This window comes from Phocoena sinus, chromosome 3 (genome assembly GCF_008692025.1).
Source record: "Phocoena sinus isolate mPhoSin1 chromosome 3, mPhoSin1.pri, whole genome shotgun sequence".
NCBI classification, from domain to species: domain Eukaryota; kingdom Metazoa; phylum Chordata; class Mammalia; order Artiodactyla; family Phocoenidae; genus Phocoena; species Phocoena sinus.
The window spans coordinates 53435398-53576467 of NC_045765.1; the positions used below are offsets into that span (position 1 = coordinate 53435398).

At 49.1% G+C, this 141070-nt stretch overlaps 5 protein-coding genes across 18 annotated transcripts; 3 read left to right on the forward strand and 2 right to left on the reverse strand.

Moving 5' to 3' along the window:
* The first annotated feature begins 1646 nt into the window (after positions 1-1646).
* GNPDA1 (glucosamine-6-phosphate deaminase 1) lies at positions 1647-13570 on the forward strand. 3 transcript variants are annotated; one of them, XM_032628474.1, is made up of 7 exons: positions 1647-1776; positions 2650-2779; positions 5788-5889; positions 7099-7281; positions 8318-8502; positions 10311-10485; positions 11407-13570. In XM_032628474.1, exons 2-7 carry the CDS (start codon positions 2656-2658, stop codon positions 11505-11507), a joined length of 870 nt encoding a protein of 289 aa, XP_032484365.1. In that variant the 5' UTR covers positions 1647-1776; positions 2650-2655; the 3' UTR covers positions 11508-13570. The 3 variants fall into 3 exon arrangements, with proteins under 3 accessions (XP_032484365.1, XP_032484364.1, XP_032484366.1); XM_032628473.1 differs by having other exon boundaries at positions 1753-2230; XM_032628475.1 differs by lacking the exon at positions 1647-1776 and adding an exon at positions 2022-2120.
* Positions 13571-22376: 8806 nt separating this feature from the next.
* RNF14 (ring finger protein 14) lies at positions 22377-64410 on the reverse strand. Of its 5 annotated transcripts, XM_032625849.1 has the most exons (9): positions 41667-41930; positions 39470-39636; positions 37985-38154; positions 36774-36925; positions 33074-33601; positions 31898-32126; positions 27325-27497; positions 26010-26140; positions 22377-24048 (listed from the first exon to the last, which is right to left on the reverse strand). In XM_032625849.1, the coding sequence occupies exons 3-9, from the start codon at positions 38136-38138 to the stop codon at positions 23991-23993; spliced, it is 1425 nt and encodes a 474-aa protein (XP_032481740.1). In that variant the 5' UTR covers positions 38139-38154; positions 39470-39636; positions 41667-41930; the 3' UTR covers positions 22377-23990. The 5 variants fall into 5 exon arrangements, with proteins under 5 accessions (XP_032481740.1, XP_032481739.1, XP_032481737.1 ...); XM_032625848.1 differs by lacking the exons at positions 39470-39636; positions 41667-41930 and adding an exon at positions 64289-64410; XM_032625846.1 differs by lacking the exons at positions 39470-39636; positions 41667-41930 and adding an exon at positions 41998-42103.
* Positions 52029-65067, forward strand: PCDH12 (protocadherin 12). Its single transcript, XM_032625839.1, has 4 exons — positions 52029-55244; positions 58661-58758; positions 60690-60841; positions 64212-65067. Exons 1-4 carry the CDS (start codon positions 52365-52367, stop codon positions 64679-64681), a joined length of 3600 nt encoding a protein of 1199 aa, XP_032481730.1. The 5' UTR covers positions 52029-52364; the 3' UTR covers positions 64682-65067.
* Positions 65068-69734: 4667 nt separating this feature from the next.
* On the reverse strand, positions 69735-84866 carry DELE1 (DAP3 binding cell death enhancer 1). Of its 7 annotated transcripts, XR_004349089.1 has the most exons (14): positions 83956-84083; positions 83133-83247; positions 82914-83031; positions 80733-80880; positions 79605-79766; positions 79274-79362; positions 79075-79171; positions 76073-76215; positions 75070-75228; positions 74884-74976; positions 73131-73185; positions 72369-72528; positions 71379-71618; positions 69735-70326 (listed from the first exon to the last, which is right to left on the reverse strand). XR_004349089.1 is itself a non-coding variant. In XM_032625841.1 (13 exons), exons 1-12 carry the CDS (start codon positions 83984-83986, stop codon positions 71380-71382), a joined length of 1554 nt encoding a protein of 517 aa, XP_032481732.1. In that variant the 5' UTR covers positions 83987-84866; the 3' UTR covers positions 69735-70326; position 71379. The 7 variants fall into 7 exon arrangements, 5 of the variants coding, with proteins under 5 accessions (XP_032481732.1, XP_032481734.1, XP_032481731.1 ...); XM_032625841.1 differs by lacking the exon at positions 73131-73185 and having other exon boundaries at positions 83956-84866; XM_032625844.1 differs by lacking the exon at positions 72369-72528 and having other exon boundaries at positions 70190-70326.
* A 26264-nt stretch (positions 84867-111130) lies between these two features.
* Positions 111131-134966, forward strand: PCDH1 (protocadherin 1). Of its 2 annotated transcripts, XM_032628620.1 has the most exons (6): positions 111154-111311; positions 119398-120260; positions 123222-125417; positions 130516-130735; positions 131676-131714; positions 132950-133023. In XM_032628620.1, exons 1-5 carry the CDS (start codon positions 111272-111274, stop codon positions 131699-131701), a joined length of 3345 nt encoding a protein of 1114 aa, XP_032484511.1. In that variant the 5' UTR covers positions 111154-111271; the 3' UTR covers positions 131702-131714; positions 132950-133023. The 2 variants fall into 2 exon arrangements, with proteins under 2 accessions (XP_032484510.1, XP_032484511.1); XM_032628619.1 differs by lacking the exon at positions 131676-131714 and having other exon boundaries at positions 111131-111311; positions 132950-134966.
* The last annotated feature ends 6104 nt before the right edge of the window (positions 134967-141070 follow it).

Sequence of the window (141070 nt, forward strand, 5' to 3'; positions counted from 1 at the left end):
AACTTTAGTTCCAAAACAAGAGGATGGAAGGATGGGTATGGGTAACAGTTTAAACCCAGGCATGGAGTGGGAGGAGCCTGAGGAGGGCAGAAGGTTAGGGTAGAGAGTATTTCAGGGTTAGAGAGAGAGAGCTGTAAGGAGGGTAGGAGGAAATAAGGGGTATTGGTAACATGGCTAGCCATGCTATGATATGCTAACACAGTCAGCCATCAGTTTCCCCAGGAAATTGGTTCCAGGACCCCCACAAATACCAAAATCCATGCATGCTCAAATCTCTTACATAAAATGACACAGTATTTGCATATAATCTACATACATCTTCCCATATACTTTAAATCACCTCTAGACTACTTATAACACCTAATACAACGTAAATGCTATGTAAACAGTTGCCAGGCACAGAGCAAATTCAAGTTTTGCTTTTTGAGAACTTTCAGGAATTATTTTTTGAATATTTTCCATCTGAAGTTGGTTGAATCGGTGCATTTGGAACCACAGATATGGAAGGCCCACTGGTTTTCATTTAATGCTTACAACAGCTACATGAGGTCACTATTACGTAATTTCCACTCAATTCCCAAGTTCCAGATAAGAAAATGAAGAGCTGGAGAAGCTGAGTCATTGGCTTGAGTCACTCACTCAAGAAATGGATATTGGCAAGATCAGAATTTAAACCCAGGCCTTCCTGATTAGTTGGCATGCAAAATCAAGAGCCTCCAGGCTTAACAGACACCTGCATTGGTTCCCTACTGAAAGGGTAACTCTGGGGAAACAGACCCAATTAGGTCCCATGAAGTCACTTCCTGTACCATCTGAGGGCAAGTGCTGCAGACCTGGAGGTATCATCTGAAGTGTTTGGAGATTGGGATGGGAACCTCACTGTGAAACATCTGCAATCCTCAGGCTAAGATGAGATTTCTAACTGAATTTTAAAAAACAGAAAAACAAAAGACACCTACACCAACACTGAGGCCAAAGAACAAGTCCCTCTAACTGTGTTAGCTCCACCGCCCAGGCTCATCAGGGCCTCACCATTAGAAGCCCACTCTCTCAAGCTGCTCCGGAGTCGCAGCGAGGCCCAAGGAAGAGGCGAACCAAGTCACGGGAACTGCAGGATGTGATCGCCCAGCTGACTGTGGACCACACGTGTGGTGTGTTCTCATTTCTGTAAAATACAATGTAAGGATATTCACGAAAAATCACTGAGGATGTAGTCTAACCTGTTAGCAATGATTACCTTAGGGTGGGAAGTAGAGGAGACCAGGGACCTACATTTTTCTCTAGTTCATACTGCTGCAAAGATGGATTTTTTTTTTTAAGGTAGAAAAAATCCAATTATATTTAAAACAAAAAAGCAGTAATAACTAGGTAAATAAATGATATCTAAAAAAATAAACTGAAGGCAGAGCCAAGCCCAGCCCTAGAGGAAGCGATTCTGCTCTTCCTTCCGCGCCCCACCCCCAGCACTGAAAACCCTGCCCCAGCCCCCGGCCTTGGGGACTGCATCCCTGGGAGGGACCTGGGACCCCCCAAGTCTCCCTCCTCCACCAAACCAGTCTCCAAGCCCCGCCCCCCACGGCTTTTCCGGGGCCTACACAGCCCCTGTGCTAGGAAAATGGGAGCCCCTGGCCCGCCGGGCAGAGCCCTCCCTGGAGCCGCAGCCCCTAGAAGTCAGCCCCGCGGGCAGAGCGCGGCACCGCGTGACCTGCAGCCACATGACCCACGCGGGGCGGGGCCGCCAGCGCAGTCGCTGCATCAGCCGCGGGAAGCGTCCGCGTAAGTGGGGAGCGGGGTCCGCGGGGACCGCGGGGACCCTCCTCGCGGGCGGGGGTCCGGGCGCTGCCCAGCCTCCGGCAACCTGGGGCCGGGACCCCTAGCGATCCGTTCGGGTCCCTCCCCGGGAGGGGCGATGGGATCGCCATTGGGGTGGGGGAAAAACTCCTGTACCCCACGGACCGCGGATCCGGCCACCTCAGCCTTGGCCTTCCCACTCTGATTTGACCGCAGTGCGGCGGGGAGGACTAAACGCTCTCCTTCCAGAGCGATTACCTTTGCCGCGTGTTCTTTGGGGGAAACAGGATCTGCAAAGCAAGGCAGGCCGCTGGGAGTGCCCCTCTCTGGTACTGAAAGAACACACCTCTCCAGGCCTCCACCTGCTCTAGTGAGCCAAGATGATCCCATGACCTCTCTATTTACTGAGGAAGAGTTCAACAGTAGAGTATCTAGCCAGGTGGGGGTTGTCGAGGGGTGGGGAAGGGGGGCCTGGGTCGAGCTGCAAGATGATAGCCAACATGTTATATTGAATACTATGTGGTTTACATGCATCTTCTCATTTCACATTCACCATCATGAAATTTGTCAGGTAGGTGCTGTTGTCCCCATTTTCCCGTAAGAGAAAACAAGCTCAAAAAACTTGGGTCCTTAACCAAGGTCCTGCAGTTAGTTGATCAATGGAGGAACCGAAATTGGAACCCAGGTCTGTCCCACAGCAGCGCCTCCCGGTGGGTAGTGGAGGCACTTGGCCCAACCTGTCAATGCTCTGTGTACTTCCCCTTCTGGGCTCAGACAGCATGGAGAGAAGGGCTTCTCCCCTCCACCCCTTTCTCCTTACCCCTTACCACTGATTCCTTTTGTCACCTACCCCCGCAGGACAAGATGAAGCTCATCATCCTGGACCACTATTCTCAGGCCAGTGAGTGGGCAGCCAAATACATCAGGAACCGCATCATCCAGTTTAACCCAGGGCCAGACAAGTACTTCACCCTGGGGCTCCCTACTGGTGCGTTGTGGGATGGGGAGGGTGGGCGAGGGCATTATGGGCTTCTAAGGGGCCAGGTAGGTAGGCCCATTCAGCCAAGGGACTGCAAGGAGGGCTCTGAGGTACTGGCCCTATGAGTGAACGACTCCCCTGACCCCGGACATACGAAAGAGAGGACCCAGCTTCCTCTGGGCTGGTTTGTTGCTGCCTGCTCCTGAAGAGTCCTGGAGTAGAAGGGATCTTGGTTAGGCAGGAAAAACTTTGATTTTTAGGCTATATCCTAAGCCAGCCCTGTCAGTCAAGTCTCCTTAACAGAATTAAGTCCTAATACCTTAAGGCATACGTTTTATGTAATGAATTAACTTCACTTCTCTGCATCTAGAGTGCTACTAACTAAGCGCCATCCTTGGGAGAATTGAGAAGATAGTCACTCAACGCATTTTCTGTAAGGCTTAATTAAACACAGGACCTAAGTGAAAAACAGTCCTAGTTTCTTTGGGGAAAAAAATCAGAATGTTGCCTTTATGGGAGGATATTTTAAAGGCATATTTTTTCAAGGGGATATTTTTTCAAGGCAAATGTTCTGATTATTTCTTTCAGAAGTGGGGTGGATTTGCCTCAGTGACCAATCCACTATTGCAGGAGTCTTCAAGCTTTTTCTGTATACGGCCAAATAATAAATATTTTACACTTCACTGGCCATACACTTTCTGTTGCAGCTACTTAACGCTGCCCTTGTAGCTCAAAAGGAGCCATAGACAATCCAGAAATGAGCATGGATGTCCGCCAGCACTGACATTTGAGTTTATATAATTTTCATATATCATAATATTCTTTTGGTTTTTAAAAACTTTTAAAGTGTAAAAGCTACTCTTAATTTATGAGCTCTACAAAAACAGGCAGCAGGCCAGATCTGGCCTGTGGGCTGAAGTCTTCCGACCTCTGCTCTAGAGGTTTGTGGGAACAGTATATTCAGGTAGGTATCTGTGAAACCACCAGCGTCTCAGACTGTGTCAGGGCTGTGCTAACATCCTGTTTTCTAACTGTGGAGCCCCCCTGGGTCAGAGTCTGGGCTTCTGCTGAAACTCCTCCCCATTTCCCCATCGTCTGCAAAATTAGATCCAAGCCCCTCAGAGTGGTGTTCAGGGCCCTCCAAGACCTGGCCCCTTCCTGACTATCACACTTGAACCAGCACAGCATTTCCATATGGGTTCCTTGGAACATTCCTACTGTTAGTTGAAGCACCCTCAGGGTTCTGGGTGGAAGCCACAGAAGCCGACTCTGGCTAACTTAAGCAGAAAAGGAATTTATTGGCTAGATAGTGGAAGCTCACAGAATTGATGGGAAGGCTACAAGTGTGGAAAATGGACATGATGAAGCTCAGGGGGAGGACAGGGAAGCTGTGTGGCTCAGCCATGGCTAAGACCATGTCACAGGGATAGGCTGATTATTTTGTGTGGATGGGGCTGCCACTGTCATTCATTCAGCAGATACTTATTGAATACCTGCTGTATGCCAAGCTGTTCTAGGTGCCAGGGATACAGCAGTGAATAAAAAGAACACAAATTCCTGCCTTCCTAAAGCTTGAATTATGGTGGGAGAGACAGATAATAAACAAGTGAATTAGCAAAATATAGAGTATGTTAGATGGTGATAAGAGGGAAGGAGAAAAAAGAAGCAGGGAAAGGGGCTAGAGAGTGTTTAGGCAGAGGTGGGAGTTACAGTGTTGGATATGGGGGCAGGGAAGGTCTCTCTGAGAAAGTGACATTTGAGTAAAGGCCTAAAGAGGTGAGTTAGCTATGCAGATACCTGAAGGAGAGCATTGCTGGCAAAGGGAACAAACACCATGTGCAAAGGCCCTGAGGTAGAATTGCTTGAAGCAGGATTCCTAGCTGGGGAGAGAGTTAGCCAGGGGCCAGTTTATATAGAGCCTTTGTTAGGACTGATTATAACTCAGAGTGAAATGAAAAGCTATTAGTGGGTTATGAAAAGAATAATCTGATTTGGGTGGGGCTTTTTTCTTTCCATCTTTTTATTTTTAAAAGTTTCATGCATTCAGAAAAGCTGAAAGAATAGTACAGTACCATCTACCTAGATTCACCAATTGTCAACCTTTTGCCACATTTGCTTTCATCTCTTGTGGCTCATGTTCTGTCTGAACACACACACATACACGCACACATTTCTTATAAGCCACTGGAAAGCAAGGTCCAGAGATCCTGACACTTTACCTCTAAATCCTTTAGTACATATCTCCTCAGAATAAGGACATTCTCTTATATAACCACAATACTATTGTAATACCTACGAAAATTAAAAATCATTTCATAATATCATCTAATATATAGACTATATTAAATTTTTTCCCCTAATGGTCCACATTTATTTTTTAGAGTTTTTTAAAAAAAATTAATCCCAGTGTCCAGTCAGGCTTCATGCATATTTAGTTTCTTAATCGACAGCAGTCCTCTTGCCTTTTGATGGGTTTTATGACTGACTTTTTAATGAGACTCAGCTCGGGTTTGCTGCTCCGAGGGGAAGTCTTCCCCAAACCCACAGGCTAGCCTGTACCACAGCCGACATTACTGCTTCGTGTCCCCACTCCTAAACAGTGAGCTCTTCCAAGGTGGCTGCTGTGTCTCTCACTTCTCTGCATCCCCATCATGTACTTCTCACATACTGGTTGTTCAGGGAATGTCATGTCAGTAATTAAGTCTGACATTCACTTAGGTGCTAATCACAGTCATTTCAATCATCAGTGTGCTGAATGCTAGGGATTCAGCCATGAACAAGACAAGACACAGCCCTTCCCTCCTGGAGCTTATAGTCTAGGGGGGAAATAGGCATTAAACCAGCACTTAACGGATGGCAGTTGGGATTGAGCATTGGGTAGGACTTCAGATCTGATTTGTTTCTGTCAGGTCTGACAGGTTCTCCTGGTGGAGCATCCCTGATTCATTCCCGGGCGCCCTCTGGGCTTCCAGGAGCTGGGGGCTGAAGGGGGTTCATGGCTGTGGCCTCTCTTGCAGGGAGCACCCCACTCGGCTGCTACAAGAAGCTGATTGAATACTACAAGAATGGAGACCTGTCCTTCAAATATGTGAAGACTTTCAACATGGACGAGTATGTGGGTGAGTCTTGGGAGAATCGTACTCCTCCCCTCACAGGATCGGCCCAGGAGAGGCCGGGGGAGGTCTCAGGGAACCAGTGGCATTTGGGGGTAGGCTCAATTGGTGATACTGTATCTTCCAGGCCTTGGTTCACTCAGCTATGACATGAGGCTAATAAAGCTGACCTCATGGGCTGAAAGCATTAAGTGATATAACAGGTGTGGAAGCTTCTTGATCAGAGCAAGCGCTTAATGAATTCCAGCATATCTCCTCCCCTGCCTCCTCCCCAACTCCATGCCGTTTCTTTCTGGAACAAATGGCTGCAAAGGGGATCTGGGGTCCCATGGCTGGGGTGTGTGCCCCCCTTCACACCAGTGTCTGTGTCTGGACTTTCTCTCTACTGTTCATCTTCCAGTCCCCTTCCTGCCAAGTATACTGGGAAGGGAGCTGAGACTGGTGTCCTTTCCACTGATGAAAAGTGGCACCTTGGGCTTCTGTCACCCTCTCCACCTCCACCACCATTTTGTAATGGTTTCGCCTTAAAGGTTCTTTTTTGTTTTAATTGTGGTAAACTACATGTAACGTAGAATTTACCATTTTAACCATTTTTATGTGTACAGTTCAGTGTTGCGTGGATTCACACTGTTGTGCAACCAATCTCCAGAACTCTTCTCGTCTTGCAAAACTGGAGCTATCCATTAAAAGTCACCCGCCCGCTTCCCCGCTCCTCAGGCCCCTGAAACATGCACTTTAAACACTGCTTTTCTTCTTAACTGAAAAAAATCTTTTTTGGGAAGCTCTGAGATAATTCTCTCCAACCACTTGGTGTTCCACTTGGGGTTCAGGCTGAGCAGGGTGTAATGGGGGTGTGTGAATGGTGAGGTGGGAGGCACAGGGTAAGGGGTGTTCTTGCTTCCCTTCCTGATGGGCCCAGCCCTCCCCCGCAGAGGCTAGCCCACCTCCAGAGGTCCAGACTGATCCTGGCTGGCCCCCAGCCATTCTCTTGTGAAAAGGAGATCAGAATGAGGGCCCAGGCCCATGGTCATGGTCATGGGCACAAGGACACCAGCTCAGCTTACTCCGAGTGGCTGGGGGTGAGAGGGCTACTGCCCAAGGCTCCCCGATGGGCTCTTCCCTGAAAGTGTCTCTGGGGTCTGGGAGTATCCTGCCATCCTTGGGAGGGCGCCCTTGCTCAGCCTGGCATGACTGAGTGCAGCCATGGCCCCACAGGCCTTCGTCGAGACCACCCGGAGAGCTACCACTCCTTCATGTGGAACAACTTCTTCAAGCACATTGACATCCACCCAGAAAACACCCACATTCTGGATGGGAATGCAGCTGACCTGCAGGCTGAGTGTGATGCCTTTGAGGAGAAGATCAAGGCTGCGGGTGGGATCGAGCTGTTTGTCGGAGGTGAGCTCGACACCACAGCAGGTGTCCAGGGCAAACGCAGGGTGGCTGGAACATATGAGAAGGGGACAAGACCCATGCCTGTCTGCAAACAGCTCCCTCTCTCTGCACCAGTGACAGTGGGGTCACTCATTAGCCCAAGGCAGCAGGGAAGGCACAGAGTGGGAGCCCTGGTGCCCTGCCCTGCCTCTGCCGCTCAGAAACTTTGTGATCTGGGGCATCTCCTCTTTCTGCAATTTGATGCCTTGTCTGTAAATTGAGGTATTTGGATTTGGACTCCAAGATTCTCTCTATTCCTCAGACAAGGTTTTATGGATCAGTCATGGGACTTAAACATAATCACAGACTCATGTAGTTCCAGAAGATTCCACCATCAGCCCCTGCATGCTAAAAATAGCAATTGAACCCCAGAGAAGTTTTGTGACTTGCCCAGGGTCAGCCAGCCAGAGCAGTGGAGAGAGGGTGGGGACCTAGGGTATCCTGCTCTCAGGTTTATGCCTGTCCCTGCCCTGAGTTGCCCTCTTACACTTCCATCTGTCAAGGCCTCTGGAGTCCCCCATGGGGGGTGGGGGTGGGAGGCTGAAGTTGAACAGTCTTTGACTGCTCCAGATTTAACCCTTCTTTACTTCAAGGTGGGGAGGGAATGGCTAGGAGTGCTCATGTTCTGAGATCTTATAAACTTGGCAGCCCCTTTCCAGGCCCTGTGTATGTTTTCTTCGGTGTGACTCCATCCCAGCAGGGATAGAGAAGTGGCAGGAGAGAGAGAAGTTACACTTGGATGATCTGGGGGGCAGAAGCTTTTGGGATTGCTCCCTACTTAGCTTTCTGAGGGTGGCAGCAAGTTAACAATGTCTGTGTGTGCCTCAGCTAGAAATGAGAGGGGAAGATCATATGCTTAAAGTGTACCTTTAAATGAATGAGGTGAGAGACATGGTTTTCCAGGATTTTTTTCAGACCCCAGGTGGGGAAGGAGAGATTGTCCGTTCTTGAAATCTTGGATCCCTGGGACTGACAGGGCTGCCTTGTCTCTTCTGGGCAGGCATTGGCCCTGACGGACACATCGCCTTCAACGAGCCGGGATCCAGTCTGGTGTCCAGGACCCGTGTGAAGACGCTGGCCATGGACACCATCCTGGCCAATGCTAGGTTCTTTGATGGAGATCTCGCCAAGGTGCCCACCATGGCCCTGACGGTGGGTGTGGGCACTGTCATGGATGCTAGAGAGGTAAGGGCACAAGGGGGGCTGGCCTTGGCTTTTTGCTGTTAATTTCAACCATACAGGTACCACCTGAATCCATTGTATTAAAAATGAAGACATTGTAAATAAGGCTAAAATCCCAGCTGACCCTATCACTGCTGTCCTTCCTCTCTGGAAGTAACCATTCTTCCCAGTGTGAGGTGAAACCTTTTCAGCACTGACTGCCCAGGAGGCCCCAGGCTCCTGGTCTCTGCCTACCCAGCGCCACTAATATCAGAATATGAATTTGTATCTGTCCAGGTACTGAGAGGGGCCCTCTGGTTCCCTGCAGTTGGTGGAGGCCAATGCTTGAAGGGAGCTCCCCCTGCAACCGCAGGGTGCTTGTGGTTATAGCCCTGTGGCTCAGGGATTCATAAATGTGGAGAAGTGTGATTGAAATAGTGTCTTGAACTGAATTGAGTCTTTCTATAGAAATTTGGGTATCATTTGAATTTTTTGTAGTTCCAATTTCCTTACTTTCATTAGAAGCATTTTCTCTTCCTTTCTGATATATTCAGTGGGAAGCAGCTACAGACATTTTAGCTTTAAGTTTCTTTGCCCAAGTCTGTAAACAAACATGTAAATCACTGAAAAAGTTTCCCTGTCTAAAGTGATTTTTTGTGAAATGAGCGATGGCAGCAGATTTCTGTTGGGTAACCTTGAATCAGTACCTAGGGAGGTCATTCTGCTGTTTTTGGCCTTGCAGCTTATAAACACTACAGTTTGAGGGCTCTTCCTGTGGTGTGCAGAAAGGACCTGGGGATGGAAATCTGGAAATTCTTTTTTTTAAAACGAGTTCTGGGGTCCTGAACAAAGAGTCACATTCTTTCTATGCCTCTGTTTTCTCATTTCAAGAAAGGAACGGTAAATCCTGCTCACAACTCCATGGCAGAAGTGAATTACAATGAAAGGATATCTGGAATGCTGAGTTCTTTATAATCACTTTCTGGCACTTAACATTCTTTTTTTTTTTTTTTAATTAAAAAAATTATTTTATTTATTTACTTTTGGCTGTGCCTCACGGCTTGCAGGATCTTAGTACCCTGACCAGGGATTGAACCCAGGCCCTCGGCAGTGAAAGCAAGGAGTCCTGACCACTAGATTGCCAGGGAATTCCCACACTTAACATTCTCGGTATTTTAAGTGTTGTGGGGAGTCTGTGCCTCTTTTACTTAAACAAAAAGCATTACTCCAAGTCACGTGAGCAGGTCTAATACTCTGAACTGAAAGTGACCAGATTAAGGGGCAGCTTTATTGGGATTCAACCTTAGCAGCCACACAGATAACTCTCACCATTGCTTCCAAGGCCTCCCTGGAGGCGCAAATCAGGACGCGTCTTTTTCCAGTTTGTCACCGTGGAAACTCACCCAACCTAGCGGCCCCGGGACCCAGTGTCAGAACTGTCGGGATAAGGCGTGGGCCTCTGTATGTATGGCACACCTGTTCCCAGGGCACTTTCACGGTCATCATCAAAGGTGCCAGGAGGCACCATCGTGTGGTGGTCAAGAGCATGGACTCTGGGTTAGAAATGACCTGCGGCAAGTTACTGAAACCCCCATCACAGAGTCCACTCCCTTATCCTAGAATGTAGGGATAACAGTGCTCCCCATCTCAGGCTACTTGTGTGACAGAGCACACAGAGCGTGGAGCAGTGTGCCACGTGCTAACGACGTACAATGACACATAACAACAACAGTCCTTACGATTGTCCTGGGTGGCCACTAGGATTCAGGTGTCTAGACTCCCCGTTCTGCTGCTCCTTCTCCTCCATCACAGGCTCGTTTTCTGATCCCCAGGTGATGATCCTCATCACGGGTGCTCACAAGGCGTTTGCTCTATACAAGGCCATCGAGGAGGGAGTGAACCACATGTGGACCGTGTCTGCCTTCCAGCAGCATCCCCGCACGGTGTTTGTGTGCGACGAGGATGCCACCCTGGAGTTGAAAGTGAAGACCGTCAAGTATTTCAAAGGTGAGGGTGGGGTGGGTCAGGGAGTAGGTTGCCAAGTTCAGGTGTGCCAGGAGTGAGGAGTGGATCTAGCTTGCATGCTCTGGCCACTTTGACAACTATGATTTTAATAAAATCAAACCCTCCTCTCAGAATACAGTTTTCTCTTCCATCCATGACTATTTAAGGGTCCATTTCTAGAGACCTGTTTGCTCTGAGGAGGAGGAAAGAAAATGAAATGAAAGTGGTAGTTCAAGGGCAGTTTGGTAATCTCCTTGCAGCGATATTGAGCCTTAGGTTTTTTATCTTTCCGGATCTTGTACAGGCCTTTTCCTTGTAGTCAAGGCACTGAACTGCCATGCACATCTTTTTTTCTTCTACTTAAAGCGGACACTCACTGCTTTAAATAAACTTATGGGAAAATCCTCATTTACTGAGCAGGCAAATTAGGAATTTGTTCTTTGATGAAAAGATTAACTTTTTTTTTTTCTTTTTTTTTTTTTTTTGCGGTACGCGGGCCTCTCACTGTTGTGGCCTCTCCCGTTGCGGAGCACAGGCTCCGGACGCACAGGCTCAGGGGCCATGGCTCACGGGCCCAGCCGCTCCGTGGTATGTGGGATCCTCCCGGACCGGGGCACAAACCCGTGTCCCCTGCATTGGCAAGCGGACTCTCAACCACTGCGCCACCAGGGAAGCCCAAGATTAACCTCACAATGGCCAACTCTCCTAGAGACTGAATTTATAACAGTCCCATGGATTCTAGCATTCATTAGGAATAACAAATTCTTTTCCTATTCTTAGGGTGTTTATCGTTCGGGCCCACAGACGAAAGATGATGAGTATTGGTTCTAGGACAAAATTTGAGAGCTCCTGGATGTTACTGTTGATAATCATGGAACTCTGCCTCTACCTGCATTAATGACTTTTGTTTTTAATTTTTTGTAGGTTTAATGCTTGTTCATAACAAGTTGGTGGATCCCTTGTACAGTATCAAAGAGAAAGAAACAGAGAAAAGCCAGTCTTCTAAGAAACCATACAGTGATTAGCCTGTGCTAATCCTAGTGTCAAGTACCTCATTGGGACAGGCAGGTCTTTCTGGAAATTGTCTTTAGGAGGACAGAATTGTATTTCTTTAATCTAGTACGGTTACTCCAGATAACTGGGTGAACTTATTATTCTTGGCTATGCAGCGTGGAGTCCAGTCATGGAGTTTAGCTACTTGGTTGTAACTTACTGTTAATCAGAAAAAAAAAAAAAAATCACTTCATAATTTTCATGTTGGCCCGACTAGGGGTTTTTAACTTTTTGTTCTGTCTCTGACACTGTTTACGTGTACAATACACTCCTGCTAGTAAGTTCTATCATTATGTGCACTGATTCTCAATTGGGAGGGAGTTAGGGGCTTATGTATATGGGACAAAACCTCTTTGGAGAGTCCTGAGAGCCCCTCTTGAGCAGGCCTGCCCCTTATTTGGGAATCACTGTTTTAGATTAAGGAACAAACACTCTCAATGTCTAGAATCAGTATAAGGAAGCGGTCCCTCCGGTCAGTAACAAGTGCCATGGGAAGGAAACTATCCCTTACTTTCTTTCCCCAGTTTTTACTGCTCTTTCAGTTGGCCTTTCTGTGAACTCAGAGGACTCCTTGAGGGAGGATTTGGGTGGGTAGGACTAAGAAGAAGGCTTTTGCTGATAAACTCAGAGGCTCAAGGGGCCCAGCCACGTCAAACTCCCCTCCATCAGGGACCTTCCAGCAGCAGGAGGAAGGCGGAAACGCTTTTCCCACCAGAGCCCTGTGTTTTGTTCCAAGGTCTCACTGTGGCACCTCTCATACGTGCTCTTTCATAAGTCCACAGGGCCAGCAGATACTGTCAAGTTCAGCGTTGTGTTCAGTCAAGGTGATGGAGCCAGGGCAAGCAGCTTAGTTGAGTTAGAAACAACACACGAGTGACATGTTCTACATCCCTAAGAGCTGAGTGCCAAGAAACATACCAACTGTTTCTAAAGTTGCCTAATGTCCTTTCCCCACTGAAAATACCCTGCCCTTCTAACCCTCCCAGGTTCGTGTGGCATGGTCTGATGTTCCCAGAACATCAGGAAATAGAGTGCTTTTGCTCCTTTATCCTTCACCCCTTGTTCACAAGCTGTCCACTGCTCTGCCTTCTTTTACTCCTCTGCCTTGATGGTTTGGATGCTGCCTCCTCCTCCCTATTTCTGTGCCCATGTGAAGCTGCTGCTGCCTCTATTTCTGGGAAAGACCTTTCGGAGCCTGGCTCAGGCCTCTCTTTAAGTGCTGTGTTTGGTACCAGCATTTCATCTTTAGCTTTTATACGTGATTGTGCTGTCATTCTGTCTTAAGCTAATGGATCAGTGGACTTGTTTACAATATTTTCTATTAAATCCAGTATTTTCAAGTAAAATGTCTTGTTTGTGGACTTCCACCCCCAAAGGTCAGAAGCTGGTTTGGGTTGATATTTATATATTTTGAGAATAGCTAGCGAGCAAAGCTTCATACTCACTCCTCACAGCAGCTCGGCAGGAAGCCACAGTCATAGCAACTGTTGATCTTCTTCAATCACCCGAGGGGAAAATAATCAAAATATTTCATAAAAATGAAGTGCCTGTGTGAAAAAATGGTAGGAATGAACAGATAAGCAATAAAGTGTCCGATTCTGGCTCTACTTGGCGTCCACATGAAGATATGACTGTTAACTAGAATAAGGTAGATGTGTGACCAGGAGGGATGTATCAACTGCAAGGTATGGAAGGCAGGTTTAAGGTTTTTTTTTTTTAGTTAAAAAAGTCAATATAATGGAACATCTTGGGTCAACGTAACCAACTGAGGTATAAGTAGAAGTTGAAAGAAGGGTTTACTTTTTTAAGAACTGTATTAAGATAATTTACATTCCCACAGAATTCACCTGTTTTAAATATACATTCAATGATTGTTATTAAGTTTATGGAGTTGTACAATTCCTCACCACAGTCCCTCTCTATCATCCCCAAAGCTCCCTACTCCTACCCCAGCCCAGGTGACCACTCATCTACTTTGTCCCTATAGATTTACCTTTGCTGGACATTTCATATATAAATGGAATCATACAGCAGACATCTTTTGGATCTTCTCTGGCTTCTTTCACTAAGCATAATGTTTTTGAGGCTTACCCATATGACATGTAGCAAGCATCCATTCCTTCTTATTGCTGAAGAATATTCCATTGTATGGATATACCACATTTTGTTTATCCGGTAAAGAAGGGATTACATTTTAAGTACATATGTTAATAGGAAAAAAATCATATTAGAACGAAATGAGAAAGGATTTACTGATGACAGCTAAGCTGGAGATGTCTGTATGAACTCAGGACCTTAAAAAGATCTGTCATGGGAAAAGAACCTTAAAAAGAGTGGATATATGTATATAACTGATTCACTTCACTGTACAGCAGAAAGTAACAACATAAAATCACCTATACGCCAATAAAAATTAAAATAATAATAATGATTAAAAAAAAAATCTGTCTTTCCCAGGCCAGTTTCCCTGGTGGCCCAACAGCTGTGTCGTCCTGCTACAACCAGCTCTTATGCAGATCAAGTGGGATGTATACTCCTGGGCCAGACTGGGCCTCTGATACCACTCAGGGCTTCTTGGAGAGGAGAAATTATATGTTTTGGGGGCAGGGATCACAGTGGGCCTGGAATATCTTGTTCCCAGAAAACAAGGATGCTTTCAAAAATGTCCGAGGCAGTACTGAGAGGACAAAGCAGCCTGTTTAATGAGACTCCTATTGGCCAGGTTGTGACAGTTTGATCAATAAAGAAATATTAAATACAGCTAAATGAAAGAAGACATACGGATGGCCAAAAAGCACATGTAAAGATGCTCACCACCACTAATTATCAGAGAAATGCAAATCAAAACTACAATATCACCTCACACCAGTCAGAATGGTCATCATCAAGAAGTCTACAAACAGGACTTCCCTGGTGGCGCAGTGGTTAAGAATCTGCCTGCCAATGCAGGGGGCACGGGTTCGAGCTCTCGTCTGGGAAGATCCCACGTGCCGTGGAGCAACTAAGCCCGTGCACCACAACTACTGAGCCTGAGCTCTAGAGCCTGTGAGCCACAACTACTGAGCCCACAAGCCACAACTACTGAAGCCCGCGACCCTAGAGCCCGTGCTCCGCAACAAGAGAAGCCACCACAATGAGAAGCCCGCACACCACAACGAAGAGTAGCCCCTGCTCACTGCAACTAGAGAAAGCCCACGCACAGCAACAAAGACCCAACGCAGCCAAAAATAAATAAAACTAATTTTTAAAAAAAAGTACAAACAATAAATGCTGGAGATGGTGTGGAGAAAAGAGAACCCTCCTACACTGTTGGTGGGAATGTCAATTGGTACAACCACTATAAAGAACAGTATGGAGGTTCCTTAAACTAAAAATAGAACTTCTGTATGATCCAGCAGTCCCACTCCTGGGCATAATATCTGGAGAAAACCATAATTCGAAAAGATACATGCTCCCCAGTGTTCATTGCAGCACTATTTCCAATGGCCAAGACATGGAAGCAACCTAAATGTCCATCGACAGGAATGGACAAAGAAGATGTGTTACATATATACAGTGGAATATTACTCAGCCATAAAAGAACAAAATAATGCCATTTTGCAGCAACATGGATGGACCTAGAGATTATCATACCAAGTGAAGTAAGTCAGACAGAGAAAGACAAATATCAAGATATCACTCATATGTGGAATCTAATTTTTAAAAATGATATAAATGAACTTATTTACAAAACAGAAACAGACTCACAGATTTCAAAACCAAACATTATTATCAAAGGAGAAATGTTGGGGGGAGGGATAAATTAGGAGCTTGGGATTAACATACACACAGTACTATATATAAAATAGATAACTAACAAAGGACCTACTACATAGCACAGGGAACTCTACTCAATATTCTATAATAACCTATATGGGAAAAGCATCTGAAGAAGAACGAATATATGTATATGTATTGATAAAACTGAATCACATCGCTACACACCTGAAACTAACACAACATTGTAAATAAATCAACTATACTCCAACAAAATTTAAAAAAAATAAATAAATACAGCTAAGTGGAACAAATTGAATCTATCTGTAAAACCCCAAGTGTGACACTCAAAAAGGAAATGGTAACATTAAGTATACATGGAGTTGTATTTCAGGAAGGGTGGATGGAATGTGCTTAAATTTTCATTACATTTAATAAAAACAAGCAGCATGTTGACATAAATGGGTGTCACCTCTCCTATTAAATACGTCTGTTTATAAAGAACAGATGGATACAAGAGTCTAGCCCACTATCTACCCGCCCCTATCTATGGCTTACTCCCTTACTTCCTCAGGTCTTTGCTCAAATGTCATTTATCAGAGAGATCTTCCCTGACCCTCCAATATAAAGTAGCAATCCTGATTCTCTATCCCTCTCTGGGATAGTTTCTGATGCCTCCTTCCTGGGAACTAAAATCCCTACTGTGATGAGATGCTAGTGAAGCATGCATAAGTTTCCAGTAAGACATATTGTGATAGAATCCTGGGTTATGAAATAATGGGTAAATAAAACAACATAGTAATTTGGATCTCAAGGGTGCCCTTAACACCCACGATTTTCCCCTAGTCCATTCGGTCTACTTAGAGAGACCTAATTCATAATGTCTCAAGACTCTAATCCCTTTTCCTCCAGTTCTTCTCTGAGCTGATGACCTTGAAAATAGAAGCAATTGGAAAGAACTTCCACAAGTTCCCACCATCACATACACCCGCCTGCCAGCCCTGCCCTCATTGTTTGCCCTTTTCTTGTCACCCTCTGTGCACTAGATCCCATCTTCCCTTGCCTCCTTGAGGGCATTGCTCCAGCAAGACTCTCCTCTCGCACCTACAGCATCAAACTCCTTCTTTCCTGGATCACCCCTATCAGAATACAAAGGAAGCTTTAAAAACAAAACTCTTTACCCTGTTTGTTCCCTCCTATAATAGCTTCATTCTCTGATACGCTTTTCAATAAGCAAAATTTCTGGAATTACCTGTACTCCGGCTCCAATCTCTCTCCCCCAGTTCTCTCTTTATTCTGGTATTCCCATTATGCACGTTACACACCTTTTGCAATTCTCACAGTTCTTAGATATTCTGTACCTATTTTTCTTTCATTCCTTTTTCTCTTTAAATTTCAGTTTGGGACATTTCAAGATATTGACATACCTTCAAGTGCAAGATTCTTTTCTCAGCTGTGTTCAGTCTACTGATGAGCCCATCAGAAGCATTCATTTCTGTTACAATGTTTTTATTTCTAGCATTTCTTTCAATTCTTAGAGTTTCTTTTGCTTACTCATCTGTTCTTGCATGTTGTCCACTTTTCCTGAGACCTTATATTAATCTGGGTTATTTTAAATTCCCATTATGATAACTCGAAAATCTCTGCCATGTCTGAGTTTGGTTCTGATGCTTGCTTTATCTCCTCAGATTATTTTTTTCCGCCTCTTAGCATCCTTGTAATTTTTTATTGAAAGTTGGACACGAGGTACTGGGTAATAGAAACTGAGATAAATGGGCCATTAATGTGAGGTTTTATGTTTATCTGGCTAGCAGCTAGGCTGTGTTTTAATGTCTCCTGTAGGTGTCAGATGCTTCACTTTTCTTCAGCGTCTTTTGTTTTTGTCTCCCCTGTTGTCTTTGGGTTTCCCTAGAAACTCCTTAAAATAGAGGCTGAGTCTTGCAACTCTTTCAAGAGCTGTAATCCACTGTTATAACACTGGAGCCCTATAGATGATATAGTATTAGGGAGAAGCATTCTATAATCTTATGGTTAAATCTGCTTTATTTTACTGGGCTAGAATCTCTGGGCTGAGACCTACAGAAGTTCCTTAGCCTTTTTTTCCTCCCCACTTACGTGAGCAAGGAAGGCTAGAGAGGGCTCACACCATCCAAATGCCCTTCCCCTAGATCACAGAAGACTCCAGCAAAGTAATTTTCCTTGAGGGCAGGCTTCTGCCATGGAAGCAAAGCTCTGGGTGTATTTCCAAATGGTTACTCCTCCCACCCGACCCCCATCCCCCGAGGCCGCCCCGTTCCCCCAACAAGAGGGGATTCCTCTGCCATCTTCACAGTGGGAACATGATCCAGCTCCTGGAGGTAAAACCCACAGAAGCGTGGGGGGTCCCCTAAGGAAAACTCCCAGGAGTTGTCTTGCTCCTGTTTCAAGTTGTAATAATTTGATACTTGTTACAAATTGCTCCCCAGAGTTTTAAACTCTCAAACGAATCCACACTCAGTGCCCTAGCAATTCATTTAAATCCTAATTTTTGCCTCAAGCAACTTCGACTTTGGGTGAGCTGATCTGTATTTTCTGCATTTTCCTGTCTTTCTAGTTTTTGTGGAAGTTTGCCCTGTGACCTCAGTTCTCTGATGGATCGAAGAAAAGCTGATTTTCAGTTTGTTCAGCTTATTTTATTGTGAAGATACCCCATTCTTTCTCAAACACACTCCAGATTTTCACCTCCCCTCCAGTGAAACAGCACTCGTCAAGGCCACCAATAACCTCTACACTGATTGCCAAGTCAGTGCTCAGAGCTCGTATTATTTGATCCATTTGCAGTACCTGACAAAGCCGACCCCTCCTTCCTTCAAATTTGACATGGCTTCCAGGACATCACACTGTGCTGGTTTTCTTACCTTACTGGCCACTCTCAGTCTCCTTTGCTGGTTCCTCCTCATCACCCTGAATTCTTAGCATTTGCAGTGTCCCAGGGCTCAGTCTTTGGACCTCTTCTCTCTTAAAACTCACTCTCTTGGTAATTTCATCCAGTCTCATGGCTTTAAATACAATCTATACATTGACTCCCATATTTATATCTCCAGCCCGAATCTCTCCCTTGAACCCTGGACTAGAACATCCAACTGCCTACCGAACATCTCCACTGAAATAACTATCAGACATCTCAAACTCATCTGTCCACGACTCAAGTCCTGATCTTCACTGGCAGACCTCTGCTACCTATAGGTTTCTCCATCTCAACTATTCAAAAAGACCTAGAAAGCGACTCTGATGCCTCACCTTCTCACATTGTATATCCAATCTATCAGCAAATCCTATTAGTTTTACCTTCAAGGAAGTACAGAATCTGAACATTTGTCAAGACTCCCAAGTGCTGGTACACTTGTCCAAGCCATCTGTACTTCTCACCTGAGTCACTGCAGTAGTCTCCTAATTGGTCTGTTTCTGTCCCTGCTCACCCTACTCCCCTGAAACGTTAAGTCAGACCCTATCACACTTTGCTCAAAGTCCTCCAACGGCTCCCATCGCAGAGTAGAAGCCAAAGTTCACCCAAGGCCCTATGCAGTCTGTAGCACCACCCACTCCCATCCCACCTCTTAAAATTCTCCCTTCCTCAGCCTGCTTAAGTCCTTACTGGCTACCACACTGTGCCTGGAGCCCTCTAACATGCTCCTATCCCAAGGGCCTTTGCCCCTGCTGTTCCCTCTGCCTCGACTCTCTTCTCACAGGTGTCCACAAGGTTCACTCCCACACTGCCAAGCCTTTGTTCAAGTGCTATGTTGATGAACTCCTCTCTAAGATTCCAACATCACTCTGCTTCCCCTAACACCTTATTCCTTCTCCCAACTTCTCTCTGTGGTGCTTATTTTCTGATAAACCATATGGTTTGCTTAGCGTCTGTCTCCTTCCACCAGAACTTAAGTTCTACAAGGGCAGGGAGATTTATACCTGCTTTAATCACTGTTACATTCTCAGCACCTAGAAACATAGTAAGGCCCACTGTGAGGTGTTCAATAAATATTCGTTAAATGAGTAAATGAATACTAGGAAACACAACAGGTTACAAGAAGTGGAACGGGATCGAAAATAAGATACACGATCACCTTTTAAATTTATATGCATTTAGGTTATATTAATATTAGTTTAGTTTGTTGATTCAATGAAAAAAGTTAAAAAGAGCCAAGGAAAAGAAATAACTGTGCTGACTTTATACTTACCAACGGTGGCATCAGAATCTCACTAAATTTTCAATGTGCACAGTATTCTCCAAAGCAACCCCTGGCTCTGAGAAATGTGGGACTACTTGGAGTGGTAAATCTTTGGGCTACCTGAATAATTGTGCAAAGAATAGACTATGGGTGCTGAAAGTTGATATTACCATAAACAGCTTTCTGACCACAAACTCTCAACCTGGCCTGCGGGCCGATGTTTTTTTTAATGAGCCAAAGTTCAGGGAACGGACAATTTGGCTACTCTTACCAGTATGAGAGGGCACCACAGTGTTACAATTCCTTGTCTTACTTAGCAGCTTCAGCTATAACTTAATTTCTTTACTTCAGTGGTTGCAGGCAAGTGCTACTATCAGGAGTGACACTTTAATGTCACATCACAATTGGATGTCAACTATGGTTCAAGTAGTTTTAAGCGGCCTTACAGTTTTTGGTAATACTGCTATTCCTGCCTTGCTTGTCTCATTTGATGCTATTCTACCTACCAAGGTGTGTAACAGACTATAATGAAACACAACGAGGAAAATTAAAATCCCAGAAATAAACCTGCTTCTATAACAAAGTACACTCCTGTCATAACCAGTTATTGCATTTATAACATGGGAACTGTTGCCACCTGCTGGTGGTGCTTATGATAAAATTAATACTTGGTGGGCTCTCCAAAATTCCAGTCAAAATTTTAAAATCCCCTTCTAAAGCAGGCAACCACATGAATGGCTTTATGATTATCATATTTGATTAACTCCAATTTTTTTTCTCTGAACAAAAAAGTAGTAAGTATATTAATGAAATTCTAATGTAAACGAGAACCCTCTACTACTAAAAATTGACTTTGCTGACAATGCTACAGGTCTGGGAGTACAGCTGCCAAGTGTGTTCTCCTCCCTTACCCATCTCCTCAACAGGAAGGGATGTAGCCACTAGATGCTCACTCGTTGGATTCAGTATTGAGCTGAGGTGGCAGGCTAATCCTCTCACACTAGTGCAGAGCCTCCGTGAGTCCAGATGACCCACAAGTCTGATCAACTTGTCCAGTGTTTAATGATTTCCTCATGAAGCTGAGCAGAAAAATGACCATAACAGGCACACAGCCTAAAACTCCAGAGACAGCCAGTGTTCTCAAAAAAGCCTGATTCAAAGCTACAAAAAGACCTCAATCAAAAAAGAATCTCAGGGACTTCCCTGGTGGCACAGTGCTTAAGAATCCAACTGCCAATGCAGGGGACATGGGTTCGAGCCCTGGCGCAGGAAGATCTCACATGCCGCATAACAGCTAAGCTCGTGTGCCACAACTACTAAGCCTGCACTCTAGAGCCCGCAAGTCACAACTACTGAGCCTACGTGCCACAACTACCGAAGCCCGCGCGCCTAGAGCCTGTGCTCCGCAACAAGAGAAGTCGCTGCAATGAGAAGCCCACACACCGCAACGAAGAGTAGCCCCCGCTCGCCACAACTAGAGAAAGCCCACGCGCAGCAACGAAGACCCAACGCAGCCAAAAATAAATAAATAAATAACTTTTAAAAAATTCAAAGGAAATTAACAGCAATTCATAGAATGAAATTTCAAATTTCCAAAAATTATACTCATTAGTGATTAATGTGTGCAAAAAATTTAATTGTGTGCCATTTTGCCCTATCAGATTGGCAAAAATAAGTTAATTTTAAAATAAAACAATAATTTTAAATGCTGGGAGGAAAAAAAGGCCTTCATGAAATGAAGCTAGATACACAAAACTCTTTGTTCTCTCATATATTTTCTTGATAATACCAACATTCCACAAACCTATTTATTTCACAGGTCATATAAGGGGTTACCTCAATCTTCCATTTTACTCAGAGACAGAAGTACTCTACCCAAAACTATACCATCTTAAAATTAGCTCTTAGCTCATGCCTCAAAAATAAGCCCTATTGTCTTTGTGAAAATTAAGGGGTGAAGATTTTGTACCTAAGGAAGAAACACTCAGTTGAACAAACAAATCTTTAAGACTAACGACCTGTTGTGTTATTTATTTATTTATTTTATTTATTTATTTTTGGCTGGGTTGGGTCTTCGTTGCTGCGCGTAATCTTTCTCTAGTTGCAGCCAGCGGGGGCTACTCTTCGTTGCGGTGCGCGGGCTTCTCATTGCGGTGGCTTCTCTTGTTGCAGAGCATGGGCTCTAGGTGCACGGGCTTCAGTAGTTGTGGTGAGTGGGCTCAGTAGTTGTGGCTCGTGGGCTCTAGGCTGCAGGCTCAGTAGTTGTGGCTCATGGGCTTAGTTGCTCCGTGGCATGTGGGATCTTCCCGGACCAAGGCTCAAACCCATATCCCCTGCACTGGCAGGCGGATTCTTAACCACTGTGCCACCAGCGAAGCCCACGTGTTTTTTAAAATCATGGAGAAAAACCACGCCATTTGTTTCACGAAACTAAGGCTTCTTTCCTACTTCCAATACATCATCAACATAATGTACAACAGCCTAAAATAAAATAATCTCTAGCAACATCAACTAGCCCATGAACTAATAAAGAGCTTCTGAGTGGCTAGTAGTGAAAGATGAATTGAACTCCTATCCAGTCACTGAGAAGAAGCACTCTTCTCAAGTATGTATTGTATAATTAGTTGTTTTAATTTCCATTTCTTATCTTCAACTTATTCTTTAAGTTAACTTTCGTTCTTATATTAAATGTGCTGAATCGAAGTCCATGTAGTTCAAACAAAATATGGGTTCTAAAATCTAAGTTCAGTCACAAGCGGAGGTGCTGTACTATGACTTTCTTCTGCTCATTTTAAGAATATGTGTTATATACCATATAGTTTTTAAATGTGACCAGTTGCCTTGGTGACAGAACACAGAGCAGCAACTCTGCTTTAATTATAAGACAATTTTTAAATAATTTTTATTTTTAAGATTAAGCATCCTCATCGACAATCCAGAAACAGTCCGTGCTCTTTGGATACACACACTTAAAATGGTTAAAAGTGATTCACCAATTTTCAATGACAAGGTATGAAAAAAGAACATGTTCACAGCTGCAGAAGAATTCCTCTGTCCTTTTTTTCCAAAAATCTTATTTTGCTACCAAGCCACTCACCAAACCACAAGGAAAGACAATTTTTCAAAAAGCCAGCAAAACCCAGAAACAAGGATCTAGGTATCAAGCCAAAATTATCCCCTGAAACAGCGCTGTTGCCAAAAAAAAAAAAAAAAAAAAAAAAAAAGGATAGGAAGACAAATTTCCATAGCTCATTAGAGAAGCCCTTTAAAAAGAATTCAGAAAGTTAGGGCTGGAACTATGGTGGTACAGTGTTCAAAACGCAGATAATTAAAGTTCAGCTTGTGGGCTTCCCTGGTAGCGCAGTGGTTGATAGTCCACCTGCCGATGCAGAAGACAGGGGTTCGTGCCCCGGTCTGGGAAGATCCCACATGCCTCGGAGCGGCTGGGCCCGTGAGCCATGGCTGCTGAGCCTGCGCTTCCGGAGCCTGTGCTCCGCAATGGGAGAGGCCACAACAGTGAGAGGCCCGTATACCGCAAAAAAAAAAAAAAAAAAAAGTTCAGCTTGTTCGTCTTGGGAACATATTAGGCTTTTTCCTATCCCAGCAGAGAAAACAGAAATATGAGCTGCTGGAGCTAATATTAAAATTGTCCTTACCAATGAAAAGCAGGGCAAGAGTCAACAGAAAGAATGCAGAACAGAAGACAAGTCGTTCTGAATCTAGGCTCTACTGCCTAGAAGAAACTGGAAAGTTGAATAGGGCTGAAATTCTTCTGAGCCAGTATCAATAAATTCTAGACTTGGCTCAAAACCAGTGGACTATAGACCACTAATAAATATATCAGGTGACCCACAGTGTTTGTGGTATCAAAAAATATTTTTTAAATTATCTATAAATTTCTATTCTGAAAATCAGATCAAAATGACACTGGGCCATCCAATCAGTTATAGAGTAAAGGGCTTCCTCCAAAGAAAATTTAGCAGAAATTCAGGTTGGAAAGAATGTAACATGGAGTAAATAACATCAGGCTCTCGGTACAATTTTAATAAGGCTTCTACCCGCCCCAGTTGTAAGCAGTACTACTGAGGGAGCTCCCACAGAATGTCTTAGAGGGATGTTTCTCAGAGATAAAAAGGACTGTAAGCTTAACTCTTGACCCCTCCCTCTCTCCTTACCTAAAGCTTGGAGAAGAAAATAAATATTTAATTTTTAACTACTCAAAGCTTTGGGCACATTGTAATACTAATATTTTCTAGTTTTCATTTTCGGAACCTTTGGCTTAATATTTCCTCAATCATGTTGCAATGAAAAATGTCTGAATGTGCCTTAATCAGTAGTACCACATGAAAATATCAAACTTGTTCTTCCATATCTTCTACATAGGAAGAGGGAATCAATGGTACCCTAAATATCCTGCGAAGTTACTCTGTATACTTGACAAAAGATTAGGGCAAACCATTCCACTTCCATATCTTGAGCAGCAGAAGTTAACTAGTCTTCAAACTCATCTTCCCAAATATCTCCATTAGCATCCACAGCATGGAACAACCTGGAAGCATAAAATAAGGTACATTTTAATACACCTGATAGAAACTGAATATAATTTCTTTCCTTTTCTCAAATATACTTTCTGTACTCTTCTGATAACATCTTTGTATATCTTTTCCTCTCCTTTAATCATTCCACTGGCGAGGGCTGAAATATGGGTCCCTTAAAGTTTATAGGAACAGGCCTTTTAAGGATCCAGACAACTCTCTAGGACCAAGCATAAACAATAATGGGAGATGGGTATCACAAAACTGATACTAAATGTGTACAATATGTGGAATAAGCCAAGACTGGAAAATTCAGGTAGTCTAGAAGCTGAACTCATTCAAAACACTATAACTTTATTACACGCTAATCACTCCATCCTCTCCATCTTCACTGTCCTTGCACTCTCCATCTATAGAGTATTTTTCAGTTGCCAATTTCTCTTCCTCCCCTTATGCTACTTAAAATTTATGCAATTTTCAACACTATATTTCCAATGGTTCATGGGAAGAGACTGTTTCTTCAACTTATCTTATAGTTTCATAACACCAATGATTGATTGTAGGTATTCCACAAATGTCTATTAACAAAGATTATCAGCTGATGCTGAAATTGGAGCTGGTGGAGAACAAGATATTCACATTGTGCCAAGGAATCACCCCACAGATCACTTACTAATAACAAAAAGAGAAACCTTACCTTTACAGTGGAACAAATGATAGAACTGAGCATCATACTAACAGTGAGACAGCCTGACTTTATGGATCTGATGTGGTACAACGTGAAGTACATCACCCCTTATTAAGTATTCTTGTCAAAAATGTTACTCTAAATCTAGTCAAACTCCAGTCTAGAGCTAACTTCCACTTTACAGGCAATAGAGAGGATAGAGAAACAAACTCAAAGGTACCATGGAGAAACAAAACTCCAGAAGGTAAGAAGTTATACAGGACAACAGCCTGGACTCCTCAAAAAGTCAATGCTCCCCTCAACACAAACAAACAAACAAAAAGAAGGTGGGCAAAACTTTTCTCCATTAAGAAACTAAAGAGACAGAACCAAATAAAGTGATTGAACTTGATTAGATCCTGGTATAATAAAACAGCTTCAAGAGATATTTTTAGGGATAGTTGATAAGTCTTAAATATTTTATTATATGATAGTAGGCCATTGTCGTTAAATTTTCTGCAGTACTGTCGTCATATAGAAGACTTTTCTTATCGTAGGAAAGACATGTGAAAGCATATAGAGGGACTTCCCTGGTGGCACGGTGGTTAAGAATCCACCTGCCGATGCAGGGGACACGGGTTTGAGCCTTGGTCCAGGAAGATCCCACATGCCGCGGAGCAACTAAGTCTGTGTGCCACATCTACTGGGCCTGAGCTCTAGAGCCCGTGAGCCACAACTACTGAGCCCACGCACCACAACTACTGAAGCATATGTGCCTAGAGCCTATACTCCGCAACAAGAGAAGCCACCGCAATGAGAAGCCCACGCACCGCGACCAAGAGTAGTCCCCGCTCACTGCAACTACAGAAAGCCTGCGCGCAGAAATGAAGACCCAACGCAGCCAAAGATAAATAAATTAATTAATTAAAGAAAAAAAAGCATATAGACATGAAGCATCATACTTCCAACTTAGGGTCAAGTAGTTCAGCAATAAATTTAGAAAACAAATATGGCAAAATATTACCAATTGTTCATTTTGGTGGAAGGTATCCTTCCTATTAATCATAGTCCTATCTTTTCTGTATGTTTGAAAATTTTCACTAAAAAATTGAGGAGGATAATAAATAAAAGAAAATCCCCAGATAGTATATTTTCATCATAAAACTCATTTTCAAGAAAATTCATACATGGGGGAAAATATATGAGAATTCTCTAAATAAGCAAAGTACTGAAGTAAAACTTTCTGGGATTATGGTCCGCAAACCAAGTACCCAAAACTGCTGAGACTAGGAGTCTGTGTGTACGTACCGGTTAAAACATGGGGAAACAGGATCAGTGAAATGTTTATAAGGGTTTGCTCTGGAGAGAGAACCCATGCAAATCCAGCAGAAATACTGCATACAGCCGGTACATGTCATCTTGTTACATCCATCTAATTTCTGGTGGGAAAGACAGAGAAAAATATCAAGGCTACAAAAGCAAAAGAGAAATGCACATGACAAAATGATTTGGTACAACATTCTCCTTGTCTTCTCCCTTTTCTAATGCAGGGTGGAGATATACAGGTAACACACAATGATAACTATGAATGCCTAACTCGCTTGCATTACAAGTAAAATACAGAAAACACTTAGCAGGTGTTCCTACAATTAGATACTTAGCAAAACCTCTTCTGATAAACAGTAAATACAAACCAAACATATATAAGTGAAACATACAGTTAGATTAATATTAAAATGTTTGGATTTGGGCTTCCCTGGTGGCGCAGTGGTTGGGAGTCCGCCTGCTGATGCAGGGGACGCGGGTTCGTGCCCCGGACCGGGAGGATCCCACATGCCGCGGAGCGGCTGGGCCCGTGAGCCATGGCCGCTGGGCCTGCGCGTCCGGAGCCTGTGCCCCGCAACGGGAGAGGCCACAACAGTGAGAGGCCCGCATACCGCAAAAAAAAAAAAATGTTTGGATTTAATATGTGGGATTTAAACTTTTTACATAAATCTAAGTAAACATTTGGTACCAAGTCCCCCATTCTATAAGAGCTGAGGCATGTCAGAAGTGGTTAAATAGAAGGCCAGTTTCCTTAATGGAGTAACTGGGGCATCACCACAAGGGTCAGCTCAGATATGATGGACTGGAACAACAGAATCAAATGCAAAGACATATTTCAATTTTGAAACATATTAAGATTTTGTCAAGAAGCAGTAGATGTATCTATCTATCTTGACTCAGATGTCTCCATTTCATAAGCAGGCACTTGTAAAACAGCTATTAAATTCCAGGGTATATAGTTCGGAGGAGAAGTCAGGCTTGATTCTTTTTTAGTCACGTAGATGAGTTAAGAGTTGACTGTAGCTCGAGTATGGCCTCTTTATAACCCACTCAATTTTGAGGTGGATATAATGTGAGAACAACTGTCACCGTATGAAAGCACTTTGAAATGGGAAGCCTACATACATTTTAGGTCAATAACAATATTTAGTAGTAAATTTACATCTTCCAAGTTAAGAAAGTTTAATAAATACCAAAATGTGTTTTCTTAATTAGGCACAAAATTAAAAGGCTTCTTGAGGAAATCGTAACATGCTTGCAATTAGGTTTGCCGCCATGTCTGTCCCCAAACCTTTACCTCAATGGGAGTCCCACAACATGGGCAGCTCTTTGAGTTCTTTTCTAGCCACTCCTTACTTTCCATCTCTTCCAGTGCCTTCTGAATCACCCTCTTACCATACCTCTGTTCCAAAAATCTTTTATTGGCCTCATCTGCTTGCAGGTACTCATTTCGTAAGTCCATTAATTTCTCTAGAAAGTGAAATGGAAAATTAACTTTTATACAACTTGTAATGCTGATTAAAAACCATTAAAATTGGCCATAACCTTTGACTACTCAATAATGCTATTCCTGGGATTTTATCATAAGGAATTAATCCAAAGTAAAGTTACATATAAAAATGGCAAACGAATTAAATGTCCAAGGGAATAATTATGTGTGGAGCCACTTAAGATATAATATTTAGTTATTAAAACTTATAATTAGGATGGCTACAACTCAGTTAAAATACTCATTATGGAATTCAGAAAAAAGCATATTTAGGTTGTAACTAGGTAAAAATTACACGTGCATGAAAGACAAAGAACAGACAGGAATCCTCCAAGTAGAAAAGCTGGACTTGTTAAAGGTGACAGAATAACAGCTTATCTTTTTCCTTTGCTTTTAAGTTATTAATGTTGACATTTTTGTGCAACTAGTACAACTAGTAGTACAGTTTAAGACTGACTTATCTAAATGACACAAAGGTTGAAACAGATGCTGATTTTCTACTAAATCAGCATCATTCACCATTTGATAACAACAGGCCTACCAAATTAAACAAGAGCACCATGGCAAAGACCAGCTATTCAATTCTGTATATAAAAAGAAGCCAGTGAATAAAGTTTACCACCCACAGGAAATGAAAAGTCCCTCCTGTCAACTTTTCCCCTTAATACTCTTCAGTCTGGTCTCTACTGCTTTATCACTTAACTCAGATGGAATGGGCAGCCATTCCCAAAGGCTTTAGTTGTAGACAAGGCTTTTGCTCACAATTCTATTACCTTAATTTTTCAACACAATTAATTAAAGACCTCTCTCAACAATGTTCTAGCTATGTTATTAATTTACTTTCCTCACATTATTTAGAGGTGGACATCTTCCCTCTAAATGCAGTGGACATCTTCAGGGGCAGAATTCTATCTGCACTTTTGCTTCACTTGTGAATCCTTTCTCCGTGTTGTTCATTCCCATGACTCCGTCACTTCTACTTAGATGTAGCAGACATGTATTTTTTTATCCTGTCACTTTTATCTCCTCTACTAATTCAAAACGTTTTTGTGTTCCTAGACATCTTAAGGACAAAGGTTACTGCCCTGATGTTCTCAAAATAATAAAATTATTAGTATATCATATATTTTGTATGGTAACATCAAATATATAGATATAGAGACTGAGAAAGAGATTCCTAATTTTGCTGAAGCCCCCAAGCCTATCTTTGATTTCTTCCCCAAACACTGTGAAACACCCGAAATGTACTTCAGCCTCTCAATGATAAGGATGCAGAAGTCTAAAGTAAAGGCTAACATTATATTCTGGTGAGTTCTCCATCCCATCTGCCTATAAACACTACAAAACTCTGCAATAGGCAACTGGAAGTACTGTATTTACTCATTCTCCGCTTGGAGTCCTTTCTTAGAGATAATGACACTGATAATTAATTAAGTAATAACGAATTAATTAATAACAATTAATAACTATAGTAATACTGGCATTACTAGTTACCATTTTGTGGTTTAAGACTTAAATATAAGACATAACACCATAAAACCTCTAGAAGAGAACACAGGCAAAACATTTCCTGACCAAGGCAATGGAAATAAAAGCAAAAATAAACAAATGTGACCTAATCTAACTTACAAGCTTCTGTACAGCAAAGGAAACCGTAAACAAAATGAAAAGACAACCTATAGGCTGGGAGAAAACATTTGCAAATGATGTAACCGACAAGGTCTAAATTTCCAAAATATACAAACAGCTCATACAACTCAACAAAAAACAAACAAACAACTCAATGGAAAAATGGGCAAAACAACTAAATAGACATTTCTTCAAAGAAGACATCCAGATAACCGAAAGACATATAAAAAGAGGCTCATCACTGCTAACTATTAGAGAAATGCAAATCAAAACTACGATGAGGTACCACCTCACACCAGTCAGAATGGCCATCACTAAAAAGTCTACAGGGGAGGACTTCCCTGGTGGCACAGTAGTTAAGAATCCGCCTGCCAATGCAGGGGACACGGGTTCAAGCCCTGGTCTGGGAAGATCCCACATGACGCAGAGCAACTAAGCCCACGTGCCACAACTACTGAGCCCTCGCTCTAGAGCCCGCGAGCCACAACTACCGAAGCCCGCACACCCTAGAGGCCGTGCTCTGCAGCAAGAGAAGCCACCGCAATGAGAAGCCCGTGTACCGCAACGAAGAGTAGCCCCCGCTCGCCACAACTAGAGAAAGCCCACGTGCAGCAACAAAGACCCAACATAGCCAAAAATAAATAAATTTATACAAATAAATAAATAAATAAAAATAAAAACTAAACTTTAAAAGAAAAAAAGAGTCTACAGGGGAGTTCCCTGGCAGTCCAGTGGTTAAGGTTCCATGCTCCCAATGCAGGGGGCACGGGATCAATCCCTGGCCAGGGAACCAAGATCCCACATGCCACACATCAAGGCCAAAAAAACCCCAACAGAATAACACACAAGTCTACAAATAACAAATGCTGGAGGGGGTGTGGAGAAAAGGGAACCTTCCTACATTGTTGGTGGGAATGTAAATTGGTGTAGCCACTATGGAAAACTGTATGGAGATTCCTCAAAAAACTAAAAATAAGAGTTGCCATATGATCTAGCAATCCCACTCCTGGGCATGTATCCAGACAAAACTATAATTCAAAAAGATACCTATGTTCACAGCAGCACTATTTACAATAGCCAAGACATGGAAACAACCTAAATGTCCATCGCCAGAGGAATGGATAAAGAAGATGTGGTATGTATATAGATACAACAGAATATTACTCAGCCATAAAAAAGAATGAAATAAGGCCATTTGCAGCAACATGGATGGACTTTGAGATTATCATACTAAGTGAACTAAGTCATAAAGACCAATACCATATAATATCACTTACATGTGGAATCTAAAATATGACACAAATGAACCTATCTACAAAACAAAAACAGACTCACAGACATACAAAACAGACTTGTGGTTGCCAAGGGGGAGGGGGCCTGGGGAGATTGGGAGATTGGGGTTACCAGATGCAAACTATGGTATTTATATAGAATGGATAAACGACAAGGTCCTACTGTATAGCACAGGGAACTATATTCAATATCCTGTGATAAACCACAATGGAAAAGAATATGAAAAAGAATGTATACATATGTATAACTTAATCACTTTGCTGCGCAGCAGAAATTAACACATTTTAAATCAACTATATTTCAATAATTTAAATAAATAAATAAATACACAAACTAAAAAAGAAATAGTTATCATTTTGCATTTTCCATACATTAGCCCATTCTCAAACTATGGTTAAGTACCAGTTTTTTTCCCTCACTCTGTCAAGGACCAGTACTTTTGCAAAATATAATCAAATGAATTATTAGAAAAATGAGGGTAAAAAGACAAAAAATATAAGCCTAAATTTTTATTAGGTCTGACTGCCATAAAATTTAGTCAGTGAATAGCGATAGCAAAATCGTTATTATAGTTTCAAACACTGACTCTCAATTTCTGTATTTACCTTGTCACAGACCAGTATAACAACTATTACAACTTTAAGTAGCACTACAATAGGTCATTTCAAACTTACAAGAACCTTATGAAGTAGCTATTATCATCAGCCCTTTTAGTTTGAGAAAGACTAAGTCACCAAAGTCTAGCCAAACTGATGTCCAGGGCCTGATTCCTCAAACCTTAATCTAGATCAGAAATGGTTAACAGGTTTTACCTCCTGTGACTACCTCAATAGAGGGTGGCCTTCTGAAGCACTGTGCTGAGGAAGATTCTGAGGCCTCCCTGGGCTCACTGAGAAAGCACTTGATGACTGATCAAACATGTGTACAGTGGAAACAAGAGTGATGGCTTAGATGCTCTGCATCTGCCGACCAGGATCTACATTATTCCATATTCATAGACAGAAATTACCCTGTCATTCCTTCCCTGGAATGCTCCCCCCGATATCTGCGTGGCTTGTTTCCTTACTTCCTTCAAGTCTTTACTCAAACCACTTTGCCAGCGAGGCCTCCCCTGGTTTTTCTAAATAAAATCCAAAGCCCCTTCCCCTTCAAAACACTTCATAGCCTGTCCCTGCTTTATTTTTTTTTTCCCTCTTCAGCATTTACCACCATCGAATATTCTTATTTATTTTGTTTGCCTATCTCCCCCATTAGAATGTAAGTTCCATGAGGGCATTTGGTCACTGCTGTATCCCCAGAACCTAGGACAGTAACTGACTCAAAAGTATGTGTTGAACAAACACAGAAGAACACAATTCTTCCAAACTGAAGAATTGAAGTGATGTCTCTTTTTATTTCCGGTGAGTGGGGGGAGGCGGGTGGAGCGCTGGGAGACTGAGTTCACACAGTTACAACCTACCTGCAGTCACCTTACATGGAGAAACCCCATGGTAGGTCAATCTGCATAAAGTACAGAAGGCAAAATTGCAGCTGGAACAGATGCCCATCGTGCAGCCAGGCTCCTGCATCACAGGCAGCTGGCAGGATGGGCGGGGGCAGTACACCACATCTGCCATCAGGTCCAAGGTAGACTGGAGGAGAAGGCGGTCATAACGGGCAAATAACTCCGCTTCCACTAGCTCTTTGACCTGGAGGGAAATATAAAACATCATAGGTTTGATGATTTCCCAACCAGTTCTGATCCTGAGGAGATCCTTAGGAAGCTAGTGTAAACCAGAGGCACATAAACTAAAACTCTACCTTCAAAATCAAACCAAGTTATGGGAGGTCTACATCTTGACTGAGATGGTGGTTACATGGGTCTACACATGTGTAAAAACTAAGCAGACAGGGGGAAGGGTGAGCTGTGACAGGGTGAGAGAGAGTCATGGACATATACACACTAACAAACGTAAGGTAGATAGCTAGTGGGAAGCAGCCGCATGGCACAGGGATATGGCTCGGTGTTTTGTGACCTCCTGGAGGGGTGGGATAGGGAGGGTGGGAGGGAGGGAGACGCAAGAGGGAAGAGATATGGGAACATATGTATATGTATAACTGATTCACTTTGTTATAAAGTAGAAACTAACACACCATTGTAAAGCAATTATACCCCAATAAAGATGTTTAAAAAAAAAACAAAAAACTAAGCGACAGTACACTTTAAATGAGTACATTTATGCATTAATGGAGTTGACTGAAAAAAAAAAGGAAACCAAGCAGGCTGTCTTTAAAAGTCTGTAAAACATTTGGTTAACTATTCTAAGACATAACCCCTCCAGATCCCAACGTCACATAAAGACAGGGTAGAACTTCCCCCACCTAGCAGATATACAGAGTAAATCACCAGAATTACTTTACTTTTTTAACTGCTCATCCCTGCGGACGACCACACATTCCAAAGCCAGCAAAGGAAGCATTTACATTTGCTTAAACTAAAATCGTGGCATTCTTGATGGATACAATGAAACAACTTGTGGGCTGGCTCCCAGGCCTCAGACTGCCCTGATGAGCCCTATCAAGAAGTTCCTGAGAAAATGTCTCCCTTTGTGAGAGAGAATTAGGGGGCAGCTGTCAGCAGAGTAAAAGAGTTTACCTGACCAGGAGTGGCCACTGAAGGGCACTTGGGTTCTGGGCAGTTGAGGCACTGAACTTGGCCATCTCTGATCTGGATTTCAAAGTAGTCCTTGAGACAGGCTTTGCAGTACACATGCCTGCACTCCAAGAAGTACATGCACTCACTACCCAGCTTCTCACAGAAGCAGATACTGCACAGGAACAATTTACTATTAAAGCATTTTATCTGTTGAGCCTGATCGAAGTCCAAGATTTCCTGGATCAGACTGGACAACGATTCCACATCCTGCACGGCTCTCTCGTCCACAACTTCCGCTTGGTCTACATCAGATCCAGCAGCTCCTCCAAAATCTAGCTCTGTGTTGGAAGAAGCTTGAGCCATCCTCCTCTGAACTTTTTTCTGAGAACCCATCTTGAGTTCAAAAGGAGAGACAATATTCAGATACGCTAAGGTCTCTTCTTTAAGAAACTGCATCCAGGCAAACAGGACCACGCTGCCGCGGTGTTCTTCCCACAGGTTGTCTAAGTGCTTGCAGAGAGCAGACAGCTAGGGGAAAACACATGAGGATGCTGGTAAGTTTGGGAAGATGACGATGCTGTCAACTCCTGATTTCCCTTGAAATCTTTTGCGGTCAGGGTTTTCCACCTCCTAACGTGATTTTTCACTTCTGTGATGAACTGTGCTGCACAACAGCATCAGTGTTCTTATCGAAGCACTTCTTAAACTATTCGGCAACACGAGCCACAGTAGAACACAAGGTCAGAAGCTAAAAGAAGTATCATTAAAACAAGAGAAACAGCAAGACTCTACCAAATGCAGAAGTAGGCTTACATACGAGCCACTGCAATGGGGGACTTTTTCTGTTCTTTATTTTTCTTCACGTTAGTATTGCTACCTCGTGTAGGAGAAGAGATCTAGTTCTAAAATGAACTATTTCTATTCCTTGGAGTCCTAGCCCTGTAGGTACCCTACAACAATGATTAGGAAAAGAACAGTTTAAAAATACCATCCAAACCTTAAAATTAATTCTTTCAGTCGTATCAAGAAGCCACCTCGTGCGAAAGAATCACTAACAGAATCTAACCTCAGAGTCCTTGGTATTCAGATTTACAAGCTGATTTCAACTAAGCAACCTGGGCTTACACCAGATCCTGGCTAATAGAGGGAGGCAGGCTGATATTGAATCCAGACATGATTATAAGCCCTTAACATGGTTTGGCTGTCATAGGCAAAGCTCACATTTCCTAGCCTAAGCAACCAAAGTTTAAACTATTTTCACTTTTCCTCCTTAAAACGGGTCTGTTCATGGGCTTCCCTGGTGGCGCAGTGGTTGAGAGTCCGCCTGCCGATGCAGGGGACACAGGTTCGTGCCCCGGTCTGGGAAGATCCCACATGCCGCGGAGCGGCTAGGCCTGTGAGCCATGGCCGCTGAGCCTGCGCGTCCGGAGCCTGTGCTCTGCAACGGGAGAGGCCACAACAGTGAGAGGCCCGCGTACCGCAAAACAAAAAAAACCCAAAAAACTGGTCTGTTCAATTTGAAAGGCAAATATAAGAAGATTTTCCATTAGAAATGTAAAATATTTTAAAGTAGAGCTCAGGAATCATAAGCAGCTTTTCTTTTTAAGGTAAACATTAAAAAATAAGCCTTCCAGATATAAATGAATTTTGTAAATTTGAATACCAGGTGAAAAAGGACCACATTCTCTCTTCCTTACGCTGCGTAGTGCTATTCACTAAACCCTATACAGGCACAAAATGAAACACTTACTGACTACTTCAAGATTGGACAACTAATGCTTTTATACATTTGCATGAATATGCTTATATGATCAACCAGAAACCTGATGAAATCTTTAAAATGTAATAAATACTAAAAGGGAAGCCTTGTTCGTGAGTATTGTTTGGGCTACCAAGTCCAGTGGAGAAGCCATTCCCCTCCATCCTCTTTTCTTCTCTAGTCCCTTCTCAAAAGAGGCATCTGAGATGTATATAAATGTGAGGAATAAGGGAGGAAGAAAGAGAAGAGCATAAGAGAGACTGTGTATATATATTGGAAGAGGAATAATGGAAAATACTAGAAAACTAAACCCACTTCTATCTACCAACCAAATTCAGTGAGGGACAGGTCCATGAATCAACTTCACTATCAACAGGTGAAATTCATGATGCCAAGGAATCAGGGCCCAGTAACAAACAAGAACTGAAGAAGGACAAAACTTTGATAGAGAACCCTACTGTAATTTTAGCTGTGTAACATAAAATAATGAATAACCCTCTTCTCCCCACACCCTAAAAGCCAGCATTAAGTAGATGCTATTTGGCTGGAATCTGAAACTGTATATGTGCAAACATGCATGGACATAAAGTATCAAGAGCTCTCTAGAGAAATGGGACTATAAACCTCTAGATAATTCAGTCAACTCTCAGTGATCTAAATGTCAAACATCTTTGATATTCTTGGGCAAATCATCCACTGTCTTGCATGTGTTGCCTCTGACACAGATATTAAAATGTAAGGTAAAATTCCTTTTTATTCTACATGTATTATTCTTTCTTAAAGTTTAATTTTGTTTTTAAACTGTAAGTTCAACTTTACAAAAGCACTCTCATCTAAAGATTAGACTGGCGATGAGCAGGGGTGGGAATGAAAATTACATGATCAAAAAGGAAAAACTGACAGCTGTTCCTTGAGGTCAAGTAACTCTGACAGCTTTTGTCTTAATACATCAGCCTATCAATCTTCATCATGACTTCTAGAAAAATAACTGCTACTGATCCATTATCTACCCCAGAATACATTATATTAGCTTCAAGCCATATTTATGTCTCAATCAAGAGTTGAGGTTGTTACTAGAAAAAGATATACAACCCAGAGGAAATGAAGATCATAATATAAGATCTCAAGCCTTAATGAGATATCTACAGGAATCATACACATTTCTATTTGTGTGCATTCACACCTATGTGAGAGTAGTCAACAACTCTGTTATTAATATACAGACTTTTAAAAATAAAAGCACTCTTACGTTTTCTTAGGAAATATTTATTATAACTACATTAGCTCAATTTTAGTCCTCCTAACTACAATTAAATCTTTCATTTAAGGAATGGATAAGAAACTAAAAAAAAATAAAAAGCAATACGAGGGCTTCCCTGGTGGCGCAGTGGTTGAGAGTCCGCCTGCCAATGCAGGGGACACGGGTTCGTGCCCCGGTCTGGGAAGATCCCACATGCTGCGGAGCGGCTGGGCCCATGAGCCATGGCTGCTGAGCCTGCGCGTCCGGAGCCTGTGCTCCGCAGCAGGACAGGCCACAACAGTGAGAGGCCCACGTACAGCAAAAAAAAAAACAAAAAACAAAAACAAAAAAAAGCAATACCAACATCTAAGGAAAATGAGGAGGACCTTATAGTATCCATTACAATACAGATTAAATAGGAAAATAACAAGACAAAGAGAGAAACAATATACTTGATTAAAAATTACTCCTACTGCAATTCAAAATGATTAATCGTTCTAATTACACCATTCTTTTCTAAAACACCAAACATTTTCAATTTATTAACATTACAATTCATGAAGGCAAGGGAAAAAGAAATTACAAAATCAAACCCATTTGTTCTTCATGCACTGAATTCAAGATCATCAAGGTAGTGTTCAATTAAAGATGATTTTTAAGTTTCTAAAGATGGATAGGAGAAATTAAGTTTCGGGTCTAACCTGAGTTGGTGACAGCCATTTGCCACTAAGTGTGAATGAAGGTGGGGCGGAGGATGGATAATCTGGTGGCAGTTCAAAGTTCAGCACAAGTGGAGGCAGAAAGCAAATGGTGTATTCAAAGCCACTATTCTGGAGACACTCATTTGAATTGCCTGAACCAAAAACAAAGATTAGAAAGGATCAGTTGGTCAACACTTGAGTGTCCGTTACTGCTGAGCAATGCTCAAGAAAAACGTAATGCTTTGGTTCAGGGGATAAAAACCCTGCCCCAAAGCACCTTCTATTCCCTAAGGTTACTTCGTAGCCGCCACCTTAAAAAAAAAAGTCTTGTAAGCCCTTAAAAAAATCTACTAAGCATCATGAAATTTAAAATGAAGATACACAACTTATTCTTGTATACACTTTTGAGTATAATTCCTAACACTAATGACAAGTAATAACACAATGTTTTCTTTTGTTGTTGTTTTACAGTAGATGATTAAAGACACAATCTAGAGAAAAGGACGTTCATTTCTATCAAAGAGCCACGACCTACTTAGACCAGCATGTGCCAACTACCCATGAATCATAGTTGGGAGAATTTGTGCCAGTACAAGGATCTCTTGAGGGCAAGATACAACACACAACACTCTCACAATCGAAGCTTCATTTTCAGTTATCACACTTAATTTGTTTGCTCAAAGCCTTTATAGTAGAAACATTTTAAGAAAGTGTTCACAGATGACATCTGGTACATTGGTATCAAAAGTACCAGTTTTCAACTCTTTTCTGAAGCAGAAGGTCACAGAGTAGCAGCAAGTGTCATGTGTTTATGGTGGTTGAAAAGATTCTGGAAACCAAATAGTATTAACAACCGCCATGGTACTTTAAATCTTTCCAAGTGTTTTCACATATATTATTTCATTTTCTCTTTTATTATCCCTATTTAACAGCCAATGACTCATGGCTAATGAACTGCTAGTTAAGACGATTAGGATGCATGAAATATGCAGGATAATATCCTAATTCAGTGATCAAAAAGGCAGGATCAAATTGAAAATTGTTCAGCCCCAGCTCAATTTTCAATTAAAAGAGAAACAGGCATTAAATCTGTAATACTACCATATATCACTAATGCCTATAAATACAAGATAATAAATAATTTAGGGTACACTAAGAAACTGAGAATAACCTTTATTTAGAAAAATCTGTTTAAGAGAATATTAACTAACCGCTCACAAATATCTTGAAATTTTGTGGTAAGTCCAAATAGATCCTGGTTTCTCCACCTTGGACAGACTCTGCTTTTCTAAATTCATCTCCATCATAAATACTCGCCAGGGCCAGCAATTCATCCTCCTGAGCTTCTCGGTCTTCTGACGACATTTAATTTTCTGAGGAGCTGAAGACAATCATTCAAGTCAGTTAAGAACAGAAAAGGCACAGAGTTTGGAAAAGTCTAGCGGCACTGTCCACGGCCCCCCCGCACACCCCCCAAAAAGAAAGTTCCTCAAAAACAACTGCAAAAAAAAAAAAAAAAAAAAAAAAAAAAAAAACAACTGCAAAGAATTAAATCAATATTCTCACTTTTCTGTCAAACTAAAAATGACAGGCATATCTAATATTCCAGTAGCTCTGCAACAGTAACAGCCTTTTCCAAAAAGGAGAGTTGTGGTTCTTTTAATTGCTGACTTTATCAGTTAGGTATGATTTAAGAAAAAAAGCACAATCAAAAATATCACAAATTAGTTTGACTTGCCCACTGAACTTCCGAAAATGCCTTGCTCATAAAAGTAGTCAAAGTATACTTGGTATGCTTAAAAATAAATGAATTTTTAAAATCCACAGCAATCTCTAGGACAGGTTTTCTCAAACTCCGCGCTACTGACATTTTGGAACAAACAATTGTTGTGGGAGGTTATCCTGTGCATTAGAGGATGTATATCAGCATCCCTGGCTTCAACCTACTAGATACCAATAGCATCCCTTTTCCTCAAGAGTTGTGACAGTCACAAATATCGCCAGACACAGCCAAATATCCCCCCCCTTGCATAGGGAAGGCGGAAGAAAATTGCTCCCAGTTGAGACCACCCTACTCTAGAGAATGTTACAGGGACAGATACTATGTAAGACAGATAACTGAGGAAGTAGCAAAATAACATTATATTTTTGAAACAATAATGAATTTTGTCAAATCAATTGTAACATTTATCATTTTTTAAGGTAACACCAACAGTGAAAATATGCTACAATTAAACTGTACAATGCTTTTTTTTTTTTTATGCTTTCCAGACAATATTTCTTTTTTTTTTTTTTTAAACTGTACAATGCTTTTTAATCACAGCAACTGAAAGATGCACCACACTACTATCAGATAATTTAAATGTGCAAAAAATATGTAGTGAGAATCTACAAAAATTACTTTAATAAAACAACCACCAAAAATTACCATTCTATCAATTAAAATATTGGACTATAACTGCATTTGCAAATATGCTCCCTCTTGGCTGAAATATTTTTCTAAACTGAAAGGCACAGAATTGAAAAGTTAGGACATGGTTTTTCACATTATAAAAGGTGATACTACAAAACTTAGACAAATTCATTTAAAATGATTCCATTTTCAAAAAGTACGTTTTTCCAGCAGATGATAACAGTTCTGCTTGAGCTGTGTCCCTAAGACACAGTGACGTATTCTATTCGAGGTCAGTCAGTACCTGTTAATAACAACCAGAAGAAAAGGATATTAGCATTGCAGTCCGTATTTCAGCTCAGTTTGGAACTCAAGCAAATCTCATTTATTCTCCAGATGATGGAGATGAGACTGCTGAAGCTGGATAAGAGGCCAAGATGTGGAACTCATACTAGGTATACTACAGAAATCCTGCCAATTGCAGAAAAAAAATACAAAAGATGGTGTTAGGACCCTCTCCAAATTTAAATTCTGAATTTCCGTTACCATCCCTTAAATCAAACACATCCTAACACACAGTCAATCCTAATCTACAGCTGCATATTACTCTCCTAGGTCAGCCTAACTGAGGCACGTGGTTGAACGGACATGTGCATGTCCCCAGTAATAAGAGCACCCTTCTTATCTGACTGCCTTCAGCCCCAGGAGGAGCTGAGGAGAAACACCGAGGTCATAGGAGAGGACAGTACAGCATGCTCCCATAACAAACGACTTCCTGCGGTTTTCTTGATTTTGTTTTTCCTTTCCTCTTCTGCTTCCTCTATTCCTTCACTTCCTATCCCCCTCCAGTTTGTCCTCTTGCCTGCTAATGAATTAATCCTGCCAGGGACACTCAACATTAGGTTAATTTAAGCAAGACAGTAGGATATTTAAAAACAAAACAATAAAAGCGCACACACACACACTTTTAAGTCCTATTCTAAATGCTTTACCAGGCTTCTTAACTGGGAATTAAGGAGAAGGGGAGAGTGGTCTATAGATGGGTTTTAGAGAATCCTATGAACATCCTAATATTATATGCAAAAAATATGATATAAAACCATAATTTTAAAACCAGATTCTCAGATGTGTGACTCCCAAATAAGCTAAGAATGAAATTCAGGATTAATTTACATTTACTGAGTAGTATTACTATGTACTATACCGTCTTTTCACATTACTTAATTGTAAACAATTTTACCAGGTGTAGTACATGGTGATAATGTAATTAAGCTTTTTGTTTCTTCCTGTTCAAACATTATAAATGGGGTGAGATGAATTTATAGTTTCTGGTTTTAGATTAGTGTTCTCTACCTTGTCTGCATGGTAGAATCACCTGAGAAGCTACTTTTAAAATCCCAATACCCAGGCGATACCCCAGTGCAATTCAATCAGGCATCCGTAGCTATCCAAGCTCTCCACGTGATTCTAATGAGCAGCCAGGCTTAAGCTCTACTCCAAGCTGTTTCCCATCGGCAGCTCCTCATGACCTACCCCCCCAGACCCCAGCTTCTGAAGCTGCCACTGGGTCCCAGTCCCTTAATTCAGATCGCTGACCTAGATTTCCTTCTGATTCTATCCATTCAGCTTTCAAGACCCATATCCAAAGCCCCTATTCCACGTAAAATTTTCCAATTAGATATCATGTCTTTCTTTAAAAATCCAGCAAACTTTTCTACTGCAACTTTCCTGTGATATTGTCACAACCCACCTTGCACTACAGTTCTTCCTCCGAACTCGCGCTTCCTCTCCTACCAGACCGCATTAGCGCCTTAAGGGTGCGGATCAAGTCTTTTGCATCTGCGTATATTGTTCTCAGCATCTACCAGTGCCTTACATTAGACACTGGAAAAAGTGAGAACTGAATTGGGGTGAGACGCAGTGTGCTCTTATGGGGGACCAGAATCAAGGTTCAGTGACAGCGTTGCCACATCCCACTAGGAGCAGGTTGGGTCGGTCGTCACAATAACCGTAAGAACAGTCACTTAGGGAGCTCTTACCGTGTGTCAGGCATTGTACTAAGCCCTTTAAATGCATTAGCTCGTTACATTCCCACAGCCCCATGGAGCAAGTCCTGGCCCTACTTCCATTATACAGAGAAAAATGACATTTTAAGTCCTTGCTGGCCCAAAGTCACACAGCTAATACATAACTAAACCTGGATTCGGACCACCCTGTTTCCTCAGCCGTAACACGGGAACGAGAATAAACCCCGGTGCCACGACACAAGAGAGAATTCAAGTTTAATATTACTTTTGGCAAACCGGAAACCGCTACATCAGTGAGGGAAGGCCCCTCCTCCTCCGGGTTTCCCTTGGGCCTGGGAAAATCCTACTCATACTCCCAGGCCACACCGTGCGGGCTGCAGCCCTGGGGTCTGCCCTGGCTCCGGGCTCAGCACGCCGCTGCCGGTGTCTCCACCGCTCACCGCGGGGTGTGGAGTCCTTGTTTGTGAGACTCACCTACAACTTGGGGGCAGGCCCGAGCCCTGCTACCTGCCCCGGCGCTTGGACACGGAGGGCGCTGCACGGGTGTGGGCCGTCCCGGGGCGTCCCAAAGGAGCAGGGCCTGGTCCTTCCCCTTCCTCCTCTAAGCGCCCCGTGGGTCTTAGCCGGGCCGGGCTGTGGGCGCCCAGTCCCGGGTCTGGGGAGCTGAAGTCCGCTGAGCAGTCCCGGCCCGGCCGCCCTTCTCTGCCTCGCGCGCCCGGAGCGCAGTCCCCACCGTACCTTCCGGCTGCCCCGCCGTGCCGGGCCCGACAGTTCCGCCCTCCACCCTAGCTCCGGGTCCCCTCACCTCCACTCGCCGGCTCCGCCTGGAGACGCCCGGCTCAACCAGCGTACCGCCTCTTCAGTCTTCGGAGCTGTCAGCTGAGCGGCGCGGATCTGGCTGGGAGTCCTCCGCGTGAGAAGGGCTCTGCGCAGCCGCCTTGACCGCCCCGGCCCCTCGGCCGCCCCCCGCAGGTCAAAGGCGGCGCTGCAGGAGCGACCATCGTCACCCGTACCGCAGCCCTGCACACTTAATAAGTATGCCTCTGGAGAACTTGACACAAATGCAGATTCTGGGGCCCCCTACCCAGGGGGGTCCTTTTAGTACTTCTGTGACAGTGTCCGGAAATTAGAATTTTTACCAATCCCTACAGGTGATCATGAGGCAGCGATCTACCGGGGGCAGACGTTCCTATAACAATCCCAGACCTGCTCCCCCAGATAGACTACGCAAGCCTCTTCTCCCTCCTCGGATCCCGGTCTCAGAAATGCTGCCCATCTTTCTGACACCTCCACTATGAAGGCATTCACTCATTGTTCATAACAGTAATAACTACCATGTTTATTAAACATAGGATGCTTCAGGCCCTGTGCTACGTGCTTTATGTAAATTTTCTCTTTATCTTCACTATAGCCTTATGATTTCGGTACCATCTGTTATTCCCACTTTACGAGTGAGAAAACTGAAACTTAGAGAGGTTCAAGAATTTACCAAAGGGTACACGATTATTAACAGGCTGAGTGGGAGTTAAAATTACATGTCCCCTACCTCATGCCATATGCAAAAATTAACTCAAAATGGATCAAAGACCTAAATGTAAAAGGTGAAACTAAAAAACTCTTAAAAGAAAATGTTGGAATAAATCACGAACTTGGATTATGCAGTAGGTTCTTAGATACGAAAAAAAGCGCAAGAAACGAAAGAAAAAGTAGATAAATTGGGTTCATCAAAATTAAAAACTTTTTTGGCTTCCCTGGTGGCGCAGTGGTTGAGAATCTGCCTGCCAATGCAGGGGACAAGGGTTCGAGCCCTGGACTGGGAAGATCCCACATGCCACGGGGCAACTGGGCCCGTGAGCCACAACTACTGAGCCTGCGTGTCTGGAGCCTGTGCTCCACAACAAGAGAGGCCACGACAGTGAGAGGCCCGCACACCGCAATGAAGAGTGGCCCCTGCTTGCCGCAACTAGAGAAAGCCCTCGCACAGAAACGAAGACCCAACACAGCCAAAAATATTAATTACTTAATTAATTATTTTTAAAAAGAACAGTTTAAAAAGAAATTAAAAACTTTTGTGCTTCAAAGGACATTATCAAGAAAGTGAAAAGACAACCCACAGAATAGGAGAACATATCTGAAAATCATATATCTGATAAAGGTTTAATAACCAGAACATATAAAGAACTCCTACAACTTGACAACAGAAAGACCAGTAACTCAATTTAAAAATGGGCAAAGGATCTGAATAGACATTTCTCGAAAGAAGATATACAAGTGGTCAGCAAGCATGTGAAAAATACTCAACATCATTAGTCACCAGGGAAATCAAAACCCTAATGAGAAGCTACTTCATACTCACTAGGACTGCTATAATAAAAAGAAAAAAAACAAAAAAAACAAGCCCATAGATACAGAGAACCATTTGGTGGTTGCCAGAGGTAGGGGGTGGGCAAATTGGGTGAAGATACAGCTTCCAATTATAAAATAAATAGGTCATTGGGATGTTATGTGCACCGTGGTGACTATAGTACATAATACTGTATTGTACATGGTATTTGAAAGTTGCGAAGAGAATAAATCTTAAAAGTTTTCCTCACAAGAAAAAAATCTGTATGTATGGTGACAGATGTTAACTAGACTTATTGTGGAAATCATTTCTCAATGCATACACATATTGAATCACTGTTATATACCTGAAACTAACATAACATTTTATGTAAATTACACCTCAATAACAATTTTTTAAAAGAAGACAGATAATAACAAGTGTTGGTGGGAATGTGGAGAAATTGGAACCCTCATATGTTGCTTTTGGGAATGTAAAATGGTGTAGCCACTCTGGAAAACAGAGGGTCTGCATTTTCATTTTGTGCTGGGCTTCACAAATTACGATGCTGGTCCTGCACCCAGGAGAAAGGAAAAGCCAAGTGGGAAAAAAAAATCGGGCACTGGAAGGGCTTACCTGACTGCCACAGAAGGGAAATTTTTGAAATGCAAATAATCAGCCCTAATTTTCTGTACTGTAAATCTTGACCATTACAGAACAGAAACCTAACTACCCCTGTAATGGACACCAAAACCAGAAATATACTCCTTAAAAACGTAAAGGAAGGAAGAAGACTCTCTGAAGCCATTCACTAATATCACTGTTCATGTTTAGCCAAAGGAAATAAAATCAAGAGAGAAATGCATGGCAACCGTACCGCAGAGTGCTTGGAGGTGAGACCACAAACACAGACAGAGACCTCCCAGATGCAAAAAGTGAGGGAGCCGAAGAACCAGGTCGGGAAATTCTCACAAAGTCAGAGTAGGAGGTGAATTGTGACATCACATCATGACTTCATGTCAGAGGTCACAGGATGGAGGGAATAGAAGGGAGGATTTCAAAGCAGTGTTAATAATTTGGATGAATGTTTAAAGTGGACTAAGCATTCAGAGTCCAGTTTGGAGGTCAGGATTGGATAAAGAGAGTTTTCTACTTAATTTTCTTTTTAGACTCCATAAAAATAACATTTTTGTATCTTTGGTGTTATGTGACTGGCTTTATGTCGTTTGGTTTTAAATTGAGCTATCCCCACGTGCCCAGCCCTTCACTGTGCTAAGCATTTTACACGCATTGTCCCATTTAAACACCCAGGACCCCATGACCAAGGTAATTTTATCTCCCCATTTCACAAATCAGGAACTTGAGGCACTAAGGGGTGAAGTGATTTTACCGGTGTCATTCAGTGGTGACATATAGTATCAGGACCAATTCTGCATCAGTCTGACCCTCTCCTAGAGCCTGTGAAAGAACTAGGGTTTGTTGAAACAGAAATACAGAATAAAATCATTCTGGCTTTAAGAATTAAAAGGGAAGGCCCTAGGAAAGTCAGGATTACAGTTTATGACATCATGATAGGTGAGAATGAAGATACAAAGAGAGAGAGAAAGAGACCCAACTCCATCCCCCGTTCCCAGGGACACTAGATGATGATGGAGTCTAGGGCTAGGAGAGGATGGGATGCGTGACCTAGGCCAGAGGTCAAGACCCAGGCCATTGGGTAGAGATGCAGGAGTAAGTCAAAAAATATGTCTGTTGTAGGGACCAGCAGGGCTTCCATCAGGACCTGCACTGGTTCCCGTCCATCACTGGTATCCAAATGGTGTCCAGAGACTTTGCTGAGCTCATCCCACCTGCCCAGAGGGGACGGCCTCCTTTTCAATGGCCACCACTCACAAGCACCCCTGAAACAAGCCTTGACGTAGAGAGGGGCAGCAGTGTACAGGAAGGGAAAGCCCTGCCCCAACTCTGGGACAGGACTGGACGGTGGTGAGCCCCACCTCATTACAGAAGTATCACTGCTGGTCTCCTGTCGTTATATATTTGCTCACTCTGTAGATCTCAAAAAATTTACCATTATCGCCTGGGAATCTGAAAAATTGGTGTTTCTTTAAAACGGGAGCTTCATCCTCAAAACAAAAATTGAGAGCTACTACACTAAAAGCAATGATAAATAATTAACAACTAGAGCGCTACTCGTGTCCCATGCCCCACTCTAAATGTTCTGTATTGACTAGCCTAAACCTGACAGTAACCCTGTAACATATTACCATCATCGTCATCCCTATTTTAAGGCTAAAGAGACTGATCACAGAGAAGTTAAGTGGCTTGCCACTGTCACACAGATAGGAAATTACAAAGCCAGGTTTTGAGCCCAGGCAATTGGAGTCCTGAGCCCACATTACGAACCCTAATGCTATGCTTAGATCAAGTTTACACTTTGCTCATGCAAAGTGCTCAGGTCTGTAAGTAGAAATAGCCAGACTACCTGTGTGGCCAGCTTCCCTGGTCAGCGTAGCTCAAACAATACCTCAGGTCATCCCAGGGTTATATAAAAACAGACTCCTAGAGAGGCTTGCGGTGGATAACAGTATAAAAATGTTTTCTGTGCTTCTGATGCAAAAGGTAAAATTTGATTTACAATAATAGGCAAAGAATGATCATGTTTATACTTGCAAACTGGGACTTCATTATTATTCCCCTGAATAACAGTGAAAAGAGTTTTGTAACCCCGAGGTAACATGGCACTGTAAGAAAGAAAGAGGGGTGGGATTTAGCAGCAGCTGCCATCATAAATCAGTGTATGGCTGTTTCTCTCGGAGCTCCAGGCTCAACTCCTGGCTGTCATAAACTTATAAAGGGGAGCCTCATGAGAATTTATGTAATGATGGCAGGACTCATTTTCCTTCCTGCAAGAATCTTTCTGAAGCAAGGTGAGAATTAGGCGGATTAGATTCTATGTGAAGAAAGAAAACCAAACCAACGGAAAGGGGAAATGTGGGTCAGCTTTAGCTATTTACCACTCCCCTTCCCAAAAAAACCCTGACCTTGTAAATGGAGAAGAACATGCTGAATTCCACCAAATAAATGAGTGGCTTGGGGCTTCCCTGGTGGCGCAGTGGTTGAGAGTCCGCCTGCCGATGCAGGGGACACGGGTTCGTGCCCCGGTCCGGGAAGATCCCACATGCCGCGGAGCGGCTGGGCCCGTGAGCCATGGCCGCTGAGCCTGCGCGTCTGGAGCCTGTGCTCCGCAACGGGAAAGACCACAACAGTGAGAGGCCCGCGTACTGAAAAAAAAAAAAAAATGAGTGGTTGGATGACCGAATAAATTAATGAATGAGTGTGATCCAGGCTTTCTCTGGGGTGGTTCTTCCAGTGTGAGAACAGTTCCATCCTAGAGTCACCGAGAAATGCTGAATACATAACAAGGCCAATCAACAGAGTCAGCCTCTGAATATTCATGCACAGATGATGCTCCCAGTCAATATGTTTGATTTTTGTGTTTACTGATAGATTTTCAAATCCACTGTGTAAACCAAAGTTCTAAAAATAAAAAGAAGAAGAGGAAAAATGAAAACAGAAAAGAACTTGTGGTAAGATCATACATTACTTCTGGATAGGATTGCCAGATAAAAATACTTCTACTAAAAATTTTTCATTGTTTATCTGAAATTCAAATTTAACAGGGCACAGTATATTTTTATTTGTTAAATCTGGCAAACTATTTCTGGGCTAATAACCCTATGTAGAAGAGAGGGCTGAAGAGTTATCTGGTGGACATGCCCACACCTGGGAGTCAGAAGGAAGGCAAACCAAAGGAGGATTCAGAGAAGCAGATAGAAGAGCCTGCAGAAACACAGAAGAAGAACCAGCTGTGCGCAGAGCTTCTGCTGAGCATTGACACAAGCACAGGGCGGAGGTGGGGACCAGGAGGATGCTCAGTGAGAAAGGCCTGATGGCTGTAGAGTTTGGCCCTTACAAGGTTGTTGGTGCTTCTAAGAAGTTCTATGTCAGTGGTTCTCAGTGAGGGTGGGGTGGAGAAGGGGTGCATGGCAGAATGACCTACAGTATATCAGAACCGAAATCTACATGCTGGAAGTAGCCCTCTCCCCCTCTGAGGATTGGGGAGAGAGACATAAGTGTTACCCTTATCGACTCAGAATTTATGTGGTCTGTTCGGGGGGGCCGTGTTGTGGTTACTAAAGCACAAAATAAATTATAAATCTTTTCTTGCATTTATCTTGAAAACCACGAAGGTGATCCATAGTTTACAACTATCTGTTGGAAAGTCCTTATCTTCAATCTACTTCCTTCACAGCCTCTGCCTGTTCTGTAGGGTACCCCCTTCCACAATATCCTCAAGCTTCAGCAATCCCCCACCCCCTCATCTATTTTTCCTTTTATTATGTAGATCAATTAGGCCTCTCTTGCCAGCAAAAAAGGTCCAATCAACTTTCTCAATCCGGTCCCAAATGATCTGAAAGATGAAGCATTTTCAGAGAGGGGGTAATAGAGCTGGAAATTATAAAATTCTCTTTGGCAGGCTGCGAAAGAGAAAAGTATGAATTTTCTTGCCCTGTTCCTGGTATTTTGAAAAGCTTGTCAAGTGATCGTGATATGTGGACGCTTCTGAGAGATACCACTCTTAATCAAGGCACAAAGCCTTTTCATTTCTTGAAAAGTCTTATTTCTTGGCAAATTTCCCCCTGCAAAGTGCATTCTTCTCTCTGCTCTTTGCCCAGAAAGAGGTGCCATTGTGTGGGAATGGACATCTGTGGTCTGTCCCAACAGAGATCACAGAGTGCGGGCCAGGACCAGGTGACCCAGAACAGCTACTTGAGTCTCCCAGTCAATGGCCCTGGCTAGACTGCCTCCAATTTCAACAAGGGCTTGCTGAAAAAAAGAGGCAGACCTTAGGTGGTCCAGTCACCTCCCCAACCAGAATGATCCTGAGGATGAAGCTTCCCAGTTTCATCAACACTGCCTTGGTGGGTGGTGATGACTACGGCCAGCGACTGGGCAGATTCACAGGGAGCCCTGGGCGTGAGCAGCCAACCCCGCAGGACATTCATAGGTGGGGCATGATCTTAGCCTTCCTCCAGCTGGTCTTCAAGTCCCCCAAGGGTCAGAGTCCCACCCTGCTGGTCTGACCCCTCAAGGTTCCTCAGGACACCAGGGATCCTCTGGCCCCCCACCCTTCTCACTTCACTCCCCGACCCCTCCCAAACAATGGACCCAAGTGTGAACAACCCCAAGGCTGGTGGCGAACAAGGCCTCCAAGCACCAAGCCCAAGCCTGCCCTCTTTTCAAAAAGAGGGAGGCTGTCCTCAGTATTTCGGACCTATTTCAGAGGACTTCTGCTCCTTCAAACCTATTTTCAAAACTCAGGATGATGAAGGCTCTCCAGATAAACTCCAGTTTCACCCCCTGATATGTGGCGGCTAAAGATCAACTGACCCTGTAGCCAGAAAGGAGGAGGAAATATTACTAAAAGGGGACCTCATTCCCAGAGGTAATAGCCTTTAAAAGGTCTGGTTTGCTGACTTTGGACTCTTAAGGGTTGTCTTAGCTTCCTGCCCCCAACGTGAGTAAAACAGAGAACAAGAAAAAAGCCACCTACGAAATCCAAATTCAAAACTTTTCTTGGCCTGTGAGTCCATTTTTTACATCCACGAATCCCAGTCAAGGCAACACACACACACACACACACACACACACACACACACATCAATGCCCTTTCCAGAATATAAATGTTAACACATGTAAAATCATGAATTCCATAATTCCTCCTGTGGGCGTTGGGTCACATTAGGTTTCCCACTAAGTGAAATGATTGTCACCTGCGTATAGCTCCTTCCATCGTGTTGTACGCAGCACAGGAACACGGGTCTGGAGCTGTGGACGTTTGAGAACTCCAGCCACCCACCTCCCTGCCTCTGTGGCTTTCCTGCCTTTGGCCACCAGATGGCACTCTAGAAACGTTCTCAGCACCAGAGTCTCCTGCACCAAAGCTCCCCTGCATTACTCCCAGCTGGCCTTCTTCCCTCTTCTCTGTTCCCTTTCAGTCGACGTCCCAGAGTACAGTTGAAGGGGCTTTGTGGAGGGCAAATGTCCGTGATCTTGGGCAAGCTAACCAACCCTCCATGCTCAGCTTCTTCAACCCTATGGCCTGGTTGTGAGGGTGGCATGGGACGATGCAGGTAAAACACTCGGGACAAGGCTTGGCATCTCATCAGTCTGCTCAGACCCCTTCCAAAGCTCTGCATGGCCTTCAGGACAAGGTCCAAATCCTGAGCACGGGGTCCCAGGCCTTCCATCATCTGGCGGCCCCTGCTGACACCCCCAGCCCACCGTCCTCCTCCCCACTCGCACAGGCCCTCGTGTGGGACTGCGAGAAGCAAGCTCGCCCACCTCCAGCCTCTTCCATTCTGCTCCCTCCACCTGCTCACACCTGCCCCACCCCCACCCCTGCTCACTCTTCCCCGTCCTTCAGGGTGTGTCGGAGCGTCCTCCAGGAGGAGCCTCCCCTGACCCCTAAGCCTGACTCTGGAGCCATCCACTGGGCCCACTTCTTTCATTTTCCCCACCCTGGCTTGAGACTACAAGCCCCTTGGGGGTCACTTTGTCTTGCTCACTGCCTTGCACATAGTAGGGTGAGTGAGGGCCAGACAGTGAGGCCGCCATGCAGGCTGACTGTCACCAGAGGACCTGGGGCCCACGCTGGTTCCCCTTGCAGGGCAGGTAGCACTGGGCCCTCGTCCGAGCTGAAGAAGCCCTGGGAAATGAGCCTTCCTGGCCAAGAAGGCGGAGGAAAAAACGTGAAGGGACAAATGCAAGACCATTTTTACCATTTGCATTCGAGGTATAAAGCCTGGCAAATAGTACAAGGTAAACTAGTCCCATGTAATGAGTGCTTTCTCTGTACCAGGCATTGCACCAAGCCCTCACTTGCATTATCTCATCAAATCCTTACCACAAACTCGGGAGATGGGTGACAGCCACGCTCTACAGAGAAGGAAACTGAGGCCCAAAGAGGTTATGTGACTTGTGCCATGTCTCCGAGCTATTGAGTGTTCTGTCTTCGGAGCCAGACTGTAGGAAACACCCCATTGGATTCAGGCCCCTTGCTATTGGGAAACCTCCAGGGGTAGAATATGAAAGGATAGGGTGTGGGAAAGAGAATACAGAGGGGAAGGGGGGTGCAAGGTGAGGCTTAGGCCAGGGAGGTCCTCAGTCGCCCCATCCTAATGGCCACAAGCCCCCTGGCCAATGGGCCTGATTGGAGTCACTTGTGTCCCAACAGGCACCTCCAGCCCCAAGGACTGAGCTGCCAACACCCATCGAGGGGAAGCTGGCCCTTAACTCCCATCACTTCAAAAGGTTTACAAACCTCTGGACTCAACCTCAAGGTAAAGTGCGAGACTGGACAATGGTGGGGGCAGTGGATGGAGGAGGAAATGAGAAGCAGCAAGCCACCTCAAGGCCACCCAAGCCAACTGCCCACTCGCCCCCCTCCTGGCCTCACCTCTGTGACGGGACTCTTGGACATGAACAGCAGTGGGAGGAGAAGAATTGGAGGAAGGGAGGGAAAGGGAGAGGAAGGTGTGGGAGAGGGAAAGGTATAAAAACCTCCAAGACCAAGGAGCAGGAGCTGGGGGATTCCCCCGGACAGGGGCTCAGGCTGGACCAGATGTGGAGGACAATGGGCCAGGAGGCTAGGGAGCCGGAAGGGAAGGGGGGAGGGAGGCCACACCGTCGGGTCAGAAAGGTCATTGTACTTCAGAAGCCAAGGACACGGGCACCTTTGGCTCCTGAAGTATGTGGGCAGGGACTGACCCAGGGCCAGTGCAAGAGCCAGAGGCAGCCACAAGGTAGGCCAAGCTGGCAGATCACGCCACCCACCACTAATAACAATGTCATTGCCTACGACTCCGGGCCAACGTTTCATTTCATCCCCACGATTTCCTGCTGAGTGGGCTACTGTTGTTATTCCCATCTGCGCTCTTAAGATGAGGCCCAGAGAGGTTGAGTGACTTGTCCTACATGACCCAGCTGGGAAGTTGTGGAGTCAGGATTTGAACCCAGGCATTTTGGCTCTGATGGCCACTCTCTTAATCAGCGCTGCTTCCCATGAGACAAAAACGGGTGATGAGGGCGAAGTCAAGACTGAGAGGTAGACAAGTGTGGGAAAAAGGGGAATGGGAGAAGAATGACAGGAGATGACGGAAACAAAGAGAGACAAGGAAGGGAAGAGAGGCCAGGGTGTGACTTGCCCGGGAGGGGCTCAGGCTCTCTGCTCACTTGGCCACAGCAGGGGCTCCCCTCCCCTCAGTGGCTGCCTTGCCACATGGACAGCACCTTCCCATCCGGCCTGTCCCCAGCCGCATCCTCCTCAGCGGCGGGCCACTCAGCTTCACGGAAACTCTCTTTCTCTAATTGGCATAGAAGCTCACAGCCCTCCCTTTTCCTGTAGGTGGGGTTTCCATAGGAAAAAGCTGCTTCTCTGTTTCCCCAGCCTAGCAACTGTTTGGAAGTCAGATCCCCACATCCTGCTCTACTGGGTCAAGTCCCTCCTGGACCGGCTCTTGTCCATCATTTGCTAACGGGGACCAACAGTGCCCCTGAACAATTTTACTTCATTGGTCCTTGGACCCCTCAAATCTCTTCTGATGAAGATGGCCTTGCCTGGGAATTCTGCTGGCTCCATCAACTAATTATGGGACGAGGCTGTGCCAGCAGGTCTGGGGGCAGGAGAACAGGGCTAATCAAGCCCCCCAGGAAACACTGGAGGACTTGCCCAGCCTTTGAAGAACTCTAGCGGTTTCTGGATCTAGCCCACTCTGGCGGTAAGCATGATGCGACTTCTGCCACTTCTGCTGGGACTTTGGGGGCCAGGTGGCTACTTGTTCCTTTCAGGGGATTGTCAGGAGGTCGCCACTCTCACTGTGAAATATCAAGTGTCAGAGGAAGTACCATCCGGCACAGTGATAGGGAAGCTGTCTCAGGAACTGGGCCGGGAGGAGAGGTCTGGGCGAGCAGGGGCTGCCTTCCAGGTCTTGCAGCTGCCTCAGGCGCTCCCCATCCAGGTGGACTCCAAGGACGGCCTGCTCAGCACAGGGAGGCGGCTGGACCGGGAGCAGCTTTGCCGGCAGCAGGATCCCTGCCTGGTTTCCTTTGACGTGCTTGCCACAGGGGATTTGGCTCTCATCCACGTGGAGATCCACGTGCTGGACATCAACGACCACCAGCCTCAGTTTCCCAAAGGTGAGCAGGAGCTGGAAATCTCTGAGAGCGCCTCCCTGCGCACCCGGATCCCCCTGGACAGAGCTCTGGACCCAGACACTGGCCCCAACACTCTGCACTCCTACACCCTGTCTCCCAGCGAGCATTTTGCCCTGGATGTCATTGTGGGGCCCGATGAGACCAAACACGCGGAACTCGTGGTGGTGAAGGAGCTGGACCGGGAAATCCATTCATTTTTTGATCTGGTGTTAACTGCCTATGACAGTGGGAACCCCCCCAAGTCAGGCACCAGCTTGGTCAAGGTCAATGTCCTGGACTCCAATGACAATAGCCCTGTGTTCGCTGAGAGCTCGCTGGCACTGGAAATCCAAGAAGACGCTGCCCCTGGTACTCTCCTCATAAACTTGACTGCCACAGACCCTGATCAAGGCCCCAACGGGGAGGTGGAATACTTCCTCAGTAAGCATGTGCCTCCAGAGGTGCTGGACACCTTCAGTATTGACGCCAAGACAGGCCAGGTGATTCTGCGTCAACCCCTAGACTATGAGAAGAATCCTGCCTATGAGGTGGATGTCCAGGCGAGGGACCTGGGTCCCAATCCCATCCCAGCCCACTGCAAAATTCTCATCAAGGTTCTGGACGTCAATGACAACACCCCAAACATCCACATCACGTGGGCCTCCCAACCATCCCTGGTGTCCGAAGCTCTTCCCAAGGACAGTTTCATTGCTCTCATCATGGCAAATGACCTAGACTCAGGAAACAATGGCCTGGTCCACTGTTGGCTGAGCCAAGAGCTGGGCCACTTCAGGCTGAAGAGGACCAATGGCAACACATACATGCTGCTAACCAACGCCACGCTGGACAGAGAGCAGTGGCCGCAATATACCCTCACTCTTTTGGCCCAAGACCAAGGACCCCAGCCCTTATCAGTCAAGAAACAGCTCAGCATTCAGATCAGTGATGCCAACGACAACGCACCTGTGTTTGAGAAAAGCAGGTACCAGGTCTCCACTCGGGAAAACAACCTGCCCTCTCTTCACCTCATTACCATCAAGGCCCATGATGCAGATCTGGGCGTTAATGGGAAAATCTCATACCACATCCAGGACTCTCCAGTTTCTCACTTGGTAGCTATTGACTCAGACACAGGCGAGGTCACCGCTCAGAGGTCACTGGACTATGAACAGATGGCCGGCTTTGAGTTCCTGGTGATCGCAGAGGACAGGGGGCAGCCCCAGCTTGCATCCAGTGTCTCTGTGTGGGTCAGCCTGCTGGATGCCAATGATAATGTCCCAGAGGTGATTCACCCCATACTCAGCGATGGGAAAGCCAGTCTCTCGGTGCTTGTAAATGCCTCCACAGGTCACCTGCTGGTGCCCATTGAAACTCCCAATGGCGTGGGTCCAGCAGGCACTGACATGCCACCACAGGCCACCCCCAGCTCCCGGCCATTCCTTTTGGTGACCATTGTAGCAAGAGATGCAGACTCGGGGGCAAATGGAGAGCTCCTCTACAGCATTCAGAGCGGGAACGAAGCCGGTCTCTTTGTCCTCAGTCCCCACCTGGGGCAGCTGTTCATCAACATCACCAATGCCAGCAGCCTCACTGGGAGTGAGTGGGAGCTGGAGATCGTGGTGGAAGACCGGGGCAGCCCCTCCTTACAGACCCGGGCCCTGTTGAGGGTCTTCTTCGTCACCAGTGTGGACCACTTGAGGGACTCAGCCCGTGAGCCTGGGGCTCTGAGCACATCGGTGCTCACGGTGATTTGCCTGGTCGTATTGCTGGCCATCTCCGGGTTGATCTTGGCTCTGATTATGTCCATTTGCCGGACAGAGAAGAAGGACAACAGGGCCTACAACTGTCGGGAGGCCGAGTCCACCTACCGTCACCAGCCCAAGAGGCCCCAGAAACACATCCAGAAGGCGGACATCCACCTCGTGCCTGTGCTCAGGGGCCAGGTGGATGAGCCTGGCGAAGCTGGGCAGCCCCCCAAGCACGTGGGCAAGGAAGCGATGATGGAAGCAGGCTGGGACCCCTGCCTGCAGGCCCCCTTTCATCTCACACCGACCCTGTACAGGACTCTGCGTAACCAAGGTAACCAGGGAACGCTGGCCGAGAGCCGAGAGGTGCTGCGGGACACTGTCAACCTCCTTTTCAACCATCCCAGGCAGAGGAATGCCTCCCGGGAGAACCTGAACCTTCCCGAGCCCCAACCTGCGACGGGCCAGCCCCGCTCAAGGCCCCTGAAGGTTGCGGGCAGCCCCACAGGGAGGGTGCCTGGGGACCAGGGCCGTAAGGAGGCCCCGCTGAGCCCGCCGGCCTCCTCTGCAACCCTGAGGCGGCAGCGGAATCTCCATGGCAAAGTAGCCCCTGAGAAAGAGTCAGGCCCCCGTCAGATCCTGCGGAGCCTGGTCCGGCTGTCTGTGGCTGCCTTTGCGGAGCGGAACCCCGTAGAGGAGCTCACTGTGGATTCGCCTCCTGTTCAGGTAACTCGGTGTGGGCAGCTCCCTCTCTTGTCAGCCCCCCTCACCCGCCCACAACAGCATCAGACCCCATTACCCTCACATTCTTCACATTCATTCCTCAGCCTCACCACGCACTTTAGGATGCATTGGGTGCAGTTGTTCAGGGCACAGCTCTGGGGTCAACAGAATTTAGCTGTGTGATCCTGGACAAATGACTTACTGTCTCTGAGCCTTAGTTTCCTTATCTATAAAATAGGGATGACAGTAAGAGCATCTGCCTTGCAGAACTGTCCTAAGGATTTGGTCAGTTAATTCCTATATGAGCACTCACTTAGAGTGCCTTGTGCAAGTAGACACATAGCAAAGGTAGTGATTAAGAGTACAAGCTTTGGAGCAAGGCTGCCCAGGTTCAAATTCTGGCTCCACCTCTTCCAAGCTGTGAACCACAGGGAAGTTACTCAGCTTCTCTGTTGAAGTTGCCCAAGTTAACAGCACCCATCTCCCAAGTTTGCTTGAAGGTAATAAAGTGAACGGGCTTAAAGCCTCTAGAATAGTGTCTGGCGTGTAGTCAGCACTCAGAAAATGATTATGATGATTTCTGCAAAGCTCTTCTCCATTTCACCTGCCCTCATCTCGTCTGGGCAGCCTCCGGGTGAAGCAAGCCGGCATAGGCATCATTGCCCCCAGGCTCAGGGGCTGCATTTGACCTGCCTGAGACCCCAGAGCTTGCCAGCTAGGCCTATGGGATAGGACAGTGGAAACAACCTTGGAACTTGGGAGTTAGGCAGATCTAGCTTCCAGTTTCAGCACAGCCACTTTAGGAGCTGGGCAACATTAACATCTGAGCCTTATTTTCTTCATCTATAAAATGGGGATTGTGATGCCAAACTTAGCTGTATCTACCTCCCAGGGGGTTGAGAATTAAACGGGATGATGAATGGCTGTGTCCAGTGACCTAGGATTTACTGGACACACCTGGGAAAGCTTTTTCCGGGACGGTGTCTGATCTCACACCCGTATCAACTCCTCTGAACCCCAGATCATTTTCCCTGTGCCAGGCTGCCCGCCCAAGGCACACTTCTGTCATAAGCCAGGCTATCAGCTCATGTTTCCTGCGGAGCAAGGACACAGCTTCCTTCCCCCACCCCTTCCCCAGGAAGCCACCTCGAGAGAGCCCAGCTGCTCTCTCAGGAGCCCTGCCCTGGGCTCTGTGCAGCCCCAGAAGTTGCCCAGAGACATGCATTCATTCATTTGTTCATTCATTCATTCACCCATTCATTCATCAAATGCTTATTGAATGAGCTCTTTGTGCCAAACACTGTGCTGGTGGTTGGCAAACAGAGAGAGCAGATAGCAAGCCCTGTGGGTGACCCCACTGGGGTGAAAGAGAGGAGGGTACCAAGTTGGGATCAAGTTGAGGGTAAGAGGCAGCTTGCCTAATGCTTGTCTTTCCGGTAGCACAGTGCCACAGTGGAGTCAGATCCCAGTTCAAAGTCCAACCCTGCCTCTAATTGCTGTGTAGCCCCTGTGAGCCTCAGGTGCCACATCTGTAAAGTGGATATAATGGTATCTCTTTCCTTGGGTTACTGAAGAATGACATGAGATTATACACCACGGGACAGTTATTAAGTGCTTATCATAAGATCTATTCCTAAGTAATTTATAGACTTTCACTCATTTAATCCTCATAGCCACAACTAACACATGACCTGAGTCTCATTTTTATTCCTTTTTTTTTTTTTTTTTTTTAACTGCTGAGGAAACTGAGGGTCAGAATGCTTAAGTAATTCCTCAAGGCCACACAGATGGGAAGTGGAACAGGGGCAGATTTAGGACTTGAACCCAAGTCTGACTCCAGAGTCTGGACTCTAACTGTGAAATGACAGCCTGAATGACAGCATACAACTTAGGGTTTGGCACTCAGGGAGTTTCCCTGAAGTAGCAGCTGTCACTCGAAAACAGGGTGGCAGGTGCTTGTAGGAGGGTTTCTGGGCCTGAGCCAGGAGGTGGGAACTGCCCTGAGGCAGGCAATGGGACCCTGACCCTCCCACATCACAGTGAAACCCCAGTCCTGGCCACCTCCCCTTCCAACTCTCCTCTGAGGTTGGCATTTTCTGTCTTGAGCTGCCCAGAGGGCAGAGGGACCCTCTCAGGGAAGAGGGGGGCTGGGCCCAGTTGGGAGGCAGAGGCAGCATTTCTAGGAGGAACAACCCAAACCCCTTGACTCTGCAGAGCATTTCAAACTTTCAAACCAGCTAATTAATCCTGACAACCCTGTAAAGAAGTCTGGGTGGTATTTTTAGATCCACCTTAGAGATGAGGAAACTGAGGTCTGAGTGTGTCTAAAAACCTGCCTGACATCACACAACAAGCTAGAAACGACCTTGACTTGGTCTGTTGCCTTCTCCCTCACAAGGGCCTGTGGGGCCTCACCCTGACATCTCACCCACCCCTGCCCCACTCACCAGCCTTTCTGAAACGCCTCCGTCTCCTCTGGCCTTTCAGCTTGAGCACCTTCTGACCAAAACTCCCTTCCTCCCTCACCCTGGCCCTCACCCTCTCTCCACTTGCCAAACCCCTGTGGAACCTCCGGGTCTCAGCAGAGGCGCCTGGCATGTAGTATGAACTCAGAAAACGTATGTTGAAATAAGTGAATTACTTCCCCCTGTATCCACAGCCCCACCCCGTAACTCCCTCCTTGCTGCAAGCTGGGTGAGGGGCCTTCCTCTGCTCCACTTGACCTCCATCGTTTCTCATCCCTGGTGCAACCCCCCATAGCAACTGCTGTGTCCTGTCTCCCCTGACTGTCCTCCCTGGCAGACTGGGAACTCCCTGAGGACGGAGACTGGGTCTTGTTCTCATTCTTACCCCCCCTCCCCCCAGCAAGCACTCGGCGTGGCACAAACAAGCTCTCATTAAATACTTGTCGAGTGAATGAAAGGAAGAATAAACGAATGATTCAAAGACACCCTTCTGCCTTCTGTACAACATAGTCTTACATCTGGCCCGCCAACAATGGCTCAGTCTTTGAACATCACTGAAGCGGGGGAAATAACACTTTACAATAATCCTTATCGAGGTTATAACACATTTATAGTCAGGACATGCCCTTTTCACCCCCGTCCCACAGCTTCCACCGGGAGCAGGTCTCCTGGGGGAATGAGAGTTGGGGGACAGGCCCAGAGGGTTCTCATTCTCTCTCTCAGACTCCCAGGTCCTGGGAATTTGTAGTTGACACATGGCCAAGCAGGGAACCTGTCTGCACACATCCCTGCCTCCGTCACCATCACCGTTCACCATCCCCCATCCGATCCACAAACATCTGAAGCTGGAGGAAAGACTATAAAAAGAAAGCACCGGCATTGAGGGAAACATCCGGTGAGGAAGTGTGCTGGGTCGGAATTGTGTGGAGTCAACAGATTTTTCCTGTCTTGTAGCAAATCTCCCAGCTGCTGTCCTTGCTGCATCAGGGCCAATTCCAGCCCAAACCAAACCACCGGGGAAATAAGTACTTGGCCAAGCCCGGCGGCAGCAGGTAAGCTGCACGTAGCCCCCACTGGCTTCTCAAGCCCCCCACCAGCCTGCCCTCACGCTTGCAGCCTCTGTGCCTTGAGGAAGGGTGAGCACATCCCAGACGCTGCTCCCCTGGGAGACTGCAGCGAACAGCATCCATTCCCCCACCCAGGCATCCTGGTCCTGGAGCAACTGTATTAATAGTATCTACAGGACCCGAGTCACTAAGGAAGTGACTTCATCCCTGAGGCTCTGATTATCTATCTGTTCCCTGATTGCAGAGGTGCTGGGCTATGAACTTTAAATCTGTAACGTTTAGCTCTTTCTCTTGACCCTTAAACATAATATGAAGGCTCCTGGCTAAGGATGTGGGTGTGTGGGTGTGTTCCTTTGGGCCGTCCTAGAATTAAAGAGACCTCAAGAGGACATCTAATCTAACTCCCTCTTGCTACAGATGGAGAAACTGAGGCTCTAAGTAGTTTGATCCAAACCAGCTATGTAAACTTGAGCAAATCAAGCCTCAGGGATGCAGTTTCTCATCCATGAAACAGAGGTCACCACACTTCCTTGTAGTGATGGGGTAAGGATTTAATGATCACATGCGTTCTAAGCCCACGGCCCAGTGCCTGGCACATGGGAGGTACACAAACAATGCTAAGTCCTTTCCCCGTAAAGTGACTTTGCTCAAGGTCAAATAGCCAGTGAGTGGCAAAGCTGGGACCAGCTCTCAGGACACTGACTTCCGGTTCAGTGCTCTTGCTGTGACAACTTACAGTCTTTTTTTTGTTGTTTTTTTTTTTTTTGCAAAGATAGCTAGAAATAGTGTAGAGTAGCGGTGAGCACACACATTCCAGAGTCATATCAGCCCGGATTTGAATTCTTACTTAATTTGTGGGGACCTGGGGCAAGCTACCTAATCTTTACAAATCTTGGTTTTCTCATTTGTAAAATGAGGACAACAAGAGAACCCCTTACAGACGTGAAAGGTTTGATGAGAAGGTAAATATACCTTGCAAAGCATATGTCTGACTCAGAGTAATTGCTCAATAAACATTAGTTGTTGCCATTACTTGCAAACTTGCTACCCCTGCATAGGAGCAGAAATGGCCACAGAAAAAAGCAGCAAGGACCCCCAGGCCTTAAAGGGAACTTTTCCAGATGCTGGGATGAGACGCCAGGCCTGTCCCCACCATGCTAAGGTAGTCCCAGGAACTGGCCTCCCCCAGGTGATAGAGAGGGTCTTTGGCAGGGAGGGGTCAGGGAGACAGCAAGAGACTCCATAGTAGATTCTGAGTAGCTTTCGGATGCCTCACCTCTGCTGCATCCTCTATTGACCTGCTCTTCTGGTCTGGGATTTAGCCTCAAATAGGGAGGAAGGAACATTCAGTCACTCAGTCCACGAAGTATTTATTAAGCACCTACTATGTGCCAAGTCCTATTCTGAGCACTGGCGAGAAAGCAGCGGATGAGACAGACAAATATCCCTGCCCTCACTGGAGCTCATACTCAGATAGAGGGATAGAGGGGTGGAAGGATGACTGCATTAGATCACCCAAAGTTTACTAAACTCCTATTCCATGCCAGGTAATGAGAAGCAATGGAGGGACAATGGTGAGTAATATCAGGGCATTCATAGTCACTTCTGTTTGCTGACTGCTTACAACACTGTGCTAAGCTCTTTACATGCAACACCTCATTTTACCCCCATAACGCCCCATGAGGTGGGTGTTATTTATTACTCCCATTTTACAGATGAGGAAGCAGACTCAGAGTAGGCAGGAGGGCTGGGATCAAGTAACCCAGATTGGTCTGACTCTGAAGGCTGGGCTGTGGACCCACTTCCCTCTGTGGATGAACGAATGCTGGCATGAATAGAAGACTATTCATGAGCAGGAATGAATGAATCTATGTGTGAATTTCCTCACTCGCGGACTGTGTTGGCTCCCTTTGCAGGAGTGCAATCCCAGACACAGATGGCCCAGGTGCCAGGGCTGGTGGCCAGGCAGAACCAGATCAGGAGGAAGGGCCCTTGGACCCTGAGGAGGACCTCTCTGTGAAGCAGCTGCTAGAAGAAGAGCTGTCGAACCTGCTGGACCCCTACACAGGTAGGGACTCCCCAGGGTCACCCCGACCCCGCTTCTGCCCCCATGGTACCCTCCTGTGCCCAGGCTTCAGAGTTCTGCTCCAATCCACTGCAGGAAAACAGCCTTTCTATTTCTGGAGAAGACTATCAGCAAAAGTTTTTCACTTCCCCTGGAGCTTCAGATCTTCATTTGTTTAAAGATCAGATTCTACTCTGATCATTCATTTAAAAAAATCATCATAAGAATAGTGAACAGTTACTGAGCTCTTGGTGTGTGCCAGGTACCAAGGAAGCATCTTATATACATTATCTCAGTTAAGCTTCCAAACAGTCTTTTCAGGTAGATATTATGAGCTCCAATTTAGAGATCAGCAAACTGAGGCTCAGAGAGGTAATACAGCCTGCCCAGAGTCACTTCAATGATTGAAGGGAAGCCATCCTGAGCCCACCTACCATCACGGGACCTCTCTCTACCTCCTAAACCACTCATCTGCATTTCTTTGATGTCTTTAAATACGCTTTTACCCTGAGAATTCAAGAATCTGCCAGCCCCCTCCGCCTCCCCCCCCCCCCCCCCCCCCCCCGCATCAGTCAGCCCCCTTCAGGTAACGCAGAGTAAGTCCAACCTACGCTGACTTTCTGTTTCTGTAGTTAATAATCCGCTCTTCATCTGGACATATTCTGTGCGCTGAAGGCATGACAGGGACTTCCCTTTCCTTGGTTAAAAAAATATATAGCTAACTTTTATTGAGTGCTTTCTATGTGCTAGTCCCTGTTCTAATCGCCTCATGAGAAAATCTTCTGAGATAGGGACTATTCGTTATCCCCATTTCATAAAGGAAAAAAACTGAGGGGAGAGGGTGTTTAGTAATTTTCCCAAGGTTGTGCAGCCAATGGTTATTAACCCAGGCAGTGTGGCTCTAAATTAAAATTAAGTAAAATGAAATCTAATTAAAATCAAGTAAAATGAAAAATTCAGCTCCTCAGTCGTATCAGCCACATTTCCGGAGCTCAGTAGCTACGTGTGGCTAATGGATATTGCCTGGGACAGCACAAATCTACAGAGTTTTACAGGACAGCATTGTCTAGAATGCAGAGCTGTGAGGTCCAATAGAGTAGCCACTGGCCACATGTGAAAATGGCTAGTACAAATTGAGATGTGATAGAAGTATAAAACACACTCCAGATTTTGAAGACTTAGTATGAAAAAAGAATGTAAAATATCTCATTAATAATTTTAAAAATATTGATTATGTGATAAAATGATATTAAATATAAAAAAAACTTTTAATTAATTTCACCTTCTCTTTCTACTTTTTAAATGTGGCTACTAGAAAATTTCAGACGACCTCAGTGCCTTGCATTATATCTGTGTGCACCAGCTCTGCGCTGGAACCTGTGGGCTCAGTTCCCATGTGGTCCTGCTTCCCCACAGCACAGAGGGCAAAGAACACAGGGAGATGGTAACAAGTGGTGTGACGAAGAGCGCAGCAGGGGTAGAAGTGCCTGCGCTGCTCACAGGGCTGGACTGTGATGAGGCTACTGGTGAATGTGCCTGACACTGGGGTCTTGGCTGCATCAGATAAAAGCCCCACCTGAGGATGTGACGATAACCATATCTTACCGTTGCATGAGCTCACTGAATGCTTACAGCCACCTGACAAGATAAGTGCTACTATTTCACCACTTAGTGAGCGAAAAAGGAGGCTCAGAGAGGTTAAGCAAGTTTTTCAAGGTCACAATGCTCATAAGCTGCAAATTTAGGAAACCAAATCCAGGTCTGCCCAGTGCCCACCTGCCGCGGAGTGAATTCATCATCACATTTCAGCCATTCTCCTACACTCCACTGATTTTCTCATTCCAAGCTTCATTCCTTCCAAAGCTCTCTGACCCTTGTGCAAGGAAAAGCCTGATTCTGTAACACCAGAAGAGTTCTAACCTTATTACCCCAGAGTCTCAGGGAACTTAGGTTTACATTTCCCAAATGTCCAGGGTTAATATTTATGTCCATTCAATCATTCAATAAACGTTCACTAAGCCCCAGGCGTGGGCTGGACTAGTCGGGAAGGGGCGTGACCCTGCCTCACAGCCTGCACAGCCCCACACTGTGAAGGCAAGACCGAGACTCATTTATCAATAGAAACAGCATTTACTGTATTTTGCAATAACTTTTCAAAATCACAAAAGTAATATTTGGTTAATATAGATAAATGTAGATAAACAAAAAGAGAATAAATCATTTCTGCCCAGGGGTAATTTCAGTTGACACTATGACGCGTCCCCTTCCAGTCTTTCATTCTATGCACAGATTTTAAAGCAGGTTACCTTAAGCAAATATTAAATACATGTTAAAGCAGATGTTGTGCCTTTTTTTTTTTTTTTAAAGACACACATCCTTAACCACAAAGCCTATAATTTCTTCCCTCTGGCTTGGCCTCTATCATTGGGCCTGGAACTAGTTTTCTGAGACAGGATTTTCTGTTGAAGAGATGGGAAAAGGAGAAGTGTGATGATGGGATTTGGGGCCTGGGGGACACTTTTTCACCGCCCCGGCCCTTCCCTGGGACAGCTCTTAGGCAGCCAGCCCCTTCACACCGTTTCCTGCAGTTTGAGAGGGGAAGGTTGAGGAGTTGAGAGCATGGGGCCAGGAGGCAACAGTACAGACCTTAGTAGGCCTGGGAAACCAGAGCCACCTAGCCTCCAGGGGGAGGAAGGGCCAGCTCTTCAGAGAGTGGGTGCAGTTGTGTAGTGACAGGGGGCTTCCAAGTCATCAGACCTGGGGGTCAAATCGGGGCTTGGTTGCCTAGTAGCTGTGTGACAACTTCTTGGAACTTCAGTTTCCTCATCCATAAAATACTCTTGACTTCAAAGGTTTGTGTGTAGGTTAAATGAGATAATTATGTAAATTGCCTAGCACAGAAGTACTTAATAAGTGGTCACTATTATTATGAATAGGAACCGAAGGCAGCACCAGGCCAGGAACTCCAGCAATGGCTAAAAAACGGGGATTCCCCCACCCCCACCCCCGGCATCCTCAGCTAGTGGTGTCCTGAGGGAGTGAAAATCCTGGCTGTACAGGGATGGATGAAGGACACCTAAACCTGAAACAGCCCCACGGACCGGGAGATGCTTTAGAAACGGGCCATTTCTAATTCTAGGCCTTCCTCCTCCCCCTGCCGCGTCCTCACTCAGCTCACGCGCGGACATCAGTCGCTGCCTTCCTGCCCGGAGCGCTTCCCTGTCAGGGACTCTTCCTTCCCGCCCACCTCCGGCCGCCCCATCGGTCCCCTCCATTTCCCTTTCCTCCTTTGTCCGGCGCCCCGCCCTGCCCACGACCCCACCCCCGCCCGCCATGGGCTCCGCCCTCACCGCGTCCCTTCCGCCCCTTGCAGGCCTCGCCCTGGACCGGCTGAGCGTCCCCGATCCAGCCTGGATGGCAAGACTCTCTTTGCCCCTCGCCACCAACTACCGTGACAACGTGTTCTCCCCGGACGCTGCGACCTCGGAGGAGCCCAGGACCTTCCAGACGTTCGGCAAGGCGCCGGGGCCCGAGCTGAGCCCGACGGGCACGCGGCTGGCCAGCACCTTCCTGTCGGAGATGAGCTCACTGTTGGAGATGCTGCTGGAGCAGCGCCCCGCCGTGCCGGTGGAGGCCGCCTCCGAGGTGCTGCGGCGGCTCTCAGTCTGCGGAAGGACCCTGAGTCTAGACCTAGCCACCAGCGGGGCCTCGGGCTCGGAAGGCCCTGGGGGCCGATCTGGAAAGAAGGGGGCCGAGGGCAGGACCAGCAGCGGCAGCAGCAGCAGGGACCTGTGGATCCAGGAACCAGGGGCCCCGGGAGATGTTAGGAAGCCCAGGCCCTGAGGATTCTGGGACAGGAGGTGGTTTCTCTAATCTTTGAACTCACTGACCAGAGGTGGCCTGAGAACTTAAGGTGACCAGTGCTGCCCCACAGAGGAGGCAGGAGCCCCAGGACAAACAGCGGGCTGACCAAAGCAACCCCTTGTTAGGGTCTGGCTCTCTGCCTGTGGATTTTTTGGAGGAAGACAGTTGGCCGCTGAGATAAGTGTTTGCTGGCAAAACACATGTAAGAGCACAGAGGGTTCATCCTCCTGCAGAGCAGATGCCAAGGAGTGTCACAAGCAGGAAAGGATGGCCTGGGTGCACACTGGAGGGTGTTGGGGGCTGGATCCTGGGGCACCAGGCAAAGCTCTCTGACCTACTAATAAAGGAAAAGCAGTGGCTCGTTATCCTGTTTGCACCTGTCGAGAGGGAGGATGGAAGAATAGAGTGAAGGTTCTTTGTCATCCAGTCCCTGGCCAGAGGGTCATGCGGGGCCTGGACAGGAGGGTGCACAGTGTTAGGTAGGCAATGATGGACATGGGTACTCTTGACCCCTGCTCCTCTGCTGCTGCTACATTATCAAATAATCCGATTCTCAGCTGGAAAATTAAGGCTAAGAAAAGCATGACTATAGAGCATTAACACGAGCCAGACACAAGTCTTTACAATCGGATTTAATTTCATTTCTCCACAGCCCTAGGAGGGGAGGTGTTATTAGCCCCATTTCACAGACAAAGGCATGAGACTTGGAGAGGCTGAGGGTCTTGCCCAAGATCAAGCAGAGAGAGGAGGCAGAGCCAGGAATTGGAACTAGGCTTGTCCAACACCAAAACCCATGCCCTCGACCTTGACACTAGACTGCCAGCCAAGGAAAGGAAAGGAAGAGCCCCCATACGTGAGCTTTTGCCAGTAGCAGACTTGCCTGAGATCCCCTCAAGAAACACTGTTGAACATTTCCAAAGCCACTCAGGCCTTCACATCTCTGCTCTTCCAAGCACATAGCGAGAGGGACTTGGAACTGACCTGATGCAGGGTGGGTGTCTGCAGACTCCTGTCCTTTCCCAGCAAGTAGCCCTTCAGGTACAGAAGTCATCTTTCCAGACCCACCAATCGTGAGTAAATCTTCCTCTGTCACAGCAGTGAATTCAGGCCCTAGAGGACAGTGTGTGAACCGGGTCTATGAAATTGACACTGACAGCAGCAAACCTTCCAGGAGAGGAAGGAGTGAAAAAAATAGCAAATATTTTCCCAAGGCTCAGCCTTATAATTTCCCTGGAAATTTCCAAGCAGTCTATTCAGCTTCTCGGTAATGTGGGGCTTTCTTGGATACTAAAGGGAAAAATTCCTTTATGTGCCTCTCCTTTTGCCCTTTTTCTGGAGCTCAGTACACATGTTCACTGTCCACAGAAATGGGCCAATCATACTCCCAACTAGGGATAATGAAAACCACCCACACTTGGAATGCAATGAGGCATCATTATTCCATTATCCTGTTTTACAGATGAGGAAAATGAGGCCCTCATAAGTGCTTCAGGAGCTTCAGGAATGCTTCTGGAGCAGGGTCTCTAGGTCTCTGATCACTCCGAGGCAGAGTAAACTCTTTACAAGGTCTGTGATTTGCAAGCTGCTGGGTTCCCCAAGTCAATGAAAGAGGCTGGGGGACACCAAGCAGGTAGGGTCTCCAACCTGACCAGCCAGGTACCTGGCACAAGGCAACACTTGATGAATACTTGTTGAATGGAAGAATAAATGAATAAATGGGTAAATAGATGCTACAAGGAGTCCCTTTTCTCTATATTGGAGCTCCAGGTAAGACTTTCTTAGAAAAGGAAAAAAAAAATCATCCATTATGTGAAGACAAAGTCTGAAAACCACAGCACTGGAGTAGACAGTGCTGACCCCCAATTACTAGTGGATTTTCAGTGCAGAGCTGATGTTGGGAGGTGGAGAGAAGAGATGGGAAGAGGAGGTGACCTAGGGAAACTGGAACCAGGGCTCGCAACTGGATCACTGCCTCACTCTAGTTCAAAAGTCCTAAATCTTGGACCCCCTGAATGCCAGGCGAGACTTTGTATACAGGTGTTTTTCTAGGCAGAAGATACGGAGTTATCAGATTTTCAAAGGAACATGTGACCTATAAAAAGATAAGCAGCACTGCTCTCAGTCACTATCTAAACCTCCACAGACGTGGGCAATTTTAGTCACAAGGAGTCTGAACATTTTATAGCCAAGGAAATGGCAAGACAGAAAGAACCGACTGGCCCAGAGCCACACGGCAGGCTTGTGACATCTGCATCTGAGGTGCAGGATGATGTTCTTTCTAATACATCAAGGGTTCTTAACCTGGGGTTCTTGGTTGGGCTTCGGGATCTAAGAACCTGCTGAAATGCATGCAAAATTGGGAAGATGTGCATTTTTCTATGGGAAGGAGTCAGTGCTTTCATCTGATTCTCAAAGGGGTCTGTGACCGAAATAAGATTGAGGCCCACTGTGATCCTCTATTCCCCGCCGAACCTGGAGAACTCATGGGTAGAGCTGTTGCTGTTCTGAGGCAACCGACCTTTGATCAGGGCGGGGTTGTATGTACGTGAGGGTTAGTGCTCTCACCCGAACGTTGCAACCCCTCCAAGTAGGCTGATGCCAGCCCTTATACCCAATAACCGACTGAGAGTGAGACAGTGTGTATGCTGACAGAACTGAGTGTGCTGAACAGAAAGGTTACAGAAACTTCTTGACATAAGCCGAGATGTCAGAGCTGAGACCTTGGACGTGCTCAAAACCGTTTCCACCAAGATGGGCTCTGTCCCCCGGGAGACTGAAGGAGCTGGCGAGCCAGCGAGCACTCAGTTAAATGTCGTCTTAATTTGGAAAGCGCAGAGGGACATTTTTTATCAATAGTCAGCCGTCCTCCAGCACCAGGAGGGCAATGCAGTGCTCACTCGGAGCCTGGGGGCCGTCCTGAGATTGACAGGAAGCCTCCTTGTCTGTTACCCAACTTCAGCTTGGCAGTTCACTGATCCCTACCTCTCCGCTGACTGAAATGAGTGAGATGGCAACTACCACCCTTGGGACTCTGGAGAGAACCAAATCTCCAACACGAGAAGAGAGGACAGGGGAGGGGAGGGAGGAGTTTTAGCACAGGCTCAGCCTGGCACATAGTGTGTACCTAGAAAATAGGTCAGTGTTTTCCAGTCCCTACTGAGTACTGGGCACAATATAATGGGTCTGGGGTGGGGGGCACGATCAGAAACGCTCATTCAACAAACATTTTATATTTGCTGAGCAATTACTACAGGTCAGAAGTAGCACTAGGAATGGCAGTCAGGGGACGGGTATACAGAATCATTCATTCAACAGATATTTTAAAGCACCTCCTATGTTGCTGGGTAGGTTTGGTGCTGGTGTCCGGTGGAGAAAAGACACTGCATAGAATCCCTCATTCACTGAATGAATATTTACTGAACATTTACTAAGTGCCCTGCCCTGTATTAGCACTGAAGATATAATGAACCAAACAGCCTCATTCCCTCCACAGTATCGGGGCTCCCTGAATACAGCATCTCCGGATGAGGAAACTGAGGCAGCAGAGCCTTGCGCAAAGGGCTCATTGCTGAGGGCATCGGGGCTCGAACCTCGGGTCATCCTGACCCAGGCTGGCCCTGCTAACAAAGGCCACCTCCCTAGCCTCCCCTCACATTTCCTTTCAGGGCACTAACAATGAGTCGTTAATAACGGAATTTTAATGGCAAAAGCACAGCAGTTCCAGGGTCTGCGAGGAAGCCCATCCCCTGGGCTGTACAGAGACCGTAGGGACTGAACCGCGAGGATTCTTGGCCCCTTGACAGCATTTCTCTCACGACTCTTCCATCCTTCCTGCTCCACAAGGAGAGCTTAAAAATATCCTCCCTCCACATTTGGTACCCTAAATTGGATCAGCACTTAACTTATAACGACGGAGAGGGAGGGAGAACCCTATTTGGCCATCAACACAGAAGGCCCTGGGTCCCCGGACTGTGTGAACTGCCCTTCTGCCCCAGGCATGGCCAGAGGAGCCCATAATCGGAGAACCCCGAGTGACAATAGGAGGGGAAGAGGCTGGCAAGTGGAGCTCCATGGGAAGGCAGGAAGTGACACTTTACACAGAGGGTGCCCCCGGGAAGGTTCATCGGTGATCTGCAGGGAGCCACGCTCTGCACCGGACTCTATGAGGGAAGCATTGGGTTAACCAAGTTCTTTGCTGCAGGACTTCTTGGAACGTTGAATATGCTGACGTGCATCGTGCATCTATAAAAAGGGGACGTCTAGTACACTGTTTCCCAAACTTATTTGACCACAGAAATCTTTTTTTTTTTTTTTTTTTGCAGAGAGATTAGTGCACTGCACAGCTTAAAAACCGGAGCTTTAACCAATGTGTGTATTGAGCCCTTACCTGCACGACGGGACCTTGTGCTAAGTGCTGAGGATACTGGAATCCAAAGACAAAGTCCCTGCTTCCAAGGAGCCATCTGTGGAAGAAAACCACATGAAGGGACCAGTGGGGGTGAGGCCAGTGTGCAGGGCAGCCCTGGAAAGGGAGCAGAGGACAGGAGAGGCGCCCGAGCTGGAGGAAGCTTAGGGCTCCAGCAGTGAGAGGAAGTTGCTGGGAAAAGTGTGATGAGACCACTAGAGGCTGGGGAGGGGGGCGGGCAGCAGACAGGGAAATGTGGACAACTCCCCTCCTCAAATCCTCCCCGCTTTGAGCTGGCCATGCTGGGTGGTCTTTCGCATTTGGACAGTTCCTAGGGGGCTTGGGCCTCAGTCCCTCCCACCCCCCCACCCCCGTCCTCAACCACATCTCTGCTATTGAACTTGGGCTAACATCCAGAAGCCGGGGAACAGCTATGCACAAATTCAGTAATTGGAATCATTAGCGTTGACTCAGAAATCATTTTTTGCTATGTCTCTCTCTTGGAGAAGCTTTTAAGACCCTTTAAATTGGTTAATGGAGAGTTTAGAGATGAGGATGGAGCCTCGGCTTTCTGCTTCCCCTGCCCGTCTCCCTGGCTTTCCCCAACATACTCAAGGGCAAGAGTGGTGAGATAATCCAGTATCAGTTTTATTAAACTCCCATCCATTTCCGGCACAAACCTTTCACAAAAGAGGATCTCAAAATCTACACTCTCCTGCTCCAAGACTCCAAGGGCCCAATTGCCATTTACCCCCTCGTATCGGCAGGATGATAGTAACGCTTTCACCTAAAATTACAGTGAGAACTGTGCAAAAGAGCCCTGGGCCAGGAGTTGGGAGGCTGGGGTCCTTGTCCTGGGCTGGTGACTCATAAAGCCAGGTAACCATGGGCATCACTCTGCCTCCTCAGGCCTAAGTGAGCACCAACGTCCTTTCTGCAGTGAAATGCCCTACATCAGCCCTGGAGGGTAGGAGGGCAGACACTGCTGCCCTTGGTCTACAATTGAGGAAACAACACAGCAAGTCAGGCCACTGCTTCAAGGTGACGTGGCCAGAACCTGGATCTTTACACACTTTCTTCTTCTGTACTGTGCTGGGCAGGTACTTAAGGTTCTTTGGGAAGGCGGGTGAACATCTGGCCTCTTTTCTGGGATTCAAGTTGTGGTATCTCTCTGAGAACTCGCAGGCTCCATCTCTAGGGCTGAGTGAAGTGCGAAGGTCTGAAAAAGTCAAGCAGCTGCATCAGGCATTTAGACACCAAACTCCTTCCTTCCAAATCAAAGGTGAAATGGAGACAGTCGGGAATCCATTGGGGATGAACAAAAGCGGACGTCATTCAGCGTTTCCTGAGTTTTAGGCATTCATGAAACCACCCCATGACTTCTGCCACCTCTCTGGATCTGTGCTCCCCTTTACGCAATGTCACAACGTTTTTTCTCTACTTGACTCATTATTTTTAATATCTGTGACACTATGACATGCTAATCGCATTTTTATAATATATATTAATATACAAACGCTAAAATTAAAAAATATTAGTTTGAATACTACCTAAAATCCTCTGGTGAAGCACTGGAGGCACACACATCAGACGCTGGCAAAAAATGATGTGGTCATGCCGCGGAGCGACTGGGCCCGTGAGCCATGGCCGCTGAGCCTGCGCGTCCGGAGCCTGTGCTCCGCAATGGGAGAGGCCACAACAGTGAGAGGCCCGCGTACAGCAAAAAAAAAAAAAAAAAAAAAAAAAAAAAAAAATGATGTGGTCTAAGCCTGAGGAAATCGAAGACTGGCAAGGGGGACGGGAAGGGATTTGCTCCAAGGCAAAGGCTAAGGCGAGGACCAGGGTCCCTGGACCCTTCAGTAAAGTTTTTCACAGGTCACTGAACGAATCTTTTTTATGCACAGAACAGAAATGACTGTGAATGGGCAATTCCCTGGCAGTCCAGTGGTTAGGGCTCGGCGCTTTCACTACTGAGGCCGCTGGTTCAATCCCTGGTTGGGGAACTAAGATCCTCACAAGCCGTGTGGCGTGGCCAAAAAATGAATGTGTCCACTGCCCATTTGTGAGGCTGAGGCTACCAACTAGGGGAAATGGTCAAAGTCATTTATTAGCCATGCACTTGAAATTGCTTGGGAACCTGAGCCCCCATGGAATTTCTACCCTGTAAAGGGATACTGACACCCTGTCTTTTTTGCTGCCATCCCATCTCCTCCCTGCCCGCCCCTCCCCCCAGCACCAGTGAGAGGTACCGGTGACTGCATTTTATCTCACCTTAGCCAAAACCCAGTCTGACGAGACTCCTTTCCAAGGGGTAGGGGTGTGGGAGAACAGCCCTGCTGGGGGATCCGGGGCTGGCTCTGAGACGAGCGCTTCTATAGAGGAGGCCAAGGTTCCCTGTGCTCGAGGCATGTGGCAGGCACGAGGCTCCTGCCAGCAAGGTGTTCAGGCTGCAGAGGGAGGGGCTGGAAAACGACTTCAATCCTCTCACTGCCAGGTCGCTGGGCCCCGGGGCTGCAAGGAGAGGCGAGAGCAACTCTTAACTCAGGCTGTGTTCTTAGACTCCTCCTTTGGAGCAGGGGCTTCTTAAAGGACTTGGTTCCCCTGGCACTACTAACCCAGGTCAGCCCGAAAGAGTCAGGAGTGAACAGGGCTCCCAGAGCCCTAGATGGTAAGTCAGGGCACGGAGACAGCCTTGGGATGGTGTCTCTCCTGACAAGTCATTGGAGTGACTACCATTTATTCAACACCTACTGTGTGCCAGGCTGTGCTAAGCCCTTTGCTGTCATCTCATTTAATCTCAGTGCGGTGGCTTCTCTTGTTGTGGAGCACGGGCTCTAGGCACATGGGCTCAGTAGTTGTGGCTTGTGGGCTCTAGAGCGCAGGCTCGGTAGTTGTGGCGCACGGGCTTTGTTGCTCCGCAGCATGTGGGATCTTCCCGGACCAGGGCTCAAACCCGTGTCCCCTGCATTGGCAGGCAGATGCTTAACCACTGCGCCACCACGGAAGTCCCATCTCATTTAATCTTTACAATCTAATGAGTTTTCAGGGGTGAAGAAACAGAGGTGCAAAGACATACAGGCCAAGTTCAGGAATAGAGCAGGGGTTAAAACTCAGGTTTGATTTGTCTGACTCAAAAAGCTGTGCTCGTTCCCACCAATGGAGCAGAGGTAACAAAGAGACCAAAGGCTACTGCCACCCCCTTCTCTGTCACAGGGTACTGAGCTCGGGGAGGCACCTGTTGGCTTTGACTCTCATCTGTACCTGCTGCCTCCATGGAAAAGAGGGTCCGCAGCCTCTCCTGGGCAGGCGCATTCCCCAGAGCTGCTGACTGCTGGTAGCATCTCACAGCCTCTCCCAGATTCCTCTGCACACCAAGGCCCTTCTCATAGCAAATTCCCAAGTGGTACCTGCTCTGTGAATCCTAAAGGAGAAGACGGACAGACACACGAATGCCCATGCATGCAGGACTGAAGAACTGAAACGCTGGGGCAGGAGGAAGGTGCAGCAGTCAGCAGGCCGGTGCTTCACCCCTGCAGGGTCAGGCCCAGCTGCAACCCTCCCTGGACCAAGGGATCTCAACTGTGAAGAGCCAGAGGCCCAGAACAGAGGACACAGGGATCCCTCCACCCAGGGAGCTTCCGGCCAGAGCAGCGTGGAGGCCTCTCGTGCTGAAAGTGTGCAGAAGTGAAGGCTGCGGAAAGCACTTGGCCCTGCTCTGGGAGCCCAGGGAGTCGGGCTCCTATGTTATCCTGAAAGAGCCAGGAGCAAGGGTGGAGGCTGGGCTTCCGAAGGCCCTGAATGCCTTCCTGATCTCTACCCAGAGAGCTACAAAGCATACATTACAGAGAACATGTTTCTCCTCCTTTGAAACATTAAAAGGCTAATCTCTTTGTCCCTGGCTCTGGATCCTCTCTCCCCTCTCACTGAGAATTAGGCTCCTGGGAGAGGCAGTATCAGGTAGGGAGCAGAAGCCCAATCTCTACAGCCAGACGCCTGGGTTCCAATCTTGGCTCCACCACTTACCAGCTGTGTAACCTCGGGCATCATATTCTGTGTCTCTGTGCCTCAGTTTCCTCATCTGTAAAGTAGGCATAATAAGAGCACCTACCTTATTACTCTGTCATGAGGATTAAATGTGTCAATATGTGGAAAGTGCTTAGATTAGTGTTATTATTTTCACACCTTTAGTTGCCCACATCATTCATCTCTCCCTCTCTGTAATGAACATTTTCATTATATTCAATCTCCCAACCATGGTTCTATTTCTCGTCTACGCTCTAAAGAGTTTCTGTAACATGTAGGTCAAAGTCTATGTAATAAATATGGTGGACTCGTGGCTACAGGCCAGCGTAGGACAGTTAGGCCAAAACACCCATGCTGTTATGTGTGTGTTACACAACATCCCTCTGTGCACTTCTCCTGGCGTGCTGGGTGACTAATGCCAGCCAGGGTGCCCCCAGGCTTGTCCCACACATGGTCACACAACCCACTGAGCGCAAGGAAGACTCTGGGGCTCTTTCATAGAAAGACAGGCACAGAGGCAGGTACAGTTTGATGACATTGGTCCCCTTTTGACGGCTACTGCAGATACTTTGGACAACACCAAGTGAAAAAGGAGAAGTATTCTGATGCCCAAGAATTCAATAACACTATCACTGTGTTGGCCAGGAAGTAAAGAGAAGCAGCAGCCCCTATGCTGGGAAATTCTAGTACATGGCCACTGCTGGCTTTAACCCAGGGCTCCTGGTCCTTTAAGATACAACTCAAGGGCTTCCCTGGTGGCGCAGTGGTTGAGAGTCTGCCTGCCAATGCAGGGGACGCGGGTTCGTGCCCCGGTCTGGGAGGATCCCACATGCCGCGGAGCGGCTGGGTCCGTGAGCCATGGCCGCTGGGCCTGCGCGTCCGGAGCCTGTGCTCCACAACAGTGAGAGCCCCGCCTACCGCAAAAAAAAAAAAAAAAAAAAAAAAAAAAAAAAGATACAACTCAAAAAATATACTGGTCAAAGACACTTGAGGATACAGCAAACCCACAGATGCCTTTTCAGTAATTCACAGTGACATAAACCTCTGAGATTTCCTGCATTAAAGATACCTGTTTAACAAAGTATTTCCCAAACCCATCTGACCATTTTTCCCTCGTATGATTTATAAACGTTCCATGGAACTAATGCTCTGTGGAGCAAACTCCATGCTGCCTGGATGCCAACCCCTAGGTGACAGACGACCAGACATCCTCTACCCCCCCGAGACTGCTCAATGTCTTCACCTCACGCGTCTTCTGACTTCCCTGGACTAAGCCACTTGTGATGGCGCACCTTCCACGTGTACACTTTACAAAGCACTTTCACACTTATTATCTCAGATTTTGATCCTCACGACAACCCCGTGAAGTGGTAGACAGGTCAGGCAGGCACTAGTATCCCAATCTTAGAGATGAGGAAAACAAGAAGTGACCAGCCCAGTAGTATGCCAGTAAATGTTTAACAACCAGCTCTCCAAGGGAAAAAGCCCTGTTTTGTAGCATTTGGCAATTCTGTGGTGCTAATGCTCTCCCCATAGCTGATTTCAAGCTAACAACAATTCTCGCAGGCTGGTACAAGCCAGTGCCAGCACACCACTGGACCTGTCCAAGGGGCACACAGTAAGTCAGCAAGAGTTAAGGCCTGAAGCCAGCCCAATGCTCTTATCAACTGTCTCCTAGGCACGGTACCAGTTCCAAAATCCCTTCCTTTATCAGACTTGATCCCCATCATGCCTGGATATGGACACCTCATACCCCATTGTTGGCTGCAAGCCAAAGATATTTCACGGCTCTCTGCTCGTCCAGGTATGCCTCCTTGGTGAAGAGCACCCCGAGAAAAGCTTGGGCCTGTGGTCAAGGAGGAAGGAAAAAGGTATCTTGGTCACTGCCAGGCCCCACCTGCCCCAAGTGCCCAGGAGTGACCCTACCAATGGCACTCACCTCTCTCAAGCCTGAGTCTGCAGCATGCTTCAGCAGGGACACTGCCCTCTGCTGCTCAGGGTCCCATGAGGAGGCTGGATCCTGCAGCAGGCACCTGGCATAGCGGTACTGAGCCAGGTTGTGGCCCTGGCTGGCAGCCAGCTGGTAGTAAAAGGCTGCCTGGGGCAAAGGGAGAAACATCCAGTCAACTGGTAACTCTGTACGCTGCCTTTTTATGGAGTGAAGTGTTTAATTAAATAACACATAATCATTATAGATTAGTCAGAAAATACAGAGAAGCCAAAAATAGAAACAAAATTCCAAGAAATCCTGCCTCCTAAAGATCATTCTCTGTTAACATTTTAGCGTACAATCTTGCAAATTTCTTCCCCCCCCCGGTACTGTATGTATTAACATATATACACAAATATGTTAATATACACTCACACACATATATAAATGTGTGTGTGTATGTGTGTGTGTGTGTAGGAAGAAAGGGAGAGAGAGAAAACTACACTCACTGTTTTTTGTAACCTATTTTGTAACCTATTCTTTTTCATTTAACAATACACCATGAATATCTTTCCCTGCAAATAAATACAGATCTAGCATATCATTTTTAAGGCCCACATAGATGTTATTAACCAATTCTCTGTTGAAGGAACTTCAAGTTTCTTCCCATTTATTGGCCATCGTAGACAATTCTAAGAAACTGTTATATATAAATTCTTATATATAACATCTATGCGTACTTATCCTACTTTTTAGAATTAATTGATCCATTCATCAAGGTAACGTTCTAGGTCGTGAGGATACAGCTGCAAAGAAGAAAGACAAGGTCCCCGGCCTTCCTGTGTTTTGAGTCTAAATTCCAAGAAGCTGGAGACTTCTTTCTTAGTTTTCCCTCCGGGCTGGAAGAGAGAAGCTGGACTTTCCCAAGCCCTGCCCACTGCTCATTTCTGGAGGTCACTCCGGGTGGTGCAGCACAGGCCATGGGCCTGGGGGCAGGGAGGAAGTGTAGTACCTTGCCGAGGTCCCTGGGGGTGCCTCTGCCGTGCTCGTGACACAAGCCCACATTGTACTGCGCTTTGCTGTAGCCACGGTCTGCTGCTTTCTGGAAGTAAGAAAAGGCTGCCATGTAGTCTCCATCCCTCATGTTCTCTGTCCCTGTAAGAAAGCACTAGGCGTAAACATAGCTTCCTCTGTGAACTTCCCCACATTCTTAGTCAGATACCCACATGCTCCTTCCTTTCTTTTCCTTTCTTTTTAGACACTTCGCATGCACTTCCATCCTCTGAATATTTCACTGGTTTGCCATAGGTATCAGTGGGTTCTGCCCTCCTGTACACCATCCTCCTCTTGGTAACAACATCCTAATTTCCCTTTGGGAACAGCCCTTCCCCCCAGTGCTGCCAATCAGTGTGCCTGCCCTCTTCCCAACCAATGAGACCCTCTCTCAGGAATCTGAATCTTGATCTGGCTGCAACAGGAAAGAAAACAGCTTCCGCAGGTTTATTCTGATGGCAGCACTCTGAAGACGCTGTTTCTCAGTTACTGCTGCATGCATCCCTGGAGTCTCTCTGATTCCTGTTCTTTCTGAGGCTTGGCAAGTCAATAGATCCCAACAGATTCCTTTTGTGCTTAGGTTAGCCAAAGTGGTTTTAGGCTGCTTGTAACCAACATAACATAACTGATTCAGCTGACACTGTCAATCTTGCTTTATGAGGACACTGTGAGAGAATATAAGAAAGAGAGCCCAGCTCCAAAGCCCATGTTCTCTTTATCATCCAAACGAAAAGGAAAACAGGGAAGGGGCTGAGCACCGCCTACTCTCAACTCTAAGCCTTTGCTCAAGCTGTTTCTCCTGCCTGGGATACCTTTTTCTGCCTCTATCATCAGACCTTCCCAACCTGTTTCTGTTCTAGAATCTTCAGACCACACTCAGGCTTTAAACACTCTTTCGGCACTTACTTCACACACAAGCCTTTTTCTAGGAACTGAACTGTTTCAAGAGTACAAGCCCTGTCTCCTCAATTAGACTGTAAAATCCTGGAGGCAGAAGCAGAAAAAGAATGTAGAAGAAATAACTTTGCATAGGGTGAAAGCTCTATACAAATGCAAAATATGATTATGGCTTATGCTCCCTTTGTGTTCTGCCACAGTGCTTAGCACTTGCTGAATAAATGAATATGCATATGAAGGAAGGAATGGGCAAGAAAATTCGCAGAAGACTGTCTGCCCATGAAACATCACAAAAAGCCAATGAGGCAGAAGCCGGGTTCCATTCGGCCAGCAGTGAATGAGTCACCTCCTGGCTGCCTGAAAACTCACTGTCAAGGGTTCACAGAGCCCTCTGTCCTTGAGGAGAAGACTCGAGAGGGCACAGGATCCCACCCTGTCCCCATCCCCCACACCGGATCCTCTGCCTCTAACCTAAACCAAGTCACCACCATGTTTTGCTTAGCCATCAGTAACAGCTCCAATCTAGTCGCCTGTTTCCCCTCTGGCATTCCTATGACCTGCCTCTGTCCACACAGCAGGCAGAGAGATCTTCGGAAAAGTAAATCAGATCACATGACTACCCCCACTTCCTGCTCCAGCGTAAAACACTCCAATGGCTTCCTGGCTCGCTTAGAAGCACCACACGCCACCACGGCTCAGAAGGCCTGATCTGATCTGGCCCCTGCCTGCTTCTCTGACTTCATCTCTTTCTACTCTCCTGGTGATCGCTAAACTACAACCACGCTCACCCTTTTCTTTGTTCCTTTAACAAACAAAACTCAATCCTACCTCAGGACCTTTGCACTTGCTGTTCCCTTTACTTGGAAAGCTTTCTCCAGATGGAAACAAGACTGGCTTGTTTTTGTCAGTCCGGTCAAGGATCTTTCCATCCACGAGGCCTTCCAAATCAAAGCTGCTCCTTGACCAAGTCACTAATGCATACCCCTGTTTAATTTTCTCCATAACATTTATCACTATCTGAAATTCTCTGTTTTTTTTTTTTTTTTTTTTTTTGCGGTATGCGGGCCTCTCACTGTTGTGGCCTCTCCCGTTGCAGAGCACAGGCTCCGGACGCGCAGGCTCAGCGGCCATGGCTCCGCAGCATGTGGGATCTTCCCGGACCAGGGCACGAACCCCTGTCCCCTGCATCAGCAGGCGGACTCTCAACCACTGTGCCATCAGGGAAGCCCTGAAATTCCCTTTTTTATTTGTTTACCAGTTTGTTGTTTTTCTCTCCCTCAACTCACATGGAAGCTCCATGAGAGTAAGGACTTTGTCTTGTGAATCACTGTACCCCCAACACCTAAACTAAGCCCTAACCAAAGGTGAATGCTTAATGCATTTGTACTGAATGAATCCTAGCCTCTCACTCACTTGCCCACTAGAGTCCAGGAGATGCTGCTGGCAGTCTGGGTCTCCACATGAGAAAGCCTGAAAGAAGCCAAGTCACTGCAGAGAATAGGACAAATGGTGGAGAGGAATCTGGAGTCTCCAGATGTGGGTAAGGAAGGGCACTTGAGGGCCTGCTCCAAATCTCAGGAGCCTGTTCTTGCCTAAGTGCGGCAGAAAATTCAAGGTGTCATTCAAGATTTATTTTCTCCTTCTTACACAGTAACCGAATTTTCAGGTAAGCACATGGTCATTCAGCTAAGGACTCTATTTTCCAGGCTCCTCTGTGACTAGGTAAGGCCGTGAGCCTTCATTCTGGACAATGATTTGTGTAACTTTTAGGTTGGGGAGGAGTGGTCCTTTAGTTTTCCCACCTTTCCCTTCTAGCTAGCTAGAATTTGGATATGAGGCAAACTGAACCTTGAGATGGGAGCCCATTTTAAGAAGGGCAGAACCATTTGACTGAGAATAGGTCCCTGACACCACTGTGCCACCATGCCAGACTTGGTCGACCTACCTGGGAGAAAATAAACTCTCTCTTATGTAAACCACTCCCTGCCCTGACTCTACTTGACCTACCGCATACCCTTTCCATTTTCCCATCCACCCTCCTTGAGACAGGGTCCACCCAGTTACCCAGGAAGTTGAAAGCGATGGAAACACTGAGCTGGAAGAGCTGCTGAATGGAAGTCATGGCCTCCTCGAGGGAAAGACTTTTTGATTTATCTTGTTCCTGGGCAAGAAATATAAAGACTCATCATGGGACAGTTCACTGGGATTGCCACCTGTCTAGGGGAATGTTACGGGGATCCAGGTGGCCAAATCTGGACAATACCTGCTTTTCGCCAGTGGGCTGAGGCTGGGCTGGCTTTGCCTTGGACTTGAAGCTACTGCTGGCATGCAGGAAGCCGGCGTCACTGGGATCTGCAAGGGAAAAGGCAAAGGAGGAAGGTGTTAGTTCTCCTTTTCTCTCACTCCCCCAGTCCACAGAGCCCTCCATCCAGCACCACTGCCAGGAGCCAAAATCATTCCAACTTGCCCCAGAAAGCATGGGGGCTCACAGGAATGACAATTCCCCAATGTGGCATATGCGACAACAAATGTCCACCTGCCCAACTCCCCACCCCACCCCCGCCTTCTGCTGATTTTAGGAGGTGGGACCATACCTTCCTCAGAGGCACCCTGAAGACCAGTTGTTCTCAAGGAGCTGGGTGAAGAGAGGCTCTCAGGCCGAGTGGAGGGTTCTTCCTGGCCCAGCCTGAGTTCCCTGAGGCCAGTGTGCCTGGGAGCCGGGCTATCAGGGCTGGGCAGAATGTGTCTCCGCAGTGCTGGAAAGAGCCAGTGAGAGCGGTCACATCAGAAGGGGATAGGTTCAGCCTGCTGGGGCTGACTGAGCCCTCCCTGAGGCTTCGCGGACCAAAGGAAGAATCTAGAAACTCCTGAGACATGTCCTTCACATGCCTCCTCCTCCATTTCCTTGGCTGGCTTCCCTCCGCAGGGGTGGAGAGGGGCCCACATTTATGCTGATCCCCACACCCCAAGCATAAATCGCTCCTTGGCTTGAATTCTTCCAGTCGCAGGGAGGGATCTACTTTATTCACTGTTCTAGCCCCAGCACTTAGCACTTAGTTTGATGGTTAATATTGATTATGATTATAATCATAATACTAAGGGCAAGAACTTAAACCGCTACTTACTGAGCACATACTACATGCCAGGCACTGTTCTAAGTCCTCGACGTGTATTAACTCATTTAGTCCTTCCAAGAAACCTGTGGGGGTGGGTTTTATTATTTCCCCATTCTATAGGTGAAGAAACTGAGGCACAGGGAAGTTAAAAGCGACTCATCCAGGGACACCAAACTAGTATCAGCAGTTCTGGGCTTGAACCGTGACAACGTGACTCCAGAGCCTTAATCACCATGCTGCATTGCCTCTGTACCATGGCACATGATAGCCATTCGATAAAGATTCACTCGTTGATGAATGACTGACCAGAGAATGACCTAACTGGCTGAGGAGTGGGCAGGAAGCCACTCCTAGGATCTAAAATAACCTGGACACCTGCGGGGCTCTGTCAATGGAAGGGGAGGGGAGGACATGGGAGGGGCCTGGAGGACAGGCGTGGCCCACACACCGGGTGGACAGACCTTCCTCCCATTCCTCTTCCTCTGACTGCAGATAGGAGAGGCAAGGAGCTGCTGACGGCTCTTTTCCTGAGGTGTGTCCAGAGATGCTTCCTGGCCCAGAGAAACTCCCAGCCCAGCTCTCCTGTCCCCGGGACTGAGAACTCACAGGAGCGCGGGTGCCTCAAGGGAGATGAGAGGAAACGGTCCAGAGGACTGCGCCAAAAGCAGCGCTTCGCTTGCCGAGGTCCTGCTGGCACGGACGCCTGGAAGTGGATCTGCCTTGCCAGCTGCAGGGCCAGCACGGCCAGGGTGCCCTGAGGAAGACAGCACTTCAGGGGACACAGCTCTCCACCAGTCAACTCCTTCAGTCTCCGCCTACATCTCCAACATCACTTCCTCGAGAAATCCTTCCTGACTCCTGGCTGTAGCCGCTCCCCCACTGCGCACTCTCGTAAGCACCCGGAACTTCCCCCATGGAGCCCTGATCACACTGGTACTCAAGCAGCCATCTCTACAATTACTCATCAAGGTCTGTCTCTCCTCTTAGTCTCTAAGCACCACGAGGGAGGAACCATGTCTGTTTTGCTCACCTAGGTATCCCCAGCGCCTAGCAGAGCACTAAGATACAGCACGAATAAATACATGCTGAATAAACGCCTGAGCGAGTGACTGAATAAACAAAATCTAAGCAGGCAAAAAGATAACATGGCAAGTTTGGGCTTGGGCACACGTGCAGCCAAATGCAGACGGGTCAGAGTTCCCCATCAGCCTCCCTCCTTCTCTAGCCTGGCACAACTCCTCCCCCATCCCAAAGCCACCCCACCACACACATTCACAGCTACAGGCTTGTCGTGGGTGTCTCTTCTCCAACAGGTCTGCAGAAGACCTAAGCTAGCTCCTAGCCCAGTGACTGCTTGGTTTTCCCTGTCCCTTCCTGTGTTATGCACGAGAAAAGACACCCAAATACTTATTTGTTGCAACAGGCACTGTCTACAATGGCAAACAAGACAGACCCAGTCTCTGCCCTCATGGAGTTCATACCTTCACTGAGGGAGAAAGACGACATCCAAGTACACAGAGAAATAATATAACTACAAATTATGCTAAATGCCGCTAAGGAAACAAATCAAGAGTTTACACAGGGCATAAAAGGGACTCCTGACAAGACAGGAGTAGAGGAAAGCCTGTCTGTAGAAGTGATGTGTGTGCTGAGACCTGAAGGAAGAGAAGGTCCCAGCAATGTCAATAACAGGGATGTGTATCCATATCACTGGAGATAAGCTTGTGCTCAGGCCCTTTCACATAGGCAGTAGTGAGAGAGCTGAGGGATGGCATCAGGACCCCTGAGATGCAGACCCAGTTTTAGAAGGACTCACTATAGGATTGCCCTAGGGTTCATATCTTTGACAAAATGGAAAAACACATCCCTCTCCAGGGTGTGTTATGCCCCTAGGCCATAGCTCCCCAGAGAGAAGTGTCCCTGGCATGGAGACATTCCAGTCTCAGCTCTGCTGATGACACCAAGTTACAGATGAGACAACTGAGGCTCAGAGAGGTCAAGCCACTTGCCCAAAGTACGCAGCAGGAAAGTGAGAGGGATGAGAAGTGATGGAGACAAGTGTGACGTGAGTGCCAACTTCATTTAGAATATCTTATAAGCAGAACCTAAGAGGCAAAGATTCTGCCTTGTTAGACCTCGTGTTACTGAGCCTCTGCCTTTATAGATCAGATTTAACAAATATTTACTGAGCGACGATCATGGGTCAGGATATGTACTATGTGCTTTTACAAGCCATACTAGGTATAGCAACCAAGCTGTAGAGCATAGTAGCTAAGAGCACGAGCTCCAGAGTAAAATCTGGTTCCTCTACTGAATAGCTGTGTGACCTTAAGAGTGTTACCTAAAGTTTCAGAGCCTGAGTTTTCTCATCTATAAAATAGAGATTATATTTCCTCTGCAAGATTTTGTAAGGATTAAATAAGATGATATATATAGATACATTAATAAATTAAAAGTTAGCTATTTAGTATTATTTAATTATAAGATTCAGGAAGGCAAGAATCATATCTACCTTGTTCTCCGCTGTGTCCCTAGTACTTAGCAAAAAATGCCTGGCTCAAAGAAAGTGTTAAATAAATGTTTACTGAATGAAAGGAGGAATATATACATGGGGAGCAGGGGGAAAGGGAGTAGCAATATCTCCCCAAATATGCTCCAATGCCATGAGTTACTCACATTTTGAGTGTGGCCACAATGATGCCCTAGCTCTTGTTTCTAGGCTATACTTCCATACAGGATCATTCTCATCCACACTGAAGGACAAGGACAGGACTGGGGAAACCTTACCCATGATATGGCATCCCACAATGTGTTCCGGGAGTCACGGGCAGACATCCACTGGAAGGCAGCCTTCCATCCATGGGACCTTGGGCCCTTGCTTGTGCCTGGGCCATGGTGGCCAGACCTAGAAGATGTAAGATGTAACAGAGGCTATCAAGTTCTGTCCTAAGTGGGAGTAGAGGGAGGCTAGGGGAGCACATGGGTGACGGAATGGCAGTCTTTCACCTGTCGAAACTGGGCACAGGGACCAGCAGGTTGGAGGAGGTAGCCTGAGGCCCATCTGGGCTGGTGGACTTGGAGGTCACCCCACGGAGGCCAGGTCCCAGCAGACGGGGAAGAGCTGTGCAGAGCAAGGATCAGTCACTTTGATATGAGCAGGACTGAGGCAACAGTGGCCCCACCAATCTTCCCTCTGACCCTTGACAGAGCCCCACGCCAGGAACCCAGGAAACACTGGCACCTGCTTCTGCAGAGGTTCTTAAACAAGGATGCATACACGTGGGGATCTTTTGCTTAGTACAGAATCCAGCGTGCCACCCCAGAACCAAATAAACTAGGATCATTCAGGGTTGAGCATAAATATTTTGAAAAAGCTCCCCGGGTGATTCTGACGCCCTCCTAGGGCTGACAACCACTGTTCTAAAATGACCAGACATTCATACACAAACTCTCGCTCAATGTTTGTAGCTCTTTGTCTCTAAATCGCGCCTCTTTTCATTGGCTCCGCCTACCCCATTGGCCCCGCCCACTGCACTGGCCTCTACTCCTCTTTCATGAACTCCGCCCACCATCTCCGGGTACTTGGCTCCTTCCCCTTCCAATGGCTCCACCCATCTCCTTGGCTCTAAGTTCCACCCTCTTCCTACTAGCCGCGCCCACACCTCAAATTCGAACGGCCCCTTGACTGGGAATGCAGCGCGGCCCCTAACGACCCCGCCTCTCTTCCGCTCTAACACCGCCCACTATTGCTTTGGCTCAGTCCTCCGGCCCGCCCCCTCCTCAATTCCAAGTCTCAGCTGCCGCAAGACCCGCGGCCGAAGGCCCTTACCTCGGCCCAGGAGTCCCGGGAGCCGCCACATGTCGTCGCCAACACCATAGAGCTCGCAGCCGAAAGAGCGCGGCCAAACCCCGGGACGGCGGCTAGAGTGGCCTCTGTGGCGCCCTCGGAGTGGCCGAGTCCCCAAGGAAGCTCACCGCCAGCCAATTAGAAGGGGGCCCAGCCGGAAGGACGGCGCTCAGCGAAAGGAAGTGGGAGGTGTAGGCGTACTGGGGCTAGCGGGGAGGTGAACTTCAGCAAGGGCAAGGGGATGTGGGCCCGGCCTCCGGTGGAAGAGGTGTCATTTGCTGCCCGCATAAGAATGGGGGGGGGGGGGGGCGGCGTGCAGAGGAGGAGGGTCGCAGGGGGCGAAGCTGAACCGCCTCAGAAGAAGGACCATTGAGAAGCGGGGCGAGAGCGGCCTCGGTGGTGCCAGACGACCTTGCAGACACCGTGGAGACGCGAGGGGGAACAATCTTCCCCAGGCCCCGATGCTAGAGGAGGTGGGAGACACCAGGCCCAGTGGGTGGAGGAGAGGAACCTTAGGGTCCGACGGAGGAAACCAGTAGTACGAGCTTTCCGCCCAAGGCCATCTGCTTGGAGTTGCCCGACTGGGTAGGCGATGAAAACTGCGAGTGGGGTTCCGATTCGGGGGCATTCAGCTCTGGCTCCAGCTTTGTCTCACCATGTAGCCTCGGGCCGAGCCCTTCCCTTGTCTGGGCCTCCGTCTGCCCAGTAATAGGGTCAGATGGAGTGAGCTCGGCTGGTCCTTCCTGATTTAACAAGAACAACTTGAATTGCTGCTTTCAAAATACCAAAGAGGATACTGTCCCCTTCCCCGCCCCCACGCCTGTTAATCAGAGCTCTCATCTTCAGACCCAGCCAGAGTTATCTGTGTATTCTTTTGTTGGGCAAAGACTCGGTCCTCTTTCCCCACACCTGAATCCGTGAAATAAAGGAGCTCAAAATCAAATATAAGTTGCTTACACTTTCTCCCTCCTCCTTTCTCCCAGGTAGTGACTTCTGGTTTGATGGAAGTCTCTATCTGGGGTAAAAGAGTACTGGAGGTACCTACTTTTAGACCCAGGCATGTGTATGACAGTGGTATTAAGTTGTTCAGCAACTTTTGAGCCATATGTCAGCCAGCATCCTAGAATCTGAGAAGACCGAGGAGTAAAGAGCGTTTGTGGCCTCCAGGAAGACATGATCCAGTGTTTTAAGAGTGGCCTCTGGAGTCCCACAAACGGTTTGAATCCCAGCATTTGCAGCCTCCAGGAAGACATGGTCCAGTGTTTTAAGAGTGGCCTCTGGAGTCCCACAAATGGTTTGAATGGTTTCTTACTTCCTGTTATGTATTCTTGGTCAGTTTACTTAACCACTTTAAGCCTCAGGTTCTTGATCTATAAAATAGGAAAACGGATACCTCATGCAATTGTTGTGAGGCTTAAACAACACATTTAAACTGTTTAGCATAGTTCCCGGCACATCATAAGAGCCTAATGAATGTGAGTTGCTATTAATGGCAGTGGTAGAGGAGGTGAGTATGCAAAAGGCATAGATATGTTCCAGTAGAAGCAAGAGCACTGGGTTATGGGATATCATGGAAGGATTCAGAAAAGTAGTTGCATTTGAGTTGGACCTTTAAATTTGAGTAAGAATTTACCAGGTGGAGAAGGGAGAAAGGTATTGCAAGCAGAAGAAGCAATAAACAAAGGCCCAGAAATGTGAATATTGGGAAACTTCAGAAATACCCTTGGCTTTGGGATTTGGGGCAGCCACCTTTCACATTCCTTGTGTTATTGTGTCAAAATAAAATAACAAGCATGCTGGTTCAGCTCTCTTCCTCCTCCCAGCACTTCCCAACTGTTCGAGCCCTTACTGCGCTCCACGTTTCCCAATTCCTGTAGCACTTAATTTCTTACCACACAATTTAGCAGTAATTATATGTTGTCCTGTTATTTAATTATCTCATTTGTGTAAGTCTAGTCTCCCCAGTTCTCTCCCTCAGGGCAGGGATGGCATTTTCCCATTTTGCATCCCACATAAGGCTTGACACAGAAGATATTCAAACAATACACGTTGACTTGACTGGACACTTTGTGCTGATGGTTATTACAGACAAGACCACCAGACCTCAATCCTGGGATTTACCGATTTGAGCAGAAATGTATTCATTCCGCATACATTGAAGGCCCTCCATGTTTAAAGCGAGTTAAAATTTTTTGACGATGATGTCTGTTCCTATGTGTAAAATGGCATTTTGATGTCTCTTGTCCCTAGAAGCCTGTGAATGCTAACAGACCATTTGAGTGAGGGGTACTTGGCTAGGGCAGCTGGAGTCCTCACTGACTGACACACCAGATCACCTGTTCAGTGCTGCCCAGAGGAGTACCATGGGGGATAACAACTTTGTTCCCTTGCCTTTAGCTTCTGAACTTGCAGGCCCGAACCATTAGCCATTCTCTTCTGCTCCCAACGTTGTTCTGTGTTGTTGGCTTGCGGCCCAAAGTCAATCTGACTCAGTCCCTCTACAAAGGTAAGCTGTCTTACATCGGGAACTTACTGCCCAGATGTCCAGTGAATCACCTTTCGTTGATGCCATTGTATACTCAACACGGTGAGTGGTCTAGACATTTGTTGTTGGCTTCACCTTGTAGACATTCTTAATTTGCATTCATCAAATATATGAGAGCTTATTCTGTGCTGGAGAATGTCCTGCGTGTATAACAATTTTTAAGAATGGAATGGTCCCTGCCTTCATGGAGAAAATAGTCTAGCAGGACAAACATTCAGTAGACGATTGAAATCCAGAATGGTCCTTTAGTTATGTATTGCAGCATAGCAAACTCTCCAAAATTTAGTGGCTTAAAACAATCATTTTATTATCTCTTGCAGTTCTGTGAACTGACTGGGCTCAGCTGGGCAATTCTGCTGGTCTCACTTGGGGTCTGTCATGAGGTGGCAGTCAGATGGCAGCTGGGGCTGGAGTCATATGAAGGCTCAACGAGGCCTCTTTCTTTCTCCGTGTAGTCCCAGGGCCTCTCCATCTGGGTAGCTGAACTTCTTAAATAGTGGCTCAGAGCTTCTAAAAGTACAAAAGCTGAAACTGCCAGGCTTCTTCAGCCTTAGGCCTGGAACCTGCTCAGGGTCACTTCTCCCACACTCTGTTGGTTAAAGCACTTCACAGGGCCATCCCAGCATCAGTGTGTGGGAGGGGAAGACACACAGGCACGAATACAGGAGAATGTGGTTTTTTTTGTGGGGAAAGAACAGGGTGCTATTGGAACACCCAGGGGAAGCTCATAACCTAGGTATGGAAGTCAGGAAGACTTCCTGGAGGCAGTGACTTCTAAACAGATGAACCTGAACGAGGAGGCCTGGGAACTAGCCAGATGACGAAGGGAAGGGAAAAACAATTCAGGCAGGGGAAACAGCTGGTACAAAGTCCCAGGGAGGCAAAGAGCACAATTTAAGATCAGTGCAACTGTAGCTAGGGTAGGGGATGGTGGAGGGGGTGGTATAGGATAGCAATAGCCCTTTAGTCTGGAGAGGTAAATGGGGCCAGATCATGAAGTCTTTTTTTTTTTAACTTTTTATTTTATATTGGAGTATAGTTGATTAATAATGTTGTGATAGTTTCAGGTGTGCAGCAAAGTGATTCAGTTATATATATATATATATATATATATATAAATGTATCTATTCTTTTTCCAACTCTTTTCCCACTTAGGTTGTTACGTATTATTGAGTAGAGTTCCCTGTGCTCTACAGTAGGTCCTTGTTGGTTCATAGTCTTATATAGCGCCCACCGCCCACCGCCCACCCCCCACTCCCACCCCACGTCTTGGACTCTGTCCTGAGGGCGTGAAACATCAAAGAAGGAAGGAGGGGCATGATCAGGCCCAAGGGATGCTAAAAGGCTCTTGGCTGCTGTGTGAGGGATGGTTTGGAGAGGGTCACGCCCTCATTTTCACCCTGTCCCTTCTAGCCAGTGACCTCACCTTCATCGCTGAGAAGGCTGAGTCATTATCACAGCACTGATACCAGTTCCTTTTGCTTTTTGTTAGTGGGAATTTGTATCATTAAAAAATGCAGACTCCTTTGTGCAAGTTTTTGATTTTTTTTTTTGTTTTGTATTAGAGAAAAAAACCAAAAACATGTCATAGAAAGCCTGCTATTTCTGGTAGCATCTAGACATGAGGCTGGCCAGGTGGTTAAACAGTTTATACTTAAGTGTGAACCGTGTTAAGGAAGAGCCTGCCTGCAAAAAGCAGGGATCGCGCCAGGCTCAGTGGATTCTACCCCTCACTTAAAAAATGGGCTGCCTGCCGGGACTTCCCTGGTGGCGCAGTGATTAAGAATCCGCCTGCCAATGCAGGGGACACGGGTTCGATCCCTGGTCCGGGAAGATCCCATATGCCACAGAGCAACTAAGCCCGTGAGCCACAACTACTGAGCCTATGTGCCACAACTACTGAAGCCCACGTGCCCAGAGCCCGTGCTCTGCAACAAGAGAAGCCACCGCAGTGAGAAGCCCGCACACAGCAACGAAGACCCAACACGGCCAAAAATAAATAAGTAAAAAAAATAAAAATAAAAAAAGGTCTGTTAAAGGAGAGCCTACTCTAGTAAAAATGTCACTAAACGGCTTATAACAAAGCCCAGCAGACCCCACACACAGCTCTCTACCCTCTAGTCCTACTCTCTAGAGGCAACAATTTTCAACTCTAAAATTTCTAGAAGCAGCACAGAAGAGCACTGGAATGGGACTATCTGGCATCCAACCCAGCTCTCCCACTTACCGGCTGGGTGACCTTGGTCAAGTGAGTTATCTTTTACCTTGGTTTCCACATCTGTAAGATGGGAATGATAATTGTACACATCTCATGCGATAACACATAATTGCCTGGCACGTGGTCAACAAACAGTAATGTGAAGAAGGATCTAACTTGAAAGCAGCTGTGAGCACAGCTGTGGATGTTTAGCTGCACACTGTACAAATAAATGTAAGCCATGAATGTGAGTTGGAGGAAATGACAAAAACACAGAAGAGGTCTGTCTCTTTCCTTTGTTCTAAGGCCAAACTCGGTATTTGCTCCTAGTCCCATTCCCTTCCTGTCTCTTCTAGAACCTTGTCTCTATAATTATCCTGACCCTCAAGACAAGCATACATCTATTAGTTTTTTTCTTTCTATGAAATATACACAGGCCTTTCCTATCTTGGGGGGAAAATCCTTTATTTCATCCTCCTGCCCTTTACAGCTACCATTCTGTTTCATTCTCCCTACTGCTGGATTTCTTAAGTAACACACACACTGCCTCCCATTCCTTCATGACTCCCTCACTTTTCTGCCGGCTCCCAGCCTCCATCGCTACTCTTCTGACACAGCTGTCACCAAGGTCATCAAAGACCTCCTCATTAACCACCAGTGGGCCTTCGCTCAATCAGTCTTGACCCCGAGCCCTTGACTCAGTTGACCATCCACTCCTTAACTCTCACATACCAAACCACCTCGTCACCCAACCCTTCCTTACGGGTCAATTGTATCATTTCCCCAGACCGTTCAGGAATAAACCTTAAACTCAGAGTTGGCTCAACTCCTTTCTCTGCCCACCCCCATATTACTTTTGACTCTTACTGCAAATGTGAGAAACTCATTGAAGATAGATTTTTAGAAAAGTTTTTATCAGGATATGGAGGAGTGGGGGACAGCTAATGGACCCCAAAGGTAGAATGCATCTGGAACCCAGGAAAGCCCAGGACTGCAGACTCAAAGCCAATGATGTGAGTCCTCTTTCTCTAGCTTGCCTCCTGGATTTCTCGTGATCGGCACCCCAAAGGTGTCAGACACTCCCACACCCAGCTAGTCACCAGGTCCTGTAAAAATCACCATCTTTTGTGTCAGCCCCTTGAATCTGTCTCCTCTCCAGCTTCCCTTGTACTGCCTCTCCCATGTCTGTTTACCTCCTGATCACTGTTTCTGCCATTGCCTCTTCCTCCTGATGCTGAGTACAGCATTGCCCACATTTCAGTTCTCTGTCCATCACTCTTTTCTTGACCTTCCTTCTGGGCGGCTGACTCCTAAACAGAGTAGAGTGGTTAAGAGCTTGAATTCTGGAGTCCTAATGGCCTGGGTTTGAATCCCCCACCACTTTCTTTTTGTTTTTGGCCGCGCCGTGCAGCATGTGGGATCTTAATTCCCTGACCAGGGATCGAACCCTTGCCCCCTGCAGTGGGAGCACAGAGTCTTAACCACTGGTCTGCCAGGGAAGTCCCTACCACCACTTTCTAGCTGAGTGAACTTGGGAAAGTTACCTGAATTTTTTGAGCCTCAATTCCTCATCTGTGAAATGGGGATAATACTGGTCCCTTCCTGACAGGGTTGATGTGAGCATTCACTGGGCAACCACACGTGAGGTGCTTAGCACAGCTCCCTGCACACAGAAAGGACTCGATAAATGGCAGCACTTAACAGCCTTACCCTTGTTCTCTTTCCTGAGTTCTAACATCACCTGCTAGTCTCTTCCATTAGATGTCCTGCTGTGACCTCAGATCCACCCGTCGGAATACTCCAGCCACTGCTGGAAGATGCAGCTTTCTGAGAACTGGAGGGGGGGTGGGTGCTGAAAAAGAGGGGTGGTCTCATCAAATCCTCGAAGGAACCCTGACCTAACCTCAGCCACGCCCCAGCAGAGAAGACTCTGAAGAGCAGTTCCCCTGTAAGCCTCCAAAAGGTTTGCTGGCTGATTCTTGGAATCTGGGAGAGCAGGCAGGGCTGCTGTTAAGAGAGCAAATGAAGGATGTGAATCCAACCTTTTAAAAAAAGCCCCCGGGGGTGTGGTAGCAGGATCAATGGAGCTTGGAGGTGGGTGTGAAAGGTGAGAGCAACACTCTCAGGGTGCTGAGCCGGCTTAGGCTAGGGCATCCCTCCAGTGCTGGGGTTTGGCAGCACAGAAGCCAGAGGTGCTCCTGTTTTCAGCTGAGCTGTCGCAGGTCCCCCTTGCTGCCCTGTGAACATTCCTCATTAAGCTCTTGTGTGGAGCAGGGCGTAGGGCTTTCACCTGCCCCTCAGCCCTGCGCACCCACCTCCCTCTCTGCCGCTGGGTGGTGGGATTTCTACTGGCAAGAACATGGTGAGGGGCAGTGCCCCACTCTCAGTGCAGAACCAGAACTGGGGTCGTGGGCAGGGAGGGTAACCTCACTGAGAGCCCTTTGCTCTGAGGCAGAGTGGCCAGGTAGTTGAAGCAGAATGTGCCCTCTTTGAATGCCACTTCTGCCATGGCTATCTTTGTGATCCTAGGCAAGTTGTTTAACCTCTATGCTTCATCTATACAATGGGGATAGTAATAGGCCTATCTGACAGTTGTGAGTTTTAGTAAGACAATGCAGGAAAAGCACGAAGCTTAGTCCACGTGGACCACCCCACACACACCCTGTCTGCTGTCTCCACCCCATCTGTGTGTTGTGTTGTCCTCTATTTACATGCCTGTCTCTGCCATTGGACTATGAGCTCCAGTAGGTCAGCGATAGAATTATACAGTTCTGTGTCCTTGGTGCCCAGCTTAATAAATACATTTATTGTTGGAAGGAACTGGTAAAACAATATAGAAGATTCAAGATTCCCTCTGGCCTCAGAGTCCCGCCATTTCACCACAAATAGTGGGCCTAGGTCGGTCACTGTCCTGGGGGCTGGGGATACCACAGTGAATGCAATAGGATGGGCTCCTGGCCTCAAGAAGTGAACTGTCTAGGGAGTGATGGACATCAAACATATAACAAAACTGAAGATACATTACAACTGGGAGCATTGCTAGTAAGAAGCCAAGGCTGCTATGAAAGTATAGAGCAGAGACTATGTTTGGGGGAGGGGAGAATCAGGAAATTTCCTGGAGGCAAGTAAACTGAGGCCCCAAGAACGGGCAGCCTGGAGCGAAGTGGAAGGTGTAAAATAGACTTCCAAGCAGAGGAAACAGCATGTGCAAAGGTCCTGAGGTGGAAGGGAGCTAGGCTGCTGGGTGGAAGACAAGGTTAATGACTGGAGCCTAGTGATGGAGGGGGGTCAGTGGCTTCTCCAAGGCCACAGAGCTGGAAGCATAGGTTATGCAGAGCCTTGTAGGTTATGATGAGAATCTGAGCCTTTATCCTGATGACAATAGCTAACATTTATTCAATTTCATGTATATTTGTACTGAGCTGAGTACTTTATATGTGTTTTCTCATTCTCTTTGCACAATCCCCCAGGAGGCTGGTGCTATTATTCCCATTTTACAGATGACGAAACCCTGGCTCAGGGAGGGTAACGTGTTCAAGGTCACCCAGTTGGCTGTGGCAGATCTGGGATTTGAACCCAAACATCAGGATCCCAACGCCTGCCCTCTTAACTCCAGCGTGGCCCAGCCTACGAACTAAGTGCGATCTCCGTGCTGCATCATCCTCAAAGCCTGCGTTCTAATTTCACCATACGTCCCCGATCCTTTCCCTCGGAACTGGGGGAACCCACGCAGAGGCCCGCTCTGGTGAGATGAGCTCCCTGGCGGCCGGCCGTACTGCGGGTGGTGGCGAGCACCGAACCTCCTCAACGCAGGCCTCCAACCACGTGACGGGTCTGGGCGCCGGCGCTGGGAGCGCGGAACGCGGCCGCAGTGTGGTGGGCGCTGGGGTAACGCGCTCGCGCTGCCGCGGCAGCTGTGAAATCTGGAGTACCGGACCCCCAGAGAGCCGTGGGGGTGTGGGGAACGAGGGGCGCCGCTCCGCGTCCGGCAGGGGGCTCTCTCTCCCGGAGATCTCGGGGCCCCGGCAGCCCGGATCAAGTTCCCTCCAGCCTTGAGGGGGAAAAGAGCGTTCGTTTCCGATTTAAAAAATGACTGTTTTTAAAATAGGCTTCATTCTTTCTCTCTGGCCTCTCCCAGGGCCAGAAAGAGGCAGAAAGCGACACGGAGAATCCATTCCAAACGAGCAGCCAAGAGGAGACACGGCAGCTCCCAGATGTTGATGTTTTGTTCTTTGACATAAATCTTTGCACTCATATGGGAGTCTTTTCATTGATTCATGTTTCCATCTGCTGAATTTCCTTTTATTTATTTAATACGGCTTTTGGGGGGAATCTTGCTCCGAAGCTCTGGAGGAGCATAAACGGTGGCAACCGCTGTACCCTTCCCCGCTCCTCCAAACCTTGGCTGCTGGGGGAAGGGAGTGAGTGGCACCCTGCGGATAAGGCTGCTGCATGTCCTCCGCTTGGGGAGCAGGTGCCCTAGGCGCCCGTTAACGTGGCTGTTCCCCTGCTTGGTGCTTGCCAGAGGCTGTAAACCGGACAAAGAAACGGCAGGAGTCACACGGAGTCTCTGTTCCTTCTCCTTCCAGCCCACCCACAGTACCACGCCGCCTTCAAGCCAAAACACTCTACGTCTGACAGTGGATGTCCGCATCAAATGTATTAAAGAGTATCTCTTCCTTCCCCTGCTCCTCTGCCCACCCCAGGAGTGATTCTTAGTAATTAATAAGAGCTTCACCTCTAGAGTCAGACAGCCTGAGTCTGAATCCTGACTCTACTCTGTATAGTGAATTCCTGAACACCTTAACTTCTCTGAACCTCAGATTCCTCATCTGTAAAATGGGGATGATTATTCTTTCTTTCTCAGATACAGTTACATTTTACAAATGAGACACTGAGGCTGAAGGTAGTTTAGAGATTTTCCCAACTAGGACAGAGCCAGGACATACTCCTATGTCTTTCTGATCCTCACCCTATTTATTCACCCCCAATCTTGCCCAGCTGCTCCTCCAGGTTTCCCAGAATAGGCCATCTGTGGCAGAAAGGGGGTACCCTCTTTTCCATGAGGCAGAAGAAAAAACTAGAAGTTATGGTTCAGGAAGTCTGACACCTTAGAACAATATCCATCTAACCTTAGAACGTAGGCCCAGATTTGGGAAGGACCTACAGGTCATCTCATCGGGTCTCCTACCTAATCCATGCAGACTTCCCCGACAGGTACAGAAAACTAACGTCCTTACAGCCCCTCCTATCTGAGGGTGCCTCTAGGTATCAGGAGACCCACAGACCCTTGAATGGGACCATTTGAATGTAAGAAACATGATTTCCACAGACCAAGCCCCTTAAGACCCCTTGTTGCTAAGGCCCAAGGCTGTATCTTCAGTCCTGAGTAGAGGGGAGGGATTACTCAAAGTGTGAGATTATTCCATAGTACATCCTTTGTGAAGCACACTCCCTCCTTACGTGTATCCCATCCAGTCCAAGCTCCTCTGCATGTGCTACGTGGGGCTCTCCCTGCAGGGCAGGACATGGCTACATATCTGGGACCCTATGATTTGGTTCTAAGCTCACTCTATAGGAGCACATGTCCTTAACTCTTCAACCACACACGCTGTTTTCTGGAACTCCCATATATGGTAAACCGACATTTATGATGTCTCTGTATGTGCTCAGTGCCTTACAGGAAGTAAGCCTCAAAATATGATTATTAAAGAGAACCGGGGGCTTCCCTGGTGGCGCGGTGGTTAAGAATCTGCCTGCCAATGCATGGGACACGGGTTCGAGTCCTGGTCTGGGAAGATCCCACATGCCGCGGAGCAACTAAGCCCGTGAGCCACAACTACCGAGCCTGCATGCCACAACTACTGAAGCCTGAGCTCCTGGAGCCTGTGCTCTGCAACAAGAGAAGCCACCGCAATGAGAAGCCTGCGCACTGCAACGAAGAGTAGCCCCTGCTCGCTGCAACTAGAGAAAGCCCACGCACAGCAACGAAGACCCAATGCAGCCAAAAATAAAATAAATTTTAAAAAAAAGAGAAAAGTTTGTGAGGTCCAGAAAGGAGAAACAACCCCAATACCCAGCTATAATGAATGGAAATATAAATTGTTGTATTTCATACAGTGGAATATACAGCAATGAATATCAATTAACTTCAGATACATGAAACAACATAAATGAATTCCACATAGATTCATGATAAGAAAAAAACTCAAAAGAATATATATTGTATTATTCCATTCATATATAGTTTAAAAATAAACAAAACTATATGATTTAGGAATGCATACATGGGCAATAAAACTATAAAGAAAAACAAGGGGATGTTTATCACAGATATATGTAATAACAACACATAATCTATTGATATTATAATATTAATTATAAGTATGTTAATATAGGGGACCAGTATGGGTTAAATGGTTCGTATACATGTTTTAGACATCTTCTGTATATGTTGTATTCACAATTAAATTTCTAAAGCATCACATACCTACTAGGGTCCTGTGAGAATTGAATGAGGTAATACATGATGAAAGCATTAAGTTCCATTGCCTGTTGCATAGTATGTGCTCAACGGAAGTGACTTTTTTCATGTTGAGGGAAATATTGGGGGCCTTGGAGAAATGCCACATAATTAGCCAGTAATAAAAATTCTAAAAGGCCCTGGTTTTTCCTTTGAGACACACTGTCTTCCTATTTTGGTGGTATCTGGTATGTAAGCATAAGTCTGTGGGGGCGGGGGGGGGGCGGTGGTTGGTGATTTAGGGTTAATTGACCATCGTAAGCTTAGTGCGGAGCTGGAAAACTTCACTCTCCTCCTCAGAGAAGACACAGAGGCGAGGGTGCCTCTAGGGAGCCTGGACGGGAGGGGTAACAGCAGTGAGGCGAAAACTGCATTTTGCAAGCCTCATATGAGAGGTCCAGCCAGTCCCCGGGATGTCTCACCTACACCCTCTCGGCTGCATTGTGCTTCCTGCAGTGTGGTTGAGGCCTCAGAAATCAGCACGGGCGACAGTAGGATGGCTCAGGCCCAGCTCAGTGACAATGAGGGAAGCCATTCTGCTGACTGTGTTCTCTAAGGCAATGTGCAAGCAGCCAAGGCAAGAGCAGTCGCCCAGCCAAAAGGTGCTGGGATCAGCCAGGAGGCTGGGAAAACCTGGCAGAGTCTTCCAGCCAGGAGATGCCAACAGAGGTGTACACCTCTAGATGCCACGTCTGAGGGTCCAAGAACGGAAACTGCTGTGCCCAGGCTTGGCCAGGAGCTCCCTAGCTGTGCCTCCCCATGGGGAGCCCAGTCTGGGATCCTAGAGAAGGCCGTTCCCAACCAGAGTGTGCTGATTTCCACACCAGGGATGGATACACTGCATCATGCGGTGGAACTCATGGAGAGAAGTGAGTTTAAACCTTGGATGCATTACCTAGACGGTGGCTTCTTGCGCTAGAGACTCCTCAGGATTTCCCCCTTTTATTCTGACCCCTTCTAGTTAATCCAGTTCAGTAATTCCATTCACCTGATATCAATTAAGCACATGTAATGTCCAGGTGATTTTTCTAAATGCTGGGAGTATTATGATAAATAAGGAAGACATGGGTTCTGCCCTCAGGGAGTTTGCAGACTCGCGGGGTGGGGGCCGGGGGCGGTGCAGGAAGAGCTGCGGGAAAAGTAATTCCAGTTATGAGGTGTATTACGAAAGGAGAAGCTCGGGTCCTATGAGAGAGGATCAACAGGAGGTTTAAGACAGTATAGTGATATTTCTCAAAATCGGTACCTGTACCTGCGTCAGGTATCTAAGGTACTTGCAGAAAATTCAGATTCCTGGGCCTCATGGCAGATGCACTGAGTCTAAGGCTCTGAAGGTGGGGCCAGGAATCTGCTTTTCTTTTTTAATCGAAGTAAAATTTACGTAACATACAAATAGCCTTAAAAGCATACATTTTTGTGACATTTAGTGCATTCACAATGTTGTGCAATCATAACCTCTATCTAGCTCTAAAATATTTTCATCACCCATCAAGCAGTCACTTCCCATGCTCCCCTCCCCATCTCTTTGCAACCACTAACCCACTTTCAATGGATTTACCTATCTTGCATATTTTAAATGAATGAAATGATACTCTATGTGACATTTTGTGTCTGATTTCTTTCACTTGTCATAATGTTTCTGAGGTTCATCCATGTTATATCATATGTCAGTACTTCATTTCCTCTTATTGCTGAATAACATTCCATTATATGAATATACCAGATTTTGTTTATCCATTCATCCATCGATGGACATTTTGGTTGTTTCCACCTTTTGGCTATTGTGAATGTTGCTGCTATGAACATTCACGTATAAGTATTTGTCTGAGTACCTGTTTTCAATTTTCTTGGGTATATACCTAGGAGTGACATTGCTGGGTTACATGCTAGTTCTATGTTTAGCTTTTTTTTTTTTTTTTTTTTTGCGGTACGCAGGCCTCTCACTGTGGTGGCCTCTCCCGTTGCAGAGCACAGGCTCAGGACGCGCAGGCTCAGCGGCCATGGCTCATGGGCCTAGCGCTCCGCGGCATGTGGGATATTCCCGGACCGGGGCACAAACCCGTGTCCCCTGCATCAGCAGGCGGACACTCAACCACTGCGCCACCAGGGAAGCCCTATGTTTAGCTTTTTAAGGAACCACCAAACCATTTTCCACAGTGGCTGTACCATTTTACGTGCCCACCAGAAATGTACAAGGGCTCCAAAGTCCTCACATCCTTGCCAACACTTGTTTTTGTTTAGGTGTTTTATTTTTTGTTTTGTTTTGTTTTACTATAGCCATCCTAGTGGACATGAAGCCGTATCTCACTGTGGTTTTGATTTCCATTTCCCCAATGACTAATGACGTTGAGCATCTTTTCATGTACTTATTGGCCACTTGTATAATCTTCTTTGGAGAAATGTCTGTTCAAGCCCTTTACTCATTTTTACATTGGGTTATTTGTCTTTTTGTCATTGAGTTGTAATGAGTTCCTTATATATTCTGGACACCAGAACCTTACTGGATATATAACTTGCAAAATGTGTTATCACTTTCTTGATGGTGTCCTTTGATGCACAAACGTTTTTTATTTAATGATGTGCAATATATCCATTTTTTCTTTTGTTACTTGTGTTTTTGGTGCCATGTTTAAGACCATTGCCAAATCCAGGTCATGAAGATTTACCGTTATATTTTCTTCTAAGAGTGTAATAGTTTTAGCTCTTATATTTAGCCTTTTGAACCATATTGAGTTAACTTTTGTGTACAGTGTAAGGTAGGGATCCAACTTCTCTTCCTCCTCCTCCTCCTCGTCCTCCTCCTTCTTTTTGCATGTGGATATCCAGTTGTCCCTGCACCAACTGTTGAAGAGACTATTCTTTCACCATTGAATAGTCTTGGCACCCTTGCTGAAAATCAACTGACCATAGATATATGAGTTTATTTCTGAACTCCCAGTCCTATTCTGTGAATCTATATGTCTATCCTTATGCCAGTACCACACTATTTTAATTACTGTAGCTTTGTAGTAAGTTTTGAAATCAGGAAATGTGAATCTTCCAACTTTGTTCTTCTTTTTCAAGATTGTTTTGGCTATTCGAGGTCCCTCCATATGAATTTTACAATCAGCTTTTCCATTTCTTCACTGAGTCAAAAGCTCTGAAGGTGGGGCCCGGGAATCTGCTATTTGAATTTTTGAAAATTGTGGTAAAACATACATAACATAAAATTTATCATCTTAACCATTTTAAGTGTACAGTTCGATAGTGTTGAGTATACTCACATTGTTGTGCAACCAATTTCCAAAATTTTTTCATCTTGCAAAACAAACTCTATACACATTAAAAAAACAAACAAAAAACCTCCACTGTTTCCTCTCCTCCCAGCCCCTAGAAACCCTATTATATTTTCCATCTGTATAAATTTGACTGTTCTAAATACCTCATATAAGTGGAATCATACAGTATTGTTTTGTCACTGACTTATTTCACTTAACATAATGTCCCCGAGTTTCATCCATGTTGTAGCATGTGTCAAAATTTCCTTCCTTTTTAAGGCTGAATAATATTCCATAGTATGTATATACCACATTTTGTTTAGTCATTCAGCCATCAACGAACATTTGGCTTGCTTCCACCTTTTGGCTATTGTGAATAGTGCTGCTGTGAACATGGGTGTATAAATACATCTTTGAGACCCTGTTTTGAATTCTTTTGGGATTATACCCAGAAGTACCATTGGTGGAACATGGTAATTCTATTTTTAAGTTTTTGAGGAGCTGTCATACTATTTTCCAAAGTGGCTGTACCAGTTTACATTCCTACCAACAGCCCACAAGTGTTCCAATTTCTCCACAACCTAGCCAACACTTGTTATTCTCTCTCTCTCTCTCTTGTTTTTTTTTTTAATAGTATGAGGTGATATCTCATTGTGGTTGATGACTTGCATACGAATCTGCTTTTTAAAAAAATAAACTTTCTATTTTGGAATAATCTTAGATTTACAGAAGAGTTGCAGATAGCAGAGCTCCTGTATATCTCCCATTCAGTTTCAGTTTCCCATAATGTTTCATCTTATGTTACCATGGTACTTTGTCAAAACTGGGAATCTGCTTTGTAATAAGCACACACTGACACACACACAGAGTGACTCTTACATGCACTAAAGTTTGAGAGCCATAGATCTAGGGGTCAGGAAAGTCCTTCCAGGGAAATACATTTCAGCTGTTACTTGACAGATGAGTATAAGTGAGTAAAGAGAATGGGGTGTGATCCAGGCAGAGGCAAAAAATTGTGCCAAAGCCTGGAGGTAATAAATAACTTGGAGCATTTGAGGATAATCATAATAGCAATAGTAGTAATTTATTGACACTTACCATATGCCAAGCACTGGTAAGCACTTTAGAACATTATTTTACTTAATTTTTCACAACAATCCTATAAAGTGGGAAACGTTATCATCTCCATTTTATAGATGAGGTGAGAAAGAGATAAGTAGCTTGAGACTGGAAAGAGATAAGTAGCTTGCCCAAGGCCACCCAACTATAAAGTGGCAAAGACAGAATTTGAACTCAGACCTTTCTCTTCCAGTTCCTTCTCTCCCACCAGGCCCCAGGAAAGCTTAATCATCTGCTTGCGGTAAGAAGCAAGGCATTGAACACATGCTTTTCCCTCCCCTGGTTTACTCTTCCCACTCTCTTCCCTAGGCTACTCATCCTTCAGGGCTCAAAGAGACCTTTCTGTTCCAAAGCTGTTCCTTACTATTATTCTCCCTCATTGTATTGGTGTTTGAATGAGTGAATGAATAGAAATAAGTAGCACTAGCAACAATTTGCACTTACATACTTATTCATGTGTTTAAGGCTTCTCTCTCCTGCTATCCTATTGACCCATGAAAGCAAGGATCCAGACTCTTTGGTTCACCTAGTACCTGTAGGTGCTTATTAAGCATTTATTGACTAAATGAAGAAAGATAGGAACTCAACAGGCATTTTTTGGAGGTTGAATGAGTGACTTTTATTATTGAGAAAGAAGAAAATCAGATGGGTTGTCGGATGTCATTTAAGACATTAACCATGTTAAGGATTCCCTCTCTCTCCAGCAAAAACCTCAACCTCGCTCCTCCAAAACCCATCACACCCTACAGAAAGTGCCAGTGGTTTTGATTCCTCAGAAAGAGATACAGAAGAGACCTTGGTCTGACCTAAGAAACATCTCCGTCACTGTTGGGAAGTTCAAGTCCTGAGATGGGGGTGGGAAGTCTCTATGCAAGAATATTATCAAGAAGAAAATAGAACATCATCTTAGCGGCCTCAGAAAGTCAACTGCCTGCAAGGAGGGAAAGGGACAAGCGACTTCCCCAACCTTTTTCCCACTGTGGGATTCTGCTTTCCAACGTAGCATCAGAGAGCTAGCAGAGTGACCATGCTGCAGGTGAGGGCATAATTGCTCCTTACCTCCCCTGGCTCCCACAGTGTTAAATTAGCTTTGTGTCAATACAACACCCGCAGCTGGGATGAATTATTGAAGCTCATTCACTGCAACGGGCCCGGGTTCCACTTGCTTTATGGGATGGAGGTGAACGTGAGCATATTATTTCTGTTTGCCTTGTGGTCAGTACATTTTTGGTCCATTGTTAATATGAAGGGACTCAGCCCTGACCAGCGGATAATCCCAGCCTCTGCGTCTCATGAGATCAGTGGAGACAGGCATAGTAGGAGGGGAGGAGCACACAAACAGGTCTGCTGGCCCCAAACTCACAGGGGCTCTTAGTTATCACAACTGACACTGTAGTCCCCAAACACCTATTTATATACACAGAAGCACGTACAGTCAGCATTCACACACATATAGATGCATACATACATTCAAACTCTCAATAAAGGTATACTCACTCACCAGGGGCCTAGGAACAAAAATATGGAGGATGCCAACGTTTTAAATAATGATTTTCTAAAAGATTGTGCAAATTTTAAAGCCTCTTCTCCTCCCCCACCTTCAACACCAATGCTTCGCTAGCAGGGCTGCCTAGTTTGCCCCTGATACTTGGCAGAGATGGATGATCTGGGATGTCCAAGGTCAAGGGTGGGGGATCTAACTGCTGGGGGGCTCCTATGTGCATGCATGTGAACAGTTTTCCTTCTCTGTTCTCCTGCAACTCCCCCATGAGTTGATGTATACCTGGATTTAAAGATATGTTTCTGTTGCTTGGCCCAGATGTCAAAGTTATTAGCTATAGCTCTGCATTTATTCATAGACACCTGCACCTACATTCACAGTCACAAACATGCGTTTACATTCCTACACGCACACACACACACACACACACACACACACACACACACACACACAATGCATACCCAGAGATAGGCCTCCTGGCCACATGGTTTGGTTAGAATGCTGCTGATGAGAAGGCCTCCTGACCCTATCAGCTGGTCACACGTCTCTCAAAAATCCCGCCATTAAATATTTATCCCTTTAGGAGTCCCTAGTTAAGAATCGAATACCTCTGGTCAAGGCAACACATCATAAGGTTATCATCTAACATTTTGGCAGGAATTCACTTTGCCCAGGGCACTTCCCCCTCCTTGGGTGGCTGACTCTTATTCATTCTGTAGGTCTGATCTGGCCTTTCCTGCCCACTCCCTCTTCCCCCAGACTAACAAGGGAGGTTAAGTTCCTCCATTATCCACTCTCATTACTCTCTGTCATTTTCCTTAGATGCATCCACTATAACTGTAATTAAATGAATATTTTGTGTCATTGTAGTTGTACAGTTTGTGGCCACAGTGAACTGAGAGCTCCAGTTGGTTAGGGGCTGCCTTTCTCTCTGTTCTTCACTGTACCCCCATGTACCTAATATGGTGCCTGTGCTTGGTACATAGTAGATGTTCAATAAAATTTAAATGAAGTTGGAGGGTTTGAGGAAAGGAGAGGAAAGGAGAAAAGGGGGCACAAAAGGTCAGAGCAGATGGTTCCAAACTTTTTTGATCTTGGGCCTGTGAATATCACTAGCCTTTCCTTTCCTCACCTGCCAGAGTGACATCACGGCCCCTTCCCTGGGTGATGTTAAGATGCCCTAATGGATCCACACAGGGACAGCACTAGGATTCAAGGGGACAGAGACTTCTCAGCCGGAAGAAACAGGCTTGAGGGGCACCCTGAGCTGGTCTGGCTCCCCACTTTTCCAAATTGTGATTAAGAGCTCATACTTCCAGAGCAAGCCTTGTGTGAGGAACCCCCTCTTCTAAATGTTTCCAGGTAATTAAGATGGAAGATGTTTGTTGCTGAGAAAGTACGGTATCAATAATAATAACAAAAATACTAACAGCTGCCATTTACTGAAAGCTTACTATGTGCCAAGAACTGAACCAAGCACTTTGTACGTGGTTATCCATAATCATTTCAATTAGCTCTCCAGCCTTCTTGGGAGGCAAGTATGTATTATTCCCCTTTTACGGATTGGGAACAAGCTCAGAGAGATTATGTCATTGGCCCAAGGTCACACTAGGGCCAAACTAGGAAGCAGCTGAGTCAGGACAGGACTCTGGAAGCCAAGATTTTACCCACCGGGATACACTACCTTCCATTTTAAGCCCATGAGGAGATGCCAGCCCACCTCTTATCCCTACACGTTCATACTCGCTCAGCAGATATAAACTGACACCATTTATAAACGGGATTTATTTGGGATCTTGGAAGCTGCTACTATTTCCTTGTCCGAGAAGCACCTAGACTCAGCTCCTGATTCCTAGAGTCAGAGAAGAGAAGAGATGCCAAAACATCTGGAATTTCAGGAGGAAGCAGAGATAGACTGCTGGAAGGTGCCAGTTTCTGGATATTCCCCATCAAAACACCCCTGGGTTCTCCTGCTTGAGAGACGGGCCCACTTTAGCCTTCCCTTGGCACTTCTCTTCTCCCCGTGATGATCCTGAGGGCTCATTCTAGAATGATGGTCTGAGGCAGGTGACAGGTGAGCCACATAGGGCCACATAAACCAAAACCAGTCAGTGTGAGGGAGGATCTGCTACTGAGTGTGGGCCCTGTTTTCTTGGGACCTCACTCGGGGTCCTGGATTATTGCGTATAGCCCCTTCCAGGAAGTGGGAACTATTGTGGACATTGGGTCATGGTCTCTTCTTTCCTCGCCTCTCCCTAGTGCGCTGACTTCAGCTTTAGTCCTCCAGTGATTCGCAGAGCCTGAGCTCCATAGCTACAAATTAGGTCTGGACTCACTTTAAGACCACTAAGGTCCCAGGCCTCCTGGGGCTGAAATCTGGTCTGTCACAGATACTTTCTGGCTCATCCTTTTAACCTGCATTGATCCTGGTGTTTTCTCCTCTAGTCTGTGAACTCCTAAAGGGCAAGGTCCAAATTAGTGTTGAATATGGTCAGTTGGCATGCATCCTCTATTGCTACTTTCTTCTACTGTGTTACAGAGACTAGAAAGCTACAGTACAGTTCCTCTGACCCCCTTACAATTAAGTGCACTTGTGTGACTGAAAGGCAGAAAAGCGGAAGAGGCCTTCTTTCTGCCATTTTGGGCTTTCTGCCGGCAAGCAGGATCCTGGAGATGTGGGGTTCTCCTGTAACGGTTATTCCAGCTTCCTGGTCTCTTCTTCCTAATTCCTAGATGGCAAAGCTTTGGCAGTGTGCTCTTTAATTCAATAGTTCCAGTGGTGGCCTTTTGAGTCCCCATCTTTCTGATCATGGCATATGTATTAGCTCTCTTGGTACAGCTTCTAGGAGTCCTTTCCACAAGTCTTTTTAATATTTTTATAAGCATTCAATTCCCATATTAACTTCCCTTCAGTTTAAAATACCTAGACTAGTTTCTGTTTCCTGCACTGAATCAAGCCCTCAAAGAGTCGTGAAATAACTTCTTGGAAAAATTGGTCAGTATGGTGAAGGGTAGGAAGCCAGCTGAGAAGAAACAAAAAGACACTATCATAAATCAGCTTCTGTTATTGACAACCAGTAGACTTTCCCATTTAGAGTAGAGTATAACAAAGATGGAGGTAGGGACAGAGTAGGTAGGTAGGTAGGCAAAGAAACAGACATATTTCAAGGGTTGTAAGGCTTATTATACATAGGGGATAGAAGGCAAACAAGTATACCGTTCAAATGTGTGAGTTCAGAAGTCTGTTACAGATCCACCATTGAATTCAGATTAATGTGTGTGACCCTTAGATACACACACACACACACACACACACACACACACACACACACACACATGGCATGACTCAGGATTCTCTCTCCTAGTTTGAAAACTCAACCCCTTTATTCACTATGATGGCCCCAAATGGGATGGAGAATGATGTAGAAGGTAAAAGACATGTGTGTGTGTTAGGAGGACAAGAATCAAGGTGAAGTGATAAGACTGCAGAGAAAGAAGGAAGAATGAAGTAGGAAGAATGAAGGAAGAGCTGGAAGTAGGTGGGAGGGTAAAATGGGAGTGAACTTAAATTGAAAGGAGGAAAGGAGGCAAATGAAGGGGTGTTTAAGGGCAGATAAGCAAGAAAACCAACCTCCTCACTCCTGAATAACTTAATTTCTACTGCACAGTGCCTGGAAAAATAGCAGGCATTAGAAGTATATTTACTGAACTGAAGAACAAAGTTAGGAAGGATGGGGGAGGCAGGATCACACAGGATGGGGTATGTGTGTACTAATAACCACTAACATTGACCAGGTTTTACCGTGAGCCAGGCACTCCGCTAAGCACTTTACATGCATTATCATTTTAAATCCACAAAGCTCTCTATGAGGCCATTGTTAAATTATCCCCATTTTACAGATGAAGAAACTGAGGCTCAGACAGTTTAAGTAACTCATCCAAGGTCACACAGATAGTAAGTGGCAGAGTTAGGATTTGAATTCTGACGTGTCTGACTTCAAAACCAGTGTTTCTCACCACACATTATGTGTATTCCTGCTTGAGTCAAAGGTGGGTCCACCCACCCCCCCACACACACACACACCCCGCATAAGTTTAAAGGGGACACCAAGGGACATGTTCCCAGACCTGGCCTATCAGAGAGGAGAGGTCCAGCAGAGGAGGGATGCGGCAAGCAGCTGGGGCCAGGCCAGGCTCCCTATCTGGGGAGGGACCATATTAAAGCCTCATCTTCAACAACACACAGAAAAACAATTTGAAACTTAATCATCTCCCAGAATTATGATCCCTCCCTGCAGCAGGGAGCACATTAGCAGAGCTGGGAAGTGATAATTCAGCAGCCCCCAACCCAGCAGGGAGGGAAAGAGAAGAGGAGGGTGGAGAGAGCTAGGAAAACAGAAACAGAGGCACGGCAGAGACGGTGGGGGAGGGAGAGGCAGGGCCTGACCTCTCCTGTTTTTTTCTGTAACTCTGTCAGAGACTGAATTCCAGGGGAGTGGCCTGGTGGCACTTGACCCTTCAGTTCTCCTCAGATAGGGCAGGGGTCAAGTTGTTCCCCAGGTCAGTTCTCAGCACCCATGGATCCCCATGTCCAGAGCTGCACCCATGCCCACCCAGGTCAGGGGTGGTTTGCAGTGTTAACCTGGGTGGAGGAGAGCTCCCGAGCCCCCGGCCAGCTTAGGCTGGCCCTGAGCCCCCTCTTGTCCGATGGCACCTAGGCGCATCATCGGTCCGTCAGGACCCCAGGCGCTGGACAGCTCCCAGCCCCAGAAAGGGTTCTGCGGAGAGAGCCAGAGGGTTGGGGCGAGGCTTCTCCCCCAAACCACGGCAGTCCCCACCCTCAAGAGAAGCATGAAGGCTGCTGGGAGCTAGTGGGGGAAAGGGATTGGGGTCATGCAGCGGTCCCGATGGAGAGCTGGTGGGGACCTGGAGACTGGAGCCCTTCGGGCAACTTCTCCAGACACATTCCTTCCTTCTGAGTCGAGACCCCCCCACTGCCCCCACCACCCCCCGCCAGGGACAATGGTGCCTTCAGCCCCCGGAGATGAATGGGGCCTTTGAGAGCCGCACGCCACAGGGTCAGCAGTGGTCACCGGGTCCTGGGGCGGCCCAGCCTCCAGAGCACAGAGCCACTGGTCTGGGGTGAGTGCATAGCTCTTGGGGGAGGGAAGGTATCCTACGGTCCCTGTCTTAGACTAAGACTGCTGGCTCCTGGGAAAGAGATTCACCCCAGATCAGGCAGTTCCTGGTAAAGAAGGATCTTAGGGGCGTGGGGAGAGAGGAAGCCCCCCTCTCTGCGCCAGGGGAAGAGACAGTCCTGGGTCTCCTCAGGAGACACCAGAATAAGCTGTGGTGCAGGGGCGGGGAGGGGGGTGGTGAATAGAACCTACCAAGCTTTGGTTACCTCCTCTCTCCCCTCCCCAGATCAAGGTCCCACCCTCCCTTTGGATGGGGCAGCTTCCTCCTTCTCTCATTGCCCAGGTCCCTTCTTCTGGGGTTGCCCCTGAGGTCTGGTCCCTCCTCCCTGCTCCTGTCTCCCCTCCCCTTCTCACACTGCACAGACTATCTGGTTTCTATGGAAACAGGCCCAGGAAGGCTCTGCCAGGAGGCCAAGGCCACTACTGCTCTTGGTGGGGAGGGGGTTATAGGAACTGAATGTAAGGGGCAGGAGGTGAGTCCTAGCTCCCAGAAAGGGACGAAGACCTGTTGGGAGTGAGATTTTCCCTGCTGGAGGGGCACCGAGAAGAGGAGCCAGAGATATAATTTTGTGATGTGACCGAGGCAGAGTTGAAGAGCTTCTTGTTCCTCCGGTTCTTAGCGCTCCAGAAATCTAGACAAGCCCCCTCAGAGGGGAAATTAGTGGGTAAAGAAGGGAGACAGGTAGTACCAAGAGCTTTGCCCCTTCCTATTTCATATGAGGCTCTATTGTTTTGCCCCTCCTGGGGATATGCCCACTTGAGAGAAGGAGGTCCCCAGGAAACTAGAATGCTATTGGGGGGAAAGTGAGGGTCAAGTGCTATTGGGGGTGTGAGTGTTCAGGGCTGTTCAGGAATCTCCCGTAGGCAGCTGGAGCTAGACGTGGCCAGAGGCCCAGGAGTGTCAGGTGCTTTTGTGGCATCTCTCCTAGCACCTCCACTGAAGAGTTGTGGGAGAGACTGCAGCTTCCTCCCCGCCATCCATCCTGTCAGGATGCTGGGGTATGAAAAGAAGAGAGTGGAGGTGGCCACGTAGGGGGTGGGAGCAGAGAAAGTGGAAGAAGCCTGAGGAAGGAGGGGTAGGGAGAGGGGTGGGTGGGGTGATGCAGATGTGTATGGTGAGGGCAGGTAGGGAGCTTCTTAGAGGCTTGACTGTCAGCTCCTGGGAAGTGAACCCCAGCCTTCACACCCTCCCAATGCTCCCACCTCAGGCAAAACGGCCTCTCGGGCAGGGACCATTGGAAATCTCAGAGTCCTGGAAGATCTGTGTGTGTGTGTGTGGTGGTGGGGGGGGTTCCCTTGGGAAGGGGCCTCCCAGGTTATCAGAAGGTTCAGCAAAGCTTCCCTGGGGAAGAAAAAGGGGTCTCTTGGGAGCCTAGAGTTTCCTGGGCTTGCGCCATCGGCTCTCCCTCGGCCAGAGCCCCCAGCACAGTCGTTTCGGTGTTTGCTTATTTTGGTTATTTTTTGATCAGATATTTTGGCGCTGTGCACACTGCCTCCTGTTGCCATGGCAGCCGTGACAGGGGCTGAGGCACCGTGAGAAAAATACCAAAATTAATGAGTGAGCGAAAGTGCAGCCGAGAGAAAAACAAGGTTAAAAAAAGAGTTAAAACAGTAATGAAAACAGGCTTCCCAGCTCCACAGCAGAGCAACTGCTGAAGCCTCCCCAGAGCAGCAGCCCCCGCCCAGCCTTGGGCTCCTGGCATCTCCCAGACCTCAAGGCAGAACTCACTCGCCTTCCCCCACCCAGCCAGCCACAGACGCAGCAATGGCCACTCGGGAACCCTCCCAAGTACAACAGTAGATCAGCTCCAACAGCAGATCAGCTCCCATCTTAGGTAGCATCCTGCCTTCCAGAACAGCTTCCCAGGGAACAGCTTCTCATCTCCTAGGAAACAGAGTGTGGCCTCCGTCCCCCACACAACAGTGGTCCCGCTATATTACCAGGAAATGGCCTCTCAGCTCCACTTGAGCTTCAGAGCTATGGCTGCAGGCATAACAGCATCCCAGCTAGAGTCCTGCACACAGTAACAGCCCAACCACAAGCCTGGGCAACAGCACCTTAGCTATAGCCAATCCCCAGTATGCTGTCATCACAGCTATAGCTTCAGGACCAATAGCATCCCAGCTACAGTCCTATACACAACAGTAGCTCTGCTCTTATCCCAGGTAACAGCCTTCCTCTCAGGTACAGGCTCCTAGCAACGGCCTCTCATCTCCTAGTACCTAAGCAGTAGATCCAGCTACATACAGTTCTACCTACGTCATATTAACAGAGAACAGCTTCTCAGCTATAGCCAGTCTCAGGTATGCCAACCTCACACTTTTAGCTTCAAGCCTTACAGCATTTCAGTTACAGCCCTCCTCTCAACATGCACACATGAACACACACACACACACACACACACACACATACACACACAGCTTGGCAAAAGCCTCTCTGATGATCTGATTGCTCTGGCTATACCCTAGGCACACCAGCATCATAGCATCACAACAGTGTCCCAGCTGCCATCAGAGACAACAATTTTTTCTGTTACAGTGCAAGGCTCTACAGCATCCTAACTCTCTATTAGCCACGGCCCATCCCAGGCACATACATATCACAGCAAGAGCCTTAGGCCACAAGCAACGCAACCACCCCCCACACCTAGCATCCCCCAATCCCTGGCCACAGTCTCAGCTGGAATCTCAGGCATCATCAGTTTAGAAGACCCCGATTCCCTACTTGCCAACCAGGTCCTCCTCTCAGTTTGGTATGGGGCTAGGAGCCTGGCTTCTCTCCTCTTCAGATGCAACCTCCCAGTCTCAGCCCTTTGCCTGCCCTTCTGCTTGGGGAAGACAGCCCCATCCTCATTTCTACCTTGTCCCAGGCTCAGGTCCCCCACAGAGCCCAGCCTGGCAGCTGGGGTAGGAGGGGATGGGGAGTAGGGAGAAGAGTAGACACACCCTGGTGTTGCGCTGGCCCAGTTCTGCTCCTATCACTTGAGGTGCAGGATTTGGGTTTGACGGTGGTGGAGCAGGGAGGACGGAGGAGAACATCTGGGAGATTAGCATTTCCTGCCCAGCTCTGCGGCTGCCTCTTGCTCAGCCCTGAGCAAGGGAGGAGAACAGAGGAGCCTTTGAAAGGCTCCCAGCAAGCAGACTGGGGAGGGTTTGCTGTAGTGGGCAGCGGGCACAGGCTGGGGGCAGGGAAGCTGAGGCAGCTCCTCTGTGGAAGATTTCTTGTCTCTGGGCCACTGATTCCTCCCTTGGAGTTGTGCTCAGTGAGGCGGAGCATATGAGTTTTGCAGGGGACCGGGAGAAACCACCTATAGGACAGATCCTCCTTTCACTAGCTCACCCCATCTCGCATCCAGAGCGCCACATCTTGGATTCTGGGGCTGAGGTCTGAGAGTGCAGACTAGAGCGGGGCCCAGGCCAGAAAGGGAGTTCGAAGGGTGCTGCTCTCAGAGAGATCTTGGGCAGCCCTCAGCTGGCCCGAGAGCCCACCCTTACCCTGAAGAGTGTTCCACAGAGAATACAGGTATCATAAGGGGAGGAAGCAGAGGAAAGAGACAAGGGATACAGGAGTGGTAGGGATGGGAAAATGCCTGTGGATAGGGAGTAGTCAGAGGCTATGGCAAATAGAGGCCCAGCCATCAGTCATCCCATATTATGCCTCTGCACACCCAGTTCCAGGCCTTACCAGGGACAGTCTTCCTCACTCTTCTGGCCTGAAACCCACTGCGTTGGCTTATAAGTGGCAAAAGCTGGAGGTCGTGTTAGACTGGGGCACTTGAAAGCCTGGGGTACCAAACCCTGAGCGAAGGGAAAGGAGTTCCCAGGCTGCTCAGCCACCTCTAGATGGCGCCAGAGAGCCAAAACTGAGTGGGAGAAACTGAGTATTGAGTGTGTGAGACACTGCGTGTGACACAGTGTGTGACTCGGTGTGATTGTGACAGGGAGCGTGTGGCACTGCGAGGGCGTGTGACACAGGCCGTGACACTGCTTGGCTTCGCGGGGTAGGGACCCATGTGACTGTGTGTATGTCACTGGTAAATGTGTCGGGGTCACAGCTCCATGCCGCCCAGCGGGCAGGTGATTGAGGGACCCTCTAATAGCCCGAGCTTAGGCGCGTTACCTCATCCTCACACTTGTATATCTTCCCAGTCCTCATTCTAGAGGAGCCCCCCGGGGCCCGTTACCCTCTCCCTCGCACGGTCCCCTCCATAGCCCCACCCCCAAGACTTGCTGCGGCCACCGACGCTGACCGCTCTGCGGCTTCGGCCAGAGGGGGAGGGGTGGACTTCCCCTGAGCGCAGTGAGAAGGGAGGGCCATTCGGGGTGATCTGGGGGTCTGGGCGGGAAGAAGGTGGATCAGGAGGAGCAGATGCCCAGAAAAGAAGGCACCGGGGGAGACATTTCCCGTGCCTCCACTTCCCAGGGGGGCAGGGTAGGGGACAGGTGTTTGAGTGAGGTTAGGAAAGGAATTCGGGAGGGGTCCCAGATTGGGGCACGGGTGGGATAAGTGTAAACTGAAGAGCCAGGGAGGGGGACGGTCTGTGTATACGGGCCTCGGGTAGGGGAGAGATAGCCAAAGGGGTCCTGGCTTTGGGGAGCGGTGCTGGGGTCCCCTCCCAGCAGGACCAGAGCGGTCCCGAGCTCCACCTCCCGGCCGTGTTGGGCGGGGGAGGGGGCAGGGAGGCGGGAGGGAGGCAGGCGGGCGGGCCAGGAGGGAGGGGGAGGGAGGGGGCGGGAGGGAGGGGGCGGGCCCGGCTGTGCTCTCCGTTCGCCGTTGGCTCCGCCACCGCTGCCGCCACCACCGCCGCCTCACACACTCGGGGAGCGGGAGCGCGGCGCGGACGCGAAGCCGCCGGGGCTGCTGTGCCCAAAGCCAGCCGGAGCCGAGCCTGAACCGCAGCGCCAGCCAGAGCCGTGCCGTGCCGAGCCGCAGCCCGGGCCGGGGCCGGTGGCGGCTCATGGACTGCAGGGCCCGCGGCCTGCGCTGCCCAGAGGCGGGTAAGGATCGGTGGCGGTGGAGGCGGTGGTGGCTCCCGGCCGGGAGCGGCCATGGCCGGCGGGAGTCGAGGGAGGGGCGCTCGGCCGAGCGAGGCCACGGGGGCCCGGTCGGTGCTCAGCGCGCCGGGGCTGAGGTGGGGGCGGTTGGGGTTGCGGCTGGGGCACCCTGGCCTCCAAGGTCCGCCGCAAATAGCCGAGCGAGGAGAGCGGGTGCTGGACTGGGCTCCAGCCTGGGCGCCCTGCACCCCGGAGCGCTTGGAGCTGCGGGGATAGGGGGGGCTCCAGCCGCGCGAGGGATGGAGATGGCCTGGGGCAAGCCCGCAGCCCCCAGTTCGAAGGGGGGCCGTCCCCGAGGATGTAGCAAGCAAGGACCCTCATTCACAACGCGCGCGCGCGCGCGCGCACACACACACACACACACACACACACACACACTTGTTGGGCGACCAGCTCGGATCACTCAGGCGCTTCCAGCTCCCCGCGGGCACCCGGAGGGCCAGACCACGGACATATGTACACACATACATACATATGTGCACACAGGCATACCTCCCGCACACCAGCGCCCACTGGGGCACCGTCTGTAGCTTAGAATCTGCTTCAGCTTCTGCACGCTCAGCAGCACGGACACACAACCCGTGGCGATACAAAGCAACAAAACACAACCGGGGGTGACGTTCGGCGACATGGACACACAAACGCAATCTCATGCCCTCACATACGAGTGTCACGGCCACAGTTCGCCAGATGAACACTCAAAACCCAGCCCCGCACACACATATTCCTTTAAGGCACACACCCTAACATAAATTATGTTACACTCCTTGGCCAGAACACAGGTACACAACACATGTCTCGCTTGCACCCCTCGACTGCACCCATAAACACAGAACCCAGTGTTTCAGCACACTCCTTGACGGCACACGCCCTAACACAGCAAGTGGCACCCACAGCAGCGCCTCACGGTCACAAACACAGAATCTGCTGCTGCACACATCTTAACACTGGGTGTCACACACACCTTCCACCAACAGTGTCACATTACACCTTGCAGCGTATACACACAAACATACACGCTCTGTCCCTCACCCTCGGAGGCCAGATTCCGTCAGGGGAAGCCGCCGGGCCACCCGGAGAGCCCCTAGAGCCCGTTTCCCCTTAGCGGCCGTACAGTGAGTGTAAACTTCGGCCCAGCGGGAACCCTAGGGGCTGGCCGGACCTGCTTCCCCGCTGGCGCCTCCCCACCCCCACTCCGGGGCCGGCCGGCCGGGAATTCCCGGAACGAGCTGGACCTGGCAGGCCGCGCCAACCCCTCCTCCCCGGAGCTCCAGGGCCCTAGGTCCCTTTGCAGAGGGTGCAAGCCTTGGGCGGTGTTTGCGACCCTCTTCGGACCATTTAGCTTCGTTCTCCAAACCACCTGGATCCCCAGCACACCTGGGGCCCACACACCTGTGTCCTTCTCACACCTGGGCGTCCTCTCCGCCGGGTCCCGGCTGCAGGCCAGAGTCGTGTGTGCGGGCAAGGCCCTGGGACCAGGAGGGCACGCGCGCGGCACGCGCAGGAGCACAACTGGCAGGCGAGAAGGACTCGCACCCCTTCCCCCCAGCTACCCTCGGGAGCCCAGACTTCTGGCCTCAGTTTTTCAGCAGTGGTCGGAGACCACTCCTTCTAGCAGGAGATATTCGGGGCTGCTTTGAGGTCTTTGACGATTGAGAGTGGGGCAAAGCCTCCTTTTTCCGCTAGAGGGTCCGTTTTACGAGAATTTCTCCTCCGGGCCGGGCTCGCTGCTTTGTGATTCCGGCGCTGGCTCCCTCCCCGCCCCCTCACTGCGCCCGCTGCGCGGCTCTAGACGACACCGGCTTGCGGGGGTCCCTAGGCTGAGGCCCGAGAGGCGGAGGAGGAGGGAGTCCCCGCGGCGGCCCCTGGGGCTGGGGGCACCAGGGACACGCCGGTGAGGCGCGTTCTCACCGCGCCGCGCTCGCGCCTCGCCCTGAGCTCGGGAAGGCCCGGCGTCTCCCTGCTGAGGGGTGGGGGTGGGGTGGGGCCGGCCGAGCCGGAGGCTGGCGGAGAACGGCCGCCGTCCCACCTCCCCCGACACACTCTCCCGCGTCCTCTGGGAGGAGATACCCCGCGCGCAGGAGGTGTACGGGGAGCGCCCGCTGACCGCGGCGGTGTAGGCTGAGGTCTGCCCCGGCCGGCAGAGTCCAGGACGTCGTGCCGGAAAACGCCGAGAGCCTTCCATTACCTGCTCTGGGCCAACCCTTGGTAGCTGCCAGGAAGGAGAGCGCGCAGAAGGTGTTTGTGACAGCCCAGAGGTCTAGGTGTGTGTGGGGTGGAGGGGTGTTACTTTCTTGACGTGGCGGTCTGGGAGGATTGAAATGTGTAATTACGACCAGACCAGGGGATGTTGTGGAATCGAGGAGAGAGGGATGAGAGGGGCCTCCAGAGACTGCCAGGGGCGGGGTGGTAGGGGAGCAGGTCCGGTGTCAGTTCTGGCTGCATTTAGTTTATTCCCTTCCCTCCCACCCAATCCCCAGTTCCAAAAGGGATTTCAGCTGGAAAGGGGGGTCTTGCTGGTAAGGTGTCCTCCTGGAAGACGGGCTGCTGCTGTGGCTACTTGGTCAGGGGAGCTGGGCTAGGTAGAGATAGTGAGCTAACTGCCGCGGAGTGTGGGTGGAAGGGTCAGGAGAAGGTCTGCAAGGGTGGGGGAGGAGCTGAGCAGGAGTCAAGGCTGGGGGGGAGAGGAGATGGGAAAGGAGGAGGCCCTTCTGATACGGGTGAGGTCTGCCCCTACCGTGAGAGAGGATAGTTGGTGCCGCAGAGAGAGATTCTTCCAACCATGTATTGAGCACCTACTGTCTGCTAGGGCCCATGGTGGGTGATGAGGATGCAGTACTGTAGTAAGACAGACACCACGCTTGCCTTCATAGGTCTTCCCAACTGGCAGGGGATTGGCTCATTTATTTATTGAACCAATGAGCGCCTACTGTTTGCCTGATGTTGGAAATAAAGTGCTGTCTTCGGTGACGGAAAGCTATCTGTCCTTTACAACGTAATAGACCTTAATGCATCGGCTCTCATTTAATCCTCCCAAATAACTTCAAGAGGCAGGATTATTTCCATTTCACAATATGGAAATATGTTCAGAGAGGTGAAGTCACTTGGCCAAGGTCACACAGCTAGGAAGTGGTGGAACCAGGGTTTGAACCCCGACAGTCTGACTCAAGAACGCAGGTGCCTGGAAACCCTGCAGAGGCTAACAGAGGGTTGTGAAAAAGAAGGGAGAGGAGCTGAGGGCTGTGCACTTATTCACTGTGGGAAGCCTCTGAACAGCTCCACCCCACACAGCCCAGCTTGCTTACCCTCCTCTCCCAGATGTTTGCTGTGTCCCTTGGTGTTTTGTGCCCACAGTGGTGGTGACTGTTGTGTAACAGTGCAGGAGTGAGGGTCAGGGCTGACCTGGCCTCTGGGACAGTGATGTCTGCCCCTGTGTGTTTCCTCTCTGGCCACAGCATTCAGCAGGAAATGGCCCCTGGTCCCCGAGGTGGACTGTCAATGAAGGTTCCAGGTGAACCCTCAGCACTGTTCTCCTTCCTCCCCAGATGTTGACACAGATGGCGTTTTCCTTGCCCTTCCCTGGACTCTGCCCCCTCACACCTCACTGTGCTCCTCTGGCCTGAGAAGAATGAGTCACTGTCCCTACTGAGGCTCTGGCTTCTCAGGGTCCTGGGTGCCCAGTGTCGTTAGGTGGAGGTGGGGACACCCCTGCTGGGAAGGCAGCCAATGCCTAGGGAAGGGCAGATAAGGCACTAATCGTTTCAAAGGCTGCCATCTGGGACTAATGACTCCCAGCAGCCAACCACCAGGACAAAGTTCAGGGATGGCGGGTGGGAGCAGGGGGTAGGAAAGGCTGCCTCACTGCCACTCCTGGCTGTTCTGTCTCTCTCTCTGCATCCTGGGAGGCCTGGGTTTCTTTGGACCTTGAACCCTAGGCTCTCTCTTTCTCATTCACTCCTTGCCCTGCAGGTTTGGCAGCCCAGGGATTTTGTGTGTGTGTGTGTGTGTCTGTGTGTGTGTGTTGGCGGGGGCGGGGGGGGGGGGTGGCAGGGGTGGTACATAGCAACCACTGATTTGCCTTCCCCCATCCAGCCTTTTCCCAACTCAGTGAGGAGGCATTCTTATTTCTCAAATCCCAACTCTTCCGCTTACTACTTCTGTGACCTAAGGCAATTATTATTTTTGAGCCTCAGTTTTATCATCTGTATTATGGGGAGCCATAAATTAATAATAACTAGTACCCATTTCAGTGGGTTGGGAGGGTTAGATGGGAAATGGATGTAAATGGAGTAAAATCTCTCGGGGAGTGTTAGTTGGGTTGATGATGATGGTGAGGAGAGGGATGATGATAATAAAGGTGATGATAATAGAATTTATGCTTCTTTCTTAACTCCAAAGACCTAGAGTACCTCAAAGTTGTTCCCAAAAGGTTCCTGACCCTTGCTGCCTCCACCTTGCTGCCTGGGGGTTTCTCCAGGTCCCTCTTCCAGAATCAGAATTCCTAAGGGTGGAGCCAGATAATACTCATTTTAAAGGAACTCTCCAGGTGCTTAAAAGAGCCTAAACTCTCTTCAGCTCTTATTGGGCAACCTACTCTGGGCAACCCTCCCCCAACCCCATTTCCCCCCCCCAAATTCCACCTTCCTCCCAGGAAACCGCGCCCCCTCCCCGCCCCCAACCTTGCTTGCCTTGGATATTCCCTTTTGGTTTTCTTCCCAACTCAGAAGTTAGATGCCACAATCCTTTCCTGACCCCTAAGGGTGACAGGATGAGTGAGAGAATGTGTATGAGAGTTAGGGGGCAGGCGTGGGGAGGGGGGTTGGGGGGGAATGTGTCACAAGCATGCTATGTTTGTGCTGCCTGGAAGGCCTGAGGGGTTAGAGCCCCTGGTTGTGACCCAAGATGGGGAAGGAAGCCCCCAAGGTCAGTGCTTAATCTGTAGCTCTTAGAGCGGCTACAAATGAAAGTCATCCTGACGGTGCCAGACCATGGACCTCTGAATTTGTAGCCAAAATTTGTGAGTGTTCATTTTTCTTGGAAAAATCTGCAGTGTGGTTTCATAAAATACATAAAGGGGAATGTGACCCAAAAAGGTTACAAACCGTTGATCTGGAGGGAGTGAGTGGAGGCAGGCCGGCACTGCTTTATTTCTCCTCTTCGTCATGTTTAGGGTAACTCCCAAGTAACCCCCACCCTGCCAAGACTTCTGCATGGAATCGGTGCTCACAATGATCCCATGTTGTGTGTGTGCTGTGCAAGGGAGGGCAGGATTAGGCGCCCAGAAGGGAATGAGGTTCTTTGGAGACAAGTGTGTTTGGGTTGAGGCTTGTTGGTAAGATAAGCCCAGTGCCAGGTCCATGCGGAGAGAGGGGAAATGGCTGGAGGGTGGATCCAAATAGAGCATCAGATAAATTCCTCCCTCCTTTAAAGAGATTAAGATTGCAGCTGAGAGCTAACACACACACTAATCTGATAACAGCCTCACAGGCGTTGAGCCTATTAGTGCGAGGAGTGACCAGGGAGGGGCTGTGCTTGTGTAAGGAATCTGCATTCAATGACCATTTGCTGAGAGTCTGCTAGGGACCTACACAGAGAAGGATTAAATCAGACCCCAGGGAGTTCTCAGTGGAGTAAGGAAATTGGGCAAGAAAACAAGCAGTGACCATACAGAAAGTTCCAGGATAGGCTAAGCCTGAGAGGTGAAATAATCTCAGTCATTCATGAGCTGTTACTGAGTACCTACAGTGTGCAGGGTCCAGGGCAAGGCCCTGAGGATGTAGGAGTAAACAAAGCAGAGGCTCTCCCAGTCTCCACTCACAGTCTTATAGGAAAGAGAAACAATTCACAAGTTATTTCCCAAACAGCTACCTAACTACAATTGTGAGTGCTTTGAGGGAGCATTTGTTGAATACTCACTGTGCTAGGCGTTTAGCCCACATGATCTCAAACTCCCTAGGAAAGAGGTAGTATTATCCCCATTTTACAGATAAGGAAACTGAGGCTCTAAGTCAATTGCTCCAGCTCACGCAGTCAGAAAGTGGGCAGCTGGGGTTTGCCTCAGACTGTCTGATGTCACATTCCCTGCTCTTCTCCACCCTGCTGCCTTACATCTGTCAAATGGGTACAGCCCAACAAAAGTGACAAATAGTCCTTGAGCTAGAACCACTGTCAGCTCCACAGCGACAGACTGCATCTGTCTTGTTCGCCGCTGTGTCCCACTGCCCAGGATAGCGCCTGGAATGTTGTAAGTGCCCAATAAACGCTCACTGAATGCATGAATGAGCACCTGTAGTATGCCCAGCTCTGTGAAGGTGAATGGGTGGGGGCTGGGGGATGAGTGTAGGGAGCCCTGTCCCTTCCTTCGGGATGCTTGGAGAGGAGTAAGTGCAGAGAACACAAGGAATAAGCGCACAATAACTGGGACTGAACAACACGGGCGGGCGGTGTCCCAGGCTGCACAGTGATTCATTGCCATGGGATTGAGACACACAATAAGTGGCTGTGAGTTGGAGGAAAGAGAGGTCACCGAGGGCTGAAGAGGCCTGGGAAGGCTTCCTGGGTGACCAGAACCTGCCTTCAGTGGGGTGGGTGTGGCCTGTGACAGGGCCTGGGGTGGGATTTCCAGGTATGGGGCACATACTCCAGGAGCTAGGGAAGGAGGATTGAGCCTGAGCCTCTGCTGAAAATACTGGGCTGAAGATTCTGGATTTGAATAGAAGGGCTGGCCGTGGTCCTGGTAGTGCTGGAGAGGAGGAGGGAGTCAAGACTGGGACTTAGCTGGTGGGTCTGGCTGGGGTCTGCTGCGGCACAGCTCAAAGCTGGGGGAGATGGGCAGAAGAAGCAGGCTCTCGTGGTGAGGGCGGTGCAGCTTGCGGTTGGCTGGGGCATACAGGGCTCTAACTGGAAGGATTTGGCGGTGGGCGGGGAGAGGCAGGTATGAGATGGGACTGGGCCGATTAAGCGGGGGAGGGGCCAGATGTTCACTGAGAGACTGAGCAGGGGTATGGGGAGTGAGCGGTCAGGGCAAGGCTGCTGGTGTTATTGGCAGCTCTGTCCCAGTTAGACCTGCTGGGCTCCTAGTTGCTAAGGATAGGCTGGGGCAGCTCCCAATGCCAATTCCAGGGCTAGTCAGCTCTGACCACAGTCCTGACCCCAGTCTTGACGTCTACTCTCTTCTTCCACATACCTGCCCGTGTCTCTCCTCCCCGCCGCCGTCCCCCACCCTGGTGGAGAGGGAGGGTAGAGGAGCCCTGGGAACTGTGTGTGTACACACAGGTGTGAGTGCCCAGGGGCATGTTTGTTTGGAAGGGGGTCGGGGAGGGCTAACACCTACTCCACAGCCCTAACCGTTTTCAAGCCTTGATTGGTGCCCAGTCCAAGCTGGCCCTTCATGAGGGCGGGGACATTGGGCACTAGGGTGATTACTGCCAGGAGAAAGGGATCTGAGATGTCCTACCTCCTGTGCGTACACTGACTTGGCATCTCAGAAGGGAGAGGAACGTGACATCATCCCTTCTCCCTGCAGCCAATGTGAGTGGCCCTCAGTGTGGGCAGCTGATGATCCGGGGTCTGGGGAACGTGAGGGTACCTGCGTCTCTCTCCTACCTTGTATGTGTGTGTGGTGGGGGGAGTTGCTCCTGGTCTCGCCCTTCCACTTGCTGTCTCTCCCTATCTCAGTATCAGGGTAATTAGCATGGGTGACTATGGCAGGATGCTGCTGAGAAGGAGGTGTTGGGCAAAGCACAGAGTAGAGAGCAGGGAGGGAGGGAGGGAGGGAGGGAGTGTCAGGTGGGTCAGGGCGTTCCTTGGGCAGGAACTGCTCTAGACCTGCTCCTCCAGCTGGGGCAGACACCGCTGCTACACCAGCTGTGGGTGAGACTCAGGGTTCTGGGTTCTGTACTAGGGCAGATCTCTCCTGGGAGATCAGTGTGTAGGTGGCAGAGGGGGAGTCGGGGGCTGGCTCTGGGCAGCCCTCAGGGCCTGGGCCCTCCTCCCAGCTGACCCCCTGTTTTGTCTCCCTCGCGTACAGCCCTCCTGATTCTGGAGCCTGCCCGGATGGGGTCCCTGAGGCGCAGCCCAGGCCCTGGGGGGCAACGGTTGCTGCCGCCTGCCTTGCTGCTGGCACTTCTGCTGCTGCTAGCTCCATCCCCAGGCCACGCCACTCGGGTGGTGTACAAGGTGCCAGAGGAACAACCGCCCAACACCCTCATTGGGAGCCTCGCAGCCGATTATGGTTTTCCAGACGTGGGCCACCTATACAAACTAGAAGTAGGCGCCCCGTACCTGCGGGTGGATGGCAAGACAGGCGACATCTTTACCACGGAGACCTCTATCGACCGCGAGGGGCTCCGAGAATGCCAGAACCAGCTCCCTGGTGAGCCCTGCATCCTGGAGTTTGAGGTGTCTATCACGGACCTCGTGCAGAATGGCAGCCCCCGGCTGCTAGAGGGCCAGATAGAGGTCCAGGACATCAATGACAACACGCCCAACTTCGCCTCACCAGTCATCACGCTGCCCATCCCCGAGAACACCAACAACGGCTCACTCTTCTCCATCCCAGTGGCTTCGGACCGCGATGCTGGCCCCAACGGTGTGGCATCCTATGAGCTGCAGGTGGGGCCCGAGGCCCAGGGGCTATTTAAGCTGCAGGTGGCAGAGGACCAGGACGGAAAGCAGCCGCAGCTCATCGTGATGGGCAACCTGGACCGGGAGCGCTTGGACTCTTACGACCTCACTATCAAGGTGCAGGATGGCGGCAACCCCCCACGCGCCAGCAGCGCCCTGCTGCGAGTCACTGTGCTCGACACCAATGACAATGCCCCCAAGTTCGAGCGGCCGTCCTACGAGGCTGAGCTGTCTGAGAACAGCCCCATAGGACACTCAGTCATCCAGGTGAGAGGCCCCTCCATCTAACTGTCAGGGTGACCCACATTTAGAAATGGGAGCCTACCCCAACCTCGTGAGAGTTCCCTTCACTTAAGGGCAAGATGGCCAAGATGTTGTGGTGAGATCTCTTTTTCCCCAGCCCCCGCCTGGTGAGACCTTCCCACAAGTCCACCACACCCCAGCAGGGGATTTACTTTCCTCTGTCAAGCTATTCAGGTGACAGTGACATAGCATATGAACAGTGATCCCCCCATCCCCGAGGCAGACTCAAGCTGGAGAAACCTCTGCAAAGTGAAACCCCCTCCCAAGTCAAATGATATCCTTCTCCCCAGCCAAGTGAGCTGAGCTGGAACAAGTGAACCGCCTTTTGTCCAAGTAGAATCTCTCCAGAGATGAGAATGTCTTCCCAACCAGGGGCCCTTTAGCCACATGCGAGTTTCCTGAGGCTGGAGGACAGAGCCTTGCTTTGCCCATCCCTGACAGTCACAAGAGATCATTTTAGCCAGGTGAGTCCTCAGAATTCTAGAAAACTGTACGCAGATGTCTATACACCCACCTCCTCCCCTAGGCACAGGGTACCCATGGGTGTGGGGTGCTGGGCACAGTAGGGGGGGGGGTCAGTGGCCTCTGCTGAAGCTCTCAACACCCCTCTCGATGGGAACTGCCCCAGGAGTTGGGCAGCTTGGTGGGGTCAGGGCCTGGGAGAGAGCAAAGAAAGCGTCCCTGCAGACAGGTGGGCGTATCTCCCACTGTCATCTCAGCCCTGGCCTCCTGCCAGCCCCAGCTCCTTTCTCCTTCCCCATGGGCTGAAGCTGTCTGTCTTTGGTATGAGGAAGCTGAGGAGGGCGCACCATTACCCGTCCTGGGAAACCCTTCATCCCAAGTCCTCAAGCTGAAGCAGGGCACGGGGAGGAGTTTTGGCCTTTTTTTAGAGGCTGGTGGACTGGAACCTGTAGAAGAGAGACTGAGAAAGAAAAGGGAGACAGACAGTCGGGGATGGCGAATAATCATAGCCTAGGTGCCAGGTACTGTTCTGAGTACATTATGTGTATTATATCATTTAATCTCCACAGTACAATGTAAGCATTATCCCCATTTTGCAGATGGGGAACTGAGACCACAGAGATTAGGAAACTTGCCTGGTAACCCCCACCTGATGTGTTCAGATTCCACCTTGGCCACATCCAACAGTTTGGCTTCAGAGCCCATGTGTGTAAGAGCTGGGAAGTGGGATGACGCAGGAGAATGGGGCAGAGACGAGGCTACGGGTAGACAGAGCAGAAAAGAGAGGATTGGGAGAGAGCCAGCAGTGGGAAAGAGGCAGAAGGAGAACTGAGCAAGATGGGAGGGAAAGAGAGACAGAAGTCAAGACTCAGAGACAGAGACAGAGAGGTGAGATGGCAAGAGAGGCAGACAAGGAGGTGGGTGACCAGTCTAGAGACAGGGAGACAGTGGGGATCATAATGTAAAAGTTGGTGACAGACTGGGGGAACGGGGATGGAGGGGCGAGGAGAAACCATTAGAGGGGTGAGCAGAGACCAGGTAGCTCACCAGTGTTTTCACTGACAAAAAAATCCTGATGGGAAGGAAAGGAGACTAGCAGTGGCCTGAGGCCCTGCTAGGTGCAATGCCCAATACTGTGTCAGTACCGATTTTCAGAGCTGGATGGAGAAAAAGAGGGATAAATGCTATTTAGGGAGGACTTGCCATGTGCCAGGCAGTGTTAGGCATTTTTACACTTATCATCCCATCTAATCCTCACCACAACCCCATTAAGTAGGTTCTATTATTATCCCCATTTTACACATTTGTAGACTGAGGCTTGAGGATGTTAAATAATTGGCCCAAGGCCTCATAGTTGGGAAGTGGCAGAGCTGGGATTTGAACCTAGGACTCTTGCTCTGCTCCCCAGAGACTCTGCCAAGTGGCCGCCTATCCTGTCTACCCCCTACCCCCTCCTCCCCCGCCCCCGCCCCCGCCCGTACTGCCATCACATTCTGTTGGGCTGTGACCTAACTCCATCCCTCTTGTTGCTCCCTGACCAGTGCTACCTCATGACCATTCCCACCTGGCTCCTGTTGCCCCATTACCACCCATGTTTGTATAGACTTGGGCCGAGTGTGTGTCGGCCTTGGCGTGGAAGGATGCGCCCACTGCAAAGGGACAGACAGTTCATTGTGTGATGCTGGGAGCCCAGCCCGCTGCCAGCAGGCTCTGTGGGCTGCACCAGCCCCTCCCTCCTGGCCGCAGGCTCGGCTGGATTCCTCAAGTTGATGCCTAGCCAGCGCCAGCCATGGGAGGGGAAGAGAGATGAAACAGGTTTCCCCGGTTTTGACAGAGTGTAGTGACCTGGCCTGGCGGGCGGGCTCCCTCTGACCCACATCCCTACCTGGCCCCTTTCAAAAAAGAAATTCCCTCACCTGTGGCCTCCAGAGGGGCACGTGGGTCTCCATTCGTGTGCCAGTAGACACGTGCATAAACATACCTTCTCACACAATCACAACACTTGTGTGTGCATGCATGCATGTTGCACACGTATGTCACGCATACACACCATCTCTACTACTCACACCTTTCCAGCTCTTCAGAAGGGTTTGAAGGCCAGTTTAATTGGGTGGAAGGGCTGCCCTAGCTGCTAATTGGATCCTCATCCCCATATTTGGGTGGACTAGTATAGGAGTGATAAGTAGAGTTCAGTTCTGCCCTGTCCCATCTCTAGCAGTAGCTTGTAGCACCACTGAGGATTTGTGGGCTGTATCTGTGCTCTTCAGGGGAAAAGATCAGTAATATATGCCAAAGTGTCAGGATTGGGAAAAGGGCAGGGCATGCATGTGCTGCTTTTGGAAAGGGTGCCTTGTTAGGTTAGTTGCGTCTGCCGTGCTCGTTGGAAAGGCAGAAATGTGTCGCTTAATTTATCGCCAAACTAACCCAGCCCCGTTTTCCTTGTTTTTTCCCCCTGCCCTGTAGGTGAAGGCCAATGACTCTGACCAAGGTGCCAACGCAGAGATCGACTACACGTTCCACCAGGTGCCCGAGGTTGTGAGGCGTCTTCTGAGACTGGACAGGAACACGGGACTTATCACTGTGCAGGGCCCCGTGGACCGTGAGGACCTAAGCACCCTGCGCTTCTCGGTGCTTGCCAAGGACCGAGGCACCAACCCCAAGAGTGCCCGAGCCCAAGTGGTGGTGACCGTGAAGGACGTGAACGACAATGCCCCCACCATTGAGATCCGGGGCATAGGGCTGGTGACTCACCAAGACGGGATGGCTAACATCTCAGAGGACGTGGCAGAAGAGACAGCTGTGGCCCTGGTGCAGGTATCTGACCGAGATGAGGGAGAAAATGCAGCTGTCACCTGTGTGGTGGCAGGTGACGTGCCCTTCCAGCTCCGCCAGGCCAGTGAGACGGGAAGTGACAGCAAGAAGAAGTACTTCCTGCAGACCACCACCCCGCTCGACTATGAGAAGGTCAAAGACTACACCATTGAGATTGTGGCCGTGGACTCTGGCAACCCCCCTCTCTCGAGCACCAACTCCCTCAAGGTGCAGGTGGTGGATGTCAATGACAATGCACCTGTCTTCACCCAGAGTGTCACTGAGGTCGCCTTCCCAGAAAACAACAAGCCAGGTGAAGTGGTCGCTGAGGTCACTGCCAGTGATGCCGACTCGGGCTCCAATGCTGAGCTGGTTTACTCTCTGGAGCCTGAGCCGGCTGCCAAGGGCCTCTTCACCATCTCACCTGAGACTGGAGAGATCCGGGTGAAGACATCCCTTGATAGGGAACAGAGGGAAAGCTACGAGTTGAAGGTGGTGGCAGCCGACCGGGGCAGCCCCAGCCTCCAAGGCACAGCCACCGTCCTTGTCAACGTGCTGGACTGCAATGACAATGACCCCAAGTTTATGCTGAGTGGCTACAACTTCTCAGTGATGGAGAACATGCCGGCGCTGAGTCCAGTGGGCATGGTGACGGTCATTGATGGGGACAAGGGGGAGAACGCCCGGGTGCAGCTCACGGTGGAGCAGGACAATGGTGATTTTGTTATCCAGAACGGCACGGGCACCATCCTCTCCAGCCTGAGCTTCGATCGGGAGCAGCAAAGCACCTATACCTTCCAGCTGAAGGCGGTGGACGGCGGTGTCCCACCTCGCTCGGCTTACGTTGGCGTCACCATCAACGTGCTGGATGAGAATGACAATGCACCCTTTATCACCGCCCCTTCCAACACCTCCCACCGGCTGCTGACCCCCCAGACCCGTCTGGGTGAGACGGTCAGCCAGGTGACAGCTGAGGACATTGACTCTGGTGTCAACGCTGAGCTGACCTATAGCATCGCCGGTGGCAACCCTTACGGACTCTTCCAGATTGGGTCACATTCCGGTGCCATCACCCTGGAAAAGGAGATTGAGCGGCGCCACCATGGGCTGCACCGCTTAGTGGTGAAGGTCACTGACCGCGGCAAGCCCCCTCGCTATGGCACAGCCTTGGTCCACTTGTATGTCAATGACACCCTGGCCAACCGCACCCTGCTGGAGACCCTGCTGGGCCACAGCCTGGACACGCCGCTGGACATCGACATTGCTGGGGATCCGGAATACGAGCGCTCCAAGCAGCGCAGCAACATCCTGTTTGGCGTGGTGGCGGGTGTCGTGGCCGTGGCCTTGCTCATCGCCCTGGCCGTGCTCGTGCGCTACTGCCGGCAACGGGAGGCCAAGAGTGGCTACCAGGCTGGCAAGAAGGAGACCAAGGACCTGTATGCCCCCAAGCCCAGCAGCAAAGTTTCCAAGGGAAACAAAAGCAAGGGCAAGAAGAGCAAATCTCCCAAGCCCGTGAAGCCGGTGGAGGACGAGGATGAGGCCGGGCTGCAGAAATCCCTCAAGTTCAACCTGATGAGCGATGCCCCTGGGGACAGCCCCCGCATCCACCTGCCCCTCAACTACCCACCAGGCAGCCCTGACCTCGGCCGCCACTATCGCTCTAATTCCCCACTGCCTTCCATCCAGCTGCAGCCCCAGTCACCCTCCGCCTCCAAGAAGCACCAGGTGGTGCAGGACCTGCCACCAGCCAACACTTTCGTAGGCACTGGGGACACGACGTCCACGGGCTCTGAGCAGTACTCCGACTACAGCTACCGCACCAACCCCCCCAAATACCCCAGCAAGCAGGTAGGCCAGCCCTTGCAGCTCAGCATACCCCGGCCCCCACCCCACCCCTACCACGGGGCCATCTGGACCGAGGTGTGGGAGTAACAGAGCTGGTGTCTCGGGCCTGCTGTGCTCACCAGCCCAAGTCAGTGGTGGGAGGTGGAGCCAAAGATCGGGGGATGCTGGGACCACTGATGACCCTGCTGCCTCACCCAGGCTTGGAGGGTCGGGCCGAATGCAAACTGAGGGTGTGCTCCGTGTCCCGCCCCCCTCCGCGCTGGGAGAGGCCTGTGACTTGTCACATCCTGGGACACTGGACCACCCGCTGGGTCCTGCAGGTGGGGACTGATGGGTAGGTGAGCAGAAGGGTTTGGAGGCAGAAGTGGGGAGGGAAATGGAGAAGAAGTCTCCTACAAACGTGGGTCTGTGTCCGAGACCAGCCATGGGTGCTTCTCTAGAGGGGAAAGGGGGAGACCTGGGGACCTGGTGGGTAACCAGGTGGACGCTCTGTCAGGGAAGGGGGCCTCCCCACTTGTGCCTTCTCTGTGTACTGTGTGTCACCCTCTTCCCCACCCCAGACTCTTGGGGCTGGGCCCCAGTTCCCCTCCCCCAGCCCCAGACACTTCACCCTGATAATAAAGTTCTCTATTTTTGGAGTTTTGGCTTCTTATTTTCCTGGAACTGAGAGAAGGAGCGAGAGAGACTGGAAACAGCCCTTTGTCCGATGTCCTGCCTCACTTTCCCCATCCCTGCTCTTTGTCCCTTCCCCCGTCCCAGACCTGCCCCTCTGCCCCAACCCTATCTTAATTGACCAGGTCCCCCCGCCGCCCCACCATGACCATGTCCATGATTGGGGGAAGTGCTTTCTGAGCAGGCTTCAAATGGAGCTATCCAGCAGTGTCCCCTTCCCTCATGTTTGTGAGACCTCCCTGGGAATGGCACCCTTTATCAAGAAAGCGGATGGAGATGCACCCAAGTCCTGCCCTTTTCTCTGCTGGCTGAGACTTGACCTTTCCCATTTGTGCACATCGGAGCATCTCGCAACAGAGCTCAGACCAGAGCAGCTGGTGGGGGTGGAGTGCAGCCTGGCTGCCTCAGGTGAAGGCAGAGAACCTCTTAATTATACCAGGCACCTTCCCTCAAGGTAAGATCTTCCCAAGTCCTTTTCCCAGCCTCTTCATCCCAATACCGCTCAACACCCAGCAATTAGCCTGCTCTGCCCTGTCTTCCCACCATGGTCACCAGTCTGGGCTGCCGGGAGGGAGGGCCCAGGGAGAGGGGAGGATATCCTCCAGTGCTATGGACTGACCTGCTCTGTATCCCCACTGCTGACCAGGGCTGAGGCGCCCTATCCGGCCCCCTCCCTTCCCTTCCTTCAGCTCCTTGCTCTGGCCACCCTGAGCTGCTAGCTCTCACTCACTCTCTCTCTCTCCGTCTCTCACTTCTTGCTCTCCTGGGTCTGCCCTGTCTCTGGCTGTGCCTGAGGAGGAGGTTAAAGTCTGGGTGAGGGGCCTCAGGTCCTGGGGGAGTCTCTGAGGCCAGAGGCAACCTGTCTCCATGGCTACTGAAGAGGCTTGAGACACTCCCAGGAGGTCCAGGGTGTCAGCTCTCTACTCTGATTCCGTCCACAAACTCCCCAATGCCCCGGGGTACCCCCGAAGTAAAAACTCCTAGGGGCTTTGGAGGAGTGGTGCATGGGGAAGTGAAATCTGGTTTCATCGCATTTCCCTTGGACAAATAAGCATCTCTAGGGTCACCTCCAGCAGCTCCTGACCAATCATTCTTTCTCTTTTGTTCCTCTCCTTGCTGCCACCGCCTCTCTCTTTCTTCTGTTCCTTTAGCTCCTTAATCTCTTTCTTTCTCAAGGTCTGAGGGATTATCCCTTACTCGGCTCCAGTCCAACCCATCCGTGGAGCCACATTGAACATTCAAACACAACAAAACCACACCACCAGTGTCATCATTAAAACACATAGGCTGAATCCCTACTGCGTGCTCAGCATGGTATTAGACCTTGAGGAAAAAATGGTCATATTTCTACAAGACATACAAGTAACAAGATGAGGCAGTTGAGAATCGTGGTGTCGATTCTCACCAGTGAGAAGTGCCATATATTAAAGCTTTTCCCAACTTGTTCTACCACTTCTGCCACTCCTTGCTTCCATTTTTTTGAGTTCTTACCAGGTGCAACGTACCATGCTGAGCATTTTATGTGAATTAGCTCATCCACTGCTCATAACTCTTTGTGATGCAGGTCATTTTACAGAAGTGAAAACTAGTTAGCGATGGAGTCAAATTCAAACACAAATCATCAGGAAATCTGACTGCCAGAGTCTGCTGTTTTCCGTTATGCTATAAAGAAGGGGTTCCAGGACTAAGTTCACATTAACCTATTAAAGGCTCTGCAAAGCCTGCAAGAAGGGAAAACCTGTTAAACTTTGTGTAACTCTGGGTTTTCCAAATTTATTTGACCATGGTGCCCCCTCCCTTTCTTTGAGGCACATAGTATGGGAAAACGTGCATAGGACATGGGGGTGGGCTTCTGGGAGGGGAATGAGAACCCTGAGCTGGCTCTTCATAAAGTGAGGAGCTGGAGTTGGACGGGAGGCTGAGCCGATCCCGAGGTGAGGCGGGAGTGAGCGTGACCAAGTTGGAGGCAGGGGGAGGGCAGAAAGGGGATTCTGGCTGGAGTGGAGGGTATAGGAGGGAGCTGAGACAGGAGACTGGAAGACTGTAGGTTGTAGAGGACATAGGTGCTTTGCCAAAAGTCCCTTAAGAAGAAGTGGGAGGCCCCGAAAGCTCATGAGTTTTGGATGAACTGAGTTTTAGAGAGTTTACTGGAGTGTATTTTGGATTTAAGGTGGGTAGAGGTGAAGGTACAGGACTGCACCTCTAAGGTCTGAGCAAGGATGGTAGAAAAGGGCGTGATGGATGGATGGACCAGGCTGACCTCCTGGAGAAATGACCCACAGGACTCAAGGGATAATTGGATATGGGATAGGGATGGGGAGCGAGTGGAGAGCTACCAGGATCCCCAGATAGATATCATCCTTCTGAATCTGGGTGGTAGGATGATGAGATCATTGCCCATGCAGAAGCTGAGTAAAGAAAAAGAATTTGGTTTCAGGCATGTTGAATCAGAAGGGTCCATAGGGACGGCCGATTGGAAATAACCAGCAAGGGTCTAGAACTTCTGGACTAGGGTCTGAGAGAGATTTTGGATCTAGGCTTTTTAAGATTTGATAGTCATAGAATGATAGGGAATATTTAGTGTTGAGTATGACCCAACCCTCCATTTTACAGAAAAGAATCATAGGAAAAAGACCAAGTGATGTGCCTAGGAGGCAGGACTGAAGCCTTGGATTACCAGGCACAGGTTCTGCAGGGAGGGAGGGCTGCTGGCTAATGTCTTAAAGAAAACTGGAAAGAAAAACACCCAACAGCCAGACTGCCCTGTGCCTCCCAGACCCTCCTGGAACCTATTCACTCCATCACCAGGTGGACGTGCTCCTTTACATCCTCCCAGCCCCAAGTATCAGGTCAGTTTTGGGGATCTTGTCTGTCATCACCCAGACCTTTCGGTGTTTTGGATCCCAACGTGGATCTCCAGAAGGGTTGCCTATGCCTGAAGGTGGGGTGGGAGCCAAGGTGGGAAGGCGGCTCCAACGCTCCCTGTGCTGACAGCCTCCCTTACCCCAGCTGCCTTGGATGGCACGGAAATTGTGTAGGGTATCAGGAGGGTGGGTCTGCAAACCTGGGACACCCTCCTCTGGCCATCTTGAGAACCTCCTATTGAGAGTTTTAAAGACAAAGCACCACAAGGTCTTAGAGGATTAGAAGGAGCCTGGAGACTTGTCAGCAGGGCCCTGGGGCCGGGCTGCTCCCACCCCTGGCCCCCAGGGGCCCGGGTCTGCATCCTCCACAACTTCTAATTTCCAGTTGGCAGGAGAACCAGTGGTGGTCCCAGGTGGGTGTTTGGGGGATGGGTTGGTTGTACCGAGTGCCAAGCTGAGGTTGCCAGGTTCCTGGCATGATCGTCAACCCATGGCAGGCAGGCAGGGCTGCTGTCTGGGAGCAGCCTGTCACTGTTGCCCTCCCTCCACCCCAGTCCCTGCTCCAAGCTCCTAAATCCTGGCTCTACCAAGCCAGCGGTCCCTCCCGGAAGCTCCTTCCTCTTTCCTAGAAGGAGTCTCCATTCGAAGAAGCCAACCTTCCGAATCCCTGATGGATGCTGGGCCCCTCCCCCTATGCCCAGGTCCTCCTGGGCCCTGCCCTCTCCAGTTAATACTGTTTCCTGATCTGGAGGACTGGGGAGTTCCCACTGTTCTGCTACCCCACCCCCAAGGTGCCCTGGTTTGTCATCAGGCTCCCCTTCCCTCTTCCCTCCCACCTTTTTCCACTCCCAGGCCTCTCTGAAGGGGAACGCAGTGGGCACCTGGGTGGGTGGGGACTCAGCAGGGAGTCCTGCCTATGGCATTACAGACCAGGGGTGAGGAACAGAAGATCAGAAAGAGGTTAGCACCCCACTGGATGGAGGCAATGAGAAGTTAACAGAGCAATGAGACAGGTGAGGAGCTGGAGTCTGGAGGGTGCTATTTGGAAATCAGGGAACTGTTCTGGTATTGGTGAGCTGTTTTGGAATTAGGAGTTTGTCCTGCTTTTAGGGAGCTGTTGTAAAAACTGGAGGCTTGCTGGTGTTTAGAGGCTATGCTGGAATTAGGGAAGTTGGCTGGTGTTGTGCTGTTTTGGTGTTGGCTGTCTGGAATTAAACAGAGGCTGTGCCAGAGGGAAGCTGTGCTCTAACAAGTGGTTGTACTGGATTAAGCTTATTGTGCTGGCCTGGGAGCTATCATAACACTGGGGCCTGTGCTGTGTTGGGACTTCCAGTACGTGGTCCTGGCTGTCCGGGGAGCTGACCTAGAATCAAGGGGCAGTCCTCTATTAAGGTCTCTGCTTTCTGGGGGGTTCTGCTGTGCTAGGGGGCTGGGCCTCTTCCTGGTTGCTGTTGAGGCCTAGAGGGCTAGGAGCTCTGGGGGTGGGCTTGGCTGGGGCTGTAGCCCGGTGCGGTGGTGGCCCCGTGGCGCAGGCCGGCCGGCAGTGACACTCCCTCTCCCTGCAGTTACCTCACCGCCGAGTCACCTTCTCCGCCACCAGCCAGGCGCAGGAGCTGCAGGACCCGTCCCAGCACAGTTACTACGACAGCGGCCTGGAGGAGTCTGAGACGCCGTCCAGCAAGTCCTCCTCAGGGCCCCGACTCGGTCCCCTGGCTCTGCCTGAGGATCACTATGAGCGCACCACCCCCGACGGCAGCATAGGAGAGATGGAGCACCCTGAGAACGGTGAGGGGCCCCCAGGAATGAGTAGAAGCCTGTGAGTGATGACGAGACCTTAGAGATAGCCTCCGTCTCTTGAGCTCTCGTGCATTCAGCAGTAAACACTGTGCTGAGTGCTTTCTGGTATGTATTCATTTAACCTTCACAACCGCTCTCTGATCTGAGGACTTTATTGTGCCCCCTTTACAGTGGGGGAAACGGAGGCTCAGAGAGGTTGAGTCACTTACCCAAAGTCATATACAGGAAGTGACAGAGCTGGGAGGGATTCAAACCCAGGCATCTCTGACTCCAGAGACTTTGAATTCAGCACGGCTTTATTCTGCTTCCTGGGAACAGAGACCCTGAGAATGGGGGCCAGAGGGCTCAGGTAGTGGTGAGGGAACTTTGAGGGGATCCTGAGATAATGAGAGCTCAGAGGGCCTTGAGAAAAGGGAAGGGACCCTGGATGCTATGAGGAGCCCAGAGAAGGGTGTGATGATCCCCTGTCGGGAGGAGCAGGAGAGGGTTTGGCTGAGGAGAAGGAGTGGGGAGGCCCCGGGAGGGGAAAGGCTTGTGTGGGAGGGGCTTGGAGGGTGATGGCAGACGTGGGATCTGGGCTGGAGCAGAGGTCAGCATGGGAACGGATGGGGGGCGTGTTGTCAGAATGTACGTGTGTAGTGCGTGTGTGTGCGTGAAGGCACCTCTGGTGGCCCGTGGTGGGGAGACTAAATCAGCTTCCCCTTGGGATAGAAAGACTCTCCAGCTTAGAGCTTTCCTCAGGTCTCATCCCCTCCCTCAGTCCAAACTCCCCCAGCCCGCCACAAGATGAAAAGTTCCACACCTCACCCCTCGGGCCCAGGGCTCTTGTCTAACCTCCCAGGCCCCAGGTCTCAGAGTGCCCTCCATCCCCACCCTGCCCATCCATGTGCGATCTCACGCCCGTCTCGTCCTTTTTGTGCCCGCGCAGAGCCGGCTAGCCGGAGCAGGCCCTGAGGTGGACTGCCAGGTATGTGGGAGCTGCTCTGGGGTCTGGGGTCTGTGGGACTCGGCCCAGCACCCAGCCCCGCCCACCCAGTGCCCGTGCTCTGCTCCGTGCCACGTTGGGTCCCCCCACTCTGCCCTGAACTGAAGAGCCCCGGAGGGGTTAACAACAGAGCTGTCCCCTCCTCACCTTGCACTGGCAGGAGGCCAAGCCAGGGAGGGTGGTGCCAGGGGAGTCCCCAACCCAGGTGGTGCCGCTCAGTCACATCCCTGGAGGGGGGAGCACCACCTGGTACTGTCCCCAAGCGAGGGCGGGACAGGGGCAACTGTGAGAGGAAGTACTCAAGGCCCAGACGTTCCCATGGAGACCCCCGCTGCCCAGCAACCACACTGGCTACTGCTGATGTCAGACAGCCAACTTCTGTTCCCATGGGTGTTCTGGGCAGGGAGCGGGGCAAGGCCAGGGGGGTGGTGGGTGGTGTAGGGGCCGGAGTGAGGCGGGGAGGGGCTGCATGAGTGTGCTTGTGGATATGTGAGTGTGTGCTTCTACGCAAACCCCTGGCTTTGTAGCAGGGCCTTGCTATGCTGGTGTGGGGTGGGGTCCCAGGGCAACTGGGAGCATGGTGAGGCTGGAGGGGGCTCAGAAGGGAGGCATGTGCCCACCTTTGTCTGAGGATAGAGATGCCTGGTGTAGATTTGTGTGTCCACACCTATCTGAGGGTAGGAGTGTGTGTGTGTGTGTGTGTGTGTGTGTGAGAGAGAGAGAGAGAGAGAGAGAGAGAGAGAGAGAAAGAGGAGAGAGAGAGCAGTAGAGAGAGAAAGAGATTGTGTCTTTAATGAGGATGGGGGTTTCCTCACCCCTATCTGAGGGTAAATGTGCATGTTTCAGCCTGTCTGGAGATAGATGATGGAGTGTGTAGATGGGGTGTGTGTGCACCTGTCTGAGGGCAGATATGGTGGATGTGTGAGAGGAGAGCTGGAGGGTGGGTGAGGATGGAAAGAATGTGTCTATTTAAGGACAGATTGTGTGTGTGTGAGAGAGCACGCATGCGGTGGATGGTGGGAGGGTGTGTGTCTGTTGCGGTGGATGGTGGGAGGGTGTGTGTCTATTTGAGGGTGTGTGTGCCTGTGAGCTCAGTGGGCAGGAAGGGGCGTGCACCCCTGTTCCAAGGCGGCATGGAGGCGCTGGTGGAAGGCCGTGGAGCAGAGCTCTGCGAGGCTGCCCTGCCTGAGGACCATCCTCCCGGCTCTCCCCTGCAGACCTGCGCCCTTTGCCTGACGTCGCCATGACGGGCACATGTACCCGGGAATGCAGCGAGTTTGGCCACTCCGACACGTGCTGGATGCCTGGCCAGTCGTCTCCCAGCCGCCGGACCAAGAGCAGCGCCCTCAAACTCTCCACCTTCGTGCCTTACCAGGACCGAGGAGGGCAGGAGCCTGCGGGCGCCGGCAGCCCCAGCCCCCCGGAAGACCGGAACACCAAAACGGCCCCCGTGCGCCTCCTGCCCTCCTACAGTGCCTTCTCCCACAGTAGCCATGATTCCTGCAAGGACTCGGCCACCTTGGAGGAAATCCCCCTGACCCAGACCTCGGACTTCCCACCTGCAGCCACACCGGCATCTGCCCAGACGGCCAAGCGCGAGATCTACCTGTGAGCCCCCTTCTGGCCGGCCGGCCATCCCTTCCCCAGCCACCGGCCAGCTCCCAGGTGGGCCCATGCCAGGGCCCCTGCTCCTGACCCCTCCAGCGTGGACTTCCTGGCCAGGGCCCTGAGTGGGGGGGTTACTGGCCTCATGACCACGCTGGCCCTTCCCCCATGCAGGGTCCAGGTCTTCTTCCCTCACTTCAGCCCCCAAACCCTAGGGAGCCCCCTCTTCCCCTTTATGGGGCTCCCCCCAGCTGATGCCCAAGAGGGCTCCTCTACAATGACTAGGCTCCGGTTCCTCGACTTCCAGGGATCACCCCCTCACTTTGGGCAGATGGCAGAGTCAAGGGTGGGCAGCACACTTTTAACTCATTGTGCCCCGCATGGCCAACCAGGGCGGGCATAGGACGCCCCCATTCCAGCCCTGCAGCAGGGCTGAACTGGGGAGCCCCTCTCCCTGGGAACTCCCAGAGGAAACTCTTGACCGCCAGGGGCTCCCTGAAGGGCTGTTGTTACCAAAGGTGGGGTGGGATGGCGGTGGGAGTGGGGCGGAGGCCTTGTCTTCCTATACTGCTCCTGGGCTGGCCCACCTGCCTGCCGCACGCCCATGCCTGGTCCCATCCGGGCCCCCCCCCCACCCCCCGGCTTCCCACTGGTCATGCAGTGTCTGTATATAAGGACCTTGGAATGACGTCCCCATTTCTGCCTGATTTGCAACTTTTCTTGTTGATGTTGTGTTGTCTTGGGGGGGCCCCTCTGGGGGGAGACCTGCCCTGCGCCCCCTCTTCCCTGCCGCAGTGCCCCCCACCCCAGGCCTCTATTGTTCCATGTTGTAAATACCCCTGGGGCTGTGGCAGGATGGGGGTGCAGGCCAGGGAAACAAGGGGGGTGGGGGTGGGGATGGGGGAAACACTCGCCTATCAGCAGAGCTGGGCTTTTATTTAATTTTTTTTAAGAATACAAATCTCTATTTTTTTGGAACTGTTGCGCTGTGCCCTGGGGTGGGGGGTATCCCCGCTCAGGCTGGCCCCCACATCCAGACGAGCATCACGGAGGGGCCCTGAGGCTGTGGGGGGCAGCTGGCCGGGGGTGGGGAGACTGTGCCTCTGGCCTGGTTGGGTGAGTTGGGAGCAGGAAGGTTTGCTCAGGGGGTGGCTGGTTGCTGCCCCCAATGGGGGGTACCTGCACCCTGCCCCCTCTCTGCTCTGCACCCCCCCCCCCCCAAGCCCCTGCCATGACTGACCCGTCAGCCTGTAAAACCACCATTGCCTTGATCTCAGGGGGTGGGAAGGGCTGCCTCAGGGCACCCTGGGCTCCAGGCCCCCTTCTTCCAGTTGGGCTTCCCTTTGCCAGGGTCAGGGGTCCCGTGGCGTGGGGGGATCGGGGGGCAGAGAAGCCCAGTCAGCCATGATGAGGTGGGATTCTTTTCTTCACCTCAGGGGGCCAGGGTGTGAGGGGCATCCTGCAGAGGCCCCATCTCCCACTGTGGCCATCGCAAAGCCTCAGCCCCTCTTCCTTCCACAAACCCCCACTGCCTTGGCCCATACCTCTCCGGCTCCCCAGGGGCCCAGGCTGGGAGGCTGGAGACTCAGGGTATGGCCCTTGCTTGACTTAGTCTAAGCTTGCGGGGGCGGCCCGAGGGTGGGAGGGGTGGGTACAGGCTGCTGGGTCGTCTGGTGCCTTTGGGAGCTGTGCTGCTGGAGTCTTGGCTCCTGTAACCCCAGAGACCCCACCTCCACCCCTGAAAGCCAGGGGGCTGAAGAATCACCTTGTTCTCTGCTCCTTGCCCCTAGCTTGGCTTGGGGTAACAGTGCTGGGAAGGAGAGCATTGTTAGGCTCGTGGCCCCAGCTTACACAGCCCTTCAGTGGAGGGTGGAGGGGGGTGGTGTAGAGTGGCCTGGGGTGGCAGCAACCAGGTCTAGGGATTGGCCAAAGGCTCCTTTCCCTGGGGGAGGCCCAGGAAGTGGGCTGGGGCTTATTAAAGAGACAGCCCCTTCCGCCTGCACAAACGGGGCAGGTGCAATAGTGGTGCAGTTGGTAACGTGAGGTGCCCCGCTGGTGGGTCAGTGGCCTCGAGGGCTGTCCTGGGTCCTGGGGGTCAAGATTCTGGCAAGAAGATTGTACGAGGCCCATTTGCTTGGTGGAGAGGGTGGTCCAGACAGGAGGCATTCCTGGGGTCAGTGGACTGCCCCTGGAAGCCCCTGGTGGCCTGGGCACCCTGGCCTGGTCTCGGAGACCCCTGCGCACTAGGTGGAAGGGCAGAGGAGCATTTTGCACAATGGAGAAGCCAGAAGGAAGGGGGTGGCCCAGGTGGCTGGGAGGGCTGAGAAGCACAGAGGAGGAGCCCTTCCCACAGGCAAAGGCAGAGCCCCTAGCCCCCTGGCTGGGGTTGGGGCACTGAGTCTGTCACCACCTGGGCACTTGAGAGGTGAAACCAAAGGTGGGCAGGGGATGGGTGACAGCACTGGGGACCATGCCTGTTGGTCCTAGGTCTGTGAAGCCCTTCCCCAATGCCTTGTGTCGCGTACAGTTTTATGTACAAATAGGCGACATTTGGCCAGAGGAGACCCCGCTCAAACCCAGCCTGACCCAGTCAGTGTCTTCCTAGAGGGGACCTAGTCTGTCCCTACCCCCTACTTCAGAGCATGTCTCTTGGTAGGGGGAGGGTATATGGGGACATACTTCTCTCCTAGGGTCCCTGAAGCATGTCTCACATCCTCGGGGGAGGGTCTCTGGGGCATCCCTCACCTCTGGGGGCTCCCTAGGCCCTATCTCTCCCCTTGGGAGTCTCTGGGTGGGGGGGACATGTATTCCCGCTGGGGACCATGGGAGCATGTCTCCCCCACTACCCAGGCTCTCTGGGGAGCCTGTTGTCCTCCCAGGGTTTCTCGGAGTACTTAAGGCATGTCAGTCTTGGGCCATCTCTCTTCCCAGGGAAGGGGGCAATCTCTGAAGCATGTCTGGGAAGAGATGTTTCTGGCCCTCCCTGCACCTCTCCCCCAGGGGTGTCTCTGACCTGCAGCACTTCGGATGAGACTGGGCAGCTCTGAGCTGTCTTTTCTCCCAGGGGCTCTGGGATACCTCTCTCTCCTGAGGGCCCAGCCTCTGGAGCCATTTCTTCCCTGTGTGGGGGCCGTCTCCTGGTGTTTGGTTGGCCTGTGTCGGCCAAGAGAAAGCCTCTTAGGGGGCATCTCCACGCGGGACTTCTCTGGGAGGGGGGACTGTGTCTCGCCCATGGGGTTCCCGGGCGGTGTGTCTGCCCGTGGGGAGGGGGAGACTGTGTCTCCTCGGGTTATCTGAGTGGGGTGGGGGGCCCGTGTCTCTCTCGTGTGTTGGGGGGCGGGGGTCGGGGAGGGGGGTTTTGGGCGCATCGGATGCCCACACTGGGGTCGTGTTTCTCTTGGTTCGTGCCACTTCCCACCGCCTCGCTCCTCCCGGGAAGGGCTCCCGCCCCGCCCCCACTCCACCCCCGTCCCTGGCGCTGCGAGCACAATCCCGTCGATTTGTAATGATTTCTGTCTCTGTCTTTCTCTTTCTCTGACCACCCCCGCCCCCCCCACCCCGCCGCGAGCATGCGCAGGCACCTCCCCTACCCCTCCGGTTCGGTTCGTTTCCGGTTTGTTTGCTGAGCTGTCAATGAAAGACCCGTGTAATTATTCCCGAGCTTTACAATAAAAGTGTGAAAACCGGACCCCACTTGGCTTCTTCTGGGCCCTCGGGCCTGCGTCCCGGGGAGAGTGGAGGCTAAGTCTGGGGTAGAGACCTTGGAGGGGGGCCGGGGGACGCGGACGGGAGAAGAGGGATCGAAACCCATACTGGGATTAATCGGTTCCACGCAGGGATGGGGGCAAGAGGACGGACACTGAGGACAGACATCTACTTCATACGCCTCAAAGTGGCCCCCGTGCCATCCGCTGGGCCCGATCCGCTCCCAGCAACCCCATTCCCACCGGAGCTGACATGCAGGCTAGGGGTTAGGCTTGGGGGGCGCGCCGCGCTGCGGAGGGTTAAGTAAGCTGCGCTGCCTTCTTCCAGGGGGCATGTATCCGTTCACGCACCCCTCATTCAGCAACGAGTTTGAATCGTGGAACTGGATAGGAGAAGGGACGGGAGACATCTGTCTGTCGCTCCCTCTCACGCTCAGGAACGAGGGTTGGAAGTCGATGTACGGGGACCCGAAAAGGTCTCAGCCCCCGTCCACGACTGCGCTCCCCTCCCCTGCTTCCGGGCCCGAGCGGCCCCGGCCTCCTCAGTCCGGCTGCCGGGTAAACACCGGCTCCGGAGAGGTCGTAGAACAGAGACCGGATCAGCCGGTTTCCCGGCCCCGCCTCCCGGGGCGCCCCTCCCTCCGCGTGCGCTTCCGCTCAGCCCGCGCGCCGTCTACCCCCTCTCGCGCAGCGTGGGCCTGGCTCCCGGACCCCGGGGTTGGTTCAGCTGCTGGGATTAGTCGAGAGCAGGGACTAATCCTGGATGAGCCTCCGTGTAAACCCCGATCGACCGCCGGTACGGCGGGGGTCGTGGGGGCCCCTTTATCCATTCCCATACTCCGGGCTTCTTAGGGCCTGGACCCTCCCCACGTCCCCTCGCTACAGTCGGAGACAAGTTGGTTGGATCTGCTGTGAGGAAGAGGTGGGGGCCGGCGGGGGTGGGGGGCAGCGTGAAGACACTGCCAAGATCAGGCCTGGATCAGTCGCGCCCCAGAGAGCCTGGCGGTGGTGGGGGGGTGGGCGCCTGAAAGGAAGGGCAGAAGCCCCTCTGACAGCCTCTGAATCCACAAGGGGTGAGGTCAGCTCCCTGGCTCAGTGTGCAACTCCGTGCTCCCCACCGATCCTCCAGTTACAGAATCTCCAGCCCACCCTCTACTTGTGGCAAGGGAGACTTGCCCCTAACCTTGAGGCCTCACCTCCTCATCACAGGAGGCACTGAGTCAGCAGGAGGGCCCCATGTCATCTCTGCCCCTGACTTGGCCAGACAGTGAGGGGTGAGGAGAGGAGCTCCTCCTGTTGAGGTCAAGCCCTGGCAATTATATCAGGGGTCAAGGGACTAGGGTACTAGAATCCTGTCCCTGGTTGGTTCATTCATACCACAAACATTTCACGGTCTCTATGGGAGAGGCAGACAGGTAAACAATGACCACATCGTGTTCAGCCCTGCCCTGAGCCGTAAATTCAGGCTAGAGAGCCAAAGGAGGTGTCTCCTCCAGCACCGTCCAGCAGGCTTCCTGGAAGAGGTGGTACCAGAGCTGAGTTCTAAAGGGCAGATGGGGAAGAGCCCACTGAGGAAGGGGTCTGTATCCCAGGCTGATGGAGCAGTGTGTGTAAGGGCCTGGAGGTACAGAAGGAGAAGGTGAGGTAGTTCAGGAAGGCAGGAGAAGTTGAAGAGGAAGGCAGGGGCCAGAGCTAGCAGGGCCTGCTGGTCAACCTAAGGAAGGAAAGGGAGCCACTGAGGGATTCTAAGCCTCTAAAAGAAAAGGTCAGATTTACGTTCTTTACAGATTCTAACTGTCCTCTTGCCTTCTCTGCCGAGGTTTCTCTGGAGAGCCTGGGTTGGAGGTGGAGGCATATACCTACAGACAGCAAGGAAGAGGAACCAGGGTACAGTGTATATTAGGAAATTCGGTCCCCACATCCTTCCATCACACCTGGAGTTAGAGAGGCCTACATTAGAAATCTGTAGCACTTCCTACTGGTATGAGCTTGGGCAGGTGACTGTGCCTTGGTTTCTTCATCTGTAGAATAGAGCTAATAATGCACCGAGGATCATTGTGGGGCTTCAATGAAATCATGTGTCCACTCTTTTATTTAACACATATTTAACACCTACTATGGGGCAGGCTCTGTGCCAGCTGCTGGCGTTACAGCACTGAATTAGACAGGCATGGTCCCTGCTATGGAAGTCTCTTAGAACTTCCATTCCAGTGGAGAAGACAGACAATAAACAAACAAATGAGGTAATTATAGGTTGTGTTAAAGCGCTGTGAAAGAAACAAACAGTGGGACACAAAGGAGGATAACTGGAGGTGGGGGAGAGAAGGGGGCTGCCTTACTCAGTGTGGCCCAGGCAGCTTCTCTAAGGGAACCTGAAGATTTAGAGCTCAGGACAGAGTATTCCGGGTACAGAAAACTGCAGCTGCCAATGCCCCGAGATGGGAGACAATAAGGAAGTTAGCATGATTCCTCTAAGATGCTAGGCTTCCTGAGGGCAGGAACCTAGGTCTCTGACTTCTCACCACCTCCTGGATAAATACTAGGGGAAGTAAACAAATGGAGGGGAATTTACGGCTTGCTGGGTCAACCTCCCCACCCCGATCCCCTGGAGTGTGTTGTGAGGGGGGTGCTTTTGGCCTCTTCTCAGCCTGCCCATCTGCACAGCTTAATCTTCCCTCCAGCTGTTCTATGCAGGAAAGGATCTCTGCCCACTTCTGTTCCTTTCCTGGGGTTCCCAATCCTCTCCTTGGACAGGAGGGGCAGCTTGGGCACCCGCCCAGAATCTGCTGATTAAGAGCCTGGATTGAACATGATTTAGTATGTGACCTGCAGTGGTTGAGGGTTACTGGGGCCCTCTGGAGTCTCCCCCTCAGCTGGGATCTCACTTCAGGGAGGCCTTGAGGAAAGCTTCCTTACACGTGGATACGTTTCACACACAGCCACCCGTGCCGCACAGCGCACACAGCTCCTCTCACCCGCTCACATCCAGCTGCACATTATGTCTCCGTGGCAACCAGAAGGCCTGGTCCATGGATGTTAGAAATAAGTGCCAGAGGAAGGGAAAGAGAGAGAGAGGAGCAGCATCAGAAATAAAGAGACTCAGAAAGCTAGCCTCCCAAGGAGGCCCCCTCTCTTTCCTTGCACCCTCTGCCAGGAAGACTCGAATGGACTCAGGGCCTCAAGAATGGAGGACCTCAAGGTGGGCAGTAAGCAGTGGGCTGAGGGCTGTCTGGACACAGGTCATAGGGGCCCAGTGGGCAGTGAGGGAGGAGCAGGACCAGGGGAACTTGAGTGAGTCTGGAGTTTTGGACTAAGAATACTTGGTCTGGGTCAAAGGCAGAGGAGGTGTGTGGGTAGGGATAGGAGACTTAGGGGAGCTACTTTCCCTCTTCCTGGCCTAATTGGCTGTTCAGGCCGAAACCAGCTCTTAGTCACTTAGTCTAATTAGAATTGTTCTGGAGAAGACAGTGGGGGAGGGGAAGGAGAAGCTGGGGTGTGAAGGGGGAAGGGCGGGAGGAAAGGAAGCTGAGTGGGGGTGGGGAGTGGGAGTTCCTTCTATCACCTTCCATCCTTTCTGTCACCATCCAGTGGATGGGCTGGGCTATAACTGTCCAGGCTGTGGGTCACTCTAATACCCCCGCCCAGCTGTCACTCGTGTTCCGTCACACACACCTGCCTTGTGCTCAGTGTTTGTCTCTTCCTCTAGCTCTCTCTTACTCTCTCTCCTTCTCTCCTTCTCTGTCTCTTCATCTTTCTTTCCCCCCTTCTTTAGGGTCTCCCAATCTCTGGCCAACAATGTTTGCCTCATAAACAGCTGAAGATTTTGGAGTGCTGGCTGGGGCTGATCCACTTTGGAGTGGAGGAGAGGCAGGGGGGCCGGATTATACTGAGAGCTGCCTCATCTTTTGGGAGTAAGAGGGAAGGGGGCAGACACTGCCCAGGCATGACTTCCCCCCAACAGACACACACCCACCTCTGTGCCCATCTCCCTCCCCTAACCAAGTGTCATCACATCTCTGGAGTATGTGG

Coding starts and splice junctions, on each gene's coding strand:
- GNPDA1 (XM_032628473.1), top strand. CDS start 2,180: ATGACCTCTCTATTTACTGAGGAAGAGTTCAACAGTAGAGTATCTAGC. Junction 2,231..2,649: donor ACAGTAGAGTATCTAGCCAG/GTGGGGGTTGTC, acceptor CTACCCCCGCAG/GACAAGATGAAGCTCATCAT. Junction 10,486..11,406: donor GACCGTCAAGTATTTCAAAG/GTGAGGGTGGGG, acceptor AATTTTTTGTAG/GTTTAATGCTTGTTCATAAC.
- RNF14 (XM_032625848.1), bottom strand. CDS start 38,138: ATGTCGTCAGAAGACCGAGAAGCTCAGGAGGATGAATTGCTGGCCCTG. Junction 36,926..37,984: donor TTTCAAGATATTTGTGAGCG/GTTAGTTAATAT, acceptor TTTTTGGTTCAG/GCAATTCAAATGAGTGTCTC. Junction 27,498..31,897: donor TCCATGTAAGGTGACTGCAG/GTAGGTTGTAAC, acceptor TTCACTTTCTAG/AGAAATTAATGGACTTACGA.
- PCDH12 (XM_032625839.1), top strand. CDS start 52,365: ATGATGCGACTTCTGCCACTTCTGCTGGGACTTTGGGGGCCAGGTGGC. Junction 55,245..58,660: donor TGGATTCGCCTCCTGTTCAG/GTAACTCGGTGT, acceptor CCTGTCTTGTAG/CAAATCTCCCAGCTGCTGTC. Junction 60,842..64,211: donor CCTGCTGGACCCCTACACAG/GTAGGGACTCCC, acceptor CGCCCCTTGCAG/GCCTCGCCCTGGACCGGCTG.
- DELE1 (XM_032625840.1), bottom strand. CDS start 83,986: ATGTGGCGGCTCCCGGGACTCCTGGGCCGAG. Junction 83,248..83,955: donor CCCGGGACTCCTGGGCCGAG/GTAAGGGCCTTC, acceptor TGCTCTGCACAG/CTCTTCCCCGTCTGCTGGGA. Junction 75,229..76,072: donor CCCCCAGGGACCTCGGCAAG/GTACTACACTTC, acceptor CCTTTGCCCCAG/GCAGCCTTTTACTACCAGCT.
- PCDH1 (XM_032628619.1), top strand. CDS start 111,272: ATGGACTGCAGGGCCCGCGGCCTGCGCTGCCCAGAGGCGG. Junction 125,418..130,515: donor CCAAATACCCCAGCAAGCAG/GTAGGCCAGCCC, acceptor CTCTCCCTGCAG/TTACCTCACCGCCGAGTCAC. Junction 130,736..132,949: donor GATGGAGCACCCTGAGAACG/GTGAGGGGCCCC, acceptor TCTCCCCTGCAG/ACCTGCGCCCTTTGCCTGAC.